At 37.0% G+C, this 144,179-nt stretch overlaps 4 protein-coding genes and 1 long non-coding RNA gene across 17 annotated transcripts in view; 4 read left to right on the top strand and 1 right to left on the bottom strand.

The window, feature by feature from the left end:
• The window catches only part of LOC122047353 (cyclin-dependent kinase F-3-like), an 8,517-nt gene extending 5,695 nt beyond the window's left edge, over positions 1-2,822 (top strand). For all 10 annotated transcript variants that reach the window (XM_042608561.1, XM_042608559.1, XM_042608558.1 and 7 more), the window contains 5 exons: positions 44-148; positions 1,371-1,405; positions 1,570-1,615; positions 2,277-2,361; positions 2,446-2,822. In XM_042608561.1, the coding sequence (XP_042464495.1) occupies positions 44-148; positions 1,371-1,405; positions 1,570-1,615; positions 2,277-2,361; positions 2,446-2,593 (419 nt within the window). In that variant the 3' untranslated portion in view covers positions 2,594-2,822. The remainder of the gene's footprint in view (positions 1-43; positions 149-1,370; positions 1,406-1,569; positions 1,616-2,276; positions 2,362-2,445) is intronic.
• A 20,455-nt stretch (positions 2,823-23,277) lies between these two features.
• On the bottom strand, positions 23,278-58,363 carry LOC122047351 (fimbrin-2-like). 2 transcript variants are annotated; one of them, XM_042608552.1, is made up of 14 exons: positions 58,044-58,363; positions 57,766-57,948; positions 57,436-57,662; positions 57,178-57,349; positions 55,575-55,613; positions 55,392-55,460; positions 55,171-55,287; positions 54,153-54,367; positions 53,081-53,260; positions 52,777-52,976; positions 52,433-52,590; positions 51,597-51,693; positions 23,853-23,944; positions 23,278-23,751 (listed from the first exon to the last, which is right to left on the bottom strand). In XM_042608552.1, exons 1-14 carry the CDS (start codon positions 58,128-58,130, stop codon positions 23,566-23,568), a joined length of 2,022 nt encoding a protein of 673 aa, XP_042464486.1. In that variant the 5' UTR covers positions 58,131-58,363; the 3' UTR covers positions 23,278-23,565. The 2 variants fall into 2 exon arrangements, with proteins under 2 accessions (XP_042464486.1, XP_042464487.1); XM_042608553.1 differs by having other exon boundaries at positions 53,081-53,233; positions 58,044-58,362.
• A 25,630-nt stretch (positions 58,364-83,993) lies between these two features.
• Positions 83,994-86,599, top strand: LOC122049569. Its single transcript, XR_006130988.1, has 2 exons — positions 83,994-84,223; positions 86,338-86,599. It is a non-coding gene; the product is annotated as an uncharacterized LOC122049569 (long non-coding RNA).
• A 32,970-nt stretch (positions 86,600-119,569) lies between these two features.
• On the top strand, positions 119,570-125,438 carry LOC122047350 (protein IQ-DOMAIN 31-like). Of its 3 annotated transcripts, none has more exons than XM_042608551.1 (7): positions 119,570-119,794; positions 120,231-120,352; positions 121,017-121,280; positions 121,562-121,765; positions 122,890-122,949; positions 123,558-124,506; positions 125,148-125,438. In XM_042608551.1, the coding sequence occupies exons 2-7, from the start codon at positions 120,266-120,268 to the stop codon at positions 125,177-125,179; spliced, it is 1,596 nt and encodes a 531-aa protein (XP_042464485.1). In that variant the 5' UTR covers positions 119,570-119,794; positions 120,231-120,265; the 3' UTR covers positions 125,180-125,438. The 3 variants fall into 3 exon arrangements, with proteins under 3 accessions (XP_042464485.1, XP_042464482.1, XP_042464483.1); XM_042608548.1 differs by having other exon boundaries at positions 120,228-120,352; XM_042608549.1 differs by having other exon boundaries at positions 120,220-120,352.
• Positions 125,439-132,158: 6,720 nt separating this feature from the next.
• Positions 132,159-134,656, top strand: LOC122047349 (leucine-rich repeat extensin-like protein 6). The gene has a single exon (XM_042608547.1). It carries the CDS (start codon positions 132,254-132,256, stop codon positions 134,495-134,497), a length of 2,244 nt encoding a protein of 747 aa, XP_042464481.1. The 5' UTR covers positions 132,159-132,253; the 3' UTR covers positions 134,498-134,656.
• Positions 134,657-144,179: the final 9,523 nt, after the last annotated feature.

Below are 144,179 nucleotides of genomic sequence, written 5' to 3'. Positions count from 1 at the left end.
CTTATGCTATTGATGAATTCAATTGGTTGTCTGATTATTATAGGACAATTACCAAAGCTTGAACTAAAGTTGTGGGATTTTGGCACCGAATCAGATGATTGTTTCCTTGGTTTAACATTGGCAGTCCAACCTAGTATTCCTGAGAGAGGTAATATAAGTTAATCCTTGTAGGTATTTTTGTAAATTTGATGATGTTTCTTTGAACTTTGATTGTCTTGCAAAGATGAAGGTTTACCACTAGCTAAATACATGGTTTGGCTCTGAAATCTGGAACTAGTCTGTCTAATATTTATTCAAAACTAAAAAAAATTGAACTGAATCAAAAAATATGATTCTTTGGTTGGTCTAAGCATAACAATATTTGTATTCAGTCTCTTTGTTTAACTGTGAACTAAACCAAGTATATGTCAAAAATGCACAGTTTAACAATTTTAACAATTTAAGTCAACATATACCTTTTATAGGGATGACAATGGGATGGGTATCCTTTGGTACCCATCACTACTCAACCTATTTTATTGCAATGCCCATTGAGTGTATCTGAGATGAGATTAGGGTAAGTAGAATATATCCATGACAGGCATACAAAGGGTCTGGGTTTGGCTTGGGTTGTGGATAATGAATAAATTTCATTATTTTTTCAGGTACATATAGGTATTACAATCCCTAATTTTTAATTTTTTTTTCTTGTATTCCATATGAAAATCGGTTTAAGTTTTGATGGGTATCTGATAGTCCCATGGGTATCCTAGCTATTTAATTGGCTACTTGAAGGGTGTGGATAAAGGTACCCGGGAAGGGTATAGGATGGTATGAGTATTGAGTTTCTTAATGTATATGATAGACATAGGCAGTGAAAATTTAATGGTATCCTACCCGTTGACATCCCTGTTCTTTTAAAACATTTTTTGTTCAAAAAAATTGCATTTTGAAAATAAGATTTAAAAAAATGATCAAGCTTGGATGCTAATTCAGTTCAACTCAAAATAAATTTTGGTAGGTTTTACTTCAATTTACATTCTAATTTTGTTTGGTTTAAATTCTGCAAAATCAATATAAATATGTTTGTTTGATTTGGTGGAATCTAGCTGGAATGGATGATGATAGATAAACACTGTTAACTTGACATTCTTCAGTTTGGTAAGATATTTTTCTATTGCTTCTCTAGTATGACACTAGTGGTCCTTAAAAGATGGTGGAATTATTATTAATAATAATATTATTATTTTATTATTTCTATTTTTGTTATTTGGCACCCCTCTGCATATATTTATGCAACTTAAGTTGATGAAATATCTGCTTTTTATTTGTTTATCTCTTTGGAGTCCTTGCGCATCAGTTCTAACTAGTTTTTTTATTTGGGTATGCAGATGCTGGGAAACATGTCATACAGCAACCAAGAGAGGTAAGTTATTAATTTTCTATATAGTTGGCAGAAATATGGTAATGATTGAAAGAAATAATGAAACGAGGCATTCAAAAACAAACTTGCATCACCATTTAGTGCTGATACGTTTTCTTCTGATGCGGCACTTATTGCTTCATTGCTGTTTTTTTTTTGTTCTGCAGGACTTCTTGTTTTACAATGGGTGCCAGGACCATTCTAACCGATCATGTAACTCTATCTTGGATTTGTACTTATTTTTTCAATAGCTGGTAGTTTTTCATTTAATTGAAAGATGGAGAATGGAGAATGGTTTCAAATCTTGTTCCTACCATTTTTTTTCAGCATACCAATCAATATTTTTTGGAACTTTAAAATCCCACTTGAGTTGCTAGCTTAAACAACATTATTTGTTATATATTCCTAATAATATCTATCCTGAGTTCTATCTTTTGTCACATTTTCATCTTCGTATTTCATCAATTCTCACCTCTTACTGTCGTTCTTAATTTCTATCTGATATAATGGTTTGGTAAAACTTTTTTGAAATGGCTATATGTTTTCTTGTTAGAGGAAATTGAACTCGAGTAACTTTTCTCGAGTTCATATAGCACAATTTATTTATTTATTTTTATTTTTATTTTTTGCAAGCAATCATCCAGACCTCAAAAACTCATGCTTGTCTTTTGTCTTGTTTATAATTAAAATAGGCTTAAAGATATGTGTCCATGTCTTGTAGATGCTATTTCTTTTTTTTTTGTTAAGGGTCTTTACTTGTCAGTTAATGGAGTTTTTGCTCTTGAACTTACACTAGAAATGCTGAAAGTCCCGCTCCCTTGTGCTAGCTCAGGACGATTTTCACTCATTTTTGTTTGATTCTTGATTACTTCAGTGTTTTGGCCCCTGCTGTCAAGTGACCAAAACATCAATGATCTAACAGACATATCTTTGCTACCATCATCATACATACTGAGCAGGTAACAGCCTTGTTATACACAATTTTGAATTTTGAATAAGAACACAATGTGTCTAATTCTAGTCTTGATCTTTTTTCTTCTTAGCCAAGCCCCTCAATCTACTACTATTAGCGTTGAAGAGTCATCTGGGTTCACATTCCCTTCTGTGCAGCCAACTCTACTGGACAATGGTGCATTTCGACCAATGATGTCATTCTCTGCGCCAATCCCAAATGTTCGCTCATTCAAGTAACTCCATTTTGAAATTTTATACACTTTGCTCATCCTTACAATTACACGAGATTGACGTTGGAGACAGTCAACTAAGCTGCTGAATAGATCTTGAAAGTGTCAATTCTAGTTTTTGTTTATTATAGAGTGCTTTACAAAATAAGGGATACCCTTGTACATATCAGTGAATGTTATGGAACATTGTCAATTTGATTGCTGATGAGATTCATGGATTGAACCTTTACAATCTTCCCCTTGGTTGTTGTACCTTTTTTTTTACCACAATCAAAGGAGGCGTTTAAAGTTACTTAATTTTCACCAAAATTTCAAAATTCGCACTTGTTTTTTATTATACCCTTCTCTTTCAGCTTTAAGTTAAATAAAAAATTGTTTTTTAAAAAATTAAATCGAATGAAATAAAATAAATAAAAATTTAATTATTTTATTAAGAAGTTTCATATGAAAGTCATTAATGATCTTAAAAAGTTTATTTTATTTTTAAAATGTGTGATCATCTCTTCAAATTATTCATATTTTTTTAACAAAAAATTAAAATATAATATAAGGTGAATAAAAAATTCTAAAATTAAAGAAACATAAAAAAAAAAAAATTTATTTTTATCTTTTTAAATAGCTGCTTACAAAAGGAAAAAAAATAAAACAATTTTTTTTTAAAAAAAAAAGTGGAATAAAAAAATTAAATAATTAAAACTAAATAAATTATTTTGGTGTTAATGTTTTGATTAATCATACTACGTTAGAATTGATTTTGTCACAACATCAGTAGCTTGACGCTATGATTCTTATCTTTGAATAACACTAGCATTGTTCTTCGAATAACATCATCGAAATAGTATTGATGCTTAGAAATTAGCACCATAATTTTGTGATATTCTTCGCACAACAACACCATAGTGGTATTTAAGGTTGTAAATGACTCGAGCTTAGCATCAGCCTAGGCTCAAGCTCGGCTTGACTCAAGCTCGAGATCACTCAAGTACGTAGAGTTGAGCTCGAGCTCAAGCTCAATATTTAATTATGGACTCAAGTTCGAACTCAAGCTCGAATTGTTTTATTTTTTTATTATTTTTTAATAAATAAATTTATATATTATATATTATAAAAATATATATTATTACTGATTCGTTTGACTTAACGAGCTACCGAACCAGTAATAATTTGGCTCAAATTTGGCTCGATTTCTAATCAAGCCGACTCGAGCTCGGTCAACTACGAGCTCGAGTCAAGTTTTTAATCGAGTTACTCGTGAGCGACTCACGAATGACTTCATTTGCACCCATAGAGATGTTGATCCTTGAAAATCAACACCACCCTTTTATGATATCAACATAATAATATGGTGCTAGTGTTCAAATAACAACACTATAATGGTGGGACTGGTGTTTATGCTTGAAAACCAACACCGCTTTGTTACGATATCAACGAAACATCGTAGTTTTGTTCTTCGAATAACAGTCCCACAGTGGTGTTGATCATTGTAAAAGAGCACCATTCTTTTGTGATATCAACAATACTATGATGTTGTTCTTCAAATACAACACCATAGTAATGCTAATCCTTAAAAATCAGCACCATCCCAATAATACTATGGTCTTGTTCTTCAAATACAATATCATAGTAGTACTAATCCTTGGAAATCAACACCATCTCATAACACTACGGATTCGAATCAACAGAATTGACATGAACTCATACATTTTTGTAGGGGTCTCGAAACCCGAATTTGACACCATAAAAACCTTCCCTACATTACCCTTTTCAAATACATATCAAATTTTCAAAAATCTAAATCTCCTAGATCAATTAATAAATTTCGATTAAAATCTATTAATGGACCTAGCAAATTCTGATTAGACCTAATCTACTAAGCCCAATAGGTTTCTGCAAAGCCCTGGAGTCCAAATGTGCCATGAGTTATTAGCTTGAAGGCATTTCCAATAGTACTCAAAAGATTTTTAAAGTTTTAGACTTTGAGGCAACAGACACAAGCCCATACTAAGAACTAGAATTCCATCCATAAATACCTTTCCTATACTATCCAATTCCAGTATACGTCCATATTCCGGAAATTTAAATCCTTTATATACATCAATGGGTTTCAATGAAAACTTATTGATGGACCTAGTAAGATATGATTAGATCCAATCCAAATCTGATAGATTCTGTGGTGCCCCGGAGTCCAAATGTGCCCTAAGCTATCAACTCAACTTAAAGGCAATTTAAGCAATCCTCAAAAGGTTTTTAAAGTTTCAGACTTTGAGGCAACTAGCATGAACCCATAAGTTCTTATAGGGGGGTCTCAGAATCAGGATTCCATGCCATAAATACCTTTCCTACGCTAGATTATAAATGGACTTCTTTAATTTATATATTAGGTGTTTTGAATACTAGTATGTGTTGGTGCAGGTTTCACCAGAATCAAACATGAGTTTTGATATTATCAAAGGTTCAAGTTAAGTCATATTATAATCTAACAAGTTGACTGAGTGTGTAAGTTGTTTACTCAACCTGGAGAAAGTCTTAGCAGATCGTGGAAGTCAGGCAGAAATCCCAAGTAGGTCGAGAGGACACGACACTTGGCAAAGAAGCTCAATAGGTTTGGAGGATCGAAGATCGAGAAAAAGTCCTAGTGGGTCGATCCGATGCTAAGAAGCAAAGTCCAAACATGTCTGGAGGACCAATGTTTGGTAGGTAGATTAAGGTAAGCAACTGGAGAAGAGTGACAATGAGGACGTGTTTCGGGAAGGAACAAACTCTAGGTCGCTGATTCAACTAAAGAAATCGAGAAGGTTTCCAAGTTGAGATTAAGACAGTCTTACTGTCTATTACTACTCATGCATCTTATTATTCATATATTACTGTGCTAACTCTGTTTTGTAGGAGCTTTCATTCTAATTCTGTTTTGTAGGAATCGGCGTTTATCAGTCGACCAAACACCAGGATCAGTCAACCGAACCAAGTTGATTCAGACCAAAGATTAGTCAAAGCAGAGTTTGGTAAAGTGACTGATCAGTCGACCGAACTCATGGATCGATCAACAGAACCATGCAGATGTGGCATAGTTCAAATCGATCGGAAGCAGAGATGGAAGCTAGCCTGATCGATCGACCGAACACAGGGATCGATCGACCGAACGATCACTCCATTAATGGTGCATTAAGTGTGAATCTCGACGAATAGGGAAATTCACTGTTTGGTCGACCGAACAAAGGGATCAATCGACCGAACCATTAAAGCTCTTTAAATGTACAAAGATCATATCTCAGTAAAGAAGAAAGGGGGCGTGATCAGTTGATTAATAGGGTGCTTCAATCGACCGAACTGATCAGTCCATCGAACGATGCTTATAAAAGGGGAGCTCGAGCTCAGAGGCAGAGCATCTGTTTTCAGTTTATCTCTGTGCAAAGCTGTTGTTTGTTCTATTACTCTACTACTCATTTTCAAGCAAGCTGTTGCTCCATCCAAGAAGTACCGATTGAGCTCCATCTTCTATCTAGTGTCGATATATTTTTATTTAGCTTGCTTTGTACTTAATTTCAAGTAAGATAGTAGTAAGATAGTAGCATGTTACTATCTTACACATCTCATTGTACGAATTGCTTCTTTCCGGAGATTTCGAAAAGAAGGTTTTAGTGAATTGTCCAACGATGCGATCAGGGATCGTGGGTCTTAGAGTAGGAGTCGACCTAGGCTCCAAACCAAGTAATCGAAACGTATCTTTATTTTCCACTGGTTATTCTGATTTATCTTTACAATAAAAGAAAAGTTTTTAACATGCGATATTTACCCCCCCCCCCTCTATCGCATCTTTCTATCCTTCAGTATGTAAAATAAAGAAATACATTTATAATTAATGTGAAACAAGTGTTCCATCTGTTGGTGTAGGGAGTACCAGACGATTGAACCTGTATTTTGATAGAAAAGAGGTTCAAAGTTAAGTTATCTTGTTGTCTAACAAGTTGACTAAGTGTATAGGAAAGTCTTAAGTGATCTTAGTCAAAGGAAAGTCTTAACTGCAGTTAAGCAGGTGAAAAGTCCTAGCTGCGTTTAGGCAACGAAGTCCTGGTGCGGGGGACTGAGCGAAGTCTTGGTGGGTCGAGGACTTTAGGCGAAATCCTAAAGTCGAGGACTCTAGGTAAAAATCCTAGGGGTCGCAAACACCAAGTGGAAGGTTGGATGGGTCGTGGATCAGACGTTCAACATGAAGTCCTAAAGTCTCAGACGCTAAGAAAAAATCCAAACGGTCTGGAGGACCAATCTGGTAAAAGGTAATTTATCCTGAGAGGAGTAGGTGAGGACGTATTCCTCAAAGAGAAAACAGTAGGCGTCGGTCCGACCTAGAGTTTCAGCGAAATTCAAAGTCAGAACCAAACAGTCCAAAGACTATCAAAAGTTAATTTTTATATATTTTTTGCCTATTATTCTAACTCTGTTTTGCAGGAAAACTAACATTTTGCAGGTTAAGATTTTGCCTTAATCGGTTGACCAAACGTTGGGATCAGTCAGCCGAACCTTAGTGATCAGATCATCTCACGGGCAACCTCGACCAAGGGATTAGTCGATCGAACGTCGTGTTTAGTCAACTGAACGGTGGATAAGCAACGACTTGATCGGGCCGGGCTGATTGGACCAGATAAGTCGGGTATCATCGACGATCAGATCGGTTGATCAAATGAAGACTCATCTGAAGTGACAACATCTGGAGGGAAAGGTGGGCTAATTCAGGCAGGATTAGTCGACCGATCAACGTTGAGTCAAATACTAATCCCGAGATTAGTAAATCTGGATCATGTCCAACTCGGCTATAAAAAGGGGTTTGACCAACAGCTTTAGAAGAACATTCTGAACATCTTTTGCTTCTACGTGCTGCTCAGAAAACACTTTCACGACGCCCGAAAATTGGTCTGACGACAACTACACTAATGATTTCTTCCTCTTAGTCATCGACATTTTCTTTAATTGTTCAAGTTACTTATACACAATTATAATTACTTTTGTAACTTATTTAGATTGATAATGATTGTTAAACAAAAGCGATCGACGATCCCGGACCTTGGAGTAGGAGTCGTCACAAGCTCCGAACCAAGTAAATCAATTGTTAGCGATTGCTTGTTTTGATTTTTTTTCCTTTATTCCACTGCGATGTACTCCAATTGTTTTTAAACAAACATGAAAAAGTCACGAGTGTTATCCCCCCCCCCCCTTCCCCCTATCACGTCTCGATCCTACACCATCAGTGATACCCAAAATTTAATCAGGTAGTTAACTTATTTGACTTTAAGGAGAACATGTTGATTAAGACATATATGTCAAGTTTAGTGAAAGCAAGTTTGTTATACTTATCTTGTATATAGATGACATATTGCTTGCAAGCAATAATAAAGGTTTGCTGCATGAAACGAAGTCATTTCTATTACGTAATTTTGAAATGGAAACTCTTGATAAAACATCCTTTATTTTAAGCATACAGAAATGTAATGATCGTTCATGAGGTATATTTAGAGTTTCACCAAAGGCCCAAATTTAAAAGGTGCTTATACAATATGACATGGAAAATTATGCATCTGGCAACACAATTGTATCTAGAGGCGATAGATTCAGCTTGCAATAGTGTCTGCAACTTAAACTTGAAATAAAAGAGATTGATTAAATCCCTTATGCATTAGCTGTGAGAAGTCTTATATATTCATAGGTTTGTACATGTCCAGTTATAGCGTACATAGTGGGGATGTTAGGTGGGTATTTAAGTAACTCAAGATCGTCACACTGGAAAGTTATGAAGAGAGTGATACGGTATTTACAAAACACTAAGGAACACATGCTCACATATCAGAGGTCTGATCACCGGGAGGTGATTGAATATTCAGACACTGATTTTGATAAATATTTGGATAATAGGAGGTCCACTTTGGGCTATATTTTAATACTTGTTGGAGGGGCTATATCATGAAAAAAAATCAATTAGATGCTTATAGTCATTTATACTATGGAGGCAGAGTTAATAATTTGTTACGAAACATCCAATTACGGGATTTGACTGTGGAACTTCATCACAGTATTGCAGATCATTTATGACATTGACAAACCATTGAGGATCAATTATGATAATAAAGTTTCAGAACTTTATACCAAGAACAATCACATTTTGTCAAAGTCAAAGCACATTAACATCAATAATATAGCAGTTAAAGAAAGAGTTCAGACTTATCTGGTTATAATAGAGTACATCAATACAGTTTTTATGTTAGTAGATCCACTCACCTAAGGTATTTCATACGCATGTTGTGGATATAACGAGTCCTTATGGAAGAAGTACCATCTAGTGGGAATTTATTGGTGAACTGTCGTGGACCAGCTAGAGAGAGTGAATAGCCTGTAATAAAAAGTTAACACTTTTCTTGCTATCAAACTTAGCAAGGACACAATTAATTTATTAAAATAATAAAACATAAATAAAGTAAGAGACACAGTGAATTTACTTGGTTTGCAACCGAGGAGGTTGCTAATATAAGGCAGCGGAAGCTCAACTAGAAAGGCCTCCTTCGTTGAAGGCAGAGTAGTCTCTTATAGACTGTGAAAAATCAGAAACTAAAGAACGAATGTAGAAATGAAGTACAAAGTGTGTTCTTGACTAAGAGGACAAACCATCTATTTATAGCTCACTAGTCAAAAGTGACCATTTGCTGACATGGCATCTCAAGGCACCTTGAACAGTTGGAGATGTCTCCAAGTGGATAAAGATTTATCCACGCCAACGTTCACTTTTCTGATCGGGTATATTGGAGGCACCTCGAGTAATCCAGGGTGCCTCGACTACTATTCATGCAAGGCGCCTTGGATCATCTAAGGCATCTCGGATAGGCTAAGCTAGACTCTGCAGTTTATCTCTTCACCAATGGCTCTAGCTTATTGGAGGTGTCTTCAGTTGACTGATAAATCCAAATTTTATCATGAAATGAGTATCAAAAGAATTAAATGATCAAATTCATTCTACACCAATGTAGCATAGAGATGACTCGGGTTGTCTCCCAACGAATGTAGCAATGATGATATCTTAAGATTAATTTGTTATGGCTTTTATATTTTTGATAATAAATTGGGATTTTGGATTTCGTTGAATTCTTAAACTAAGGGATGAAATAGCAAGACAATTATGAAACTAAATCTACTGAAATGAAAGAAATCCTATCTATCTATTAATCATGAACCCACAATATATTATCACTCTATGCTATGGATTACACCATTAATATATCTGAATATATTAGAAACTAAACAAAAGCATAGCAAGAACAAAACAAACTCAAAGGATTGGATACTCAATGGACCAAACCAACCATTTGTCAGATAATAGGAAATCCACTAAGATCTGTGAAGATGAGCAAATAAGAAACAGATTTACAACTTCATCTACCCTAGCAACTCAGATCTTTGCAACCAGATAGTACCAAATAGAAATAAATTCAAATTTAAGCACTTGTGAACTAAACATGAACTTAAGAACAGATCATATCTTCACTCATGGTGCTAATGAATATTTAGATGAATTGAAGATAAGAAAATAGATCCAAACCTTCATCTAACCCTAACTAATTAAGATCTATGAAACTGAACAACTAAGAAAACAAGAACTGAGTTGGAAATTGGAAAAAACAAGATTGCATAAATGAAATCTGGGAGAAGTGATAAACCAAGGTGAGTTGGAGAATCCCGAGCACTCTCAGATCAGTGAAGAACTGATCAATTTGGAGTTCTTATCCAGCGACACAACTAGAATCAAGAAATTGATGTAGAAATCAGGAATCAGTAGTAGCAACTAAGGCGAGAACCAATGGAAATAGAAGCAAACACTCCTATTCAATTGGATGTAGTCAGAGCTTCGACGGAAGAAGATCGTTGGCTGGAAAGAGAGAATATCAGCTCAAACCACCAGATTGCTCTTCTTAGCTTCTTCTTCTTCACTCAGGAATGGTGATCAGATCTAGATCGTATGGGTGAAGTGGCATCGCCAGCTCAAAGACGGGTGATGACCGGATGAAGGGAAGCGCCCTTAACCTCAATTGCTCGCCAACAGTGGAAGGTGGATCAAGATCGCCAAAGCAGGATCGCGCCTCCTCTATTTTGACGTGAGAACTGTAGCTAATTGATGAATGAAACACTGTAGCTTCTCTCTTTCAAATCAGATCTAAGATCTGAATCAACGGTTGAGATTTCTCCGGATCGATACAATGATGGAAGTTGATCAAAATCTAATCCAAAGGTGTTGATCTTCATCAAGGGTCCTGATCTATTCTCTCTTAGTCCCGATGAACCAGATCTTCAATGGGCGGTTCATATCTCTCTTGATCTTGATGAATGGTCCAAGTTGGTTCTTGATTGGCTCTTCTCAATTAGCTCTATTTTTGAGCCCAAATTTGGTCTAATCTGATAAAGTCCATGACCCTTTTGATGCCTACAAAGAATACATCGAAATATTAGCATTAAATACCGTATATATGATGTAATTTGCAATTAAATCTATAAATGAATACAACTCATGAAATGTGATGTAAATATGAGTTCAACATATGAGAAGATCATAAAAGCATGCATTTATGAATCAAAATATTGTGGAAAAATCATGATTTTCATTGACCTGAGGCACCTCGGGTACTGTTCATCCGAGGCGCCTCCAGTCAATTGAGGCACCTCGAGCACTATTCATTGAATGGTCAATTTTAGCATTGATCATTCCACTTTCCCGCTCTCTTGGGTGGTGCTTCGGTATCTGGAGTTGAGTTCACCGAAACCCAATCTGACCCTAGCTTCTCGTCCCTAAGGCTTCCTCCTAGCTTCTCGTCGCTTAGGATTCCTCCCTAGCTTTTCGTCTCTCAGATATGTAAGTACCCCGTAATAGTTTTAATATGATTAACCAAGTCAAGTTAGGTTCTATTATTTTGTGATACTTTGTGTTTAAGTGTGCAGAAACTTAAGAGCACATGAAGTCGAGTAAAAGATGCAGCTAACGAGAAGGACGATACGAGAAAGAGTCAATATGTTTGGTGAGTCTAAGGGACGACGTACCGCAGAAGAGTACGCCGACGGACTAGAAGGAACCGCGTGACGTTTCTAAGGAACGAGAAGCAAGAGCGGAAGGCTGCTTGAGAAGGCTGGAAAAAGGGTTCGAGTGAGTCGGAGCAGAAGACTCGGACAAAAAGTCAACTTGGTGTTGACTTTGGTCTGAGCACCTGAAGCTATTCCAGGCACCCGGATCAGATAAAATATTATCCTTCGCCCGTTAAGTAGCTTATGTGACACAAATAAACTTTTATCCACAACCAGGCACCCGGAGCCCTTCCAGGTGCCCGGACTATGCCACGTTAGCAACTGACAATTTCGACCAGTGAGCTATAAATAGAGCCATGGTCTTCTCCTTTCAGAGCAACACTCTATACTTTAAGTTTCATTCAGTTTTTCATTTCTGAGTGATATTTTTGTGTATGAGGCTTCTCCACCTCCGACATTTTGTTCGAGAAGGAGATTATCTTACTAAGCCGACTTTCCTTGGAGTAGCAATCTTCTATTGCCAACCAAGTAAATCTTTCCTTGTCTTGTACTTATTTTGATTCTTTATTCTTTTAAGTGTGTAATTGTTAAGCTTGATTGTTTGATAAAGGTGTTTATTTTTTTATATTGTGCAGGGTAATTCACCCCCCTCTTGTCAGTCACAAGGAACCAACAAGTGGTATTAGAGTCCAACTGCTTTAGAAGGACTAACCGTCGACCAAAGCACAAAAGACTATAGTCGGACTAAGCATCTACCTGCCTAAGTTTAAGGGGGAGTTCGCGATTTGGAAAAAAAAGATGGAGATATTCTTCAAAACTGACTTTGAATTATTAATAATAATGAAGTTTGGTTTTGTAGCACTGAAGGATCGGCAAGGGAACGACAAAAAAGAACATTAATGGATGAAAAAAAGAGTAAGCTGACTTCGTAGCAAATGACAAGGTAGAATTCCATCTGTTGAGCATTTTACTATCATAAGAAGTCAACCGAATCGAAGCCTACGAGTCAGTTAAAGAGCTCTGGGATAAATTTCTAGAACTACACGAAGGGACCTCGGAGGCAAAACTCATGAGATGAGACCTACTCCAGAACTAGATTAGCAACCTCCGGTTAGAAGAAGGTGAAACTATCTCACACCTCCACTCGAGAATCAAAGAACTCATCACCAGACTCATGAATCTCTGAGAAAAGGTAGCTAACCGAGATTCACTAAGGTACGTGCTTAACGCTTTTCCTAGGACTCCTGAATGGGCAACCTTAGTAGATGCATATTTCATCTCTAGGGACTTAGAGGTTGTTGGATCGAGAAATTCGCTAGAAGAAGGGAGGGTGAATAGGATTTAAAAAATTTATCATATCGAGAGTAAGCAGCGGAAGAGAAAAAGAACATCGCTAACACAATCCGATTTACTTGGTTCGGAGCTTTTGTCAACTCCTACTCCAAGGCCTGCACTCGTCAAGCGCTTTAGTTGGGCAATGACCAGCAGTTCGTAAAAATATTACAAGTATAGGAACTTTTTAAAAGAAATACCAACAACAGAATAAAGGAAAAATAAATTCTTAGCAGTATGTTGTCGGAGAAGCTTCGCAACATCGCAAGAGCACATCGTAGTAGAGCAAGCGTTGAAAGACGTTGTTGTTGTTTTTTGAAGCCCTAGAGAAGGCCTCCTTATATAGGAAGCTCCGGGCACCCGGATCCCTTCCGGGCGCCTGGACTGTGATGTAGCCCAGTCAACCAGAGCACTCCATGTTGCGATGTCGTTTCGGGATAAAATTTGCATTCCGGGCACCCGGACCTCCATTTTCCAGCAGCTTCAACTCCCTGCAAGAAAACGTTAGTCCGAAGCATAATGTAAATTATATTACCCTGCAAAATAAAGTGTTAGCACAATTATAATAATCAAACAGAGTATTAATTAGATTCCATCTCATCGAGACCGGAATCTAGTCAAGATCTCAACTTAGAGTTCCAAAATGATTCTAAGTTGGATTGGCACCTAAGTTCCCTTCCCGGAAACTCGTCCTAACAGTCACTCCCCTCCAATGACTTACCTTAACTTACCTGTCAGACGTCTGATCAGCCCTTCGACTCGTATGGACTTCGTGCCAGACATCCGGTCAACCCTTCGACCCGTCTAGACTTCGTGTCAACTATTCAGTTAGCCCGTCGACCTAGTTGGGCTTCATGTCAGACATCTGGTCAGCCTGTCGACCTATCTGGACTTCGTGTCAGTTATCTGATCGGTTCGTCGACCTAGTTGGGCTTCTCCTACACGCTTGGTCATAACATTAGATTACAATGAAACTAACTTAACCTACTTTGTCATTCATCAAAACCTAAGTTAGATCGTTAGTGCTAACCGCACCAACAGAGGTAAGCAATTTAGAAGAGTTATTCTCTACTTTTGAAACTCATGAGTCTAGATGCGCAGATCTAAAGAATGAGTCGAAACACAACATTGCCTTGAAGACAAAAATGGATGAACCAGAATCCGAAACTTCTCTCAATGATGACGAAACGACATTCATGATAAGGAAGTTCAAAAGTTTTTTTAAAGATAATAAGTTTAATCAAATGCAAGACAAAAGAAGAAAAAGAAAAGTAAGTTGCTATCATTGCAATTAAGAAGGGTATGTCAAAGACAACTGTCCAAAACTGAAGAACAAGGACAAGGATAAGAATAAGAATAAGGATAAAAGAGCGACCCGGAAGAACCACAAAAATCTAAAGGCAACATGGGACGAAACATTGTCATCATATTCGAACGTCGTAGCCTATGCCAGACTTGCACTGATGGCAAGTCACCAAAAAGACGACGAAGCAAATTCATCGGAGATGAGTATCGATGAAGGGGGAGCAACGTCAGAAGAAAGCGGCTCTACAGGAGAAGCATCAGATAATGAGATCGACAAGGTAAAGCAGGTACGATCTCTACCTCCTGATAAGTTATTTATCTTCATAAAAATATTAGCAAAAAATTCTTCTAAATTAGGAATTGAAAATGAAAATTTTAAAAGGAAAATGAGGAATTAAAACTAACCTTAGCAATATCTTGTCAATTAGAAGATTTCGATAAGATAAAAATAAAAAATAAAAATTGAAAGTAGAAATATAAAATTTGAAGAATTATGCATGTGCACATATTCAACAAACTAGAAATTATTCAGGACTTAATTGATATTTTAGATATCATAAGGGTCAAATTAGAAAATTATCATCAAAATATATCTCTAAAAAATTTTTTTTGATTAATCTAGTTGGAAGGAACCTATATTGGGTTCCAAAATTGTGCTTAAATTAAATTTTTATGCATGTCGTACTTTTAAATTGATTTAATTTTTGTTGTTTACTTAGAATTATCTAAATAAATTTTTTCATATAATTTCTGTTTGAAAATAATTAGACATTATTTTTTTTAAAAAAAAAAAAAGAGAATTTTATTTCTTAATTGTAGGAAAAATTCAATATTTTTTTTTGACCGTTGTATTAATTTTTATGAATTTTTTAACAGAAATCATAATCTTTAATTTAAAGTTATTTCACAGTGCCAATTTTTCCAAAAAAATTTTTTTATGAAAATATATCATATTCTATATCCAAATAAATATTTTTGAATTTGTCTAATTATTATTAAATTTTATATAAATTATTTATCCAAATAATAATTTTTAATATTAAAAATTCTTGAAGATTTAATTTTTGAAATTTTATTTATTTTTTGTAAAAATACGTGCTCTATTACATTCTCAAAAAAAATTTCATAATTTTTTGATTTTATAAACTACTTTTAAGTATTTTTTTTTTAAAATACAACTTTCTATAGAAAATATTTTATTTCTACTTAAATAAATTTCATAATTTAGTAAAAAATTTATCACGGCTTTGATTTTGACTGCTTAACCATTATAAAAAAATTTTAAATTTTTTCACAATTATAAATAAATTTAAAATTATTTTTTTTCATAATTAACAAAAATCCAAATTTTTTAAAATTTAAATCTTTTAAATGTTAGTCAATTTTTCCCGTAGATGTAAATTCAGATTTATTTCCAAATTATGTTTCCCCAACATTTCCCCTATTTTTAATGTAATCAAAAGGGAAGAATTAGAGATTAAGTCTATGAGAAGGGTACATTCTTTTTTCATCAAATGTTATGAATTTCAAATTATGTACTTGCTATTTTTACTGTTATTTATTTTTAGTTTACCCTAACTTAACTTGGTTTGCTCACATCAAAAAGAGGGAGATTGTAAATACCCCGTGGTAGTTTTGACGTGATCAATCAAGTCAAGTTAGGTCATGTTATTTTTTGATGCATTATGTTTAAGTGTGCAGGAACTTAGGAGTATAGGAAGTCGAGCAAAAGACGCAGCTAATGAGGACTGCACGGGAGAGAGTCGACGAGCTCGGTGCGTCCGAGGGATGAGGCGCTGCGAAAGAATACGTCGGCTGACTAGAAGGAACTGCACGGCGTTTCCGAGGGACAAGAAGCCTGAGCAAAAGGTTGCTTTGATAGTTCTTGTAAAAACCTAAACTGTATAAATTCTAAAACATAAAGAACTCACATATAGGAAATACAAGAATAAGAAGATCTAATTTCATCAATTAAACATGGCATAAGAAAAATAAATACATAAATAAATATGACAAGAAATCTGATTAAAGAGTCATCCCTATCTTTACCATCGTCCAAAAATAATCCCTGTGGAAGAAGATGCAGTGGAAAGAAAAGGAAGGTCTTCCAAGGAGCTTAGGAGTGACGATACTGAAAAGGTTTAGGTCAATGGGGAACCAAAAAGTTTTGTCAAAATTCTTCCCTAAATCCTTAGGGACCAGCCATATATATAGTGGACATCTATTATCTGCTCATAGATAATAATAGATGTGGGACTATAAGTCCCTATATATAGTGAACATCTATTATCAGCATATAGATGATAATAAATGCGAGACTTTATGTTCTATACATACAAGTTTTACATCCAACAACCGAACCCAATAAACCTAAGTTAGATCACTTTAATGGGTTTGGTTTGTACTCATATGCACAATTTATAATTAAGTGGTGATCCTAGGTTACTAGCATATCTGCCTAATATCCTCACTATAAATGTTATATTTGGTCGAGTAGAAACTTGTGCATACATGAGACTTCCCACTGCTGACATATATGAGAATTGTTCCATCTCCTTTATTTCAAGTTCAAGCTGTGGACACTGCTGCAGGCTGAACTTGTTACCTCTTGACACAAGTGTGTCACTAGGTGTATAATTCTGCATATCATATCTTATAAGCACCTTTTCAATATAGGTCTATTGTGAAAGTCTAAGAATGCCTCTTGAACGATCACGATAGATCTGTATGCCTAAAACAAAGGATACTTCACTAAGATCTTTCATTTCAAAATTACCAGATATAAATGACTTGATTTGATGCAGCAGACCCTTATTATTGCTTGCAAGCAATATATCATTCACGTAAAAAATAAGCATAATAAACTTGCTCCCACTGAAATTGACATATATACACTGATCAATGGGGTTCTCTTTAGAACCATATGAGGTAATCACTTGATCAAATTTTTGATACCACTGACGGGACGCTTATTTCAAATCATAAATGGACTTCTTGAGTCTATATACTAGGTACTTTGAGTCCTTAGACTCAAAGTTCTTTGGTTGCACTATATATATAGACTCCTCTATGTCTCCATTGAGGAATACAATCTTTACATTCATTTAATATAGCTCCAAATCATAATGAGTTACAAGTATCATGATTACCCAAAAGGAGTCTTTCGTTGACACAGGTGAGAAAGTCTTCTTGTAATCAATGTCTTCTTTCTGAGTGAATCCTTTGGAAACAAGATGAGCCTTATACTTTTCGACATTGCCCTTTGAATCTTGCTTGGTTTTAAATATCCATTTACAATCAACGAGTTTCTTACCTTTAAGCAATTCGACAAGTTCTTAAACGACATTGTCTGCCATAGATTTCAACTCTTCTTGCATTGCATTAATTCACCTTTTAGGGTTAGAACATTGTTTGACTTCTTAGAAAGATGTATAATCACTTTCTAATCCTATGTCACGAGAATTAGTGGTTCTCCGTTCCCTTGTGGATCACCTTAAAGACACTTGTGTTTGAGGTACTTGCTCATCAATATAAGACAATACTTCAATTTTAGTGGCAAGTTCCTCCAATTGCATTGGAGATGTCATAGGAATATATTGGTTCACTATGCTCACTGGATGTGTGATACCCATAATGTGCGGTATAATAACCATATTGCTACTGATGGCACTAGTAGTGACCACAAGAGGATCGCCAATGCTTTCCTTAAAAGATACTTCTCTGATTTTATTACCCCTACTGTTCTCAATGAACTTAGTATTTTCGTTTCAAAGAAGGATCTATTAGAGAGATCATAAAATTTATACCCTCTTGACTTTTCAGAATAACCTATAAAATTACAACTAACTGTTCTTGGTCTAGTTTTCTTTCATTAGACCTGTAAGGCCTAGTTTCAGCTGGACAACCCTAAACGTGTAAATGTCTAATACTAGACTTTCTATCCGTCCACATCTCGAATGGGATTTTAGTTACTATCTTACTAGGTATTCTATTGAGTAAGTAAACTGCAGTCTTGAGTGCTTCACCACACAAAGACTCTGGTAGATAAGTGAAAGTCATCATATTTTTTATCATGTCTTTTAGGGTTCAATTGTGATGCTCAGCTATACCATTCAGACTGGGTGTATCTGGCTAGTATATTGAGGCACAATCCCACACTCAGTAAGGTAGTTCACAAAAGGTCCTGGACGTTGTTCACTTGATCCATCATATCGACCGTAATATTCACCTCCTTGATTAGATCGAACGACTTTAATTTTCTTATCTAGTTGAAGTTCAATTTCAGCTTTAAAAATTTTGAACATGTCCAATGATTACGATTTCTCATGAATAAAGTACAAATAGCCAAATCTGGAATAGTCGTCTATGAAGATAATAAAATATGTGTGCCCATTCCAAGATGCCTTAGGGAATGGTCCATAAATATCTATATGTATTAGCTCCAAAACGTCACTACAATGGCTAGCCCCCTTGTTCCTTTTATTAGTGGTCTTCCCCTTAACACACTCTATGCAGATATCAAAGTCTGACATGTCAAGGGAATCGAGAATTCCATGTCATATTAACCTTTTTAGGCGTTATTTGGATATATGTCCTAAACACCTATGCCACAACATGAAAAATTCTCGTTGGTCGATTTATGTTTCGTACATATACTATGCATTATTACGTTGTCAACTATAGGAGTAAAGGTGTTCAATTTATAAAGTGTATCAACCAAGGAACCATTGCCAACCAACACTAAATTAAAGAAAATACTAAAAATTCTATTTCTAAGTGAACAAGAATAACCTGATTTATCCAAACAATAAATTGAAATTAAATTTTATCAAAAAGATAGTACAATAAATGTATTTTCTAAATCCAGAAAAATATTGGTTCCTAAACAAAGCCTAAAAACACTAATCAACTCAACTTTAGCCTTCTTTCCATTTCCTATATGGATGTATCTTTCACCATTAAGCGAAAGTCGGCTCCTGAGGCAACCCTGCATAGTGACACTTATGTGAGTAGTAGCACCAGTATCTATCCACCAACTATCAATAGGTACAATAGCTAGGTTGACTTCCGAACTAACAAAGTTGAGAAGTTTACCTTTCTTTACAGTACGCTAGTTGACGTACTTGAGGCAGTCTTTCTTCATATGACCTTTCTTCTTGCAAAAGAAATAAGTGGATTCCTTATCCTGCTTCTTGTGCTCCTTATGGCCATTGTCTCTAAAATCTGCAGTTTGTTTTCCTTTTCTTCTGTTATTGATCCTCTTTCCTTTCTTGCTCGCACTTTGAGAACCAGATGCTAAGTAAGCACTCTCAGATGTCTCAATCTTTAGTCTCCCTTCCTCTTGCATGCATTGAGCAATGCGCTTATTTAATGTCCACTTTTCCTTTAGAGTATTATACGATATCTTAAAAGGAGTGAATCGTGCAGACAAAGACATCAAGATGAAATGCACTAACATACCCTCATACATATCGAGTTTTAGTGCTTTTAAACTTGTTGTTATATTGGACATCTCCATAATGTACTCCCTTATGTTTCCTTTACAATTGTACCGCATGGTTACCAACTTTGTAAGAAGTGTGTTAGTCTCGGCCTTTTTATTTGAGGTGAATCAGTCTGCTAATTTATCCAAGAAACTTCTAGCATCTCCTCCCTCTGTTATTAAGCTCTTTATTGGTGCCGGTATGGAAAGCTTCATGATACTTAGACACAAGCAATTTGATTTCTCCCACAGCTGAAATTCAGCCCTCTGCTCTGTAGTGCTAACACTTGTCAGAGGTGCGGGACAATCATTCCTTAATGCATAGCTTAAGTCCATGCAGTCTAAGACTACGATAACATATTATTTCCATTCAGCAAAATTTGAACCAGTTAATATTCTGATGTTATTGATGTTGGTAGTTACAGATTGTACTGAAATTTAAAGAGAGAAATTTATTTAAACTCACGATTTAATTAAAGCCAAGAACATATAAGTAATATAAAATTATGCAAATAAAATAAAATTTTAAATGTATATAAATGGACTCTTTATGAGATACCAAGTACAACATAATGTGCTTTCCTTTGGGCTAACACATTATTTGTTAGTGATACTTTCTAATATAACTTAAACTTTAATTAGTCACACAATATGTCTTCCTTTGGGCCGACCCCTTGTGCGCATAATATGATACTTTATATGAGATATATTTTAGTCTATAGCTCACACCAACTTTAATCAGCCATATAATATGTCTTCCTTTGAGCCGACATATTTTGTGCATGATCTGAACAAAATAATATTTTATTCCATAGTTGTAAGCTACCTTGTGTATATATTTGGCATAAAAGTAACCTTCCTTTGGACATATTCCTTTTAGTATAGATATACGTCTACCAACACAAAATGCATTAAACCTACCTAAGGTATCTTCCTTTAGGCTGATACATTAGTTCAACTTAGTAGCACGTTATATAGATAGACCCAAGAAAACTCTAGGAACTTAATTCGAATAAAAATTATTTAATCAGCCTTAACAACATAAAATTAAGTTTATTAATCGATTAATATCTTATGATAATTAATTAATATAATCCAATCGATCCGAAAATCTTGTATGTGACTATATAATTATATATAGAACCCTTCTTTAATAGGCTAAAATTTCTTTTAAATTCTATACTTAAATAGTATTATTTAATACTATTTAATCAACTTAATCAATGCATTAGAATTTATTTAATATATTTAAAAAAACGTTCTGTGAATAATAAAATTATAATGTATTTTTTAAAACAGCAAACGTTGTTTTTTAAAAAAGAATATGTTTTTTGTATTTTACATGAAACAATATTACATGCATGAAATAGTAGTTTACCTCGTTTCACGATATCATACAATCGATTAAAACCAAAAAAAAAAAAATCGATTAGAAATAACATTTAATCGATTAAGAAAACATGATTAAAAATAAACTTAATCAATTACCAATTGATCCCATCGTGAATTTGGACTAGGAAGTGATTGAGAAAATTTTTAATCGATTCCTATTAATTCCATTCGATATTTCAAGCTTAATAATCGATTGACAACTAAATCAATCGATTAAATCATCACTATTTGACCTAATTTTAAGTTAAACATGATAGTTCTTTCCAAAATGATGACGGTTTACTGTTATTTTTCATGAAATACATGAATTATATGGAAGATCAAACCTTTCCTCAATTTTTTATACAAAAGATTTCGATGATCAAATATAATTTATACTAGTAAAACCCAATCTAGCATAAAATCCAAAAGATTGACAAAAACTCTAATTTTAAACCATGAAATTAATGAAATAGAGGTTTGGCTCTGATACCAATTGATAGTTCTTGTAAAAACCTAAACCGTATAAATTCTAAAACATAAAGAACTCACATATAGGAAATACAAGAACAAAAAGATCTAGTTTCAACAATTAAACATGACATAAGAAAAATAAATACATAAACAAATATGACAAGAAACTTGATTGAAGAGTCATCTTTATCTTTAGCATCGTCTAGAAATAATCCCTGTGGAAAAGAAGGGGAAAAAAATGAAGGTCTTCCAAAGGGCTTCGGGGTGACGACGCTAAAAAGCTTTAGGCCAATAGGGAACCAAAAGCTCTGTCAAAATTCTTCCCTAAACCCTTGGGGGCCAACTCTATATATAGTGGGCATCTATTATCATCTCATAGATAATAATAGATGCGGGACTATAGGTCTCTATATATAGTGAACATCTATTATCAGCATATAGATGATAATAGATACGGATTATAGGTTCTACACATATAAGGTCTACATTCAACAACCAAACTCAATAAGCCTAAGTTAGATCAATTTAATGGATTCGGTTTGTACTCATATGTACAACTTACAATTAAGCCCACTAATTAGATATAATAACCAACATGCTTGAGAAGGCTGAAAAAGGGTTCGGGTGAGCCCTATTCCGGATGGCCAAAATCACCCAAACGAGCAGAGCCAGAGCAGAAGACTCGGACAAAAAAGTCAACTTGGTGTTGACTGTGGTCCGGACACTCGGACCAGTTTTGTCCATCCAGGTCACCTTTGCGAGGCACCCTTGTGCAAAGGCGGTATGGGTGTCGGAGCTGTTCCAGGCGCCCGAACCAGATAAAATATTATATTTCGCCCATTGCATAGCCGTTGAAATGCAGATAAACTTTTATTCACACCTAGGCGCCCAGAGCCCTTCCAGACGCCCGAACCGTGCCACATCAATAACGGTTAATTTCGACCAGTGGACTATAAATAGAGCCCTGATCTTCTCCTTTCATAACAACACACTCTGTACTTCAAGTTGCATTTTGTTTTTCATTTTTTAGCCATATTTTCGTGTACGAGGCTTCTCCGCCTCCGAAGTTTTGTTCAAGAAAGAGATTGTCTTACTGAGCCGACTTTCCTTGGAGTAGCAATCCTCTAATTGCCAACCAAGTAAATCTTTATTTGTCTCGTACTTATTTTGATTCTTTATTATTTTAAGTGCGTAATTGTTAAGCCCGATTGTTTGAGAAAGGTGTTTGCTATTTTATATTGTGCAAGGCAATTCACCCCCTCTTGTCGACCACAAGGGACCAACAAGATACACTGCACGCCAAGGATAATAGTTCAAAAATTTACTAGTTCTTTTCTGAGTTATTAAGCATTCCTTTCTTCTACTGCTTCAGCATTTGAGTGCCCGTGTTGGGATTCTTTGGTGTTAACTTTGCGGTCAAGGAGCCTTTCAGATTCGATGCTGAAACCGCTATCTCCACAGGAGAAAGCGCAATTCATCTGTTCCCGCTTCTCCATCGTGCCACTGAGACAACTTGATTAAATTAGAACGCTCTCTTAAACATGAACATTAACAATTTCTAAATGTTGGATATGCCAAAATGCTCTTTTTATTTCTTTTCATTCATTTATATCATGCATTGAAAAATTTAGACCGGAAGTGATCTGGCAAATGAGGAAGTTGTGCTCTTGAATACCTGTTATAACAACTCCATTCATATCAGATATCGATAAAATACACATCTTACAACATAAGAAAAAAAAAATCACCATCTCACAGGATAACTGATGCTTTAGGTTAGCCTATAATGCAATTTTATCATCTAAACTTCTCAATTGACATGAGAAATGAAACCAAGAAGAAAAAAAAAAAACACCCAACTCTTCAAGCAAAACTACAAAACTCCCAATATCTGATGAATAAATTGAGGTAAAAATCAAAAACAAAAAAAGCAAATATCACCATTATCAGATTTTGGCCACAAGTTATCCACAACTAGTGTCATCCATTGAAGATTCTGATGCTGAGTCATCTGAAGATGAGCTGGATGTACTGTCTGATGAAATCCCATTTTCACCATCCAAAGAGACAGAAGTATCTTTGATGATTGGTCTCTTCAAATACCAGTGCATGATACTAGCTGTGAGAGTAAGCATCATCTTTTGATTCACCTGATGGAAGCAAAACATTAAGGTTTAAAAGCAAAACATTAATGTTGAGCAATGATGTTTTCTTTGAGATTAGTTTTGGTATTCATCCTTATCAAAGTTACCTCTAGTATGTCTTCTGGAAGTAAAAACACTGAGCAACCAAGCTTCCTTGCCACTGAGATAATGTATGATGCATTCATTTTCTTTTCTTCATCTGCATTTGTTCCATAAATTAGAAAATCAAGGATGGCAAAAATATGTTTGCTTAATGTGATGTACATATACTCTTTTTTAAGATCCACCTGGTGAAAATATATAATTGAACAAAAAAAACGGATAAATAATGTGTCAATGCACTGTAAAGACCATGCTATCCCATTGGTTTCTTGTTTCCCTTTAGTCTCACATCTAAAAATAAAAAAGAAATAACCACTTACATATCCCTAGTAGATAATTTACATGATATATGCAGGCATAGATTTACATGGCACAGCGTGAGCACAAATAATCAAGCTAGTTGCTCAATTCAAAAACAAACAAGATTTTTGTTTGCATGCAAGCCTTTATCCTCTAAGTGGGTCAACTATATGGACTCTTATACACTATTGGGCTCAATCTCCTACTATATCATTATCCATTTCCAAATAAATTTTATCCTGTCATATCATTGCTAATCAAATTTTTTTATCTCCCTCTTCCTCGATTAATGTGTCAATCTTATATCACCTAACTAGAGAATTTATTGAATTTGTTCATGTCATCTTAAACGCTTCATTAAGAGTCTTCCCTCAATAAGTGCAAATTAACTTTCTCTAATGTTTTCATTTCTTATCTATCCTCATATACCCGGGCATCTACCTTAACATCCTCATCTTTGTGACTCTCATCTTCCGCTCGTGTGCTTGATTCATAACCCAAGATTTAGCTCCATATAACATAATATATCTAATTGTCATTTTATAAAACTTCCTTTTAAGCTTTACATGCACCTTATAATCACAGAGAACGTCTGATGCTCTCCTCTATTTTAACCATCCAACTTGTATCTCCATCCTTTTACCAAAATAACCTATATTCTTATAACTATCAATTACAAGTAATTTGTCATCCTCTCTATCTTTATAATTGTCTTGCTACGTCTATTACTACTAAACTTAAATATCATATATTTTATCTTTACTTTATTAAATCTAAAAACTTTTGCTTTCATTTTTTTTTTTTTTTTTTTTTGCCAAGATTAGAACTTAGCATTTAATCTATCATGTGTCTCATTGACCAAAACAATGTTATTCATAAACAACATGCACCATGGTAATGTGTCTTGGATGCGTTCAATGAATTCATTTATGACTAGTGTAAAAAGATATGCCCTAAAAATTGATTCTTGATGCAACACTATTTTTATAGGAAACACTTTAGTTAATCCATTCCACCTATAGTCTTCACTTTTGTCATGGCATCCTTATACATATCCTTAAATATTTATGTGCTACACTAACACTTTCCTTTTGTAGATTTCTCCACATAATTTCCCTCGAGACTCTATCAGAAGCATTTTAGAAGTCAATAGATATCGTATGTAAGTCTTACTTCTTATCTCAATATTTTTCAATCAAATATCTAAGATGTAGAACTTCTATCACCAACTTTCATATATGAATCCAAATTGATTTTCAATCACCTTAGTCTCTTCCTTAATTTTTTTTCTATTACTTTTTCTTAAAATTTCATAGTATGACTCATTAGCTTAACACCCCTATAATTCGCATAATTTTATATCTCCTTTATTTTTATACAATAAGATTAGAGTACTTTCCTTCTATGAATGAGACATTTTCTTCATTTTCAATATCAGATTGAATAAATTCGTAAGCGATTCAATACCATACTTCACCTTAGTCTCTTCCATTTTACATCCCATTTATACATATTTTACTTCTAAAATTTGAATTCTCCAATAAAAATTTAAATTTTTTACTCATTTGACTTGATTTTCTTAAGCTAAGTGGATCACCTAAAGAAAGAGAGCCTTGGCGCAACAGTAATGTTGTTGTCATGTGACCTAGAGGTCACATATTCGAGTCTCGGAAATAGTCTCTTGCAAAGCAGAGTAAGGTTGCGTATAATAGACCCTTCCTCAAGACCCTACATTTGCGGGAGCTTTGTGCATCAAACTACCCTTTTAAGTTGATCACCTAAACTTTTATTAAAAAACTAATGAAAATGTGTCTTCCTTCACTCCTTTATTTCCTCATCCTTCATGAATATTTTATTGGATTTATTAAATTTAATGTATCTTATTCGAGTAAGAACCCTTATTTTTCTATATCTCGCTTTAGCTATTTTATAAATGTCTCTTTCTTCTTCTTTTGTATCAAGCAATTAATACAAACATTCGAAACTTTTATTCTTAGCTTCAACTATGTTTTCTTATCCTCTCTTTTTTACTATTTCATTTTTTTTCTTCATTCTTACAAATGTATAATAACTTATAGGTTCTTTATTTTTATATTACTTTCTTCTATATTTTCTCATTCCACCACTAAGATTCTTTATTTGGTAGTGTCCATCCCCTTGACTCACTGATTAGGCTCTTGACCATTGTTTTCAAATTTAATATCACCTTATGCCATATTGTATTTGATTCACCGTATATTTCTCCTAATACTTGTGCTCCTACCCTCTCCTTTAAGATACTTTGTTTCTCATCCTTTAACTTCTATTACTTTCTTCTATATTTTTTCATTCCACCACTAATATTCTTTGTTTGGCAGTATCCATCCTCTTAACTCACTGAATAGGTTCTTGACCACCGTTTTCAAATTTCATGTCACCTTCTCCCGTATTGTATTTAATTCACCGTATATTTCTCCTAATGCTCCTACCCTCTCTTTTAAGATACTTTGTTTCTCATCTTTTAACTTCTATTACTTTGTATTTTCTCATTCCACCACTAGTATTCTTTATTTGGTAGTGCCCATCCTCTTAACTCATTGAATAGGCTCATTGCCACCGTTTTCAAATTTGATGTCACCTTACCATTTGATCCTAGGAGTAATGCACGTTTTCCTTCTACTAATATTATGTTTGAAGTGTGTATCTAACACTACTAATCTGTGTCAGGTGGTTATATTTTCTTCAAGAAAACTTACAATATTTACACATTTTTCTATCCCTCTTCCTTACTACAAAAAATCAATTTGCGGCTTATTATTTTAACTTTTGAACATAACCAAGTATTCTCTCTTCTTGAAAAACATATTAGCTACTGTAAGTTCATATGCTATTGCGAAATCCAATATAATTTTTTCTTTATTTCTTGTTCCAAAACCATAGCCCCTTGCAATCAATCAAATTCTTAATTTCTTACTCGACATGTCCATTTAAATTGTCTCCTACTAAAATCATCTCATTTGTTCAGGATTTTTTGAACTACTTCATTTAGGTATTTCCAAAACTTATGTTTGGTATCTTCATCTAATTCTTCTTGAGGTGTATATATGCTAATTATAATAATAGTTTCTTTTGCTACTATAATCTTGAGAGTTATAATTGTATCTCCCTTCCTAGATATTCGTACTAGTATTTCTCGTTTTACTTTTTTACTTTTTACTGTATACCAAAACCTAAAATAATTTATTATTCATCTAAAATGATTTTTAATTATCTTTATTTGAAAAAGTTAATAACTTATGGAAATGGTTTTTTTTAAAAAAACCTTTTTTATTAGACCTATTTTTACTTGAATTGATTTATTGAACAAGTGCAACCCTAATATTTGAGGTTTTCGAAAGGGTCTTTTAAGTTTTTTACAAATAATCCCTTTTGCACTAATAAAAGTTTTCAAAAAAAAGTTTTTTTCCTCATCATCAAAAGTTCGTTTTATTTTATGTGTTGAAGTTTGCCCATGCAAAATGAGTTGGTTGTCACATCTTGAAGAGGGTTTATAGAATGCAGTTGGTGGGTAGCATTATTTTCTCTAAAGAGAATCATTTGGAGCCTTGTCGCAAATGTAAAGTTGTTGCTTTATGACCAAAAGGTCACAGATTCGAATCTTGGAAAAAACTTCTTGTTTTATGACCAAAAGGTCACAGATTCGAATCTTGGAAAAAACCTCTTGTAAAAAACAGGGTAAGGTTGCTGCATACAATGGATCCTTCCTCGGGACCCCGTATAGCGGGAGCTTCATGTACCGAGCTGCCTGTTTTTTTTTTAAGAATCATTTGGAGACACTTCAACCAAATAACAAATTTTAACTCTCTTTCTTTCCTATGTTTGCACTTTTCAAGTTTAAGTTCATTATTTCTTTCTATTTATATTTTAGGTCATTTGGTTATAAATAACTCCTAGTCAAGTTTTTTAAACTCCATGATTTTATCTATTTTAGAGAGAGTATTTGAGTATTTTGAGTTTAACAACGTTGTTCATAGTATTTAAAGTATCAAGTCGTGCCGCCCGAAACCGTCAGAATTTACCATTTCGGTATGGAACGAAATCGGCACCGCAAGCGAATAAATTTTGCGTGCGTCATCTGCACACGATCGACAATCGCAGGACGCCTCCGCGCTGCCAGAAGCGTCGCGGGACACTTCTGGGCGCAGCCGGAAGAGTTGCGGGATGCCTCCACCGACACCGAAAGCATCGCGCGACACCTCCGCGGGCGCTGAAAGCGTCGTGTGATGCCTCCGCCGTTGCCGGAAGCATTGTGGGACACTTCTAGCGCCACCTCGCACTAGTCACGCAATGGTGCGTATGTTACCGAAATAAAAAAAAAATAATTAATTTAAATAATTCCCAACTAAGGTGTGATATTTTGAAGAAGCTTTCATAAACCCTAATTAAATTTTATCCCTATAAAATATATAAAAATATATATTTAATATTAAAAAAATACTAATTGATATCATAAAAATTCTTTTTTTAGTGTTTTAAATTTTATTTAAAAATTCTAAAATATCTAATAAATCATATTTATATTCTGATAATTTATTATTATTATTTTGTATTTTTTTTACCATTTAATTGATATTTTGATTTTTTTTACTATTTTAAATATCTATTATTTAAACTAATAATTAATTTATATAATTATGATGTATTAATTTTAATTCGAATTATTAATACATCTTTAAATAAAATTCTATTTAATTATTTTTTCTAACCATATTAAGTTATTCAAATAACTTATATAAAATCAATATACAACATATTTTTAAATTATATACAATAAATATATTTATCTAATAATTACTATATATAAATAAAAAAATATCGAAATTGTATCGGTATGGCAGATACAATACTAAAACTGTATCGTTCTAATCTGAGACCGAAACCTCAGCACAGGTCGAGATTTTAAACCTTAGTTGTTCACCCAAATTATGTCCATTAAGAGGTTAATGTCATACCCAAAAGATTTTTGGGCCAGAGTTTCACATGTTAGCAACAACGGATGAAATCTTGGTTGACAACTTAATGTTATTTTCAATTATTGAAACTATTGTCCAATTTCTCTATTTAATTAGAAACCTACAGTCTTAAAGAATCCATCTAATAAGGATAAGTCTAAACAAAACAATGGCAAATCTAAGTTTAAATCAAAACCCAAACTCTAAAAGAAAAGACAAATGATACTATGCATGTGGAAAGATGAAAGGCTCCATGAAATTCTTCCTCAAGAGGCAAGATGCAGAGTGTGAATAAAGTGACCAATTCAAATGCACAATCCAATATCCTAATCCAAATGCACAACTCAATATGGTAAGTCTTGTTGTTGGCCAAGATGATATCTTGTTTAAATCTGAACTTCTTTTGATTTATAAATATAATGAATGATTGTAAATAAGAGTGACAATATTCAAATCTGTATTAATCATTTCGATTTACTTACCTATTAGATTGCATAACCACATATCATCACAGCTGAGAAGTTTATTTTAAATGTTATGGATGGAATAAGTAGACTAAAATTTCCTTTAAGGTTATATCACTGCACAAGGAGCATCATGTTCCTTCAGAGTAGAAGAATTCAATTATATTATCACCTATTAGTGAAATTGGGTTACAGTGGTATTTTAAAATTAATTAAAATTTATAGTTTTACATTTATTATGTTTTTTTTGGAAAGGATTGTGGTCTTCTATATTGCACATAGAAATTATTTTTTTTAGTAATGTAAATGAAACTTTTGGTGTTTATTTTTAGAACATGGTTGTGGAATCTCATGACATTTGACATGATGTAAATTTCAATGTAATTAAAAGCATAATGAATCTCGAATTAAAAATTGACAAATTTGTATCGTGTAAAGAACCTAGAAAATATTTAAATTTAATTTTTTTATCTGGGAGGGAGATAAGTCATGGGGGCTTCGCCCAATAACAACAACACATGCAAGAAGGGGTTGAGGCAACCAGAGGAGTATTCCGCACCCGAGAATCAACATCAGGCCTATTGGCAATAACACTATGAACCAACTGAGCCAACTCGTGGGGGCTAATACTAATTGTTGTGAATTTAATGATTATAATTATAGTAAATCTTTTGTTACTTTTATGAATGATACATCTCATATCTCAATGTTATAATGTCTATATGTTAAAAACTAGGGATGCGACTTTTTAATAAATTTGGTTAAAAACAAACAAATAAAATAATTAAAAAATTAAGGTATGATAGGGGAAGAAAATTTTCTTTGAATATTTTTTAAAAAATTATTTAGAGCTTTAGAATAATGAATGCTCCTTGTAGTACTCAATCGATAAGATTGTATAATGTAAGATACACTTCGACATGGTCAATTTGACATTAGGAGGTTCACAGTTTCCTAACTTTTGTATGGGAGAAACTTCATATAAAACATGTTAAATACTGAACAAGTTCCAAAAAAAAGGATAAAGACTCGTACAAATTTAGAAAAGGAAGAGACACTAGTTTGAAAGCCTTTAAGTGGGAGGATGTCTTGCAAATGTCTAGCATGAGAACGAAAAAAATATCTTAAGATCATTACAAGTTATGCATACTTAAGACATGCAAATACAATTTTTGAGTTAAATGATGCAACATTCTTTGCTCTCTCGTCTAAACACCATAAGGGTCAATATTTCCACAATTTACTCTACAGCATTATAGTATGAAGAATGTATAGGAGAGAAAAGATCAACAGACTAAGAGTATCAAAAAACTTTTAAACCAGAATTTATCTCTCACATTAAGGGTGATCTTATCCGCTATAGAGGTGCTATAGCTTCCCTTGAAACAAAGAAGATGAAAAACCAGTAAAAGTAAAATGGATTTCATTATCTCTAATGGCACTTGAGAGTTGGCAGGCCTACTGCCTAGATGAACCACTCACTATGGGTTGAAAATATGGGTTTTCAGAATAAAGTTTAAATTTGATGGATTGATAGATAAATTTAAAGCAAAGATAGTGATGCAAGAAGATAAAGGAGAACAACCAGTTCGTGGCCTCTTAGCACGGGCATGCTTCATTCAAAGTCTTGGCGAGGCGAAATCAAATCTTCCAGTAGCAAACACGGCCAACCCGTGCTCCCCAGCATAGGCATGCTTTATTCGGCGCCTTGGCGAGGCAAAAATGGAATCTTCCAACAACAAACACAGCCAACCTGTGCTCCCCAGCATGGGCGTGCTTCATTTGGTGCCTTGGCGAGGCGAAACAGAATCTTTCAGCGACCAACACGGCTAGGCTTTGTCCCGACACAGTTGTGTTAGCTTCTATCTCTTAACACCACGAAATGCCACGATCCAACAAGGAACATGGCTCAACTGTGTTCCCTGGCATGATCGTGCTCTAGGGCACGGCCAAACTGTGTCAGCTGGCACGACCGTGTGGCGCTACCACGGTTCAAGCGAACCAAGTCGCAAATGACCTAGACTTTATCTTTTAGAGTTTGTTTTGTTAGTTTCTTTTTTTAGATTGTTTTAGGCTTATTAAACATTGGTTGAGGTTGATGCAAGGTCATCTTGTTTTAGTTTTATAAAGTTTGTTTTGTTTAAACCTAGAGGCGGCTCCTCTTCATTTATTGAATTTGCTTCCTTCTATTTCTTTCTCTACAGACCCTTTGAGCAAACTTCAGATGAACGATAATCGTTATCCCGCTCTACATCAGGTGGTATCAGAGCCCTTAGATCTCATGGACGGTCATCGTGGTCGTGGTTGTGAGAGGCAGATGCCCGCTGAGAAAGCTCCCCACTGTGATAGTAGCACACAAGACGAGACTTGAAAATCTACGGACACAAGCCGCGAAATTGACTCAGTGTCTAGCAGCGCGAGATTATGAAGATCATAAGTCCTGATCTTGATTCTAATTCTGTCTTCGAAAACCCAAATCACCATCGCGAACACTGGTCGCGAGGAGTGATACAGAGACCTCAATTTTCAAGTTAAATTATTCGAATTTTCTAGTACATTACAAGCAGAAGGATTCGTTGATTGGCTCAACAAAGTGGAGAGAATTTTTGACAATAAAGGGGTGCCAATCGTGTGAAAGTGAAGTTGGTTGCCATCAAATTCAAGGGTTGAGCATCCGTGGGGTGGGAACAATTCCGACGCTTACAAGAGAAACAGAGCAAGGCCAAAATCACTTATTGGGAGAAGATGAAGACGATGAAAGGTCACTTTCATCCCTTTGGATATACTCAATCTCTATTTTAGTGACTTCATACATTAAGACAAGGTGCAAGATCAGTCAACGAATATACCGAGGAATTTTACCAATTGATTGCCCGAAATGATATGGACGAAACAAGAACAGTTGGTGGCACGATATTTGGGAGGTTTGCGCCAATCTTTTCAAGATATTTTCGACCTTCATTCATTGCGAACTGTTTCAGAGGCTTATCAGCAGGTGTTGCCAGTTTAAAGATAGCAAAATTGAAAACCAACGATTCGAGGCGACCAAAATAGGCGACCAACTCGCCCCCAAGATTCACGTCCTATCTAATAGACATTATAGTTTACTCCTAAAACTCCCATCAACTGTTTTAGTTGTGGTGAATCTGGGCATAAGGCCACCGAGTGCAAGAAATTCACTAGCCAAAGGGAAAGAATTTATTGATTAAGGGTGATGCGGACGACAAGGCCAAAGTGGTCGACGATCAAGTTTATGACGGTGAAGAGATTGACGAGGTACTCTATGGTGATGACCGCAAGACATTAGCCATTCACAAGAGCCTACTAACTCCTAAGGACGATGCAAGGGATGATTGGTTGAGGACTAATATTTTTCACACGACCTGCATAGTAGCGAATAAAGTTTGCAAGATAATCATTGGCAATGGCTGTGAGAATGTAGTGTCTGAGGAAGCTGTCCAGAAATTATTGAAGACAAATTGTTATCCTAAACTGTACAAGTTATCATGGTTGAATAAAGGAAGTGAGATAACAATAGATAGGAGATGCCTCATGTCTTTTTCTATTGACAACAAATACCAAGATGATGCTTGGTGTGATATTGTGGAGATGGATACATGTCACATATTATGGGACAACCTTAGCAGTATGATCGCAGTGCCATTCACGATGGGTGGAAAAACAAATACACTGTTTACAGCAAGGGAAAGAAGATCGTGCTAGCAACCCGATGAGAGGGCACCACTTCTATCCTGGTAACCTCTAACATAAACCTCCTTTCTATATCCAGACTTTTAGTTGAGATGATACAAGGAGACATTGTCTATGCCTTACTACCTGGCAAGAACAGTGTGATAGCTATGGGTCCTGATTTACAAGCAGAGGTGCAATTTCTAGAATTTGCAAAATTGATGCCAGAGGATCTTCCTCTTAGACTACCGCCTATGAGAGATATCCGACACCAGATTGATCTTATACCATGATCGAGTTTGCCTAATTGACGAGTATATCAGCTCAGTCCTAAGGAGGCCGAAGAATTGCAGTGACAGGTAGTGGAGTTGTTAGGCAAGATTTATATTCGTGAGAGCATGAGCTCATGTGCAACCCAAGCTTGACTTGTTTTGAAGAAGGATAGTTCGTGGCATATTTGTGTTGACAGTCAAACCATCAACAAGATCACTATAAAGTACTAGTTTTTTATTCCCCGTTTGGATGACATGTTGGATCAACTATCCAGTTCTAGGGTTTTCTCCAAAATTGACCTTAGAAGTGAATACCACGGGATCAAAATAACGCCCGGCTATAAATGGAAAACGGCATTCAAAACGCAACACAACTTATATGAATGGATGGTCATGTCTTTTTGACTCTCAAATGCGCCCAACACCACTAGATTTATGAATCAGATATTACGGCCTTTCATAGGGAACTTCATTGTGGTCCACTTTGATGACATCCTTGTATATAGTCCGACGTGGACTTTGCACTTTGATCAACTCCATGTAGTTTTTGAAAGACTAAGATAGAGTGTTTGTTTGTCAATTGGAAGAATTGTTCTTTCCCCATAGCATCCATAAGCTTTCTTGGTTTCATTGTGTCCACTGATGGTGTTCATTCGGACCAATGAAAGATTGACGCTATCTTAGAGTGGTCAAAGCCAAAGACCTTACATGATATCATGAGTTTCCATGGGTTGGTTTCTTTTTATTCGGAATTTCAGCACTTTGGTTGCTCCTATCACCGAGTGTCTCAAAGGGTGTGACTTCAAAAGGTTAAAGGAAGTAGAGGCTAGTTTTCAGTTGGTTAAGCAAAAGATGATCGAGGCATCGGTTCTAGCACTCCCTGATTTTGACAAGGCATTTGAGGTCAATTGTAATGCATCTAGCATTAGTATTAGTGGAGTTTTCATTTAGTCTGGATGTCCCGTTGCCTTTTTCAGTGAGAAGCTATAGGATTCCAAGAAGAACAACTCTACCTATGATTTAAAGTTCTGTCAAAATTCAGTCCTTGAAACATTAGCGACATTACTTTATACAAAGGAAGTTCATTCTATTTACTGATCACGAGACCCTAAAATATATCATGTAATATACTTAAAAATATAGATAAAGATGAAAATAATTAAAAGGTGACATAATTAAATTTTATTAAGAAATATAAATATGTTTTAGTGGATAATTTATCAGGAAATAAGTTTATATGAATTTATAAAATTTACTGAAATTTTTTCGGATTTTAAAGGAATCATTTTAGATTTTAAGGGATATAAATGGGTAAGAAAAAGCCTATTTAGGAATACTCATTTAAATTGAGAGTTGATAATATCAATTAACCTAAACTTAGATTACAAAACCTAAGTTCGCATCGTGAACATTAGCAGCAACAACTGTTCATCTCTTCACTCGACACACCGACGCGTGATGAGAATGCGCTGCTTGCCGCCTGTGCATCGATCGTCAGTGTCGTTCCCCTCCGCATCGCTCCTGCACCCACCCGCTCACGGTGGTGTTCCGCCACACTCGCGACGTGGACAGTCGGCGCCACCCTTCACCCGAAGTCGGCGCCACTCCTTCGCTAATGCGATCGACCGACGTTGGCATCGCGTCCATGTCCCTTCCCGACCACCGGTGTCACTCCTTTGCCCATGCAACTAGCCGACGCGATGCAACGACATTCCTCTCTTCTCCGCATCGTGCACGCGGCGTGTTTCCGACGAGGACGATTACGCAGCCCGACGTCTCTCCGCCCTATCGACGTCGATTGTAGCCGATGGTCGCCCAATCGAAGCCAACTGAACATTGGGAGAGCTCTACCCACATGCGCGCAGTGTTTCTGCTACCAGAAAGATCAACGCCGCCCAACTGCTGCCACTGTCCCGCCTAGATCGTCGCCGCCTCTGCCGGTGAAACCACGCGTATGCCAACCATCTATTGTTGTCGTCGTTTCATACCACAGCAACAACAATCCATCGCCGGGAGTCGCCGTCGGCGACGAAGACACTTTACATGGTTTAATTAGATTAATCATTAGTTAATTAATCAAAATTGGTTGATTAATTAAATGATATTCAATTAATTGATGTTCACGTAGGGATGATTAGGTTTTGGATTATTGATAATACTATAATTAATTAGTAAGTTAATTAATTATAACTATGTGTTAATTAATTAACAGATTTATTAGTTAATTAATTAATAGTTAAATCACACTATTTGATTTATGAATAACTGGATGAATAAGATCACTATTAGATTGATAAATGAATTGGAGATTAATTAGTATTCATAATTAATTTAGGTAAATTAATTAGATGATCAAGAGTTAGGTAGTAATGGATTAATTCAATAAAACGGTTGATTAAATGATTTATAGATCCTTAGATCGGCTTTGTATCATATACTTATAGTACTTGAGCTCGAGACAGACTTTGGACTTGAAGACGATTTGGATACTCTACATTAAAGGTGGGTAGATTTTGCTTGTCTTTTGTAAACTTTGATTATAGTGCATGATTATTTACTGTCATGTTTTGATGAGGTCGCAGATGGTCCTAGCTGCCAGTCCCGCTCGAGTTAGGTTTCCGTTGAGTTGCTTTATATTATTGTTCCTGTTGTTTATGGTTGCAGTTTCTTTCTGTATCGGATTTTGAGTATGTTCACATGCGCATGCATACATACACGCATTATCATCATTGCCATTTGTGACTTGGTGTTATTATATTTCATTGGTGTTTTATGTTTTCCATGAATTGGTTTGATATCGTATTTCATATATTGTCACTAGGGGGTACAATCCAGTTTGGCAGACAAGTATACCCTCAGGGCATGACATATCAACGACCAACAAAAGCTGAGCAGACGACATACCAAGTGGGTAGCCTACTTGCAAGAGTCCACCTTTACACTGAGGCACCGAGCGGGGAATTTAAATCGTGTCGCGAATGCCCTAAGTAGATGTTCTTCCATACTACCAGGAGCACCAAGGTTACAGGCTTCAAGGTTTTTACCAACAGGTATGCATCCAACCCTTCCTTTGGAAGGATATTTCAGAGGTAACAAAAGATCATCACCATGATTTTGTTCTGCATAACGATTTTCTTTTTCGTGGATTACGGTTGTGTATTTCGGATTGTTCATTACGGCATCAGATTATGAGAGAGCTTCATAATAAAGGCCACTTTGGCCGAGACAAGACATTGACCTTCATCTCTTCTAATTTTTATTGGCCCAAGTTATCTAGTGATACAGCTCATTTTGTGAATCAATGTCACGTGTGCAAGTGATCTAGGGGACCCCTCACCAATGCAAGCTTATACACTCCTTTACCTGTTCCTAAAGCTCCGTGGGTTGATATCAACATGGATTTTGTATTGGGTTTACCCCGCACCCAACGATCCTCTGATTCCATCCTAGTCGTGGTTGACAGATTTTTAAAGATGACCCATTTTATAGCTTACCGGAAGACTATGGATGTCGTACAAATCACCCACCTTTAATTCAAGGAGATTGTAGGTTTACACGGTATTCCTCAATCCATCACTTCAAATCGTGATATCAAATTAATCAGTCAATTTGGGAAGAACCTATGGGAAAAATTGGGGACACAAATGAATTTTAGTAGCGCCTACCGCCCTTAGACAAATGGTCAGACCGAGGTGATAAATCGGAGTTTGGGTAACCTATTGAGATGTTTGCCAAGGTCTAAGCCGAAGTAGTGAGATTTAGCATTGCCTCAAACAAAATTTTCCTATAATCGATCAAATAACAGAACCACATGTTTAAGCCCTTTTGATGTTGTCTATGAACGGAACCCATCCATGGTATTAAGACACTTTAATCCTAAAGCATATGAGATAGCATAGCATCTTCAGGGTATTCATGAACAAGTGAAATAGGTTATCCATGAGAACAACACAAATACAAGGAGCGAGTTGACGATCATCGTCGTCAGGTACTTTTTGATGTTGGTGATTTTGTTTGGGATGTATTAACCCAATATCGCTCCCCTATTAGTGAGTATAACAAGCTCAAGGAACGGAAGATTAGACCATGTGAGATTTTGTAGAAAATCAATGATAATGCCTATAGGTTGCGCCTCCCTAATCACTTAAAGACTTCTAACGGATTTAATGTGAAGTACTTAAGTCCTTAGGCTACGATTGTTGATGACCCTATCCTAGACTCGAGTACGAGTTCTCTTCAACCCGGAGCGATTAATGCAGGAAGATCAAGGAGAACAACCAGTTTGTGGTCCCTTAGCACGGGCATGCTTCATTCTAAGTCTTGGCAAAGCAAAATCAAATCTCCCAGCAACAAACACGGCCAGCTCGTGCTCCCCAACACGGGTGTGCTTCATTCGGTGACTTGACGAGGAGAAATCGAATCTTCCAACAGCAAACACGGCCAACCCGTCCTCCCTGCACGGGTGTGCTTCATTTGGCGCCTTGGCGAGGCGAAATTGAATCTTCCAGTGGTCAACACGGCCAGGCAGTGTCCCCTGACACAACTAGGCTATGGCCCCTGACACGACCAAGCCGATTTAGCTTCTATCCCTTTACGTTGTGAAATGTCGCGATAGGGAACACAGCTCAACAGTGTTTTAGGGTTTGTTTTGTTAGTTTCTTTTTTAGGTTGTTTTAGGCTATTTAAACATTGGTTTACGTTAATGCAAGGGCATCTTGTTTTGGTTTAATAAAGTTTCTTTTTGTTTAAACCTGAAAGCGGCTCCTCTTCGTTTATCAAATTTGCTTCCTTCTACTTCTTTCTATGCAAATCCTCTAAGCAAACTTCGCACGCAGGATAATCGCTATCCCACTTTGCGTCAGCTAGTTACTAAGAGGTTGGCATAAAAGAAGGAATAGATTATTTTGATACTTCTTCCTGAATTACTAAGACAATCTCTATCCATATTCTTGCAACACTACTATCTATTAAAAATCACAAGATTCGCTAAATAGATGTAAAGATTGCTTCACTAAATGGCAATCTGGATGAGAAAATATAATAGATCATATGTTTGTCAATGTTATGAGAAAAAGGATTGTAAACTTGTTAAGTCCTGGTAGGGACTGAAGCAAGCTTAAATGCAATGACATGATTAGTATGATAAAGTCAGTCTCTCATTTGGCTTCAAAATTATTGTCTTAGAAAAAGGTATTTATAACAAGGGTAAAGGTGATAATATTTCTTATTTATATATAGATGACAATTTTGCTATTTTGTACATCGATATGTCTATAGTTGAATGAAAAGTTTGGGATGAAGGATTTATCACTGATTAGAACTGAAGTAGATCACTTTTGTAATTACAATAACTCATAAAATAAGAATTGTCTTTACATCATTTCCAACCAGATCACCAAATGAAATAAAGTAGAATATAAAGTCATGTACACTAAAGAAATAATTAAAATAGAATTCCTAGCAGTGACTTCTCTAGGGAGATAGAATAAAAATCACTAAAGATAAATAATAAAAATGAACAAACATATTTCAAAAAATCCCAATTTTTTTCTTTTCAAGGAAATCTACTTTCTAGATTCCAAGTCTTTTCAAGCAATGAAACCATATGAGCTTGAGTAACAATTGAAATATACAATCCAAGTATGTATATTGTTTTCTAAGATGAGTAATTCTAGTTTTGAGGATGGATTCTGATGCATTATTCTTAAACAGTCTCATTATTAAAAAAGGGTCGCAAGATAAAAATACATGTTCATTTTATAGCAACAGTAATTAAACATTGGTGTTGGTGGTGTAATCGTGTCTCAAGTGATCGGTTCAACCAGCGTGTTTTAACGTTGACAAAGGGTTTAAGTGCAATTTGCCAACATTACAAATCTCTGTGCATTAAATTTGCAGGAACCAGCAAGTTGCACACTAGCCTTGGTTGATAACATGAAAGATGGTATAGGACATCAAATAAATATGAAGTCTTTTGCAAGGCTTTTAAGTAAACAAAGGAAGTTCTAAAGGCGGAACATTAGGCATGTAGAAGACATAGGACCACAACTTTTGAGAAGGAAGACATGGATGGAGTCTTGGGCAAACTAATGGTTGAGTGTTGGAAGTCAAAATTTAAATTCTGTGCCTATTTAAATTTTTAAATACCCTCTTCATGCTTTAATGTTTTTAGAATCATACCACATCATACCTAGACAAATTTCCATTGTTTAATGGCATACTAAAATTTTGATATATTGTAACACCTAGAATTATTCAACTCTATGTTAACATAGCTATGGTTTCACAATGCTTATCATGCATTATAATATATATTCTCATTTTTTGATTAACTATTTAGATGATTTTCATGTTTAACATTAAAAATGGAAATTTAGATAATTATTGTTTGAAATGCAAGATCTATGCTTATGCCAACCTATCTTGATCACTATGCCTATTTCATATTCCTTTTTATCATATTGCATCTAATTATCTATTCACCTTAATGCCTAATTGATGTGTGGCCAAGGGTGACCACTTGGGGCTGGAATCCAAGATCAAAGGGAGCTAATATTGAGGGGTCCTTATGTTAAGGGAAAGTTGAGTTTCTAATTACATGTTTATCAAAAAAAATTATTCTTGGGCAAAAATCAAAAGGGCACCCCTTTTTTACCGAATCATCAAGAAACGTCCTAAGTTATTTTTTATCAAAAGGATGCCCCACCTCTGGTAGAATGACACAATTGCCCTTCACTACATAGTAACAGTTTATTCTCATTAATATCTCTCTCCTATTTTTTTCCATCTAAATCAGCGCATTGTAGTAGCTACGAACCCATAGCTACTACACAGTTGTATTAGCTATTGTTTCGTAGCTACTACAACTGAGCTATCACATAATTGTAATAACTACGATTCTATTGTTGTTACAACATGGAATTTTTTTTTTTTAACTAAAATTGTTCGAATCCTTCGAAAAAGATTTGAACGATGTTTTTTGAGCGGTCGTTAGTAGTTCCGCCTCATAACAAGTTGTAGAATTCTGAACGAGCTTTAATTTGATATATTATATGTCCCGTGGTTCAACCCGAGATAAAAGTTATGGCCTTTTAAAGTTTAGGATTTAGCATTCACGTATAGCTACGGTTTCGTAGCTGCTACAACTGTGTAATAGCTACAGTTTCGTAGCTGCTACAATTATATAGTAGCTACGGTTTCATAACTGCTACAACTAACCTACATAATTATAGCAGTTATTATTTCATAGCTGCTACAACGTTTATGTTAAATCCTAAACTTTGATAGACCATAACTTTTGACTCGGGTTGAACCATGAAACGTAAAATAAATCAAATCAAAGCTCGTTCAGTGAACCTGTTATGGTGTGGAACCCGTAACGGCCAAGTTTTAGCTCAAAAAACATCATTTAAATTTTTTTGCAGGATCTGATAAATTTTATTCTTAAAGTTTTCTTTCCATGTTGTAGCAGTTACAGAACTATAGTTGTTGCAACTGTATGGTAGCTCAGTTGTACCAATTACGAAACCGTAGCTGCTACAACTGTGTAGCATCTGTAGTTGCTACAACTGTGTAGCATCCATAGCTACTGCAACTGTTTGGTAGCTCAGCTGTAGAAACTATAAAACCGTTGCTGGTACAACGTGCCGATTTAGGGGGAAAAAATAAGAGAGATAATAATGAAAATAAGTTTCTACTGTGCAGTGGAGGGTAGTTGGGTAATTGTATGTAGAGGTGGGGCCCCCTTTTGATAAAAAAAAAATCAAAATAGGGCGTCACCTTGATGATTCCAAAAAAAAAGGTACCCTTTTGACTTTTGCCCAACTTAAATAGATTGTCACAATAAAAAAATAAAAAATAAAAAAACATTGTTGGTGCAACAATGTTCGTATGTGGTTAACTTCAACCAATTGGGCTTGATGTGGAGGTCATGTTAAAATTAACCTATGTGCATCTAGTGTTCTTAGGGACATGGAATAGTGTAAAGAGCTTGTTGATTCAACATGGTTGAGTTGCTTGGTTGCAAATGGTTTAGCGACTCAATAGCCAAATGGGAGATGAACTCAATACCCAAGCAAAGAATAATTAAATGGAGCAATCTTAGAGAGCTTAGTGTATCTGAGAAACCAAGGGGTTAGCACAGTATTGTCTAGGATGACTAAAGTGAGGTGGGCTCATAGGTGAGGGGTAAAGGATGACATAATGCATCTAAGGGACTGAGGGCCTAACACAAAATGGCTTCAATGGCAACAAAGAGTATAGTTGAAAACTTAGAGGTAAGAGACCTGGGAGAAATTATGTGAGTGAAATCTAATATTAGGCTTAAGTGGGTTCGATGTGGAGGTCATGTTAAAATTTGGCCTATGTGCAGCTAGTGTGCTTAGGGACATGGAATAGTGTAAAAAGCTTGTTGAGTTGAATTGCTTGGTTAAAAATGGTTTGGTGACTCAATAGCTAGATGGGAGGTGAACTCAATACCCAAGCAAAGAATAATTAAATGGAGCAATCTTAGAGATCTTTGTGTGTCTGAGAGACCAAGGGGTTAGCAAAGTATAGTCTAGGATGACTAAAGTGAGGTGGACTCATAGGCGAGGGGTAAAGGATGGCATAATGCGTCTAAGGGATTGAGGGCCTATCGCAAAATGGCTTTAATGGCAACAAAGAGTATAGTTGAAGACTTAGAGGTAAGAGACCTAGGAGAAATTATGTGAGTGAAATCTAATATTAGGTTTGTGTCTTTAGGCAACATTACGAGAGATGATATGTGTAGCTAGGTAGGGATTTAGACTACCTAGTGGCGCATAGAAGTATTTTGACCAAGGGGCAACATGTTATAGTCGGTGGTTTAACTCAACCTCAGACTTCAGTAGGCTATAAAGGCATAAGCAAAGTGAAGGAGGGATATTCGAGAAGTATTAATTGACTCGAATGGAAATTTCAATCGATTGGGGAGCTTAGTCTCAAGAATCACCTAAACACAAGGGTTCGGGAAATAAAATATTTTTGATTGAACAATAGTTGACATAAGATTTTATCAAGTCAACTAGAAAAGATTTACAATTGTTCGCCCAAAGATCCCCATAGAGTCATTGGTTGCTCAATTATTATATTTGCTTGAAAGTCGACTTGAGCCTTTTTCTAGTTGACTAGAGGCGAGCAAAATAATCATTGAAGCTTTGCTTATATATGCCTAGGAGGTTTTTAAGTTGTTAACAATGCATAAAATTATTTATAATTTTGTTGTAACCACATGCTCAACCGCAGGGTCGGTTCAAGGCATAAGCCACTAAGGTCTATGCCTAGGGCCCCTATTTCATTGGGGCCCTTTAATTTATTAAATAAAATATAATTATTAATTTATTTTGGAAACATATGAGTTTGATATGTAAATATTTAAAATTATTTGTTAAAATAAGTTTTAGTTGAGATTTATTTTAGCTAATAATTTTAATTGTTTTATTGGTTGAAGTTAAATTTGATCAATAATTTTTAATTTTTTATACGTCAAAATTAAATTTGGTTGATAATTTTTAATGTTTTACTAGCTGATAATTTTTAATTTTTGACTAACCATAGTTACATTTGATTAGCAATTTTTATTTTTTTAATGACCAAAATTAGATTTGATTGGTAATTTTTAATTTTTTACTAGTCAAAATTAGATTTGATCGATAATTTTAATTTTTTTAGTTTCAAAGTTAGATTTTATTGATAATTTATAATTTTTTCTAGCCAAAATTTGATCAATAATTTTTAATTTTTTATAGACAAAGTTAGGTTTGTTTAGTAAACTAAAAAAAATTATTAGTTATATTTATTAATAATTGATATTTTCTATAAAAAAATTAAAAGTTCAAAAACACATTCAATATTATTTCTTTTTAAATTGTAATTTTTTTCTCCATCTTTCTTCTCCTTCGGTATCATTTTTATACTATTATTATTATGTCCTTTCTTCTCCACAAGTTATTGTCCACATACTCTCTCTCTTTTATAATTCACTATTAATGTCAAAAAAAAAGACTACTAACTAATATTTTTGGCTAGATAAATTTGATCGATAATTTATTGAAGTTAAAATTAATCAATAAAAAATTTAAAAATAGAAATTAAAATGTTTATTAACTAGTATTATAATATTTATCATTCATTATCAAATTTAATTAGTATTTTTAACATTGTATTAACCAAATTTAACTTTATTTAATTGATTAAAAATATTTATTAGGCAAATATATTATTTTTTTAAACAAATTATATTTAAAAGTTCAGGAGAAATTTTTTTATTTTTTTAAAATTTTTACTAATAAAAAAGTGGAATTTGATGCAATGATGAAATTGTTACTATGTGACTAGTGATAATAACTTTTAGTCGCGAAAATAACCTTTTATAATGCACCGAGCTGTTCTTTTAAAATTAACTGATAAAGTTAAATATCTTTAATCATAGTTTATATAAAACTATTTTTAAATTTTAATATTTAATTTTTAAAAAATTATTAAGGCCTAAATATTTTTCTATCTAGCGCCTTAAAAAATATTGAGACTGCTCGCTCAAGTGAAATAACTTTTAGGCTTGACATCTTAAAGCAAAAGCTTTATTCTACAAGCTCTTGGTGAATCTCCTATCCTTCGCTATTTATTTCATTTCTTATTGAGAGGAGACCTACTTGTCATCATCCCAAGGGTTGGGAGCATATGAGGCTTACTCCATTGGCTCTTAAAAGGAGTGTTGTAGTGGATTTACAAGAGTTTCTTACTAGATCAGTCCTAAATCATAGAAGAGTGAAGACCACAAACCATGTAAATATAGTGTTAGCATTTTATTCCTTTATTCATATTGTTTCTGTTAACAATACATCTCGATACATAAAAACCTACTCATACACAAGCATATTGTGTATTAACAATTGATTGTCTTTGCAAGCAAAATTTTAATTTCTCAAGTCACAGCTATTCGCCCCTCCCTTTTAGGGAGGTGCATGCCTAATGTCAACGATCCTACAAATATCTCACAGAGTGATGTTCGTAGACTTTATAGTTCAAAGGGCAATATAACAAATTAACAAATGAAAGGACTTAATCATGAGGTTATTAAAAAAAGGTTTGATGCATGAATAGGGTACAGGCCTATTTTGGTTTCATATACAAAGAATCAACTCAAACAAACTAATTGAGTTACAAAAATATAGGCTAACCATGATACTAACAAATTGCAAAATGAATCCATAAGAACTAAGATTGAGATTTACTAGAAAAGTATTTGAACTACAAGAAAGGTTGAGATAGAAGCTCCTAATCAGTTTGAGGTCATTATAATAAGATGCCAGGTATTCATCATTGTAGATTTCATCTTAGTAAGTGTAACTGTGGGGGCATAGTGTAGAGTTATGGGCAACCTTCCTAAATACTTATGAATAAAAATTCAGTTGACTATAATGTATCAATCCAATTAACATGTCATACCATGTCATATGTTGTTGCCCTTTAACCTGTGTGACAAATGATGAACTCAGGTAAAGGTTCTTATTGCAAGAAGCCTTAAAAGACTTTTTGTCTGTTCTTAAATTGACTCAATTTAAATTGAAGGACATTTTTACATTTGAAGGAAAGATTCAACTCAAAATGACAACTCAAAATGAAATTCTCTCATGGATTCCTTTTTTTTTTTTTTGTACTCTGTATCTACAATGACGGAAAAAGCAGTTAATAAACTACCCCTAACATGCCCATTTTGCATATAGAGAGAATAGATGTGGATTGGCTTACTCATACAGAAGTGTGCAGATAACAAGTGAGTGCATCTATGTAGAATAAGTAGATTCGTGAATCTTAAGGGAGATTAACTAGATCATGTGCATCAGTGGAAGAAGATACTCTCTATAGAGAATTGACTTGTTGATGCTCTAATCAAAGAATGGATTTCTAGCTCTCTTCATTATAGAAATGTTTACAATTTTTTACTTCTATATTATTTCCTTCTTTTGGGGTTTCAGGTTTTCCAATTAAGATTTTCTCCTATTTGTTTTTACCTAAACTATGTCTAACAATTTTCTCCTTATTTGTTGATCTCCTCGGCTCCTTGCCCAATCATCTATCAATTCTTTGCTTTTGTTATAGTTATATATCCCTTGATTACCTCTCTAAGATTTCCATTATTGTTGTATATATCCCTTGTATTTCTTCCTATCTTAGACCCTAGGATTAAGGGATTTGATAAGTTGTAATTATGGTTGTATCTCTTCCAATATTAGATCCTAGGATTAAGGAATTTGATAATTCTTGATGTCTATATAATGTAATCCTCTCTTACTGAAATGAGATAGAAAGCATTTCCAGATATTCTCGTTTATTTCTTTATCATGGTATCAGAGCCAAAACTTTAAGATCATTTCATTTTGTGTTTGGTTCCTTGTCTAGCTCCAAGATATTAGTGTTTTGTTCTTTTTTGTGTTCTTCTAATCTGTTTTCTTAGACCTGATCTCTTAGTACTTGTTTCTGGTTGAAACATGTCTTTGGAACTATCTGAACATTTTCTTGTTTGATTTAATGGCAAGAACTATTCTATCTAGGCATTCCAATTTCAAATCTTTGTTAAGGGAAAGGAACTATGAGATCATATTGATAGAACGAATCATGCACCTAACAACGAGAAGGAGAAGGAGAAATATGCGAAATGGGAGGTGAAGGGTACTCAGATTATATCTTGAATCCTTGGAAGTGTGGAACCCTCCATACTTCTCAATCTCAAGCCTTATAAGACTTCTAGAGAAATGTGGGATTACTTGAAGAAAATTTACAACCAAAGCAATATAGCGCGAAGGTTTCAATTGGAACTCGAGTTGGGTCAGCGTAGTGAAAGGGAGTATGCCAATCCAAGAGTTTTATTCTTCCTTTGGAAACCTTTTGGCTGAGTACACCAAAATTGTGTATGTAAGTGTCTTACATACCTCCTAAAGGACACATTGTTACCCAAAGTGTGCATGAGACTAGCAAGCGTGATCAATTTTTAATGAAGTTAATAAAGGAGTTTGAAGCAATCAAGTCCAACCTGATGAAAAGAGAATCAATTCCTTTATTGGATATTGGTGTAGGAGAGCTTCTCAGGGAAGAAGAACGACTCATTACACAAGCTGTCTTGGAACAGAAAGCTCAACATTCTACTCCAATTCCTATTGCCTATGCTGCTCAAGAAAGGTTTAAAGGAGATATCCAGTGCTATAGTTGCAAAAGATTCAAGCACATTGCTACTAATTGTACCAATTATTGTAAGAAACCAAGGCATATCATCAAAGATTGTTCCACTCAACCTCCAAAGAAATCTGAAACTACCTAAATGTCTGGATCGGTTCCTCAAATGCCTTTAGTCTTAGTCAGTCTTTTATTACTCCTGAAACGGTCCAACAAATGATAATTTCGGTCCTTTCTACTTTAGGCCTTTAACAAAATTCTAATCCTAAACCTTGATATTTTGATTTTGGTACTTCGAATAACATGACCAACATTGTCTTACCTTTAAATAATGTTAAAAAATATAAAGGAGATCATCATATATGGTAATTCCTTGCCTGTCACAGCTATTAGTGATATTTCAGCCTTTAAATATTGTTTTTGTGTCTCTTAAGTTGTCCACTAATCTTATATTTGTTGGTTGATTAGTTGATAACAATTGTAATGTTCAATTTTCAAATTATGGTTGTCTTGTGCACGATTAAGTGTCCGGGAAGAAGATCACACAAGGGCCTAAAGTGGAACATCCCTTTCCTTTGTTTCTATCTCCCTCTCCATTGTCAAACTATGTTGCTTGTAATGTTGTTTAATGTGATAATCAAGTGTGGCATAGACGTTTAGGACACCTTAATTATCATATACTTCAAGTCTTGCTTATATCTTATTTACTTGGAAATAAAATTTTGACTTCTAATAATGATTTTATTGATTGTGCATCTTGCAAACTTGGTAAAAGCAAAACACTTCCTTTTCCATTCCATAAAAATTGCACCACTAATCTTTTGAACTCGTACATACTAATGTATGGCATATTGCCCCTGTAATCTTTCATGAACATTACAAATGCTTTTGTTACATTTATCGATGATTTCCCTCGCTTTACTTGGGTATATTTTCTTCGGTCTAAGAGTGAAGTTTTCTTTGTGTTTAAAGTCCTTCATACTTTAGTCAAAACATAATTTTCTACCAAAATCAAAACCTTGCATCAAATTCAGATGGTGAATATATGTCGAATGAATTTCAATTTTTTCTTCAAAGTCATGGGATCATATCACAATGTTCTTGTCCTTTTACTTCACAACAAAACTGTGTGGCTGAAAAAAAAATCGTCATCTTTTTGATGTTGTTCGCACTCTTCTAATTGAGTCTTATGTTCCTTCTCATTTTTGGTGTGAAGTTGTCTACTGTTGTTTATTTGATTAATAGATTACCATCTCCCAACTTGAACAATAATTCTCCCTACTATCGTTTGCTTGGGCATGCACCAAATTATTCAAATCTTCATATTTTTAGACGTGTTTGTTTTGTTCACCTTCTTGCACATGAAAGAAATAAACTTGCTCTATCAAAAGTGCTTTCTTAGGATATGTTGTAACCCAAAAAGGATTTCTTTGCTATGATCCTCATGTCCGTAAAATTCATGTCTCTAGAATTGTTTTTTTTTAATTAGTCCTTTAGCATATAACAGACCTCAGAATTCCTTTCTCTATCTACTTTACCACATTTCCCAAGTCACCAACACCAGTTCCAAGATTTAAACCTGGTTAAGTTTATCATAGACGCACTCCTACATTTGATCCTCCTACGAGTCTCACTGAGGTTCCTCCACATCTTCCTGCAGCATCTGATCTTGTTTCCAATGACCCACCTCCTCTTCGAAGAAGCTCTAGACCTCACAAACCTCCTAAAAGGTATGATTTTTCAACCCCCATTGCTATGTCTCCTACTTTGTCTTCTATTTTCGTTCCCACTTGTTATAAATAGGCTATGGAACATAAGTGTTGGTAATAAGCAATGGAAGCAGAACTTCGAGCACTTGAGAAAAACCATACTTTCCGATCCTCCAAATGTTAAGCTCATTGGTAGTAAGTGGGTCTATCTTGTGAAGCTCAAGTCTGCTGGGTCTATAGATAGATACAAAGCTCGATTGATTGCTCTTGACAATAAATAAGAATATGGCCTCGACTATGAAGAAATATTTGCATCAGTTGCTAAGATGACCACAATGAGAATCATTCTTACTATTGAATCCTCTAAATATTAGCCTTTATATCATATGGATGTAAAAAATGTCTTCTTAAATAGGGATCTTAAGGACGAGGTTTACATGAAATTTCCACCCAATATGTAGTGACAGCTTCTCATGTAGTTTACAAGCTAAGACACTCCTTCTATGGGTTGAAGCAGGCACCTAGAGCTTGGTTTGAGAAGCTTTGTAGTACTCTTCTCACCTTCTCTTTCACACAAAGTCAATATGATTCATCACTTTTCTTTCCCAAGACAACCATGAGTATGGTCTCTCTTAGTCTATGTTGATGATGGTAAAGACAATGGGATAATCAATAAGCTTCGAAATATGTTGTATAGTACATTTAAATGAAAGATCGAGCATCTCATGTATTTTTTGGGTTGAAAGTTTACTCTCAAGATCGTGGTTTGTTCATGAATTAACATAAATATATCCAAGATCTCATTGAGCTAGCTAGTTTAAAGGATGCTACTGTTGTTGATACACCAATGGAGATGAATGCGAAATACCGAAAAGATGAAGCTAAGCTTTTGCCTAATCCTTTTTTATATAGGCAACTTGTTGGTAGTCTTATCTACCTAACAATCACAAGGCCCGATATCTCATATATTATCCATATAATTAGCAAATTTATGCAATCACCTTGACATCTTCATCTTGCTGCAGTTGCATTACTCGATATTTAATTGGGCTATCTACTCATAGGTTGTTTTTTCCTACAAAATATGTTCTTCATTTGACTGTGTATAGTGATGCAGATTAGGTTGGTTACCCGAATACTAGGAAGTTACTAATGCATTTTTCTTGGAGTTATGTTAATTTCTTAGAAGTGTAAGAAGCAAGATTGTGTCTCTAAATCTTCCATAGAGACTGAGTATAGAGTCATTTGTTCTAAAATTGTATGGTTATGTCATCTTTTTGAACTTTGATTCCCTCTACCTAATCCTACTTCACTTCATGATGATAATACTAGTGTCCTTCAAATAGCTGCAAATCCAGTATATCATGAACGCACAAATCACATAGAGGTGGATTGTCATTACATTAGGAAGGTCTTTATTTAAGGTGTTATCACTCTTCCTCATCTTAGATCTTCAATAGCTGATGTCTGTACAAAAGCTTTGAAAATGCAACAACGCAAGTTTCTCAGTAGTAAATTGATGCAAAGAGACTTACCTGCATCAATTATTTCTTCCTATATTAGACCTTAGGATTAAGGGATTTGATAAGTTGTAATTATGGTTGTATCTCTTCCTATATTAGACCCTAGGATTAAGGGATTGGATAATTCTTGATATCTATATATTGTAATCCTATTATTGAAATGAGATAGAAAACATTTTCAAAAATTCTCGTTTATTTCTTTCTCATCATCCTCACATGTCGAGTACACATTTTTTTCTTTCTCTTAGATGATATCAAACAAAATGGGGCTGATATTGTCCAATACTCCTTTGGTGTTATCCTAGATAGGCAATACAATGATAAATTACTTCTTTTGGTCTCAATGGTATATTAGAAAGGAAATTTCAGTTGCACAATACATAAAATTTCTATCTTCGCACTCAAAAGTAGAGGTGTAAATGAACCAAATCGAGCCGAATATGTAGAAAAATCTAAGGCTAGAATTTGGCTCGAAATAGGTACATTCAAGTTCAAGCTCGATTCGAAGCTCAAAAAATTCAAAAATTTTTGTTCAAGTTTGGTTCGAATTAGGACTCGAGGTCGGCTCGAAAGATTCGAACATGTTCGCGAACTATTCAGATTATTGCTCAAAAATAGGTACTCGAAAGACTCAAATTTTATTTATTTAATATATTAATAAAATACTAAGGCTCGTGAGCAGCTCGTGAACTATCGAATAATATAATTTGGGCTCGAGTTCGGCTCGAAAAAAAGTTCAAACATGTTCGAGTTCGGCTCAAATTCGATAAATTCGAATACGAATCAAATATTTTTTGAGTCGGCTGGAAAAGCTCGTAAGCCGGCTCGATTAGTTTGCACCCCTACTCAAAAGTATGCAGATTGTATGCAATCGACCTAGTGCAAAATATTATATAAAGTATGTGGGAGCATATTCTAATGTATATACAATTAGCAAAATATTAAACAATATATTGATATTCAATGTATTCATTACTTGTAAAAATATTTAACACTTAAGTTACAAACTACTAAATAGGTAGCTTGGTATCTTATCTCAATTTTGTTTAATTTAAATCTATTTCAATGAGCTATATAAGGTTTTTTAACTGCATGTGTAGATCAAATGTGTAGGTGGTCATCTGCGAGGGTTATGTATCTTCAATTATTTATATGACCCAAGCAACAACCTTTTAAAATCATATGCACTAAGTTTTAGTCTCATTTTTCGTGCCCTTCCATTTTTATAAGAATCAATTTTGTTCACATTCTAATATTTAAATGCATGAGAAATTTATGTTTGATTGATGTACAAAGACGACAAAACTATGGATAAAAAAAAAGGGCAACCCAGTGCACGAAGCTCCCGACATGCGGGGTCCCGGGGAAGGATCCATTGTACGCAGCCTTACCTTGTTTTTTGCAAGAGGCTGTTTCCAGGATTCTAACCCGTGACCTTTTGGTCACATGACAACAACTTTACCGTTGCGTCAAGGCTCCCCTTCACGACAAAACTATTGATAAAAAAATAAATTAGATTTATATTAAGTAATAAAAATAATTCAACATGCATATAGATAAATCAACAAGGAAAATGAGACAACTTCACCTTATAAATAAAATGGCTTACCATTTCCTCCCTTAGTCACAAGGTTCCAATTTACAACTCTAGAATCCACTGCGCTTAGCAAGTCAAGGAAAAATATCCCACATGAAAGACTTCTGTCCTGAAAATTAGAGGAAATAGAATTGATTTGATATGAGATCATTCACCAAAAAAAGTTTTAACATGTTATGAGAACCTGTTGATACAAAACAAGTAATCAAACTGGAATAAGAACAATTAAACAAATATTTCATTTACATTGGCTTGTGATTATTGTAGAATACAAATTAAGAGACATATTTTGCCTGATAATTAGAGTGTGAGCTATACTAAACTGCTAAAAAAGAGCAGCTCGGTGTTGCACGAAACTCCACCCAATGCAGGGTTTCAAGGAATGGTCAAACCACATTGAATCTATAATATGCAATCTTATTCTATATTGCATGAGGTTATTTCTATAACTTAAACCTATGACCATAAAATCATATGGCGACAACTTTATCATTGCGACAAGGCTCCCCTTCACTAACTACAAATTCACTAAATAAGATTGGTCGGTCATAGTTGACAAACGTCTATAAAGATTAAAGATTTGCTTAAACATACAGCACAAATATAAAACCAAAATTTACGTTACAATAGCTTTAGACGTTACAATTATATGGAGAATTTCTCAAAAAAAAACCCAGCTAAAAATGAGATTTAGTTCACAACAACAAAGAATTCTTAGCAAACAGCAACAACAACAAAAAAAAAGATTTAATTATACCAATGAAGTGTGATATCTCCTCTTCTTCCAATGACATTTTTAATTGTATGTCTTCAGAGTTTTATACTTGAGAAAAAAGGAAACTATTTACCTTAAAGCTGTCCATCCGTGAGTATCTTCCTGAACTCTTTACTTTATTATTAGCCCAGTTCAGGATATCAACATCTTTTATCTCCTTTTCACTAGTGTGGAATCTCAGATTCCTCAAAAGTTGGAGAATGTTGTATCTCATGAGTTGCCATAGAAAAGCTGGAACATATGTATTTGGATATTCAGTAGTAAATCGATAATAATGATTTAGCAAAACTGGTACTAAACTACTAAAAGAAAGAGTTCCAATCTCTATTGTTTCCAGATTAAACTCTACATCAAACAATTAGTTGATTTAGGTAGTTAATCAAGCTGGCTGCCACACTTCAAAGTAATGATATTTACCCAATATTAGTTTTTTGTTCCCTTGCACTATGTCATGTCCAGCAACATTCACCAGAGAAAATTTCAGTTGTCTCCCAATTTTAATAACTTGATTACAGTTCTCTACTTTCTTGAATGGCATTTTTATTGGAGGTTTGTTCGCAGATTTCCAACAAACTATTCCTGGTGCTACCTTATCAATGGCCTCAAGGAGGACCCATCTGCATGTTAAATTTAGCAATATATTAGTAAAAATGCTTGCTGTATGTCTCCTAATAAACAAACAAGTAGTAATCAGACTACACGAGAGTTAGATATTCTTTACCCAGTTCTGAGATCTTCAAACACATTGTTTATATATGAAATTCCGAGACTATTAATCCATAACCTAAATACTCTCTCCTCCCTTGAAACTTGTGGGCTGTCAGCATTTGCTTCAAGAAAGGTGATCTGTTTCATCTGGGATGACAACCCATTCCTGCAGGTTAAAAACACTTGGATATAGCTGTCATGGAGACAGATAGTTATTTGTATATGTGGAGGTCTCACTGGTCAAAGGCCTATTAAACACTGAATTGTCATTAATAATACAGCATTTATTCATACATCAGAAATACACAGGACAAAAAATTACAAAATAAACATGTGGCCTGAAAATAACAGATGGTTGGAGACATTAAGATTTCTGAAAGCGTTAACACTAATAATGATTGAAATTGTTGGCTTGTATAGAACAAAATTAGCAAAATGCTTCAAATCAAGTTGATTTAGATCCACAAAGATATATGTTTCTGATTGTTTTAGTATCTAGAACAGGAATGTAAACTCTGAGTCATATAATATTTAAAAAGATATATTTATTGCCATGTATTATGTTTGGATGTGCATAATGTTTAAAAATTACATTATCACCATCTGTCGATGAATTAACAATTTAACACCCAAGTCATCTTCTATGGAAGATCAACCTTCACGCTATTTAGATGCAGGATCTTTTGCTAGGTTTGCCGAATCAGCCACATGGCTCAGTCGCACAGGCATGGATCAAAACACCAATCAACCTATTTTCTTTTTTTCTGCAGTTTTTCCTGCAGTTTAACACCCAAGTCATCTGTCGATGAATTATATTCATTGGTCAATTCCAATGGCTATATGAGTACCTATTGGTGGCCCACCATTTCTCTTACCCCCAAAAAGATAAAATTACAACGAGATAAAAGGTAAAAGGGGTGTGCACCTAGGGGATTAATCTTGATTTCTCGTTAATGTAAGGTATAAGCATGTAAAAGATGTTAAAAAGATATTAAGTAAAAGTTTGGGTAAATTCTCTAAATTAGAATATATATATTTCAGAAACTCCAAATATCTAGTAGAATATAATAGACAAAGTACCTTACCTTTTCTGGAAAATATGGGCGACAAAGGCAAGATTAAGATTTGGTGAACCATCCACAATATCTTTTGGGGTGAGATACCTTTTGCAACCAATCCTATCTGCATGTTCAAGCACTAATTTTGCTCTGTCAAGAAGATCTTTCACAGTTTTCGGGTATGGCTTCCTACTATGCTCAGGAGCCAAAACATTTAGTAAACATGCATAAGCCTCACTGTCCTGCAACAGAAAAGACCATAATAATAACACTAGTAATCTTTAACATTTTTGTTGATGAAAAGTGGTAATGATTACCTGTTTGACAAATGATACCAATAAGAAAAATAGAATTAAATGAATTTTAACTTTTCATTCACCAACTATATCCACCCAAACTTGGAAAAACATTGACAGTTTTGGTCAAAAATGCTCCATGGTGGAGCAGCTTTGGCCTGGTGGAGCAGCTTTGGCCTGGTGGAGCCGCTTTGGCCAGAGTTGCTCCATGTTAGAGGTACACTATCCTAAGAGCATGAGCAGAGAGCAGTTTTGATCAAAGCTTCACCGCCTTGAAGCTTTAGTCAAAGTTATTTCAAAGTGGTGCAGTTTTGGTGAAAGTTGCTCAGAGGAGGAACACAAAGGGCCATTTTGAGTATCAAGTTATGGGAATTATGGATGGGAATTGTTTTGATAAATTTTGAAAGAGGAGCGTTCTTTTGATAATATAAATAAAATGGGTACCTTTAGATTTTTTGCCAAGCAATTTTTGGAGAAAAAAAATCAATAATTGATGTTGTGGCTCCTAATGATAGGAGGGAACACAAAAATAATTTCTTTCTTTGCACTATCTAAAAAATTGATGCTAGGACATTTTAGGAAATGAAATTAATTAAGACCATTTTCCTATGATTATGTTTTAAAGGCTCTATTAAGACAAAAAAGGAAAAGGAAAATGAATGGGAGAGGATGGCACATGGATACAAAGGGATACAGGAAGAAGAATTTTACATACTGAACTTGAATGAACCTTCAAACTGTCACTATACCTTCACATCTGAGGAAAAGTTGGTTATCAATCTCCTGAAGCCACCTTTCTTGAGCTGAAAATTCATCCACCGCAATAAGATCTTCTCCGGTGGCAAACTCATTAGCTCTTCAACATCCTGTAACATCCAAATGAAACAAAGATAAATTACATAGAAAATTTTCAACCCTCAAAGTTCTCAAATATATGATGGCTAGACAAAAGAGAGAAAATATCAAAAACCTTTCCGTCGTCGACCAACTCTACAAGCTCAGGAGTTTTCTTCAGGTTAACATCAGCTAGAAGTTGAATCTAACAGTGGAATAATCAGAAACAATAAAATAATTGCTGGGAAGAAATTAAAATTTATAACAGTATGTTGTGCTCCAATAACATATTGAAACTATTCTCAATAATAGGGCATACCTTGATGATCTGAGATATTAATCCAAGCACAAGGTGAGGCTGAAAACATAATGAACAAAAAGCAAATTAATAGCTGAAGCATATCAAAACAACAAAACTAGCAGAATCCTTGCGAATAATTCATGTCTTTGTCAGAAAAGTTACTGTGATTCTTTGCCCTTTCTTGTCATTATGTCCGTTTATTTGTGAATTTTAATCTTTTCTAAACAGAATAGTCAATAAAAGGAAAAGGAACATCCTGAGCTTTGTTGCAATCTTGTTTGAAGGATCTACCATGTACAATTACAGAATCCAGTTCAGTTACACATTTTGAATTTGAAGAACTATGACAGAGTGTTATTGGCAAGATAATCACATATGATCAAAATACAAATTAGTAGTGGGGTCAAATATTGTTATCCAATTACAAATTGCATGCCCATGAAATTTTGGAAAAAAAAAATAAAAAGAAGGATGAGAAATATTTTTGAGAATCAATTTGGTTTCACAGGAGAGTGATCAACTAATTTGTTTGATAGGACAATTAGCAGAAGATATAGATGTGTTTATCAAGGTCTTGATAATATATGTAGTTGACCTTGATAAACACAAATCACAAATATAGAGAAGTAAAAGTGGCATACCAAGTTTGGCGAGGGACAACATAGTTAGGGTGTGTTTGGTTCAAGTTATCATGTCATAACATTGGTTATATGATTAGCAGATAATCACATAACCAAGGTTATGGAGAATAAAATATAACCTAATGTTATTTGGCTCAACCTTTGGAATACTCATTTTGGGAAAAAAAAATCTTTTTTTTTTGTTAATGCTGAAATCCCGTAAAACCTCACACTTCCAAGATAATCACATTTCGGGTTATATCCCTCATTTGCTGATATGGCGGGCATGCTCCATTACCTGGGAATCACTCATTACTTGAACCAAACAAGATTAAATAGCATAACCTTAGGTAGATAACCAGGTTATCAACAATAATCTTCAACCAAACATGCCCTTAAAGTGTAGGTGCTTTCAAGACATAGAGTACATATCTCTAAGCCATGGATATTCCTTTTCCAGTAAGCTATCTAAGGTGAAATATAAATATATTCAATTTTTCAAGATATTTAACATGACTTCTCATACTTCCAGTATACAAGTTGTGTCGATATTATGAGAAAATGCATAGAGATCACAAAGAGGTATTGATTTTTTTTTTAGAGAGAGAAGATAATAAGAATATGATTAATTGAAACCTTCAAAATCAACCATGATATTTTCGAACCAGATGAATAACAACTAATATACAAATAGCCAAGACTAGAAGAATAAGGGTGGTCCAGTGCACAGAGCTCGCTTTAAAGCAGGATCATGAAGAATGAACGAACCACATTAGATCTATGATACACAGTCTTATCCTGCATTACAAGAGAGTGTTTACGTGACTCGAACACGTGAGCACAAGGGCAATAATTTTACCATTGTGCCAAAGCTCCCGTTCAACCAAGACTAAAGAAGAATACCAAAAGAAAATTCATGACAGTTCTAGGAAAAACCCAAAGATCTGCAGAACATTAGAAGTTGAATGTTTTAAGATATCAATAAATAAAAAAATACTCACCCTCCCTTCAGCTAGATCTTGTGTTCCAATATTAACCACTGTGCAACCTATGGCTTTGGCGGAGTTAAGGAACAACATAAGGTTTTCATTCTTCTCCCACAGATTCAACACTCTTTTTGTGTTGATCACCCGCTCATCAATGGTCCCAGGAACAGCCACATTGATAAGTTTACTGCACATGCCAAACAATTGATTTACTAACAAACAATGTCTAAGAACAATCAACGGAAATACAACAAGAACTCGGTAATGGATCACCATAGGAGGACGCCATCCTTGGCGATCTCGAATAGATCATTGGTCATCGGATCAATGGGCAGGTACTTTTTGAGGAAAGGATCATCTCCGAGGTAGTTATTGATATGGGAGACGTAGGAAGCCTTCTCGGACTCACTGATGGTGTGGAGGAGAGTGGTGGTTGCGGCCTTGAGGAAGGCTGAGGACGAGCTTTTAGCACCAACCTTCCCTTGCATCTCCAGGTACACCTTCAAGAAGAGACAGATCCAATCTTAGAGCCAACTAAAGCTACTAGAACACAGATTCGTGACAGGTAAGAAGAGAAGAAACAGACAAAGCAGCAGAACAGACCCGAAGGAAGAGCTCGAAATCGACATGACGATCGAGGTCGGGGTAGGACTCTCTCAGGAAGACAGCCCTCTCATCCTCAGTGATTCCGCCACCGCCGATCTTAAGCTTGGACATCGAGGACGAGAGATCGCGAAGAGTGAGAGACCCTGGGCTGCCTGCGCCATCATTCCTCACGGAAAGGAACTAATATTTGGAGTAAAAACGAAGTCTTTCATCAACAAAATTAAATGTTTAGAAACAAAATGAAAGAGGAAGTATCGTGGTGTCGGTGGTGGTACCTGATTTTTGAGAGATCGGAGCTCCACTTGGGTAAACTGGTTGTGGAGCCAGGGATCAGAGACGACCACACCCTCAAAGCCGGCCATTGAGGGAACTTCCTGCTGTGGTTTCCCTCAGAGAGAATCGGGTGGTGGCGGTGGCGTGGTGACGATGGGAGGGTGGTGGAAGGCGAAATGGAGTGCGAGGTGGGTGCAGGTGAGATTGAGATGGGGGATGGAGAGAGAAAGCGACTGGGCAATCGGCAGCTCAGAGCTCGGTTGCAGAGAGCGTGAAAAGCAGCAGAGTTTTGTAACGGAAAAGGGAGGAGTATATTTTCGAGTTCAAATAAGAATTCGCCTGGCTCCTTTTCGTATTCTCGACAAGCGCATTAATGGACGGGTTTAATTTTCTGTATGAAGATTCGACGGTAGATGTAGGAGCACCGATCAAATCGGACGTCTCATTTTGAGCAACGCCAACACATTAATTTAATAAAAATATTATTAAATTAATTTTAAAAATGACTAGTAAAATCATTGTAGATATAATTCGGCAATATTAAAAAAAGATGTTTTTAAAAATATCATAAAGAACATTATTCATTATATTTTTTAAAAAAAAATATATTATTACTTTAATACTATTGCTCTGGTAGCTATATTTATAATTACTATAGCGTGTTAAAGTAAATTATTTTAATTTTTTTTTAAAATTAATTTGATTAAAAATACTATATAAGGCATTATTATATTGAAATATTTTTTTATTAACTTGTTAAAAATAGATTTAATTAAAGTTACTCCATTTTAATTAAAATTACTTTGACACTACTATAAAAGTTATGATCATAATTTATGACAGTTATAATCATAATAAAATCATTTTAACTTTATTAAAATTATATAAAGCATCATCCTATTAAAATATTTTTACAAATTTATTTAAAAATTATTTAAACTTAATTAAAATTATTCTAACTTATTAAAATTATTTTAACATTATTTGCAACAGTTATTATATCCGTAATTTCTACAAGCTAATTAGGACAATTTATAGAAACTATAACATATTTTTACAATTATAATAATTATAATTATAGCTACTAAATAAGTGTTCAAGCGATTTTAATTAAAATTAAATAATTTTAACTGTATTTTAATATAACAGTTATAGTCAACTGCTATATAATACTATATTTGAACATATTTTTTACAATAATTAAAATAAAAAAAAATTTATTTTAACCAATAGTAAAGACGGGACGTAGAAAAGGAGGGACGAAACACCAAGATTCTTGGATTTTGATGTGGGTCTCATTTTGATTGGTGCTAATACATCTAATAATAGAAGCAGGAGAAAGGACCCGGACTGGGTCCGGTTATCTGGCGAGACAATGAATCAAGTACTCTTACTTTACATTGCTTTCCTACTCGTGACAGCGACGGCCATTAAATTACTCTTCTCTTGACCACTGATTTGAATCTAATCTCGCCCGCGCTCTCCCCTTAAATTTGTTCTCGTGACTTTAGCATTCGGTAGTTCATTATTTCAAACATATAGATTTTTCTCTAAATTAGGTTTCAATCTTAATTGGACAATTTTGTTATTGGAGATAGAGGGGATTATATGAATTTAAAATTACAGAATCAAATTCAGTTTTATTATAATTTTGTTGTCGGGAATAAAGGAGATTATCTAAATTTGAAATTATAGAATCAAAATCAATCTTATCTATTAAATGACCTAAGTGAATAATCTTAAGTTATCAGGTAGACTTCTAGTTCCACCGGCAGAGTTACTCTGAGTGATTTCAAAATTCATCCGAGTGGAAGTTGTGTTGCTTTCCCATTTCTTGAGTGTCACAAGGTATGCTACTCCTATGCTTTTCGAGCCCGATGGAAAAACAAGTACAATAGAAGTTACATCACTCGACATTAAATTGGTCGAGTACTCCGAGTGTCAATTTGCCCGAGTACTAAGCTCTCTAAATTACAAAGTCACCCAAGCGCTAATTACAGAGTGCTCGGGGAGTCGATGTCGAGTCAGGAACGGAAGCTGAGTACTCGCTAAGTATTCCCAAGTAGATGTCGCAGCTACGCCGAGAGTGGAATCACCCGACTATCCAAATTAGGAAGAGACGTCCTCGACTGCCAAGTATTTATCAAGCACAAGTAGATTATTGTACCCCCATCGGAAATAGGCATCCTTAAAATAGATTCACCCCGTCTTAGGCGATGATTAGAGGTTGTCGTGGGTCATCTATTTTCTATAATCCAATGACAAATCATGATCACCACCAAACATTCATAGTCTTGGTGAACTGAATGTATACTTGATTGTTATCACGAGTGGATTTGTCGAGCAAATGCATGACATAAAGGAAAACCAATGTGAGAACGAAGGTGGACAAAAATCACTTTTCTTGCACACATCTTGCTGAAGATCGTGGCCTCATCTTTTATAGGAGCTCCAACTTTAGACAATATTAAATGGCCAGTTAATTGTCATTTACTGTCTTTACTCATCTGGATCAAAACGCCAACCGTAGTCGATCATAGGAGGTTACAGAGAGATAGCACCAGCGTCAACTCTTCTCTTTCAAATTTGGCTATGAAAAGGAATACACCAAATGAGTGTTGGAACCCCAAGGTTGGTTTTGGTGTGATCAGCAAGTTAAGTTAGGTTCTGTTGTTTTCTAACCTGGTGTCTAAGTGTGCAGGATCTTAGGAGCACAGGTACTCGAGCGGAAGACGCAGCTAGCGAGAAGGACGGCACGCGGTGCGTCCGAGGGATGAGGCGCTGCGGAAGAGTACACCGGCGGACGAGAAGGAAGTGCGCGCGATGATTCCGAGGTACGAAAGCCGGAGCGGAAGATTGCTCGGGGAGCAAGAGACGCAGCTAGGGACGAAGTCTGCGGATGAGTACGCTGGTGGACGAGAAGGGACACGCGGCAATTCCGAGGGACGAGAAGCCGGAGGGAAGCACGCTCGAGAAGACCGGAAGATGGGTTCGGGTGAGCCCTATTCCGGATGTCAGAGATCACCCAATCAAGCGGATCCGGAGCAGAAGACCCGGACCGAAACGGGGACTTAACGGAGAAGTGGTCCCGGACAAAAAGTCAACCGTAGTTGACTTTTTTGCTCCGGGGCGCCCGGACCCTGATTTTGACCAAGATCGCGATTTACGGGATCTGAACGTTGGGGGATAAAACTTTATCCCCCCCAGGGCGCCCGGAACCCTTCCAGGCGCCCCGACCAAGGCTATAAATATAGTCTTGGTCCAGAAGCTCTTCATCAGTTCAGAAATTGTAAACAACACTTGTGTGCTTCCACTGTTTAGATTAGCTTCTGTCTTTCTGTGCTTACACTGCTTCTCCGCCTGAAGGAGCTCTTAGTGCGATCTTCATCCTTGGATTAACAACCTCCCCGGTTGTAACCAAGTCAAATTCGGTGCCTCGTTTTTATGCTTTATTTTCTGTTTAATCTATTTTTTATGTGTTAGCTTAATCGTACGAGAAAGGGTTGTGTTTGATTTTTCAGGGCTATTCAACCCCCCTTCTAGCCGGCCGCATCGGTCCTACAAGTGGTATCAGAGCCGAGGCGCTTCAGGAGGACTAACCGCCGAACGAAGCAACAAGATGGCCGGATCCAACATCCACGCACCAAAATTCGAAGGGGACTTCGCTAGCTGGAAAAAGCGAATGGAGGTATTTCTTGAAACAGATTATGATTTATTACTAACAATGGAATTTGGCTATGAAGCACCAGAGGGAAAAGCAAGAAATCAATGGTCAAAGAAGGAGCAGGCTGACCACGTGGCAAACAAGAAAGCAGAATTTCATCTGCTAAGTGTACTTCCAACACAAGAAGTCAATCGAGTCGGTACCTACAACTCGGCAAAGGAGCTTTGGGAGAAATTCCTTGAGTTACACGAAGGAACATCCGAAGCCAAACTTGCAAGACGGGATTTACTTCGTAACCAGCTTACAAACCTCCGATTTGAAGAAGGTGAAACAATTGCACATCTACACTCGAGGATTCAGGAACTCATCACCAGACTTACGAATCTCGGAGAAGAGGTAAGTAACCGAGATTCGCTAAGGTATGCCCTAAATTCCTTTCCTAGAAACTCAAAATGGGCATCACTAGTAGATGCCTTTTACATTTCAAAAGATCTAGAAAAAATTTCATTAGACGAATTCTTTTCAACTTTTGAAGTGCATGAGTCAAGATGTGCAGGTCCGAAGGAGCCCAAGAATAATGTCGCCCTTAAAGCTTCGAGAGACGAACCTGAGTCAGAATCTTCTCTCGACGACGAGGAAATGGTAATGATGGTAAGACGATTTAAAAATATTTGTAAATCTAGGAAATCTAACCATCCGCAGGGAAGAAAGAAAAGAACCATCCGCTGCTACCATTGCGATGAAGAAGGGCACGTCAAGGACAATTGCCCTAAACTGAAGAACAACGGGAAGGACAAGGGTAAGAAGTCTATCCAAAAGCGCAAGGCTCTAAAAGCGACGTGGGACGATACGTCGTCGGAATCAGAAGTCGAGGAGTTCTCCGGGCTCGCGTTAATGGCGAGTCATCAAGACGACTGCGAATCAAGCTCTTCCGAAATGAGCATCGAAAGCATCAATGAAGGGGGAGCCACGTCCGAAGAGAGCAGCAGTTCAGGGGGAGAAACCGACAACGAGATCGACAAGGTAAGTGAGGTACGATCTCTTCCTCCTAATAAAATGTTTAAATTCATTAAAATTTTAACAAAAGATTGCTGCAAATTAGAAAATGAAAATAAAGATTTAAAAGCAATATTAGCTACATCTTGTCCGTTAGAAATGCTAGATAAATCAAATTTAGAAAATGAAAAATTAAAATTAGATATTCAAATTTTAAAATTTAAAAATTCAAGTAGAAAACTTGAAAAACTCTGCTTGCTCATCTAAATCCAATTTTAGAATGTTCAATAATTTGAATTGATATTATAGATATCACTAGGGACAAATTAAAAATATCTCTAGAAAATATGTCCCTAAGAAATTTTTAGTTAATCCAGTAGGTTGGAACCTTTATTGGGTTCCTAAATCTTGCTTAGTGTAAATTTTAAAATCAAAGTTAGCGCTTTAAGTGAGAAAAATTAAACAAAAATTTCTTTATGGGCTTTGATTAGAAAGTGGTTGTTGCTCCAATAACCAAGAAGGCCTAGTGCCTCGCCACTGCCTGGAAGCCAAATATTGAAATAAATGTTTAATTAATAAAGCATTAATACTAGAATTATTTAATGCTTTAAAAAGTTATTCAAACATGGTTCAAAATTTTGACTTAAATTTTTTAAATTCTATTTTCAAAAATAACTTTTACTTAGAGTGTTTAGAAAATTTTACTTAAAAATATTTTACTTAAAATTTTACTTAGAAAAAAAAAATATTTTTACTTAAAATTTTACTTAGAAAAATTTTAGAATTTTTTTTTCTTTTACTTAAAATTTTACTTAGAATTTATTCTGCTTTTATTGATTCAAAAATATTTTTAAGTTTTATTGATTGCAAAGTTCTTTTTCTAACTTAGAATCTTTTGACTTAGAAATTTTTTTTTAAGGTAGCTTTTCAAAATTTTCTAAGTTTTTAACCCTTAGATTTTTTCTTGGAACCCCATTTTTTTTGTGATCAAAGGGGCCGGGGAGAAGGATAAGTATAGGTCTAGGGGGAGGTAGCCTAAAACTATTTTTTTCTACCTTTGTGCACTAAATTGTAAATTTAGTTAGTTTATTTTTTGTCTAGTTAACCCTAGCTTAACTTGGGTTGATCACACCAAAAAGGGGGAGATTGTTGGAACCCCAAGGTTGGTTTTGGTGTGATCAGCAAGTTAAGTTAGGTTCTGTTGTTTTCTAACCTTGTGTCTAAGTGTGCAGGAGCTTAGGAGCTTAGGAGCACAGGTACTCGAGCGAAAGACGCAGCTAGCGAGAAGGACGGCACGCGGTGCGTCCGAGGGACGAGGCGCTGCGGAAGAGTACACCGGCGGACGAGAAGGAAGTGCGCGCGATGGTTCCGAGGTACGAAAGCCGGAGCGGAAGATTGCTCGGGGAGCAAGAGACGCAGCTAGGGACGAAGTCTGCGGATGAGTACGCTGGTGGACGAGAAGGGACACGCGGCAATTCCGAGGGACGAGAAGCCGGAGGGAAGCACGCTCGAGAAGACCGGAAGATGGGTTCGGGTGAGCCCTATTCCGGATGTCAGAGATCACCCAATCAAGCGGATCTGGAGCAGAAGACCCGGACCGAGACATTAACGGAGAAGTGGTCTCGACAAAAAGTCAACCGCAGTTGACTTTTTGCTCCGGGGCGCCCGGAACCAATCCGGGCGCCCGGAGCTGTCCGGGGCGCCCGGACCCTGATTTTGACCAAGATCGCGATTTACGCGATCTGAACGTTGGGGGATAAAACTTTATCCCCCCCAGGGCGCCCGGAACCGTTCCAGGCGCCCCGACTAAGGCTATAAATATAGTCTTGGTCCAGAAGCTCTTCATCAGTTCAGAAATTGTAAACAACACTTGTGTGCTTCCACTGTTTAGATTAGTTTCTGTCTTTCTGTGCTTACACTGCTGTAAACGAGGCTTCTCCGCCTGAAGGAGCTCTTAGTGCGATCTTCATCCTTGGATTAACAACCTCCCCGGTTGTAACCAAGTCAAATTCGGTGTCTCATTTTTATGCTTTATTTTCTGCTTAATCTATTTTTTATGTGTTAGCTTAATCGTACGAGAAAGGGTTGTGTTTGATTTTTCAGGGCTATTCAACCCCCCCGCCCTTCTAGCCGGCCGCATCGGTCCTACAATGAGCCTATACTAAATAAGCCCACGGAGTAGCAATGTCTAGGGATGTAAATGTTGGAACCCCAAGGTGTTTTGATGTGATCAAACAAGCTAAGTTAGGTCCTGCGTTTGTTTAACCCTTGTGTCTAAGTGTGTAGGAGCTTAGGAACACAGGAAGTCGAGCGGAAGACGCGGCTAGCGAGAAGGACGGCACGGGAGAGAGCCGACGGGCTCGGTGCGTCTGAGGGACGAGGTGTCCGCGGAAGAGTACACCGGTGGACGAGAAGAGCGTGCGCGGCGCTCGAGGGACGAGAAACCGGGAAGGAAGGTTGCTCGAGGAGAAGGTCGGAACATGGGTTCGGGTGAGCCCTATTCTGGAAGGCCAAGATCACCCAAGCTAACGGAGCCGGAGCGAACAGACCCGGACCGAAACGAGCTAAACCGGAGTAGTAGAATCGGACCACAAAAAGTCAACTTTGTTGACTTAAGGGGTCCGGGCGCCCGGAATCATTCCGGGCGCCCCGGGCACTATTTGAGGGTCCGGGCGCCCGGAGCTGACTTTTGACCAGGATCGCGTCAAACGCGATCTGATCGTTGGGGATAGAATTTTATCCCCTCCAGGGCGCCCGGAACTCTTTCCAGGCGCCCGGACCAGTACTATAAATATAGTACTGGTCTGCACATTCAGATCAACTACTTGTAATTCAGTGCTTTCATTTGTGTTATTTTCTTCTGTGCTTTCAACGCTGTAAGAGGCTACTCCGCCCAGAGAAGAATCAGTTAGTGCGCTTTCTTTGCCTTGGATTAGTAATCCTCTGATTGCAAACCAAGTAATTCCTCTGTGTCTACTTTCTGTCTTAATTAGTCTCTGCCGTTTTAATTATTTAATTACAAGTTCTTTTAAGTTAGTTGAATATCCGAGAAAGGTTTTTGGTTTTATTTTGTAGGGCAATTCACCTCTCCCCTCTTGCCGGCCTCCAAAGGGACCAACAGTAAATGAACCAAACGGTTCACGAGCTATTCGGAGCTCGATTCGGTAAAAAGCTCGTTCGAGTTCATTCGTTTATCTTATCGAGCCGAGCTTGAGCTCGATTTCGAGCTCGACAGTTTTATTGAGTCGAGCTTGAGCTTAAGGATATTCGGCTCGTGAGCTCGCGAGCATGTTCGTTTATAGGCTCGCGAGCCAAAAAAAATGAGTCTTAAAATGAGCCTTAAACCGAGCCAAAAAAATAAGCTTTAAAACGAGTCTTAAAATGAGCTTTAAAATGAGCCAAAAAACAAGCTCTAAAACGAGCCAAAAACGAGCTCTAAACAAGCCTGAAAACGAGTCTGAACTCGCTTAACGAGTTAGACTCGTTAACTTTGATAATCGAGCTAATAACGAGCCGAGCTCGAACTGTTCGCGAGCTTGATAATTCTAAAACGAGCCGAGCTCGAGCCTTGTGATAAAAGCTCGATCGAGCTCGAGCCGAGCTCGAACTCGAATATAACTGAAACGAGCCGAGCTCGAGCCTAATACTGTTCGGCTCGGTTCGGCTCATTTATAGCCCTAGCAATGTCATAGGATTTCTCTCTAGAGTTTCCTTAAGAAAAGAAGACTTTCGGCGAATTTATAATCAAGAAATCTTATCCGTCTATTAGGTCAAGCATATTCTCTAAAAGTGAATTCTTGCTAACAGAAAGAGAACCGTCTATCCTATCAAGCAATCGATTCAATAACAAATGATTCGGTGTGCATTTCATTTCATACTACTCCATGATGGCTAGCTAGCTTTCCTGCTGTTGTGCTTGCTATTAAATCCTAGATGTGCTCATCTTATGAGGAGAGATCTAATATTTATTCTTTGCCAACCATATTGCCTGTGGGGTGGTAATAGAAGATGCAGCTTAGATTGCATCTTTTATGCACTTGAATAAGTAGTAAAAATGGATTCAAATAGTAAAATATTGTTTCATTCACTTGGATAAATTTTATCTTGACAGATTCGGTATTCGACACGTGTAAATTATACTCACATATGAATAACTTAGTTCAGTATAATTCGTCTATCTTACAGCTTATATCGTGCACACAAAAAAGATACCTCTTAAAAAAAAACATGAAAGTCATAGTTAGGAAAGAAAAAAATGGAGGAAAAAGAAGAGGAAGAAGATGGGAAGAGAAGCGTACTTAAGGGCCATAGACGTCAAAGTATTGGGCGGCAGAGCCACTACCATTGTCGTCCTATCACTTAGGGCATTCGGAGCATTTGGAAGAGGAAGAGGCTAAATCTATTAGTTCGTGAGAAGCGGGTTTGATTGTTTAAGAGGAGAAGCCAAGCGCTTGTGCAGGGAGGGAATGCACTTACAAAATTGTAAGATTCAAAACAAGTAACGACATAAAAGAAGATTTATGTTTATTAAAATGCTTTTTGGTAGCATAATATTACGGTAATTTACCAAATCACGCACCTAGACATCTTAATTGACCAAAAGGCGTATGTTACTTTGGTATTTATCAAAGGACGCACTTTTTCAAGTGCACTTCCTTTTTTATCCTTCCGACAAATCAATTTTTTTTTGTCGTTTTTCTTTTCTCCCTCTTCTCTTTCCTATCTCCTCTTTCATCAACGACATTAAGATTTAGTTAATTTTTTGATAACATTTTAATACATTTAGAGAAGCTAAAATAAACTATGAATAGCAAATTTGAACTCCTTGTAATCTCAGAAATCCACAGAAATTGAAATAAGTGCAATCAGAACTCTCTAGGTCCATCAGTGGGTTTCGATCAAAACCCACTGATGGACCTAGAGAGCTCCGATTGCACCCATTTCAGTTTCTATAGATTCCTGGTGTTGCAAGGAGTTCAAATATGTTATTCATTATTTATTTTGACTTTTAGAATGTGTTAAAATATAAAAAGAAAGAAACAACAAAAAATTTTCATATCAGGCCCACGTTGGGCCTGATATGATTCCATATCAGGCCTAATGTGGGTCTCACTCTATTAGGAATGCTCAACTGTTTTAGGAACTCTTCATTTCATAATGGATGTGTTTATGATTGCTCTAAGTAGAAAAATAGATAAGGGCATCAATACATATCCTCCTACATAAATGTTTTAGCTAGTGATGAAATCAAGTGGAAAAAAGCAGTAGCAAAACGTTGAGAGTTCTCTGACAAATTGGAGAATATATAATGCTTCATTACCTGTAAGAAATACAAATGCAAACACTTAGAACAAATAGTCATAGTATAGTTATTGAAAAAAGAGAAGATACGTATAATTTTAATAAACAGAATTGACATAATACTAGATAGACCTAATTCTTCTACAAGCATGTAACTGCAAATAAGTCATGACTCACTTATTTCTTCTTTCTTTGTAAAATAAAATTAATCTAGAAAATGATATCACTTACGAGAAATAAGGGAAAAGGACAAAGAGACACCACTCCAAATTCTTAAGGCTGAAAGAAAAGTGTGTCAATTATTTAAATGGGGAAAAGATACCAAGCAAAAGGCAGAGGAATTGCAAAAATCCTTACTTTTCAATATCCAATCCAGCATATTTGAAAAGGTATTAAGCAATTAAGGCTTTTCCAATGTGCATAATTTTTCAAACCCCCAACAAAGACATACATCATGAACTGATTTAAGTCAAAATAAAATGCTACATTGGAAATGAAGAGTTCCTAAAATAGTTGAGCATTTCTAATAGAGTGAGATCCACATTGGGCCAATGATGGGAAAACACATAACTATGTGTTTTGATGAACTTAAAACTCAAAAGAATGTACTAAATCAACATATTGAGTTTTGTTCATCATCCTAACATCTCACTTGTATCTAATATGCACTAAAACACATACAAGTCATCTTATAGGTCTTTGTGAGATGTGAAATTTTGGTTTTGCCCTATTCTAGGGATCATGCATATCTATCTAGGCATTTTGAGTGGTAAACATCCACCAAGGATGTTACTTGTTGATTCACTTGTTAAACAAATGCCACTTGTTTAACTAATGTCATTTGTCCTTAAATTTAAGAAATAAAACATAATGCATGATTGATGTTATGACATACATCAAAATGCAATAGCTTTCAAAAGAAAGTTCCTATACTACATGATGTATGTATGACATGGCATGATATTTTTGTATTTTTCATGATAAGTCATGAATGCAAAATACAAATAAAATATGATGTCATGGCATATTATGGGCAAACAATCATGGCAAGGTTTAGCATAAATAAAATATACCTAGATTACCTACCTAAGTATCCTTAACCACTTAGCTAAACTCTAAATATACCACTTGTTTTAACTTAAAAAAAATTAACCTAGATTGCCCTAAATGCTTCACAGAAATGCCAAAACCTAAATTGACATTTCTATTTCTCTTGATTTGTTTATGCCACTTAAAAATTAAGCATATCCTCAAATGTTGGCATATTCCATTTTTCCTCAAGAGTAATTACTAAGAAAATACCAAAATCTCAACTTGGTATTTCTTATATTTTTCCAATTTTGTGCCAATTAAGATAGAATAAATCTTTTCACCATTAGGCACATTTTACTCTTTCAAGGAGTAAGCAATAATTCCATTCCATTTTCAAAGGTTAACAAAAACCTTGAAAATGCTCCTTGAGTGTCAATTTCCTCAAAGTTGGGTTAACTACCCTTCTAATCGGAGTTGACACTCTCTAACTCATCTATGGGGTAGAGAAGATGCTCCTAGAAACCCAAAACCTATTGGTGCTCCTTGGATGCTCTAGGTACTCACTAGGGATAACTTCCCTAGATACCTTCCTAGTGACCTTGTTTGGCTTCTTAGAAACCTTGGTCACTTTTTCTAGGTCAACTCTAAGGATAGCCTCCCGTGTGACCTTGTTAGTGACTTTCTTAGACTTCTTAGAAGTCCTAGTCACTTTGGTTGCAAAGATACTTCTAGGGATATCTTCCCTTGTATCCTTGACTTGACCTCTAGACTTAGGGTTTGTTCCATAACTATATGGAACCATATGGTAAGAGGGCACATCCTTCTTAGCCTTTGGTTTGTATCCCAAACCTCTATGGCCATTGGATGGCTTTTGTGCTCCTAGACCTAGGCTATGCTCGTTTTGCCCTTTTAGGATATTTTCCAATCGTTTTAGGGTCTTGTCCATTTTATCAAGTCTTGACCTCAAGACTTGATTTTCTATCATTAAATCCTTAGGTTTTGGTCCATGAGCATTTTTGTTCTTGGGCATGTATCTATTATCCTTAGTGTTCCTGCCCAAGTGTCTATCTACCTTCCTAACCTTAGGTTGGGTAGTTTTGGCATGTAGGGCCACATGCTTTTCCTTAAAGCCCTCATGCTTTCTATTCTTATGGTAAATTGCATTAAAATGATAAAAATTAGAACTATCATGCTTTTTACCATAATGTAAAGGGGTAGACTCAATAAATGTTACCTTCTTCTTTACCTTGGAGGCTCCCCCTTGACTAATGCCTCCTTGAGCCTTGACCATCTTCTTCTCCTTGGGGCATTGACTTCGGTAATGCCCCTTTTGGTTGCACAAGAAGCACACAATGTGCTCCTTGCTCTTCTTTGTTCCGGGGATAGTCTCCTTGAGCTTCTCCTTGTCTTTTTGTGCCATTTTGCCCTTTTTCTTGGCCAATTTGGGGCACTTGCTCTTGTAGTGCCCATGTTCCCTACATTCAAAGCATATAATATGATTTTTATTATTAATTGAAATATTTATACCTTTGCTTGTAGGGGTGACATCTTTTCCTTTGGATCCGGAGGTAGAAGCTTCCTCTTGATCCAAACTTGATACTCCTCCATTTGATTTTGCTTGACTTGTGGAGGTGGACGCTTCTTCATCTTCTTCTTCTCTTGACCCGGATGTGGAGGATTCTCCTTCTTCTTGATCCGGTGTCAATGAAGATTGCTCCCCCTCAATCCTAGAGGTGGAGGCTTCACCTTCTTCTTCATTCTCTTGTACATGAAACAAGGAATATACTACTTCCTTGCTCTTTTGATTGCACTCCTTTGAGGATGAAGCTTCTTCTTGGACTTCTTCTTCAGAAGTTGAGCATCTCTCAACTTCGGAGTCCTCCTCTTGATCTTGATCCATTGAGTCGCCCTCTTTGGATTCTCCTTGATTTGGTACAGTGGAGGGGATCTCATGTATCTTTGCCAACTTGCTCCAAAGCTCCTTGGCATCTTCAAACTCTCCAATTTGAGCCAAAATGTTGCTTGGCAATAAATTTACCAAGAGCTTGGTCACTTTATCATTTGTCTCGCTCCTTTGAATTTGCTCCGAGCTCCATTTGCTTTTCTTGAGAAGCTTGCCCTTGGAGTTTGTTGGAGCTTCAAATCCTTCCATTAGAGCAAACCATTGCTCTATCTTCATCATAAGAAAGTTTTTGATTCTTGATTTCCAAGAATCGAAGCTCGTGGAAGTGTATGGTGGAGCCACCCTCGTGTCGAATCCGAGCCCATCTCGGAATTCCGTTGTAGAAGTTGAGCTTTTGAATTTCTTTGACTTTGACAATTTTCTTCAACTTCTTCACCCTCTAGCTTCTCTTGTTATACTTGACCCTTCCGGCGATGATTCCGGTGAAGAGCAACCTTGCTCTGATACCACTTGTTAGGACCAAAGGTAGCTAGAGGGGGGGTGAATAGCTCGTCGTGTGCCCGGTGTTCGGCGTTGCTTGTTTCTTCAAGGATGCGCAGCGGAAATACAAAGAAACAAATACAAACACGCTAACACTTGGATTTTACTTGGTATCCACCTCCAAGGGAGGTGACTAATCCAAGGATCCACACAACGCACGCACCCTCCACTAATGAAACTCTCCTTTATGGTAACTACCAAGGGCGGAGAACCCCTACAAGACTCAATACAAGAAGAAGAAAGGGTAGTAAAGAAATATAAGCTTACAAGCTTACAATGAGTGCACAAACCCTAACCCTAGTTTCTTCTTCTTGCTTTGATCCGCCTCGTGACTTGGAAGAGCCTCCAAGAACCTTCAAGAACTGGCGATCTCGAGCTTGAGAAGAGCTGTGGAGGAGCTAGTGAAGATCTGAAATGAATCTGTGAAGTGATGCCGAAGACAACGCTCGCCTGCGGCTCAAATATGACGCAACGGTCGGATCCCAATCGATTCGATTATTCCCAATCGATCGGGGAGGCTTTGGATCGATCCACGGATCGATCCAGAGCGCCTCTGTGCTATGGAAAAATGCCTGGATCGATCTACGGATCGATCCAGCGCTTATCGCGCGAAGCAGCAGCGTCCCAATCGATCCACTGATCGATTGGGACCTCTGGATCGATCCACTGATCGATCCAGAGGCTTTCTGTTCGCTGGGAAAGGTCTGGATCGATCCACTGATCGATCCAGAGCTTGGTTTTTGCCCAAAACCAAGTCCCAAACCTCCCAAACCAACATCCGATCAACCTTAACCTGTTGGTACGTCATGCCTAGCATCTAGTCACTCCCTTAACCTGCTAGGACTCCCTCACCAAGTGTCCGGTCAATCCCTTTGACCCACTTGGACTTTTCTTTCATGCCAAGTATCCGGTCACTCTCTTGACCTACTTGGACTTTCACCTAGCTTCACTCACTAGGGTTTTCAATCTGCCTAGCTTCACTCACTAGGTCTTTCACCTGGCTTCACTCACCAGGACTTTCCTTCTGCCTGGCTTCACTCACCAGGACTTCCAATCTGCCTAGCTTCACTCACTAGGTCTTTCACCTGGCTTCACTCACCAGGACTTTCATACTGCCTAGCTTCACTCACTAGGTCTTTCACCTGGCTTCACTCACCAGGATTTTCATACTGCCTAGCTTCACTCACTAGGTCTTTCACCTGGCTTCACTCATCAGGATTTTCTTTCTGCCTGACTTCACTCACCAGGACTTTCACAGTCAAGTATCCGGTCAACCTTGACCTACTTGACTCTTCTGCAATCAACCTTTCATTGTCAAACATCGAAATCCAAACCAAGACTCAAGCTTGGTCAACCAGGTCAACCTTGACCTAAGGGATATTGCACCAACAATCTCCCCCTTTTTGATGTTTGACAATACAACAATAACACTTACAATACCACATGTAAGTTAGGCTAATCCCATAGCCTCCTTCTTCATGCCACTAGGTAATGAACACATAAGTTGAGCTCTTCATTCTCCCTCTAAGAGGGCAAATTCCCTCTAGGTAATGACAGCCTAACTTACCCCCTTTCATAAGTCCTTTCATTCTCCCCCTATTGGCACACATCAACCCATACCCCATTCTTGGGCACACATCAACAAATCCACTTGTTGAAAACTCTCCCCCTGAAGAGTTGCTCATCGTTGTTCACAACTTTACTCGTTGTGATCAACACGATAATGAAGGTTCCATACCCTTCATTATCACCAATGCTCACCCTTGAGCATTAACAAAGTCCAATGACCTAAATGAAGGTTCCATACCCTTCATTTATCCTTAACCCTACATTTCTTCCTCAATGTAGGCAAATGCCCATCCTTGAGCATTATCCACTGAAACCAGTTGAACAATGAGGTTATCCACTCCCCATTTAAGTTCAAACGCGCAACCTTGAGCTTTTTCAAACAGAAGGTTAACCACCTTCCAAGGTTCATGAAAAATAATTTTCATATCTTTAAAGAGTACCTCCCCCTAAAGACATGGTGGTAACTTCTGTCATTGCACCAACAATGACCTGGAATCCCTAAAACTTTAGGAAACTCAATTGTAGAAGTTTTGAGGTTCAAATATTCAAAATCTGAAACAAACCTCAACCTAAACTTCAACTTAGCCTTCCTTAACCAATCCATCCTTGTTTTCACATGAAAACACCCTTTTTATGTATACAAATGTATTTTTAGGGGTTTGGAAAGGTTACCTAGACTAAAATAGGTTTAAAGATGCTGAAATCAGGCTTTCTTAGCCAAAGTCAGCAACTTGGATCGATTGGAGTTGGGTTCCACTCGATTGAATCTTTCTGAATCGATCCACTGATCGATTCAGACTTCCTGGATCGATCGGCTGATCGATCTAGCGAGCTTCTGCTCGCGGGAGACTTGCCTTCTGAATCGATCCACGGATCGATTCAGGCACTCCAATCGATCCATGGATCGATCGGAGCTCTGATAGTTGCTGAATTTCAAAATCAGCCAACTTCAGAAACCCCTAGAAAATTCTACAAAAATCCAAAAATCATGAAATTTCGTGTAGGTATTATTTAGGGCATATACTATCAAGGAAAAATAGTTTTCTATGAAAATACTTCATATTTTCAAAGATTGACATAAACTTGAAAACTTGCAAAAACTTTAGTGTTTTCTTCAAGTTTGTGTCTAACTATTCAATGGTGATTACTATCAAAAGATAGCCTTCACCAAGGTTTTTCAAAATCATTTTGAAAACATTTTCAAACCAATATCCCACCATGTTCCTTGGGCTTAATGCACATGACTTGTACATTAGCTTTCCCAATGATGGGAACACATAACTATGTGTTTTGATGAACTTAAAACTCAAAAGAATGCACTAAATCAACATATTGAGTTTTGTTCATCATCCTAACATCTCACTTGTATCTAATATGCACTAAAACACATACAAGTCATCTTATAGGTCTTTGTGAGATGTGAAATTTTGGTTTTTCCCTATTCTAGGGATCATGCATATCTATCTAGGTATTTTGAGTGGTAAACATCCACCAAGGATGTTACTTGTTGATTCACTTGTTAAACAAATGCCACTTGTTTAACTAATGTCATTTGTCCTTAAATTTAAGAAATAAAACATAATGCATGATTGATGTTATGGCATACATCAAAATGCAATACTTTCAAAAGAAAGTTCCTATACTACATGATGTATGTATGACATGGCATGATATTTTTGTATTTTTCATGATAAGTCATGAATGCAAAATACAAATAAAATATGATGTCATGGCATATTATGGGCAAACAATCATGGCAAGGTTTAGCATAAATAAAATATACCTAGATTACCTACCTAAGTATCCTTAACCACTTAGCTAAACTCTAAATATACCACTTGTTTTAACTTAAAAAAAATTAACCTAGATTGCCCTAAATGCTTCACAGAAATGCCAAAACCTAAATTGACATTTCTATTTCTCTTGATTTGTTTATGCCACTTAAAAATTAAGCATATCCTCAAATGTTGGCATATTCCATTTTTCCTCAAGAGTAATTACTAAGAAAATACCAAAATCTCAACTTGGTATTTCTTATATTTTTCCAATTTTGTGCCAATTAAGATAGAATAAATCTTTTCACCATTAGGCACATTTTACTCTTTCAAGGAGTAAGCAATAATTCCATTCCATTTTCAAAGGTTAACAAAAACCTTGAAAATGCTCCTTGAATGTCAATTTCCTCAAAGTTGGGTTAACTACCCTTCTAATCGGAGTTGACACTCTCTAACTCATCTATGGGGTAGAGAAGATGCTCCTAGAAACCCAAAACCTATTGGTGCTCCTTGGATGCTCTAGGTACTCACTAGGGATAACTTCCCTAGATACCTTCCTAGTGACCTTGTTTGGCTTCTTAGAAACCTTGGTCACTTTTTCTAGGTCAACTCTAAGGATAGCCTCCAGTGTGACCTTGTTAGTGACTTTCTTAGACTTCTTAGAAGTCCTAGTCACTTTGGTTGCAAAGATACTTCTAGGGATATCTTCCCTTGTATCCTTGACTTGACCTCTAGACTTAGGGTTTGTTCCATAACTATATGGAACCATATGGTAAGAGGGCACATCCTTCTTAGCCTTTGGTTTGTATCCCAAACCTCTATGGCCATTGGATGGCTTTTGTGCTCCTAGACCTAGGCTATGCTCGTTTTGCCCTTTTAGGATATTTTCCAATCGTTTTAAGGTCTTGTCCATTTTATCAAGTCTTGACCTCAAGACTTGATTTTCTATCATTAAATCCTTAGGTTTTGGTCCATGAGCATTTTTGTTCTTGGGCATGTATCTATTATCCTTAGTGTTCCCGCCCAAGTGTCTATCTACCTTCCTAACCTTAGGTTGGGTAGTTTTGGCATGTAGGGTCACATGCTTTTCCTTAAAGCCCTCATGCTTTCTATTCTTATGGTAAATTGCATTAAAATGATAAAAATTAGAACTATCATGCTTTTTACCATAATATAAAGGGGTAGGCTCAATAAATGTTACCTTCTTCTTTACCTTGGAGGCTCCCCCTTGACTAATGCCTCCTTGAGCCTTGACCATCTTCTTCTCCTTGGGGCATTGACTTCGGTAATGCCCCTTTTGGTTGCACAAGAAGCACACAATGTGCTCCTTGCTCTTCTTTGTGTTGGTGCGGGTAGCACTAACGGTCTAACCCAGGTTTTGATGAATGACAAATAGGTTAAGTTAGTTGTGTTGTTGTCTGACACTTTGATCAAGTGTGCAGGAAAAGTCCAGCTAGGTCGACGGGCTGACCGGATAGCTAGCGAGAAGTCCAGCTAGGTCGACGGGCTGACCGGATAGCTGGCGAGAAGTCCAAGCGGGTCGACGGGCTGACCGGACGCTTGGCAAGAAGTCCAGCTAGGTCGACGGGCTGACCGGATAGCTGGCGAGAAGTCCAAGAGGGTCGACGGGCTGACCGGACGCTTGGCGAGAAGTCCAGACGGGTCGACGGGCTGACCGGACGTCTGGCAGGTAAGTGAGGTAAGTCACTGGAGGGGAGTGACTGTGAGGACGCTTTCCCGGGAAGGGGACATTAGGCGTCGATCCGGCTTAGATCCATTTCGGATGTCTAAGTCGAGATCGTGACTAGATTCCGGTCTCGGAAAGACGGAATCTAAGTCATACTCTTGTTGTTAATTTTTATTACTTAGCGTATCTATAAAAATGTGCTTACAATCTGTGCTGCAGGGTTTTTATTTGCCTCGGACTAACACTGTTTTGCAGGTAGGAAACAGTGAGGGTCCGGGCACCCGGGATGGTTCTGGGCGCCCGGAGGCAAGTTTTATCCCCAGGACGACGTTGACACTTGGAGCATGCTGGTTGGGAGTGTTACGTCACATTCCAGGCGCCCGGAAGGGATCCAGGCGCCCGGAGCAGCATATAAAAGAAGCCCCAGGCAGGAGCTTCAAAATATCTGTGTTCTGAGAACTCTGAGTTCAATCACTCTGCTACTCTGCGCTCCAACGACGTTCACAAAGCTCCGACGACTCACTCCGGTTTTCTTTTAATTCATTATTTGTCGGTATAGCTTTGTTTTTCTTTCATTAGCAATATTTGTACGTAAATTGTAATTATCCGAATTGCTAGTGAATTGCCCAACGAAAGTACTCAAGGAGTACGGGCCTTCGAGTAGGAGTCGTCACAGGCTCCGAACAAAGTAAAAATCAACCGTGTTCATCTCTTTACTTCCTTACTTTTCCGCTGCGTTTTAACTCGAGATTTTCGAATCGATATTCACCCCCCCTCTATCGAATCTAACGGTCTTACAAGTGGTATCAGAGCAAGGTTCCGCTCTGATTTGGTGCAACCACCAAACAGATAGGGGGTGAAATTTTTTTAAAAACTGATATTATTATCTTTTTGGAAGATTTTTTTTGCATTTAAAATCTAAATTGGTGCAACACCAACTTAGAGTTTCTGTTTCTCCCGCACTGCTAATCCAAGACGAAGTCTTGGGATATTTTTCCAGTTAATTTCGTGTGTGTAGGTTATGATGTCTCTGCAAGAAGGCTTCAGCACAGTACGTCCTCCTCTATTCAACGGGGATGACTTTTCGTACTGGAAGAGGAGAATGGAGGTCTACATGAAGACAGACTACGACCAATGGATGAGCGTCACAAGGGCTTACAAAATTCCAGTAGACAACTCCGGGAACATACTAGACCCTGAAGACAGGACAAATGATGTGAAGAAAAATGCATCAATTGAAAACAAAGCCATCACTACTCTACACTGCGGACTAACACGAGAAGAACTGAACCGGGTCGGACCGCATCAAAACGCTAAGGAGCTTTGGGATAAACTGATCGAGCTGCACGAAGGAACAAGCGACGCGAAGGTAACAAAGAGAGATTTGCTGTTAAATAGAATTTTTAATATAAAAATGCAGGAAGGAGAAACGGCAAGTCAGCTCCACGCGAGGGTCAAAGATATCCTCAACGGTCTCCACGCGATAGGCCACCAAATGGAGAACCGAGACTTAATCAGGTACGCGTTAAATGCTTTTCCGCGAAACAATTTGTGGGCATCAATCGTAGATGCCTACAAAATTTCAAAAAATTTATCTAAATTAAAATTGGACGAACTCTTTTGTGAATTAGAACTTCATGAGCAAACTAACGCCGGGGTCGAGAAAGGTGTAGCTTTATTTATAGGTTCCTCTAAAGAAAAGAAGAACAAGCCCGAATCCGAAGAAGATTCCGATCAAGACTCTGAAGACGAAGAACACCTGGTGAACCTGGTAAGGAAAATGTTCACCAGGAAAAAGAGAAGCTTCAGCAAACAGGATCTTCAGAAGATCAGTTCTCCAGCCGACTCAAGAAATGTCACATGTTTCGGATGTAACAAAAAGGGGCACTACAAGAACGAATGCCCAAGATTGAAACTTGACAAACCAAAGTCAACAAAGAAGAAAGCCCTCAAAGCAACATGGGACGATTCCTCCTCAGACGAATCGGAAGGAGAAAGGCAAAAGCACCAAAGTCACCTCGCGCTGATGGCTCGCGAAGCTGAAACAGAAGACGAATCAGAGGAATCGGAAGACGGGTCCGAACCCGAATCGAGCCACGAGTCCGTACTCGTTTCCGAAGGTTCCAAAGAGGTATACCTAAACTTAAATCGTAAATTCTTTAGAATTATCTCGTGTTTGAATAAAAAATTAGTTAAATTGGAAAATAAAAATAAATCGCTTATTGAGGAAAATCAAAACCTCAAGGAACAATTAAAAAATTCGAATCCAACTCAAGATCGAACACTTGAGGAGGAGAATTTATCATTAAAAAATGAACTTAATAAGTTAAAGGAAATGTTGGAAAAATTCACAACAAGATCTAAAAATTTAGATTTAATTCTAAATAACCAAAAGGCATGCTATAATAAAACCGGACTTGGATATAAGTCAAACTCAAACAAAACCTTTAAATCATTATTAACCCAACACAAAGCAACTAAACAAGCTTGGGTCCCGAAAGCGTGCTTAACCACGCAAGTAGGACTTAATCAATTCTATATACCTAAAGAAAAAATACATTATATAAATAAACCAAACCAAAATCCAAAATACAAACCTAAATCAAATTCAAAATCTAAACAGTTTAAGAAACAACAAAATTTAGATTATCACCAAGTTGATTATAACTAGAAAAAGAATCGATACAAACCTAAAACCAAAATCTAAACTAATGGCCAATAATTCAGGGGGAGGCTCCAGAATAGCTGGCACCTCCAAAACTAACATAACCCAAAACAAACTAACCCGGCAGGGTAATTAGGATTAGTTAAAGAGAGACCAAGTTTAACTGGAATCATGGTACTGGTGAAATTTTTGGATGATAGTACGTTAGGGAAACTTGGGCATCGCATGTCTAGAAAGATATGGTTTCGATCTGGTGTATTTGGAACTGACCGAAGCTACCCTTAAACGAATCCTAACCAGTTAGACCAAGATTTAGTACTAAGTTCCGTGGATAGGACTATTCGGAAAACCTCGAAAGGTTGGTTACTTCTAATGATGTCCTTGTGACTCACCAAGCTTAGAAGTTTATCCGAAGAATGTCTATTTGTGGAAACCAAAGCTAAGTCTGAATCTAACACAAGTTAAACCAAAAGTCCAAATCAAAAATTCATCTCAAAATCATAATTTTCACTTGATAATTAGTTCTGAGATTTTAATTTTAACTTAAAAAATTAATTTCAAAATTTTAATTTTAATTTAAAAATTAATTTCAAAATTTTAATTTTAACTTAAAAAATTAATTTCAAAATTTTAATTTTAACTTAAAAAATTAATTTCAAAATTTTAATTTTAACTTAAAAATTAATTTCAAAATTTTAATTTTAACTTAAAAATTAATTTTAACTTAAAAAATTAATTTCAAAATTTTAATTTTAACTTAAAAAATTAATTTCAAAATTTAAATTTTAATTTAAAAATTAATTTCAAAATTTTAATTTTAACTTAAAAAAAATTAATTTCAAAATTTTAATTTTAATTTAAAATTAATTTCAAAATTTTAATTTTAACTTAAAAATTAATTTCAAAATTTTAATTTTAACTTAAAAATTAATTTCAAAATTTTAATTTTAACTTAAAAAATTAATTTCAAAATTTTAATTTTAACTTAAAAAATTAATTTCAAAATTTTAATTTTAATTTAAAAATTAATTTCAAAATTTTAACTTAAAAATTAATTTCAAAATTTTATTTTTAAACTTAAAATTAACTTCAAAATTTTAAACTTAAATTAATTTCAAAATTTTAAAATTAAGATTTTTTTTAATAATGATTGATTAAAAATTGATAAAGACTAACATAAAAATCCTACTTGTTGTAGGAAACCAAGTGGATTTTGGACAGTGGTTGCTCCAAACATATGACTGGAGATCACACCAAGTTCACTCAATTAACCTACAAAAGCCTAGGAACAGTTGCCTTTGGAAACAACGGTAAACTCAAGGTAATTGGTATAGGTAATATTGAATTAAAAATAGATTTCATAATTACAAATGTTCTACTTGTTGAAAATTTTAAATACAATCTTCTGAGCATAAGTCAATTATGTGACACTAGGTATAAGGTAAAATTTCTATCCACAGAATGTTTGATCAAACATCTAGATAATCCAACTATAAGCCTAAAAGGCTTTAGAAAAGACAATATCTATGCCATTAACTTAACCACTTCTTCAGTCAAGTGTTATTTAACACAAAAAGAGGAAACCTGGTTATGACATAGAAGAATGTCACACACACACATTTCAGAAACATAAGTAAATTAAATGGTCTAGTTAGAGGCTTACCAAAATTACCTAACTTAGATTTAACGATATGTAATGCTTGTCAACAAGGCAAACAAACAAAATCTACCCACAAACCAATTAATGAATCCCAAACCAACTCAGTCCTAGAACTTTTACACTTAGACCTATTTGACTCCCATGGAGTTAAATCAATAAATGGAAGTCTATACTGTTTAGTTATAATAGATGACTATTCTAGGTTCACTTGGGTCAAATTCTTAAAAAATAAAGATGAAACCTTTGAAATTTTTACAAATTTCTGCAAACAAATTGAAAATGAAAAAGGCATAAAAATTAAAAGAATCAGAAGTGATAATGGAGGAGAATTTAAAAATCATAATTTTGATAAATTTTGCCTTGAAAATGGCTACCATCATGAATTTTCTTGCCCTAAAACTCCCCAACAAAATGGAATTGTAGAAAGGAAAAATAGAACTTTACTTGAAGCATCTAGAACTATGCTAAACGAATACAACTTACCTAAATATTTTTGGGCAGAAGCTGTTAGTACAGCCTGCTATGTACAAAACCGAACAACACTAAACAAAAAACACAATAAAACATTTTTTGAAATATTTTACAACAAACAACCTAATATAAAACACTTTAAGGTATTTGGTTGCCCAGCCTTTATCCTAAATACTAGAGAACACTTAGGCAAATTCACTTCCAAAATAGAAAATGGAATTTTTTTAGGGTACTCTCTGAATAGCAGAGGCTACAGAATTTATAATAAAGTTACCTTAAGAATTGAGGAAACCACCAATGTAAAATTCAAAGAATCCAATCAAAACCTAGAACAAGCCCAACCTCAACCAGTTGACCCTGTTCATGAACATATCAATTCTGAAGGAACAAACCAAACCCAAAATCATGAAGAAGAAGAACAACTACAAGAAAGTCAACCTTCTAAAACCATAAGAGTCAACCCAAACCATCCTACTGATCAAATAATTGGTGACCCAGACCTTAGGGTCCAAACTAGGTCATCTTTCAGAAACCTAAGTCAAATCTCGTTAATCTCAAATATTGAACCCAAAACTGTAGCTGAATCCCTACTTGACCCAGACTGGGTCATAGCTATGCAAGAAGAATTAGCTCAATTTGAGCGCAATGAAGTTTGGGACCTAGTACCTCCACCTAACGATAAGAAAATAATAGAAACCAAATGGGTATTTAGAAACAAGTTAAGTGAAACTGGAGAAATTACTAGAAACAAGGCCAGGTTAGTTGCCAAAGGGTTCAGTCAAGTTGAAGGACTTAACTATGATGAAACTTATGCCCCGGTAGCTAGACTAGAGTCCATTAGAATGTTACTAAGCTATGCAGCCCATAAAGGATTCAAACTATACCAAATGGATGTCAAGTCTGCCTTTCTTAATGGATTAATAAAAGAAGAAGTTTATGTAGGTCAGCCACCTGGTTTTGAAAGCCTAGAACACCCTGATTATGTCTACAAATTAAAAAAGGCATTATATAGACTTAAACAGGCACCTAGAGCATGGTATGAAAGACTAACCTCTTACTTAATCTCTAAAGGGTTCAACCAATGTCAAGTTGACCCAACACTATTTGTGAAATCAATAAAAGAAGATATTTTTATAGCTCAAATTTATGTAGATGATATCATCTTTGGTTCAACAAACTCAGAGTTTTTAAACGAATTTACAAACCTAATGGAACACGAATTCGAAATGAGTCTGGTAGGAAAATTAACTTATTTTCTAGGGTTACAAGTCAAACAAACAAATGAAGGAAATTATATTTATCAACAAAAATATACTAAGGAGTTACTTAGAAAATTTGGAATGGAAAATACTAAAGAAATAAAAACACTACGGTCAAACACAATCCTAGATGATGATCCTAATGGAAATCAGAGACTTAAAACATTATGGAGCATGATAGGTAGTCTACTTTATCTAAGACCTGACATTTTATTTGCGGTTAGTATGTGCGCAAGATACCGCTAAAGAATCTCATTTGACTCAAGTCAAAAGAATCTTTAGATACCTCAAGGAAACCACAAATGTAGGAATTTGGTATCCTAGGACCACCAACTTTGAATTAATAGGATATTCGACTCAGATTATGCTGGATGCAAATTAGATAAAGCACAAGTGGTGGATGCCAACTACTTGGTCCATCCCTTGTCAGTGGTTTAGTAAAGCAATCTTGTGTTGCACTATCTACTGGTGAGTCGAATACATAGCTATAGGCGAATGTGTTGCACAGTTATTATGGATGATGCATACTCTAAAAGATTTCAACTTAAATATCACAAATGTAAAAGTATTAATTGACAATATAAGTTCAATTAACTTAACCAAGAATCCTGTGCATCATTCAAGAACCAAACATATTTAAATTAGGCACCACTTCATCAGGGATCATGTTACTAAAGGTGATATTGAACTCAAGTACATTGAGTCTAAATCAAATTTAGCTGACATTTTTACAAAACCACTCCCTGAAAGTGAATTTAGCAACTTACGACGACAATTAGGGATGTGCTCAATAGACTAGGAAATTTCAAAAATACTTTCAAAATTGATTTCACCAACTTATAGGCTAAACTTGTTTGTTTTTAAACTTTCCATTTTTTAGACTTTCGAAAACAGTTTTGGCCTTAGACTAGTTGTACATCCTTAGAAAACATGTACCCATGTAACGACCCAATTTTCCCTATTTCAAGTTCTAAAAGTCCATAAAAATATTTGAAAATACTTTTAAAATATTCTAGAGATTTTTAGGAATTTTTATAGTATTTTTACGTAATTTTTGGAGGTCGTTTAGTAGGGTTACAAAAAGAAAGAAGTTTTAAAAGAAAATGTTGAAGGTGAGATTCGAACCCACGATCTCGGGTCGGACTGACCCAAGTAAAACCGGCCCAACCAGCTGAGCTACACGGTTTTTGTTAACCTTATATGGAGTGAATAATATTTAAGCAGTAGTTAGTGAATAGAGAATAAATAGGAAGAAAAAATAGTTGCAGCCGAGACTCGAACCTGCGAGCCGCGCTTTAAGCAAAACACAGCCAACCAACTGTGCTAGCGAGTTTTGTTAATTAAGGAAAGAACGGATTATATTTAAGGTATAGTTAGTAATAGAAAACCTAGTTATAAAGGGATTAAGTTTTCCCTTTCTCGCCGAAAACCCTATTCGCCCTTTCTTTCTCTCGCGACGGCGCGCGACGGTCTCGGGCGGAAACGCAGCAAGGTTAGGGTTCTTCCTCCGGCGGCCGGCGAGGGGTTTTTCCGAGAATCCTTCTCATCCTCGTGATCTCCCCGACGTGGAGAGCCCGTGGACGCGTAGAAGGTGCTGTGATTTCGAGTCTCGCCGAATCCTAGCAACCCTTTTCTTCGGTTGTAAGTCCAAGAACGCTCGGTGAGTTGCTTCTCACCTGCAGTAGGAGTTGTTTTCGGACCTCGTTCTTCTCGGTTTTGAAACATGCTGTGGGATTATGGTGTTGTGCTTTTTGCCGTGAATCTCAAAGAATAGGAAAGAATTTTTAGTTTAAGCATATAGTTTAGTTTTGCCTCCTCTATTAGATTCTTTTGGTTTTCTTAAACAAATACAGATTGGATTTCTGTTTTCGTTTTGTTCTTCCTTATTGCTAGGATTGGTTTATTTTTGCGTTTGCTGGATTAGCTGCCTTTTAAATTCTGCTGGGAATTGGTTACTTATGTTACTGTGTTGCGGTATTAATTTGATGCTGGGAAGGATCAGCAAAGGTAGTAGAATTCTTTTGTGGTTTAACAAGTATGCACAGTCTTGTAGTTAGAAAATTCTGTTATGAGTTTTTGTAGTTTAACAGGCATGAACAGCCGGCCCTTTAAGCATCCCAGTATCTAATTCATCACTGATTTACTAATTAAGAATAGCCTCTTATAACTAGCATTTTTTTGATTTGTATTTCCTTGTTTTAATGGGCATGAATGGATATATCTATAGTAGCATGCAGATTAGTTTTCCTTTCCTTGCTACCATATTGAGCATGAACAGAACATAGGTATATATATGTGGTGCATTTTCCTTACTTGAACAAGCATGAACGACCTTCATTGTTAGCACTTTTGAGTAGCTTTAGCCTTAGCTTATTTGCAGATTTATTCAGAAATTTAGTTTTAGAATTCATTTGCTATGCACGGGCAAGAACAGCCTTCTAATCTATTTGGCCGGATTTAGGTTTTTATGTTGAACATGAATTTCTTTGTAAATCAAGCATACAGTGTTCTTAAGTCCCTTAGTTCCTTATGGGTGGTTTTATTTTATGAGCTTAGAACGCTAGTATGTTTGGGAAGATTTATTGTTGCTGTTTTAAGGAGCAAGAACAGTTCCTAACATTAGTATTTTAGTTTTGGGTACCTTGCATTCTAACAAGCATGAAATTATTAGTTTCTTTGCTATTACATAAGCATGAGTTTTTATCTTTAAGAACTATAAGCAAGAAAGACTAAGGTTTAGACTTGATTTCAATTTCAGAATATTGAATATCAAAAGCGCACACAAGGTGTTTGCTTAAATGCCAAGTAAGGGCAAGTATAAAGAAGTTATAGTTAAAAAGAAAGTATTTTACTTTTAAAGGGCATGTACCGGACACAAGATCCAAGGGATGGGCTCCAAGTTGCCCCTAGGCACATGGCCTAGAAGTATCTTAGTAGTTTCGGGATTAGCTACCTCGATTCTTATTAAGAATGCGCGCAAAGTGGTACAATGCCGGGCCCAAAAGAAGTTTATTATCTATTTTGAAGTATATATATATACATATATATATAAGCTTTTAGAACAAAAGAAATAAACTTAATTTAAGTTCAGAAATCAGCAAGATAGTTCTTTTGTTTCAATTTCAGCAAGTTAACTGTCTTAGTTTTATTTCAGCAAGATAGTCATTTCTATCTCTAAAAATTCAGCAAGTTAGTTCTTTTATATTAGCATGCCATTGAGACTTTCTACTGCTATTTATGAGCATGACTAGCTTCACATGTTAGTATTTCAGTTAGTTATACTTACTTGCTGTTCTTAGTAAGCATGCAGTAGTAGTTTCAATTGTTTCCTTGCTACTAGATTATTCAGCATGTTTAGCTTTACATGTTTAGTAGTTTTACATGTTTAGTAGCTTTACATGTTTAGTAGTTTTACATGTTTAGTAGCTTTACATGTTTATTATGTTTCCTTTATTGGATTTTGAGCATGATTAGCTATACATGTTTAGTACTTCAGTTAGTATGATTCCTTCATTGGATTTTGAGCATGATTAGCTATACATGTTTAGTACTTCAGATAGTATGATTCCTTCATTGGATTATGAGCATGATTAGCTATACATGTTTAGTATTTCAGATAGTATGATTCCTTTGCTATTTATGAGCATGAGTAGTTTTATATGTTAGCATTCGGTTTTAGCATGTTTTTATTTATATACATGCATATCGAGTTTTTGTGAGTAGATAGCGCTCACTAAGCTTTATGCTTATAGACTGCACTTCCTCCTACTGCAGATAAAGGAAAGGAAAAGATTTAGCAAGGAAGGCGACAAGGTGGTGGTGATGAAGGTGTGTGATGACTGGACTATGGAGAGATCCAGAGTTTGCTAGCATATGTTCAGGATTTACCTGTTTAGAGTCTCAGTTTATGTTCTAGTTCTCTTTAAATGTTATTATGAGTTGAGATTGTAATTAAGTTTATTCCGCACTTGTAGTTGGGTCCTATTGTTGGAGTGATATAGTTGTTTGCTATTGTTAGAGTAGTTCCTTCTTTTTATTTGAGTTATTATACTGCGTGGTCGTGTGATTATATGTTCCAGCCGCCTGTGGCTGAGTATACACCGTTTGTATTGTTGATTTGGTCACCGGTACAGGGGAGACTCTGCCGAAATTTTTCGGTAGGGTTTTCCTAGAGATTTTTAATTATACCGGTTAAGTAGAGTTAGTAGATAAGTAACGGTCACTCTTAAAGAGTAGTAGTAGTAGTAAGAAGGGTGGTCGTTACAACCCATAGGACTAGTTTTTTGAGCATCTCACCAACACCTTAGGTTTACCTTGCTTGTGTTTGATAAACATAGAAAGGGGTGAGATGCATAGGCCAACTATCTGGACTTAAGATGCTTATTTCAGTGCATCAGCATAAGTCTGGACGTTAAATACAATTCAGATATTAATCAGATTAAAAGTTCATCAGTCAAGTCAAACACTGACTGATTATAATCTGACTAACCAAGTGAAAGCTACTATCTTTTGATAGTTAGTTAGTACCTAATTGGTTAGACAGCTGGTTAAAGTTAAGTATCAAATTCAGGGGGAGAAATAAAACAACTTTAGTTTTCCAAATTGAATTTTAAACTTAATTTTGAAAATCAAAGTTTAAAAACAACTTGTTTAAAATTGTGAAATCTTTTACAAAAAATTTGAGAGTTTGAAAGGTTTTGAATCTAATACTTTTAAACTTTGAAAATTTGATTTTGAAAAACAAATTTTACAAAAACTTAGCAGTTTTTGAAAACTTAGCAATTTTACAAAAATTTTGGTTTTGAAAACTTATGTTTAAAAAGCGTTTCAAAGTTGAAACTTGTTTTAAATATTTAATCTTGAAATTTAGACCTTATACACTTATGTTTGAAAATTAAAACTTAGCAATTTTTCTAAAAGCTAAAAACTACTGCTTTATACAAGTTTTCAAAACTTTATACTCCCCCAAGTCAACTTGATCTTCTCTTGGATTTAAAAATTGTATTTTTTTCCTTGAATTCTGAACCAAACTCAGTTATTTTTTTAAGTGTTATTGTTTTCAGTAACTCTACACTATGATTGTTTCCCTTGTTTTTTTTATGAATGCCAAAGGGGGAGGAGGGTTAGGTGGTTAAGTTAGCTAAACCAATTTAAAAACACAAACTAACTTTAAAACCACACAAATGCATGTTGTTTCGTACATATGCTTTCACTAACTTAACGGGCTTCCATCAAAAAGGGAGATTGTTGGTGCGGGTACTAACGGTCTAACCTGGTTTTGATGAATGACAAATAGGTTAAGTTAGTTGTGTCGACACTTTGATCAGTGTGCGGGAAAAGTCCGGCTAGGTCGGCCGGATAGTGGCGAGAAGTCCACTAGGTCGTGGTGGCCGGATAGTGGCGAGAAGTCAATGGTCGACGGTGGCCGGACGCAGCGAAGTCCAGCTAGGTCGACGGGCTGACCGGATAGCTGGAGTCGACGGGGTGGCCGGACGCTTGGCGAGAAGTCCAGGTCGGGGTGGCCGGACGTCTGGCGGTAAGTGAGGTAAGTCACCTGGAGGAGTGGTGAGGACACGTTCTCGGAAGGGACATTAGGCGTCGATCCAGCTTAGATCCATTTCGGATGTCTAAGTCGAGATCGTGACTAGATTCGATCTCGAAGACGGAATCTAAGTCATACTCTTGTTGTTAATTTTATTACTTAGCGTATCTATAAAAATGTGCTTACAATCTGTGCAGGGTTTTATTTGCCTCGGACTAACACTTTTGCGGTAGGAAGCAATGAGGTCCGGCGCCGGGATGGTTCGGCGGAAGTCAGCGCTGGAAGGTATCTAGGCGGGAGGCAAGTTTTATCCCAGACGTTGACACTTGGAGCATCTGGTTGGGAGTGTTCGTCACATTCCGGCGCCGGAAGGATCCAGCGCCGGGCGGCATATAAAAGAAGCCCTGTGGGAGCTTCAAAATATCGTTCGAGAACTCGAGTTCAATCACTCGCTACTCTGCGCTCCAACGACGTCTCCGACGACTCACTCCGATTTTCTTTTAATTCATTATTTGTCGGTATAGCTTTGTTTTTCTTTCATTAGTAATATTTGTACGTAAATTGTAATTATCCGAATTGCTAGTGAATTGCCCAACGAAAGTACTCAAGGAGTACGGGCCTTCGAGTAGGAGTCGTCACAGGCTCCGAACGAAGTAAAAATCAACCGTGTTCATCTTTTTACTTCCTTACTTTTCCGCTGCGTTTTAACTCGAGATTTTCGAATCGATATTCACCCCCCCCTCTATCGAATCTAACGGTCTTACACTTTGTTCCGGGGATAGTCTCCTTGAGCTTCTCCTTGTCTTTTTGTGCCATTTTGCCCTTTTTCTTGGCCAATTTGGGGCACTTGCTCTTGTAGTGCCCATGTTCCCTACATTCAAAGCATATAATATGATTTTTATTATTAATTGAAATATTTATACCTTTGCTTGTAGGGGTGACATCTTTTCCTTTGGATCCGGAGGTAGAAGCTTCCTCTTGATCCAAACTTGATACTCCTCCATTTGATTTTGCTTGACTTGTGGAGGTGGACGCTTCTTCATCTTCTTCTTCTCTTGACCCGGATGTGGAGGATTCTCCTTCTTCTTGATCCGGTGTCAATGAAGATTGCTCCCCCTCAATCCTAGAGGTGGAGGCTTCACCTTCTTCTTCATTCTCTTGTACATGAAACAAGGAATATACTACTTCCTTGCTCTTTTGATTGCACTCCTTTGAGGATGAAGCTTCTTCTTGGACTTCTTCTTCGGAAGTTGAGCATCTCTCAACTTCGGAGTCCTCCTCTTGATCTTGATCCATTGAGTCGCCCTCTTTGGATTCTCCTTGATTTGGTACAGTGGAGGGGATCTCATGTATCTTTGCCAACTTGCTCCAAAGCTCCTTGGCATCTTCAAACTCTCCAATTTGAGCCAAAATGTTGCTTGGCAATAAATTTACCAAGAGCTTGGTCACTTTATCATTTGTCTCGCTCCTTTGAATTTGCTCCGAGCTCCATTTGCTTTTCTTGAGAAGCTTGCCCTTGGAGTTTGTTGGAGCTTCAAATCCTTCCATTAGAGCAAACCATTGCTCTATCTTCATCATAAGAAAGTTTTTGATTCTTGATTTCCAAGAATCGAAGCTCGTGGAAGTGTATGGTGGAGCCACCCTCGTGTCGAATCCGAGCCCATCTCGGAATTCCGTTGTAGAAGTTGAGCTTTTGAATTTCTTTGACTTTGACAATTTTCTTCAACTTCTTCACCCTCTAGCTTCTCTTGTTATACTTGACCCTTCCGGCGATGATTCCGGTGAAGAGCAACCTGGCTCTGATACCACTTGTTAGGACCGAAAAGTAGCTAGAGGGGGGGTGAATAGCTCTTCGCGTGCTCGTTGCTCGGCGTTGCTTGTTTCTTCAAGGATGCGCAGCGGAAATACAAAGAAACAAATACAAACACGCTAACACTTGGATTTTACTTGGTATCCACCTCCAAGGGAGGTGACTAATCCAAGGATCCACACAACACACGCACCCTCCACTAATGAAACTCTCCTTTATGGTAACTACCAAGGGCGGAGAAGCCCTACAAGACTCAATACAAGAAGAAGAAAGGGTAGTAAAGAAATACAAGCTTACAAGCTTACAATGAGTGCACAAACCCTAACCCTAGTTTCTTCTTCTTGCTTTGATCCGCCTCTTGACTTGGAAGAGCCTCCAAGAACCTTCAAGAACTGGCGATCTCGAGCTTGAGAAGAGTTGTGGAGGAGCTGGTGAAGATCTGAAATGAATCTATGAAGTGATGCCGAAGACAACGCACGCCTGCAACTCAAATACGACGCAACGGTCGGATCCCAATCGATTCGATTATTCCCAATCGATCGGAGGCTTTGGATCGATCCACGGATCGATCCGGCGCCTATCGCGTGAAAAATGCCCGGATCGATCTACGGATCGATGCAACAGCATCCCAATCGATCCATCGATCGATTGGGACCTCTGGATCGATCCACCGATCGATCCAGAGGCTTTCTGTTCGCTGGGAAAGGTCCGGATCGATCCACCGATCGATCCAGCTTGGTTTTTGCCCAAAACCAAGTCCCAAACCTCCCAAACCAACATCCGATCAACCTTAACCTGTTGGTACGTCATGCCTAGCATCTAGTCACTCCCTTAACCTGCTAGGACTCCCTCACCAAGTGTCCGGTCAATCCCTTTGACCCACTTGGACTTTTCTTTCATGCCAAGTATCCGGTCACTCTCTTGACCTACTTGGACTTTCACTAGGGTTTTCAATCGCCTAGCTTCACTCACTAGGTCTTTCACCTGGCTTCACTCACCAGGACTTTCCTTCTGCCTGGCTTCACTCACCAGGACTTCCAATCTGCCTAGCTTCACTCACTAGGTCTTTCACCTGGCTTCACTCAACAGGACTTTCATACTGCCTAGCTTCACTCACTAGGTCTTTCACCTGGCTTCACTCACCAGAATTTTCATACTGCCTAGCTTCACTCACTAGGTCTTTCACCTGGCTTCACTCACCAGGATTTTCTTTCTGCCTGGCTTCACTCACCAGGACTTTCACAGTCAAGTATCCGGTCAACCTTGACCTACTTGACTCTTCTGCAATCAACCTTTCATTGTCAAACATCGAAATCCAAACCAAGACTCAAGCTTGGTCAACCAGGTCAACCTTGACCTAAGGGATATTGCACCAACAAGTAATATACATCTTTTGGTCAATTAAAATATCTAGGTGCGTGATTTGATAAATTGCCGATAATATTAAGTTCTTATCTCTGGTAACCATCACTTTATCTTTTACTTACAAAAAGCACTGAATTGACCACTTTAATTAGTTGGGGGTTGGGGTTTCTTAACATTTGGGTTCACAATGTCTAATCCTCACACTTATACTTTTTTCAAATAATCTCATGAGATAACAGAATATGAGCTATATTATCAAAATGTTTTATGGTATCTTCCTTGGCTTCCATTTTTTTTGTGTATTTGGGTCCATGATGATAAGAGGTCTAATATAATGTCTCTTAAAATGCATGGACGAAGCCAACAGATTTCATCATATACCGATACATAAAAGACTAACGGTAGTATAGTACTTCAAATTGAAAGGTGGTGTTCAGAACTTTCATAACATAAATTTTGATTTAATTGCACACGAATCTTGCGTGATTACGAACTATCAAATTGTCATACTTATCAATTTATGCATAGTACTTTTGCTCTAATTTTTTTGTCATATCATCTTATTTTTGATGCTATGTTTAAAAAAAAACTAGATTTAAGGACAAAATATTTTCATCCCAAATCTATAACAAATTTAGCGACAAAATAAGAAATTGTTGCTAATTAGCAACAAATTTAGTAACAAAATAGTTTTGTCATAAATTAACAACAAATTCTATTTCGTCACAAAATTCGTTACCAATTAGTAATGTAATTCAATATTCGTTGCAAACTTTGCGATGAAATTCCAAATTCATTGCAAATTTTCCAATGAAATTGGCATTCATTGCAAATTTTGCATTGAAATTAAAATTTGTTGCAAACTTTGTGACAAATTAAGAATTCGTCGCAGAATGGGTAAAAATTAAAAAATAAATAAAAGTATTCAAAATCGATGGATGGACCTAGAGAACTTGAAATTACATGAAACTATTTTCTATGTCTCTCTCTAGTTCTCATAATTATATTCATGGCTTCAAATATCAATTTGATCCCGCAAGTACCCCATGGTAGTTTTGGTGTGATCAACCAAGTTAAGTTAGATCCTGTTATATTTGATCATTGTGTCTAAGTGTGCAGGAACTTAGATCACAAGAAGTCAAGTGAAAGACGCAGCTAGCGAGGAGGATGACACGGAAAAGAGTCGACGGATTCGGTGTGTCCGAGGGACAAGGTGCTGTGGAAGAATACGCAAGCGGATGAGAAGGAAGCCCACGACATTTCTGATGGATGAGAAGCCGGAACGGGAGATTGCTTGAAGAGAAAGTCGGAAGATAGATTCAGGTAAGCCCAATTTCGAATGGTCGAGATCACCCAAGCGACCAGAGAAGGCGTTGGACAGTCAGCACAAGCTGACTGATCCGAGCGCCCGGACCGTCCACCCCTGGACAAGATAGTCTGGGCACCTGGACCATTTTGGTTCCAAAAGGCGCCATCCACATCAGTAGCGATCCGAGCGCCCGGAGCGGGTCTAGGCGCTCGGGAATGGATAAAAAGTTATCTTTGCACTGTTGCGAAGGCCGTTGCATGGAGATAGAGTTTGTCATGCTGGGGGCGCCCGGATAGGGTCCAGGCGCTCAGATCGTGCCACGTCAGCAAACAGTCAGATTCAACCAGCAGGCTATAAATTAAGCCCTGGTCTCAGTAGTTTCTCACAACACTTTCTGTATTCGAGTATTTCTACTATGTTCTTCAAAGTTCTATACGTTCAATGTTTTGTATGAGGTTTCTCCGCGACTTGTGTTGAAGGAGTTGATTAGTTGAGCTTCATTTGTCTTGGATTAGCAATATCCCTGGTTTTAAACCAAGTAAATCGTTTGTGTCTCATACTTATTTTATGCATTTCAATTTCGTTTATTAAAGTTTTTTTCTAATCTAAAGTCGAAAGTTTTAGAAAGGGTATACCTATTCTTTTCAGGACAATTCAACCCCCCCCCCCCTCTTGTAGGCTATACGGGACCTACAAGTGATATCAGAGTGAGGATATTTCAGAAGGACTAACCGTCAACTGAAGCACACAAGAAATGATCGGACCAAGCATCTATCTGCCTAAGTTCGAGGAGTAATTTGTGACTTGGAAAAAGAAGATGGAGGTATTCTTCAAAATTGATTTTGAATTACTTTTAATTATGAAATATGGTTTTGTAGCACTTAAGGATCTGCAAGGAGCTGACAAAGAAGAATATCAGTGGACAAAAAAAGAGTAAGCTGACATCATGTCAAACGGCAAGGTAGAATTCCATCTACTGAGTATTTTACCACCACAAAAAGTCAACTGGAACAGAGTCGAGTCAGTCAAAGAGCTCTGGAAAAAATTCTTAAAACTGCATGAAGGAACCTTAGAGGCAAAATTCGCAAGACGGGATCTTAAGTTTGGGCTTTCGAAAAGGAAGATGCACCTTGGTGATATGAATAGTATCATCTAACCTTTTAAGCCATACTTAACCAGAATCTCAGAACCGGGGTATTACATCATGGGCCAAGGAAAAGTGGTGCTGAAGATGACCTCGGGCAAGGATCTCACTCTGAACAATATGTTGTATGTTCCAGAGATTCGAAAGAATCTAGTATCCAGATCACTGTTAAGCAAGTATGACTTTCGCATTGTCTTTGAGTCCGACAGAGTTGTATTGTTCAAGAATAGAGTGTTTGTAGGAAGGGGCTATCTATCTGATGGGTTGTTTAAGCTCAATGTAATGGCGATTATGCCTAAGATAAATAAAACTAAAAGCTCTTCCACTTATATGCTTGAGTCTTCATGTTTGTGGCATGGTAGACTAGGACATGTTAACTACGATGTATTGCGTAGATTAATTAATATGCAAAGCATACCTACATTCCACCTTGACCTAAAACACAAGTGTGAGATTTGTGTTGAGGCGAAAATGATAAGGTCATCCTTTCAACATATTGAAAGAAGTAATGAACCACTTGACCTAATCCACACTGATGTGTGCGACCTAAAAGGTACGCCAACTCGTGGTAGTAATAAATACTTCATTACTTTTGTAGATGATAACACAAAATATTGTTATGTGTATCTTCTCAAAAGTAAAGATGAAGCTATAGAGAAATTTGCTCTCTATAAGAATGAGGTTGAAATCAGCTTAATAGAAAGATTAAGGCAGTTCGAAGTGACTGAGGCGGTGAATATGTATCACCGTTTGCTGAGTTGTGTGCTGAACATGGGATCAGACACAAAACAACAGCTCCTTATACTCCTCAGCAAAATGGAGTTGTTGAGCGAAAGAATCGAACTCTAAAAGAGATGATGAATGTTTTTCTATTGAGCTCTGGATTGCCAGAGTCCATATGGGGGGAAGTTGTGCTAACAACTAATTATCTTTTAAATAAGATGTCCCGGAAGAAAATAGATAGGAGCCCTTATGAGTTGTGGAGTGGAAGACAACTGTCCTACAAATATTTATGAATGTGAGGGTGTCTTACCAAAGTGTTGGTGTCTGATCCGAAAAGGATTAAGATAGGACCAAAGACTGTTGATTGCATATTTATTGGATATGCACAAAACAGCACTGCGTACAGATTTTGTGTGTATGAGTCACACATACCTGAGATACACAAGAACTCGATAATCGAATCGAGAAATGCCTCGTTCTTCGAGCATGTATTTCCGTATAAGACTCGAGAGGATGCTAGCTCTTCAAAACGGGCAAACAAAACACAAGGCGAAGAAGATGATGATGATGTTGAACCAATTGAGGTTGAGCTTAGACAGGGTAAAAGAGCTCGGGTAGAAAAATCCTACGGATCGGATTTTATCACTTTCATGTTGGAGAGTGAGCCCCGAAGTTACTCAGAAGTTGTAGGCTCTTCTGATAGACCTCATTGGAGAGAGGCAATTGCATCTAAGATAGAATCTATCTTGCAAAATCACACTTGGGAACTTATGGATCTTCCTTCGGAAAGTAAACCAATAGGTTGCAAGTGAATTTCCAAGAAGAAAATAAAATCAGATGACACGATAGATAAGTATAAGGTCATATTGGTAATCAAAAGATACCAACAACGACAAGGTCCTGATTACTTTGATACGTATTCTCCGGTGTCAAAAATAACTTCCATGAGAGTATTGTTTGCTATTGTCACTCTATAGAATCTCGAAATACATCAAATGGATGTAAAGACTGCCTTTCTAAATGGGGATTTAGAAGAGGAAATCTACATGGAGCAACCTGAGGGGTTTTCTGTGCTAGGATAGAAAAACAAGGTTTGTAGATTGGTGAAGTCATAATATGGCTTGAAACAAGTTCCAAAGCAGTAACATGAAAAATTTGATAATGCCATGAAGGAATGTGAATTCAAGATCAATGTGTCTACATGAAAGCCACAGAGAGTGACTATGTCATCTTGTGCCTCTATGTAGATGACATACTTATCATTGGAAGTAATGATAAGATAATAAAATCCACAAAAGGTATGCTGAGCTCAAGATTTGATATAAAAGACATGAACCTAGCTGATGTGATTCTAAGAATCAAAATTCTTAGAACAACAGAAGGACTTGTTCTTAGTCAGTCTCATTATGTGGATAAAATTCTTGAGAAATTCATCAATGGTGATACTGCGTTGGCACGAACGTCGATAGATACGAGTCAACATCTATCGAAAAATCAAGGTGAAAGTATCTCTCAGATAGAGTACTCTTGAGTAATTGGAAGTCTGATGTACTTGATGAGTTGTACACGATTAGACTTGGCATACACAATAAGCAAACTGAGTAGATACACGAGTAATCCCGGTGTTGAGTACTGGAAAGGGATAACAAGAGTACTGAGGTACTTGAGGTATACTCGTGAATATGGACTGCACTATACAAGATATCCTGCTGTGATCGAAGGATACAACGATGCAAGTTGGATATCTGATATAAAAGACTCTAAGTCTACGAGTGGATATATCTTCACTCTAGCAGGTGCAGCCATTTCCTGAAAATCTTCTAAGTAAACCGTAATAACCAGATCCACGATGGAATCTGAGTTTGTAGCTCTTGAGAAATGTTATGAAGAGGTCGAATAGCTACGACAATTCTTAGAAGATATTCCACGATGGTCGAAACATGTGCCAACGATTTGCATATATTGCGATAATCAATCAGCAATCGGTCGGGCACAGAGTCATCTGTATAATGATAAGTCTAGACATATACGTAGTAAACATAATACCATTAGACAATTACTCTCAATGAGAGTTATCATTATTGACTATGTGAAGTCAAAGGATAACCTAGCGGATTCAGTAACCAAAGGGTTAAATCGAGAGTTAGTTGCAAGCTCCTCACAAGGAATGGGTTTGATGTTGTTGTCAGCGATCAGCGCAGAGGACACCCAACTTATGTTGACTGGAGATCCCAAGAACTAGGTTCAAAGGGGCAACTAATCTGCACTGACTAGACACGGTGTGGGGGATAGCCCAATGAAACAGTGACTAGACGAGGGTAAGTCGATGGGCTTTTAATGGTCAAGAAGAGTAGATGACAACTCTTGAGGGATCACCTATGCGAGAAAGAAGTGGGGCCTCTTTGAAAAGAATTGGAGGCACAATTCTTAGAGCTTCTCACAGAACCAGGCGTGCTCATGGCTAAGAACGAACATACTCATGAGAACTGAGTTGTATCAGGGAGAGTCTTGTGTGAGATTTGTCACTGCTTACACAGACGACAATATAGTTCAAGGACATCGTGTCTACTATCAGCCAGTAAGCAACCAAATCTTCACAAGGGAAGGTTCAAAGGGTAAAACCTACCTATCCTATACTTGACTCAATTGCTGAATGTTATCACTTACCCTATCTCCATTCATGTGGGGATTATTGAATAAGTGAATGGAGAAGAAATGGAAGAGGAAAGAGGCTCCATTGTGAATGCGACTTTAGTCCCACATTGGAAGTTTCAAGGCATTTTTGTTTGTTTATATTGATTCACATACATTGAGGATGTGAACAAATGTATGGGGAGACGCTCTCTCTCACGTGTGGGTGCGTAGGGGGGGGTGTAAATCCAAGGTCCGGATTGCACTGAACCAAGTTGACTCGTGTGCGAGCGCGACCTGCGCACACGAATGCAGGATCAGTCGGGGCAAAATTTGCCCAAGTGGAACAATTAACATTGCCGAGTAATAATGAGTGAAACAGTGGTCATTCGCTGCTCGACTAATAATGATCATTAAGATCATTAACTCTGGCCATTGATCTGAGCTCCTTTATAAGGAGGCTCCGATCATAGGCAGAGTAGACTCAGCTCAGGTCATCTCAACTGTAAGTTGAATTTAATTCGAGTATTTAAATTCGGCTAATACCATGTTTATCTCCGACAATAAATTGTTTGTGCCCAACAATAATACTAGATAGCACATAGATGTCATTCAGTTGAATTTAATTTTATTTAGCTAAAAATGGTGTCTTGTGTCTGTCGCACTAATTTTTTTATTTGCGTAATTATTAAAATCATAATCTTGTAATATGATGAATAGTGTTGTGAGTATAGCTACTATATGCTTATGACTTGATCATCATTTGAGAAGCACTCTCTTTTTTTGATTTTTGAGAAAAGATCGCGTACTCATATTTGAGTGATGGTGGGTTATCATTTTGTATGTTAATAAGAGGAGTCTCTTATTAATATACTTTTTGAATGTTTGTCCATTGAATAGATTATTCTAGTAGCAGGCTTGAATTTATCATGGAATTTGATCTGCTATCCCTTAACTATGGCTGGTTTCGTCTGATTGAATCATACAGTATCATTTATCAAGACATTAAAGAATTTACTTCAGGGTGATATGAGTAAGATTGTTGTCAAATTTGATCCAAAGACACTTGTTTCTAGGGTTTGTTTTCTGATCATGCTTGTTCCAGTTGAAAATTGATTTACTAACAAAACTTTGACAATGTTTACAGCAAATTCATGACAATTCATAGACTAATTTAATAAACAATCGGATAATCTGTTATTTAAGGATGAATAGACTGAAGAAAGTTTTTCCTAGAGATTCTATGAACATCTCATTATTGGTAACATACACAATCCTGTGGTGATGAACACTTATATCTTACCCTTTATTTCACATACAAACATTGACATTTCTTTTTAAGAGGCTTCGAATTGGATTATATTTGTAAAATATGTTAAGGAAAAAAGATCGTGGAATGCCATCAATATCATTGTCAATATTTCAAACCTCAGCAGCATTGATCTCCTTAACTAGTAACTTTGGAGGATAACTTCAAGCATTATCAGGGTTGTCATCAACTCTGGATTTGACATACCTCAGTTTAAGAATGAAATTAACTTGTTGCCACTAAGTTTAATGTTGTGACTTAGACTTTTTACATGGTGCTAGATTGTTAGGGTCATGTTGTCAAAGATTCTGATGTTGAAACTGTAGCTGTTCTAGTTGAGCTATTTTCTGGGAAAGCTATTGAATGGTCTCAGGTCATCAATTTGCTAGAGCGTCAATTTCGTCATGTATGCCTATGAGTAGGCCTATCCTTTTAGTGAATGCATATTCATCAAATTTAGCCAAAGATAAGGACGAACCTACGTTAAAGGTTTATGGCATCCTTATCCTGTTTCAGATAATGGGAATGATCTGGTTCCTAATGAGATGCACCTTGGAAATTACTCTAAAATTTGTCATCCTTATGCATTGTTGTTGACTGGACCAAATATGGGCAGAAAATCAACATTGTTGTGAAGGACATGTTTGTCAGTTATATTGTCCCGGGTTATACTAGAGGAAATTCGCATGCACATATGTTATTGGAAGCATTAAAATGCACCTTGTGAAGAATGTGTGTTATCTTCTATTGATACCATCTTTACACGTTTTCATTGTTGATACAGTCTGACCTGGATGTTGTTTTGATGTTGACACTGATTTAAGTTTCAATCAGATATTGAATTAACTCAGACAAATCAGGGTTGACTTGGTTGACCTGATTAATCTGATTGGGAAAAGTCCGAGCAAGGAGCTTGGCACGGGAGAAGTCCTGGTGAGTGAAGCCAGGCAATTGGAAAAGTCCTGGTGAGTGAAGCCAGGCAATTGGAAAGTCCTGGTGAGTGAAGTCAGGCAATTGGAAAAGTCCTGGTGAGTGAAGCCAGGCAATTGGAAAGTCCTGGTGAGTGAAGCCAGGCAATTGGAAAGTCCTGGTGAGTGAAGCCAGGCAATTGGAAGTCCTGGTGAGTGAAGCCAGGCAATTGGAAAGTCCTGGTGAGTGAAGCGGGCAAGGGAAAATCCAGATGGATCAAGGGTGATCGGACATCTGGTGTTGGGAAGTCCAAGTATGGAAACTTGGCATGTATAGTCGGAGAAGAGCTCGGTAGCTCGGTCTCTGGACTGTCAGGATTAAGGGTAGCAAGCTTGGATGCTTGCCCCTTAAATCACAGCCTTGGATCGGTCTGATGATCGGTATGTCTGGATCGGTCGGCGGACCGATCCGGTGACACTAAGTGTGTCTGATCGGTCTACGGACCGATCGGTAAACCTAGCACGCTATGATGTTAGTTCTTGATCGGTCCGCCGACCGATCGGTGAAACTCGATAGCATCTGCGAATACTCTTGTATCGATCTTGGCGGTCTCGGGACGGTCAGATTGATCTGATCGGTCGGAGACCGATCGGGCTTATCTTGTGACACCGATCGGTCGAGGACCGATCGGTTAGTTCTGATCGGTCATGACCGATCGAAGCAATCGAAAAGAGATTTGAGCGTATGGATCGGCTGCGGACGATCCATACTATAGTCTTTTGCATGCACTTTCTCGATTCTTCGGTTCAAAGTTGCTTTTGCCTAAATATTTCTAACCATCTGCTGCAAGATTTTGAGGTGCAGGTTACTGGTAATTTGCAATTGGTTGATTTCAAATTGAGCTTCATTAGTAGAGGATACCAGAGAGACTTTTGCTGTAAACCTGTTAAAGCAGCAAAATCGTGGCTGCGATCTGGCGGTGATCTGGCATCGATCAGCTCAACTCATGGTGATTGGGTGGAGCTCAGAGACACCAGTGAAGACCAGAATTCCATTGGTGTGAGCTCAGATGATCAGATGAGAAAGAAGCGTGATTGGCGATGCTATGGCTGGATGCAGAGATTTGCTGCAGTTTGGCAGGGATCCGTTGCGGGCGAAAGGCAGAGATGGCAGAGACATAAAAGGCTGGTTGAAGAGAGGGTTAAGAAGAAGTTCTTGGGGAAGAAAAAAAAAAACACTCTCTGTCGATCAGTGCAAAAGCTTTGACGCTCGGGGCTGTCTCGACTTGCTCTCTGTTTCACTGACCTTCGCGTGACTGTAAGCTTAATTTTCATTCTCCTAAGTCACCAAGCTCAGTAAGTCTTGTGCTATATTCTACATACCTGTTGAGATTTTGTTGAGAGGTCACTCCACCGAGAAGGAGAAAGTTCATAGCCGGGTGTTCACCGGGGTTGATCTACCGAAGATCGGCTTGTCCACCTTACGGACACCGAGGAGTAGGGGCAAGTTATCCCCGAACCTCGTAAACACTTGAGTCACTGTGGTTTGCTTTGTTTCTTCTCTTATTCTCTTATTCTGTCCTTAACTTGTTTTCCGCTGCGCTAACCACTCGTGTGAGTTTTATCTTTGAGTTTTAGCTTTTGAAGAGGCTATTCACCCCCCTCTAGCCATCCAAGATCCTAACAAGTGGTATCAGAGCTTGGAGCTCTTCATCCGGCTTAACAACCTAAGAGCAAAGAGATGGCCATGAGGGAAGGTTTTAGCACAAATCGACCACCTTACTTTGAAGGGGCAGATTTCCAGTACTGGAAGGGACGCATGGAGTATTACCTAAAGACGGACATTGCCATGTGGTTCTCAGTCAAGGAAGGCTACACACCACCAAGAGATGAGGAAGGTAAGGAGCTCGAATCGTCAAGGTGGTCTACCGAACAACTCCGCAAAGCACAAGCCGATGCCAAGGCCATGGTCACCTTGCAATGTGGAATCGCCAAGGACCAACTAGTCAAGGTAGGTCCTTTTACTAGTGCAAGAGATCTATGGAAAAAGCTCATTGAGCTTCAAGAAGGGACTCGGGACTCTCGAATTGCCAAGAGAGACTTGTTCCTCAACCAACTCCAGAACCTCACCATGAAGGAAAATGAGAATGTAAGTGAACTTCATGGTAGGTTTAAAGAGATCATTAACGGTCTCCATTCCATAGATGAACATGTAGAAAACCGCGATCTTGTAAGGTATGCACTTAAAGCTTTTCCTAGGAATGCCTTGTGGTCATCTATGGTAGATGCCTACAAGGTATCCAAGGATCTTTCAATTGTCAAGTTAGATGAATTTTTCTGTGAAATGGAATTACATGAACTTGCTAACAAAGGCCAAAAGGAGAAAGGTATTGCTCTTGTTGCAGGAGAAAGGAGCAAGGATGGGAGAAGGAAGAAGGAAAAGAAGAAAGAAAAGGAGATCTCCTCATCCACCTCTTCCTCCGAGTCCGATGACGAAGGCGAATCATCGTCATCAAGCGAAATGGCGAATTTCGTGAGGAGGATCATGAGAAGAAGCCGAAGATACAAAGGTAAACCTAATGATCCGAACATAGATAAATCTAACGTTACGTGCTATGAATGTAGTAAGAAAGGGCACTACCGAAGTGAGTGTCCTAAGCTCAAGAAGGAAGAACGAGCCAAGAAGAAGGAAGAACGAGCCAAGAAGAAAGAAGAAAGAAGCAAAAAGAAGAAGGCCCTTAAGGCCACTTGGGATGAGTCATCTTCAAGCTCATCCGAGGAAGAAGAGAAGAAGGAGAAGAGCACTCGCCATTTAGCACTCATGGCAAGGGAGGACTCCGGAAGCGATGGCAACTCAAGTGATGCTTCAAACGCGGCCTCATCATCCTCGGATGATGAAGAGGTAACCTCTTCTCATGTAGAAAAATGTTATAAGACTATTACTCATTTATCTACATTGCTTAAAAAATCGAAAACAGAAAATAAATTGTTAAAAGAAGAAGTAGAAATGCTAAAGGCTCTTAGGGAAGATGAGGTTGATGACCTCCATCTAGAGCTTCTTGAAGATGAGAACAAGGCTTTGAAGAGTGAGGTTGAGAAGCTCAAGAAAATGCTTGAGAAATTCTCAACTAGCTCTAAGACATTAGACATGATCTTAAATGCCCAAAGGGCAGTCTACAACAAAGCCGGGTTAGGTTATCAACCCAAAGAATCGAGTTTTATCTCATTAGTGTCTAGGACCCAATACCATAGATCAAATGATTCTAGGGTTCATGGAACTAGGAAGGGTATGACCAAAGCATGGGTTCCTAGGTCACTTCTTGTAGATGCATTAGGTCCCAAGATTTGGGTACCTAAAACATCTATCTTTCGTATCTTGTAGGCATTGATCGAGGGGGAGCACCTATCAACTTGGTTTGTTGATAGTGGATGCTCCAAGCACATGACCGGGGACAAATCTCTATTTGCTTCTCTTCAAAACAAAAGTAGAGGTAATGTGTCTTTTGGTAACAATGGTAGTCTTAAGGTAATAGGAGTTGGAGACATTCATATATCCGAATGCCTTCATATCAAGAATGTTCTTCTAGTCAAGGGAATGACTTTTAATCTCCTAAGTGTCAGTCAATTGTGTGATACGGGTTACACAATTGAATTTCATTCAAGTCAATGTTTGGTTAAAAACATTGACACACTTGACACAGTACTAGTAGGCACAAGGGTAGACAATATTTATCAAGTATCATTTAAAAGTGCTACTAATGCTTTGATTAAGTGTTTCATGTCAAAAGAAGAAGAGTCTTGGCTATGGCATAGAAGGTTGGCACATGTAAACATGAAGAACATCCGGAAGCTAGCAAACAAAGGATTAGTGCGAGGCTTACCAAGCATCAAATATCAAAAGAACAAACTATGTGATGCATGTCAAAAGGGTAAGCAAACAAAAGCGGTTCATAAAGGTAAAAGCATTGTAAGTACTTCTACTCCGTTAGACTTATTGCACATGGACCTATTTGATTGCAGTAGTGTAATATCTTTGAATGGAAGTAGATATTGTCTTGTGATTATTGATGATTTCACTAGATATACTTGGACCTTCTTTTTGAAACATAAGGACCAAACCATAGATATTTTCATTTCTTTTTGTAGAAGAACGGAAAATGAAAAATCAACCACAATTAAAACCATTAGGAGTGATCATGGTGGTGAATTCCAAAACCATAGGTTTTTAGAGTTTTGTCAAGAGAAGGGTTATAGACATGAGTTCTCTACTCCAAGGACCCCACAGCAAAATGGGGTTGTGGAGAGAAAGAACCGAGTCCTACAGGAAGCTGCACGAAGCATGCTCAATGAGTACTCTTTGCCGAGCTACTTATGGGCCGAAGCTGTGAGTACAGCTTGCTATGTGCAAAATCGAGTCCTAATACACAGATTTTTAGGAAAGACCCCTCATGAACTTTGGTTTGGGAAACCACCTACAATTAAACATCTTAGGGTGTTTGGTTGTAAGGTGTTTATCTTGAACACAAAGGATCATCTTGGGAAGTTCACGGCTAAGGCTGATGAAGGGATACTGGTCGGGTATTCACTCACCAGCAAAGCCTATCGAGTCTAACAATAGGACTAAATTGATTGAAGAGTCCTCTGATGTAGCTTTTGAAGAAATCCCTAATTTAAATGATCAATCAAGGGATGTAGAACAAATTCAATTCGAACTTAGAAGGCTAAGTTTGAATGACCAAAACATCGAAAGAGTCGAAATTGACTCTGATAATAATGAGCAAGGACAACAAAGAACTCAGGTGGATCCATTGTCTGATATTGAGTCCTTGTCTGTGCCAAGTGAGACCACTCATGAGGCACCATCAGCACCAAGGCAGTCTAGGTTAGACACTAGTCACCCCCAAGACCAGATTGTGGGAGACATCCATCAAGGGGTTAGGACTAGGTCATTCTTTAGAAATGAGTCCAATGAGGTCGCTTTGATCTCGGAAATTGAACCTAGATTAATTGATGAGGCATTGCATGATCCTGAGTGGATCATAGCTATGCAAGACGAATTAGGTCAATTTGAAAGGAGCCAAGTATGGGACTTGGTTCCCAGACCTAAGAAGACCACCATTATTGGAACCAAATGGGTCTTCAAGAACAAATTGAACCAAAAGGGAGAGGTAGTTAGAAACAAGGCAAGACTTGTAGCCAAGGGCTATAGTCAAGTTGAAGGCCTTGATTATGATGAGACATATGCTCCAGTGGCCCGATTAGAGTCCATTCGCTTAATGCTAGCTTTTGCTGCACATAGAGGTTTCAAGCTCTATCAAATGGATGTAAAATCGGCCTTCTTAAATGGTCTCATTAAGGAAGAAGTTTATGTTGAACAACCACCAGGATTTGTGAATACCGAATCTCCAAATCACGTGTACAAGCTCAAGAAAGCACTTTATGGGCTTAAACAAGCACCACGAGCTTGGTACGAAAGGTTGTCAACATACCTACTAGAGAAGGGCTTTGTTAGAGGACAAATAGACCCAACACTATTTCTACGTAGAGATGGTGAAAATATTTTTGTAGCCCAAGTATATGTCGATGACATAATTTGTGGCTCAAACAACAAGGGCTATTTAAATGAGTTCATCACTCACATGGAGAGTGAGTTTGAGATGAGTCTAGTGGGAGAATTGACTTTCTTCCTTGGACTCGAAATCAAACAAACTAGAGATGGTATTTATGTCCATCAAGCAAAATACACTCAAGAGATGCTCAGAAAATTCAATATGAGTGACTCTAAGGAAGTGTCCACTCCAATGGCGACAAACACTCGCCTTGACAATGATGAGAGTGGAAAACCAGTTGATCTAACGCAATATAGAAGCATGATCGGTAGTCTTCTATATCTCACAGCCAGTAGACCCGATATACTTTTTGCTGTGGGCATGTGCGCTAGGTATCAAGTCTGTGCAAAGGAATCTCATTTAATTGCAGTTAAAAGAATTTTGAGATATCTTAAGGGCACAATAAGAGTAGGTCTTTGGTATCCTCGTACCGAGTCTTTTGACTTGATAGGTTATCCCGATTATGCTGGGTGCAAATTGGATCGGAAAAGTACGAGTGGGGTTGCCAATTTTAGGGTCATCTTTAGTTAGTTGGTCAAGTCGGAAGCAACATTGTGTTGCTCTCTCCATGACCAGGCTGAATATATTGCCATGGGAGAGAGTGTATCGCAATTGTTGTGGATGATACACACCTTAGAGGATTATGGATTTTCTTACAAGGGTGTACAAGTGCTATGTGATAACATTAGCACGATTAACCTAACTAAAAATCCAGTCCATCATTCAAGGACAAAACACATTGAAGTGCGTCATCACTTCATTAGAGATCATGTAGCTAGGGGAGACATTGCACTCACATATGTTGAGTCAAAGTCAAACCTAGCTGATATTTTCACCAAACCCCTTCCGGAAAATGAATTTAGTCATTTAAGGAGGGAGTTGGGAATGTGTTTGGCTCCTTAGGTCATTAGAGTTTCACCATGATCAATAAGGACTATTAAGATGACAAGAGTAATTGGGACAAAAATTTGGGCAACTTGGGAACATCTCACATACACTATAAGGTTTAACAAAATGTTTTTGTTTGCTAGAAATGGGGTGAGATGCTAGGATCAACCAAATTATTCAAAATGTATCATGCATCCCTTGAATAATTAGGTTGAAGAGACATTAATTGAGTTTGGGGAACACCATTACACAATTCATGTGTATTTGGTTCCTAGATCTTACTCATACATTCCAACCAAGGAATCTTGGTTGGACTTTTGTCTAGAAATTGTCTAACATAGTTAATGTGTTTGGTTGATACTTTTTGCTTGATACATTTCATGACTTTGATTGATGTTAGGACAAGTTGATAAAGAAGTATTAGGAACTAAGACTTATTTTGACAAACTTGAAACTAATCATAGAGAGGACGAATTTTGGAATAGGTTATAGGTAGCCTATGTCAGTTTTGGGACTTTGCTTCACTACAGATTGTAGTTTCAGCAATTTCCTAAGTTTGTGGAGATTCACTGATTTTGAAGCTAAGAATCGAGAAGGTTTAAATTTTGAATTTCTAAGCCTTGAATGAGTTCAATTCTTGAGAGAAAATCATTAGGAATTATCCATCTGATATCACTAACTATAATCTATGGGCTTCTAGGATCCTAGGAAGTTGTTGGAACAAAATTTAGGACTTTTGATACGAGTTTCAGATATCAGAAGTCTGAAGTATCAGACACTGATCGGTCGCTGGACCGGTCAGGAGACTCCCTGATCGGTCCACAGTCCGGTCAGGGGCTCTCTTGCGACAATCATATCTGAACGGTCTGCAGACCGTTCAGATATCGAACAGAGAGTTTGCGGACCGATCAGGAGGTTTCCTGATCGGTCTGCCGACCGATCAGGAAATTTCGATAGGTTCTGTTCGCGTTTTGAACGGTCCCGGGACCAATCTGAAGGATGCCTGATCGGTCCAGGGACCGATCCGCTATCTCCGATCCAAGGATCTGATCGTTCAATCCTTCTCCTGATCGGACGGCCGTCCGATCGGGTTGGTCACCTACCCTCTTAAAACCTCCCATTCTTTGGCGTCTCACGCAAACCCTACCTCTCCGCTTCTCTCGTTTCTTCTTCCCAGCGCCGGCCGACCCTCGTTTCTTTCTCCGACGAACGAAGTAATGCCTCCAAGGTAACTTCCTCTTCCCATTCTATTCATCCTTAGCATTTTTTTTAAATTTAGTTCTCACTGCATTTGCGTTTTTGGGTCGGTACTCATCCGTTGTGGTCTTGTGCTCCCATGTGTACCCCGGTCATGTCCCATTTCCCATCCTTAGGAAGAAATCTGCAGGGGAGGGTACCTCTAAGTCGGATAAGTCCAAATCTAAGGTTCCTACCTCTTCCCGACCTCAACCATCAAGTTCGGGGAGATTCCCGAACCAACAGTTTGAGAAAAACTTTAAGGACAGGACTTTCAAATTACTTCCTTGTCGATCTGTTGATAAGAAGTTCATGCAGGAATCTTGTCCCTCTATTTTAGAAACCATTGCCTACTACAAGCTCGATACTTTGGTTTTTCTAGAAAGGGACATCAACTTCGATCTTGTATCTGAATTCTATAACAACCTTCATCCGACTCCTAATGGTAGTTATAGAACAAGAGTGGCTAAGCAAAACATTGATCTCGACATAATTGCCTTCTTTGGGTATTTAGGTTGTCGTTTGTGTTCGGGGACGGTGTTCTCCATCTATCCTGTTTTGCCTGAACCCGTACCTCATCCTCTTAATGTCTCTTCTGACTCAATCTATGAGTACTTCTTTGGTCATCCGAGACTGGATGGTTTAGATGAGTTAGATGACGACTTTCCTACATTTGCAGCCCTTAGACTTTCTGCTCCTGACTACATTCTTTTCAAAATTGTCACACAATGTCTTCTACCTATCACCTCTAAACCGTTGGCAGAAATTCGACCATATCACTGTCTGATGCTTTATGGGTTACGTCGACGTCTAGATTTTGATATTATGTCGAGTGTCTATATGTCTATCATTTCCCATAGCGAACCGAGCGGCGACAACATCTATATGCCTTTTGGGCATATAATTACTGATTGGCTCGAGTCCATGGGTATTGACGTCTCTAGGGGGAGGATAGTGAAGATGGTCAGGCAGGATTGTCGACTTGGGAAACGTGCGTTTTCCAAGTCCGGAATCCTAAGTCAGGATGGGACGGTTAGGTGGAAGGATGGGAGGGCACTGGGTGAGCTACCACTTCCACGACAGGTTGCTCGTCCTCCTGCTGCTGCTGCATATGGCGAGGAGGATCCAGATCTGCGCTGGCAGATCGCTGAGCTGGAGAGCCGGTTTGACCGCCACGAGGAGATGGTGGCTGCAGAGTTCGATGGCCTGCGCCTCCAGATTGATCAGCGCTTCGATACTCTACAGAGACAGCAATTGGCGACACATCAGGCATTTCTAGGATGGATGGCCGGCCATCCACCTCCTCAGCACTCTGCGGGCGAGCTACCCTCAGGCAGCAGCATGCCTCTTCAGGATTCCACTCTTCCAGCTGATGCTGCAGATGATCCTCTTGATGAGGATGTTGGCTGACATTCTCTATGTTTTGATTGATTGTTGATTGTGCTACTTTGTTCTAGATACGATGTTGATTGCCTGTCCTGGATGGTTGCTATTTTAGACATTATGTTTATTTTCATGCGTTTTGTACTCCTATGATATCTTTTTCATGCTATGTATATGACATTGCTTGAGTTCTATCATATCTTACTTCTTTTTGTGGATTATGATATGGGTTTAAGGGGGAGGTGTTTGTCAGTCCTCATATTTTTTATATATACCTTTTCGGTGTTTGACAAAGGGGGAGAGAGTATTTGAAGTTTAGAGACGAATTGTAAACTCAATATGAAAAAGGGGGAGAAGATATTTGAGATATATCCGTCTTAGGGGGAGGATCCCGATTTCCCTAAAGGGGGAGAAGATATTTGAAGTTTAGAGACGAATTGTAAACTCAATATGAAAAAGGGGGAGAAGATATTTGAGATATATCCGTCTTAGGGGGAGAAGATATTTGAAGTTTAGAGACGAATTGTAAACTCAATATGAAAAAGGGGGAGAAGATATTTGAGATATATCCGTCTTAGGGGGAGGATCCCGATTTCCCTAAAATTATGGATATGAAAGCATTTCTGATCTAAACTTAAATCGTGTTGTCAAACAACAAAAAGGGGGAGATTGTTGATACAGTCTGACCTGGATGTTGTTTTGATGTTGACACTGATTTAAGTTTCAATCAGATATTGAATTAACTCAGACAAATCAGGGTTGACTTGGTTGACTGATTTGGATTGGGAAAAGTCCGAGCAAGGAGCTTGGCACGGAGAAGTCCCAGTGAGTGAAGCCGGCAAATGGAAAAGTCCGGTGAGTGAAGCCAGGCAATGGAAAGTCTGGTGAGTGAAGTCGAGCAATGGAAAAGTCACGGTGAGTGAAGCCGAGCAATTGGAAAGTCTGGTGAGTGAAGCGAGGCAATTGGAAAGTCTGGTGAGTGAAGCCAGGCAATGGAAGTCTGGTGAGTGAAGCAGGCAATTGGAAAGTCCGGTGAGTGAAGCCGGCAAGGAAAATCGAGATGGATCAAGGGTGATCGGACATCCGGTGTTGGGAAGTCAAGTATGGAAACTTGGCATGTATAGTCGGAGAAGAGCTCGGTAGCTCGGTCTCGGACTGTCGGATTAAGGGTAGCAAGCTTGGATGCTTGCCCTTAAATCACAGCCTTGGATCGGTCCGATGACCGATCCAGTGGCACAAGTGGCACGGGTGATCGGTCGGCAGACCGATCCATGACATGCTGAGTCCTCTAGCCGACCGGGGATGGAGAGTATTCCGATCGGTCCGGCCGATCGGTGAGGGAGAGTTGTCCGATCGGCTGATCACTTAGTTGGCCCCTTGCCCTTGACCTCGATCGATCCCTGATCCTCGAAGGTGGGCCCTTCTGAGTCATCCCTGGATCACATGCCTCCCCTTTAAGTCTGATCGAACGATCGAAAAAGAGATTTGAGCGTATGGATCGGCCTGCAGACCGATCCATACTATAGTCTGTTTTGCATGCACTTTCTCTGATTCTTTCTGATTCAAAGTTGCTTTTGCCTAAATATTTCTAACCATCTGCTGCAAGATTTTGAGGTGCAGGTTACTGGTAATTTGCAATTGGTTGATTTCAAATTGAGCTTCATTAGTAGAGGATACCAGAGAGACTTTTGCTGTAAACCTGTTAAAGCAGCAAAATCGTGGCTGCGATCTGGCGGTGATCTGGCATCGATCAGCTCAACTCATGGTGATTGGGTGGAGCTCAGAGACACCAGTGAAGACCAGAATTCCATTGGTGTGAGCTCAGATGATCATATGAGAAAGAAGCGTGATTGGCGATGCTATGGCTGGATGCAGAGATTTGCTGCAGTTTGGCAGGGATCCGTTGCGGGCGAAAGGCAGAGATGGCAGAGACATAAAAGGCTGGTTGAAGAGAGGGTTAAGTAGAAGTTTTCTTGGTGAAGAAAAAACACTCTCTGTCGATCAGTGCAAAAGCTTTGACGCTCGGGGCTGAGAAGCGGCTGTCTCGACTTGCTCTCTGTTTCACTGACCTTCGCGTGACTGTAAGCTTAATTTTCATTCTCCTAAGTCACCAAGCTCAGTAAGTCTTGTGCTATATTCTACATACCTGTTGAGATTTTGTTGAGAGGTCACTCCACCGAGAAGGAGAAAGTTCATAGCCGGGTGTTCACCGGGGTTGATCTACCGAAGATCGGCTTGTCCACCTTACGGACACCGAGGAGTAGGGGCAAGTTATCCCCGAACCTCGTAAACACTTGAGTCACTGTGGTTTGCTTTGTTTCTTCTCTTATTCTCTTATTCTGTCCTTAACTTGTTTTCCGCTGCGCTAACCACTCGTGTGAGTTTTATCTTTGAGTTTTAGCTTTTGAAGAGGCTATTCACCCCCCTCTAGCCATCCAAGATCCTAACATTCATGTCCAGTGAAAGTAAGTGGTGTTGGAAATCGAATCATGTGTAGCAGGAGGTTTACAGGAAATTAGTTGAATCTAAATATTTGAATTAAATTCAATTTATAGTTAAGATGATCTGAGCAGATAATCTCAGACTGTCAGCAGAGGTTGATTTTCTGACCTCAGAATTTGAGCAATCAAAGCGTCCGAGCAGACTGAATGATAGACAGGCAGAGTGGGAGACCGGTCGGGCAGATCAAAAGGGCGAGTGGTCGACCCAGCAGATGAAGAGTCCAACTGAGCGGACAAACAGAGCAGCAGACCGAGGCCTGCGATCGACACAGTTTCCTTGAAACAGATTCGTCCCACCTCCGGCTGTGCTTCGAGGTTTTCTCGGATCGTCTGTCTCCCAGGATACAACGGCAAAACTACGAACGCAACCAAGCACTGGTTGTTCGTGGCGAACTGAGAATGCACCTGAGTGTTATCACAAGTAGTTTAGCCGAGTGGATGCACGACTGAGAGAAAAGAATCGGGGAATGAAGGTGGAGGAATTCTCTTGCTTATGCTTCACTTTCGCTTTGCTTTCGCTTTCGCTTTCTCTTTTCTTTGCTCAAGATCCAGTCTCCTTATATAGGAGTTCTCATCTTGTCTGCAATAAATGATCAAATTATGATAATTTAATGCTGAGTTTAATTTCGTCATTAATGGGTTTAATATCTTCATTAATGTCGAGACGTTACAGAATCATTATTAATGAGATTAATGTCGATATTAATACTGAGACGTTACGAAATCACCATTAATGAGTTTAATGTCACCATTAATGTCGAGACGTTATGGAATCAACATTAATTTCACATTAATGCTTCCATTACACCCTTGAGCAAGATTCAAGTGGCAATATGTTGGTTCATTCTTTTGGGTAAATTTTACCTCAACCGGTTCGGCATTCGACATGTGCAAGTCGTGCTCGCGCACGAGTCAACCTTGATTCAGTACAATCCGGACCCTGGATTTGCACCCACCCCTGCGCACTCACGCGTGAAAGAGTCTCTCCCCATGCATATGTTTACAATGCATATGTCATAATTTAAACCAACAATAAAGCTAAGAGACTTCTAATGTGGGACTAAACTCATGCACAATAGAGTCTCTTCGTCTCCACCTCTTTATTCCATTCACATTTCCAACAACCCCCCCCCCCCATGAATGGAAAACAGGGTATGTGATAGCATTCAACAATTGAGTCAAGTATAGGATAGGTAGGTTTTACCCTTTGAACATTCTCATGTGAAGATCTGGTTGCTTACTGGCTGATAGTAGACACGATGTCCTTGAATTATACTGTCGTCTGTGTAAGCAGTAATAAATCTCACTCAAGACTCTCCCTGATACAACTCAGTTCTCATGAGTGTGTTCCTTCTTAGCCATGAACATGTCTAGTTCTGTGAGAAGCTCTAAGAATTGTGCCTCCAATTCTCTTCAAAGCGACCCCACTTCTTTCTCACATAGGTGATCCCTCAAGAGTTACCATCTACTCGTTTTGATCATTAAAAGCTCATCGGCTTATCCTGGTCTAGTCACTGTTTCATTGGGCTCCCCCCCCCCCCCCCCCACAGTGTGTCTAGTCAGTGCAGATTAGTTGTCCCTTTGAACCTAGTTCTTGGGATCTCCAGTCAGCATAGGTTGGGTGTCCTCTGCACTGATCGCTGACAACGGCATCAAGCCCATTCCTCTTGATGATCTTGCAACTAACTCTCAATTTAACCCTTTGGTTAGCGGATCCGCTAGGTTATCCTTTGACTTCACATAGTCAACAGTGATAATTCCAGTTAAGAATAGTTGTCTAATGGTATTATGTTTACGACGTATATGTCTAGACTTACCATTATACAGATGGCTCTGTGCCCCGACCGATTACTGATTGACTATCGCAATGTATGCAAATCGCCGGCACAAGTTTCGGCCATAGAGGAATATCTTCTAAGAATTGTCGTAACCATTCAGCCTCTTCATAACATTTCTCAAGAGCTACAAACTTAGATTTCATCGTGGATCTGGTTATTACGGTTTACTTAGAAGATTTCCAGGAAATGGCTGCACCTGCTAGAGTGAAGATATATCCACTTGTAGACTTAGAGTCTTTTATATCAGATATCCAACTTACATCATTGTATCCTTCGATCACAGCAGGATATCTTGTATAGTGCAGTCCATATTCACGAGTATACCTCAAGTACCTTAGTACTCTTGTTATCCCTTTCCAGTGCTCAACACTGAGATTACTCGTGTATCTACTCAGTTTGCTTACTGCGTAGGCCAAGTCTAGTCGAGTACAACTCATCAAGTACATCAGACTTCCAATCACTTGAGAGTACTCTGTCTGCGAGATACTTTCACCTCGATTTTTTGATAGATGTTGACTCGTATCTATCGGCGTTCGTACCAACGCAGTATCACCCTTGGTGAATTTCTCAAAAATCTTGTCCACGTAATGGGACTACTGACTAAGAACAAGTCCTTCTATCGTTCTAAGAATTTTAATTCCTAGAATCACATCAGCTAGGCCCATGTCTTTCATGTCAAATCTTAACTTCATCATATCTTTAGTGGATTTGATTATCTTATCATTGCTCCTAATGATAAGTATGTCATCTACATAGAGGCACAAGATAACATAGTTACTCTCTGTGACTCTCATGTAGACACATTTATCACATTCATTGATCTTGAATCTACATTCCTTCATGGCATTATCGAATTTCTCATGTCACTGCTTTGATGCTTGTTTCAAGCCATATAATGACTTCATCAATCTACAGACCTTGTTTTTCTGTCCTGGCACAGAAAACCCCTCAGGTTGGTCCATGAAGATTTCCTCTTCTAAATCCCCATTTAGAAAGACTGTCTTTACATCCATTTGATGTACTTCGAGATTCCATAGAGCGGCAATAGCCAACAATACTCTAATGGAAGTTATTCTCGATACCGGAGAGTATGTATCGAAGTAGTCAAGGCCTTCTCGTTGTCGGTATCCTATAATTATCAATCTGGCCTTGTATTTATCAATCGTGTCATCTGATTTCATTTTCTTCTTGAAGATCCACTTGCAACCTAGTGGTTTACTTCCCGGAGGAAGATCCACAAGTTCCCAAGTGTGATTTTGCAAGATAAATTCTATCTCAGATGCAATTGCCTCTTTCCAGTGAGATCCATCAAAAGAGCCTACAGCTTCTGAGTAACTTCGGGGCTCACTCTCCAACATAAAAGTAATAAAATCCAATCCATAGGATTTTTCTACCCGAGCTCTTTTGCTCCATCTAGGCTCAACCTCCACGGGTTCCTCGTCATCATCATCTTCTTCTTCACCTTGTGTTTCGGTTGCCCGTTTTGAGGAGCTAGCATCCTCCCGGGTCTTATACGGAAACATATGCTCGAAGAAAGAGGCATTTCTTGATTCGATTATCGAGTTCTTGTGTATCTCCGGTATGTGCGACTCATACACACAAAATCGATAAGCACTGCTGTTATGTGCATATCCAATAAATATGCAATCAACAGTCTTTAGTCCTATCTTAATCTTTTTCGGATCAGGTACCAACACTTTGGCAAGACACTCCCACATTCATAAATATTTGTAGGACGGTTGTCTTCCATTCCATAACTCATAAGGCTCTTATCTATTTTCTTCCGGGGCACCTTATTTAAAAGGTAATTAGCTGTTAACACAGCTTCCTCCCACATGGACTCTAGCAATCCAGAGCTTAATAGAAGAGCATTCATCATCTCCTTAAGAGTTCGATTCTTTCGCTCAGCAACTCCGTTTTGCTGAGGAGTATATGGAGCTGTTGTTTCGTGTCTGATCCCATGTTCAGCACACAACTCAATGAATAGTGACACATATTCACTGCCTCGGTCACTTCGAACCACCTTAATTTTCCTATTAAGTTGGTTTTCAACCTCATTCTTATAGAGAGCAAATTTCTCTATAGCTTCATCCTTACTTTTGAGAAGATACACATAACAATATTTTGTGTTATCATCTACAAAAGTGATGAAGTATTTATTATCACCATGTGTTGGTGTACCTTTTAGGTCGCACACATCAGTGTGGATTAGGTTAAGTGGTTCATTATTTCTTTCAATATGTTGAAATGATGACCTTGTCATTTTCGCTTCAACACAAATCTCACACTTGTGTTTTGGGTCAAGGTGGAATGTAGGTATGCTTTGCATGTTTATTAATCTACGCAACACATCGTAGTTAGCATGTCCTAGTCTACCATGCCACAAACACGAAGACTCAAGCATATAAGTGGAAGAGCTTTCATTTTTATTTATCTTGGGCCTAATGGCCATTACATTGAGCTCAAACAACCCATTAGATACATAGCCTCTTCCTACAAACATTCCATTTTTGGACAATACAATTCTATCCGACTCAAAAATAATGCGAAAGTCATGCTTGCTTAACAGTGATCCGGACACTAGATTCTTCCGAATCTCCGGAACATACAGCACATTGTTCAGAGTGAGGTCCTTGCCCGAGGTCATCTTCAGCACCACCTTTCCTTGGCCCATGATGTCCGAGGTTGCTGAGTTCCCCATGAACAGTTTATCTCCAGTGACTTCCTCGAAGTTGTGGAGCAGTTCCTTGTTGCAGCACACATGTCTGGTGGCTCCAATATCGATCCACCATTGCCGCGGGTTTGAACCGATCAGATTCAACTCAGAGACCACAGCGCAGAGGTCGTCCATTTCTGGTCCCTCGTTCAGGTTGGCCTCTTGCTTCTTCTTCGGCTTTCTGCACTCCGAAGATTTGTGACCCACTTTGTTACAGTTGAAGCACTTCCCAGAGAACTTCTTCTTGCTGATGCCTTCTCTGGGTCCCATCTTGGAAGACTTGGGGTTCTTCTGCTTCGATCTTTGACCGAGCTCGACCACTTTGGCTTTCACAGTAGCCTGAGAGAACAGTTTCCTCTCTGAACTCTTGTTGTCTTCTTCGATGCGAAGTCGAACAATGAGTTCCTCTACATTCATCTCCTTCCGCTTGTGCTTCAGGTAGTTCTTGAAGTCCTTCCAGCCGGGAGGCAATTTCTCAATGATAACAGCCATCTGGAAGGTTTCACTCAGAACTATTCCTTCTGAGTGGATCTCGTGAAAGGTCACCTGAAGCTCCTGGACTTGGCTGATCACCGTCTTGGAGTCAACCATCTTGTAGTCTATGAATCAGCCCACGATGAACTTCTTTGCCCCTGTATCCTCCGTCTTGTATTTCTTGTCTAGGGACTCCCACAACCCCTTAGTCATTCTCTTCATGCTATACACAGCGTACAACGAGTCGGCAAAACAGTTGAGGATATAGTTTCGGCAAAGGAACTCAGAATGAGTCCATGCCTCCACTGTACTGATAGTTTGCGCATCAACATCCTCAGTGCACTTGGGACGGTCCTCGGTCAAGAACCGAGCCAGATTGAGCGTGGTCAGGTAGAAGAGCATCTTCTGCTGCCACCTCTTGAAGTTCAGTCCACTGAACTTCTCTGGCTTTTCCCCATGACTGATTGACACAGTTCCAATCGGGGCGGAGGGGGCCTGCACGTGTTGAGTCTGTTGCACCTCAACATTTCGTTCCGTGGCCATCTCAACAGAATTGAATCTGTTTCAAGATTGTTGGAAACCAAACAATATGTAGCTGGAGATTTACAGGAAATTAGCTGAATCTAAATACTCGAATTAAATTCAACTCACAGTTAAGATGACCTGAGCAGATAATCTCAGGCTGCCAGCAGGGGCTGGTTTTCTGACCTCAAAGTCTGAGCAATCAAAGCGTCCGAGCAGACTGAAGGATAGACAGGCAGAGCGGGAGACTGGTCGGGCAGATCAGAAGGGCGAGTGGCCGACCCAGCAGATGAAGAGTCCAACCGAGCGGACAAACAGAGCAGCGGACCGAGGCCTGCGATCGACGCAGTTTCCTTGAAACAGATTCGTCCCACCTCCGGCTGTGTTTCGAGGTTTTCTCGGATCGTCTGTTTCCCCGGATATAGCGGCAAAATCACGAACGCAACCAAGCACTGGTTGTTCGTGGCGAACTGAGAATGCACTTGAGTGCTATCACAAGTAGTTTAGCCGAGCGGATGCACGACTGAGAGAAAAGAATCGGGGAACGAAGGTGGAGGAATTCTCTTGCTTTTGCTTCGCTTTCACTTTGCTTTCGCTTTCTCTTGTCTTTGCTCAAGATCCAGTCTCCTTATATATGAGCTCTCATCTTACCTGCAATAAATGATCAAATTATGATCATTTATGATCATTTAATACTGAGTTTAATTTCGTCATTAATGGGTTTAATGTCTTCATTAATGTCGAGACGTTACAGAATCATTATTAATGAGATTAATGTCGCTATTAATACTGAGACGTTACGAAATCACCATTAATGTGTTTAATGTCGTCATTAATGTCGAGACGGTACGGAATCAGCATTAATTTCATATTAATACTTCCATTACACCCTTGAGCAAGATTCAAGTGGCAATATGTTGGTTCATTCTTTTGGGTAAATTTTACCTCAACCGGTCCAGCATTCGACATGCGCAAGTCGTGCTCGCGCACGAGTCAACCTTGGTTCAGTACAATCCGAGCCCTGGATTTGCACCCACCCCTGCGCACTCACGCGTGAGAGAGTCTCCATGTGTCATAATTTAAACCAACAATAAAGCCAAGAGACTTCTAATGTGGAACTAAACTCATGCACAATAGAGTATTTTTATCCCCATCTTTTTATTCCATTCACATTTCCAACAAGTGGATCATATATTTTTATCCTGGTAAAATTTAACACGCTACATAGAGAGTGCTATATATATTAATCTTTTAAATTGGTCTTCTGTTAGGCACTTTGTATGTTGAGTGCTCAAAAACAGCATCAGTTCTTCAGCATCAGTTCTTCAGAATGCTACCAGAGAATGTTTTTGCATCTCTTAGAAAAAGTTTGCTGCAGGTTTCTGTTTGCTGCCCACTAAAGAAGTTGGTTCACACCCTCTTGTCTCCCTACAGCACATGGTCTTGCTTTAATGGCAGGCCTCCCTAAGCAAGCTGTGAAATTACCTCAAGTGCTGCCCCAAAGATAAAACAGCTGATCAGTCGAAATTTCAAGGCAAGCGAGCCAAGGTCTGAGTTCTCCGCCCTGCATGAGGAATGGTTGAAATCACTCCTGAGATGAGTCTGAGTGATGAAGACACATTTGACACTTTGCTTTGTTTGTGGTGTTAAATTCCATCCAAATTTTCTATCAATAGAATGCATCATGATAATAAATTAAAAAGTATTTATGGAAATTATTAACCATCTTAAATCTATTTTTCACGGGAGAAAAAAAAATCCCCAATGAATATATGTATTGTTTATTCATATATTTTTGTATTTGTATTTTTCAAATTGAATTTAAAATATTTAAATTAATTATTTTAAAAATAATAATAATATATGTATTTTTAATATATTTAAAATATTTTGTTAGATTGTAAAAAATAACTCAAAATGAAAAGTAAAATAAAATATATATATATATATATATATATATATATATATATATCAATTTTAATTCTAAGTAGGTGATGCTATTTGAGAGGATTTATTTTTTTCGCCTCAAAATGTCGGCCAGTAAAATCAATCCATCGTAGCTGCAGGTTGAACTAAATATTTTTCTTACGGAAAATATTTTATTAACAAAAAGATTAGTACAACTTTGACTTAGTATGGCTGCACATGCAACGATATTATTTCCTTTATCCCCATTCAGTATAATATAGAAGGAGATAGAATCTTTCCATTCTTTTTATATGGATGAAGTATCTTCAAAAAGAATCGTGATTCTTCATAACAAAGTGGAAGTAGAGTGAGTTTGGTTCTTGATTTGTAAGATAATGACGTGGCATCAAAATAATTAAGGAATAATTAATTCCAACAAAAATTACTAGTACTTGCTTGTAACTCGATAAATTGAGGAAGGATAATTTTATTTTGACTTTTATTTCTCATCTGATTTTTGCCGTTAGAGTTAGTCCAGCTGTCTATCATCCGGTAAACTGAAAATGGAAGACGGACAGCGAGACGAAGAGCATCCGCCACGCGTCGCCGTTACACAAACGTTGAAGCAGGGTCCATGCTTAAAAATCTTAAATGCTCCTTCCTTACCGGTAGTGCCGTAGTGGGGGTGGGCGAAGCGTCCGACGCAGCACCGACACCGACCTCCATCATCACGGCCAGTTTTATCATTACGAGTTATGAGTGGGTTTTTCACCGAGCCGGATTTTTTGATCCGTAATTTATGGATTAGGAGATGGTCTATTATATAAGGATCATTGATTTAGATAGAATTTATTTTTAAATTAGTAGGGCTCATCTAAATCAACGATCTATAATAATAAATCATCTTCTGATCCATAAATTACGGACCAGAAGATCTATCCTCGTTCTTCACCATATCATGTTCCCGTCTCTTATTTTTCCGTCTTTAAAAACAAACAGAGTTAAGTTATCCATGTCGGATGGGTGAGTGAACCCAACGGTCTTTGAATTCACTTTGGGCCTGACTTGGTTGGTTGCAGCATAGTCGGTGAGAATCAGCTGTATCGAGGACAACACCAAATACTTAAATGACGAATATGTAGTAATCTGACGTCCTATAAAACTACGTATTTCGGACTGGAGTTGCTTGTTTTCTCGGTCTCAGTCTGTTATTTCATTTTCTTTTTCCAAGCGGCAAATTATACCTTTTATTTGTATTTTTTTAATATAAAATCGAGAAGAATTTTGTCCTTTTACTTTTTCAGTATCACCTTTTACTCTTTTGCTACATTTTAGGGATGGATAGCGGGAGGAGAAGGCGGTGAGAGAGCTGCGACGGTGGTTACAGATCATTCTGCATTTTGCCGTAGAAGGCAGTGAGTACTTCAACAGATCTGACTGGTTTATTGTATCTGCATGCGTTACGTGGTTAATTTTTAGCGATATTTCGAAGGGATCTATTCTCGTTTTTCTTTTATCTTTTGTTTGTCGCCGGAACAGTGTAGCTTCGGCATCGAGATTGGTTTCACCCTGTTTTATTTATTTATTAAAGTCTTAGAGGTGGTTTTTTTTGTTGAAATGTAGTACTGGTTTTGGGTCTGTGTCTTGATTCAGCTCTAGATCTTGTTTTTCTTTTCCCGGATAAATGGTAGATGTCTGTTTGTTTTGTTTTCTGAGTGAAGTTTGCTTTGAGAGGGTTTGAATTCGAACGAGTGAATTGAATTCTATCCGTGCACATATTGGTCATTTTTGTGCAATCAATTATCGGATGCTGTGAGTACTGATCTTGGTGTTTGCGGAGGTGTCTAGAAGTTCAGATCAGGGCTTTGAGGTTTGGGATCCTGCCGATGGGAAAATCTCCTGGAAGATGGATCAAGACACTTCTCTTTGGAAAGAAGACGAAATCACAGGCTACAAAAGGAAGGAATTTACCGGTATGAATTTTACTTATTTTTTTTTTTTTGGTTCATGTGTGGGATTGTACAATAATAAATAATACCCGTCGTGATAAAAAGGTTATGTGGTCGGATTGTTACGCTTACTTATACCGACAATTTTTTTTTCTGGCTCACTTATCATGTATTTGACTATGGATCTTACAGTTAAAATATAAAAAATTGTTATAAAATGAAAAAAGGTCTAGAGATTAAGTATGGATCAGAAAGTGTGGATTTGTAGGATGCATTATTAGGGGGGGAAATTGTTTTAGTAGTCTATAATTTTACTAAGAATACAATAATTAGAGATGAAAATTATGTTATTTCTTTATACTCTAGCGACTAACATAGATATGGTAATTCATCCTAATGTTCTTTGTCTTGTCTCCATGTTAATTTTCAGCCTAGCATAGATGAAAAGGCCTTGATCGACTGGTTGGTTCCCTTCTTTATTGAAGAACTGATTGTATTTAACCAATGTATTTGATAGAAGCTAAGGGAATCACCCCATTCATTATTCTTAAAAAAAAAAAACTTTTTGAGTTTTCTTAGTTTTGCTGAGTAATTGAACTTAAAAAATGTTCCCAAGGTTTTCATGTTTACTTGCTTTTATATAGCATTTTAAGAAGAGACTTATTGTGATTCCATTTTTCATCTGCAGAGAGAAGCTAACAGAGGATATGCTGGTGCAAAAGGCCCAAATTTAGCAGTGAATTCTCTGGAAATTTCTGAACCACTTCCAATAAGCATTGGGAATGGTGGAGATATAGTGACATCATATGAAGGGAAACCATCAGATACAGGGGAGTTGGCCATTTCAAACACTAATCAAGGAGTTGTAGAATCTATTATATCAGAACGCATGAACAATGATGCAGCAGAGCATGCTGCTATAAAGGCACAGGCAGCATTCCGTGGTTATCTGGTACTTTTAGTTATAATATATCTATTTCAATATTTTAGTTTATAGTATTAATTATGCTGGGTGCCTTGCAATTTGGCATACCCCAACACTGCTACAAAATTTTTTGCCAAATGAATCACACTGCTTCTATCTTACACTAAGCCTGCATGGTACTTCCAAATGACTTACTTCTCTCTTGTGCTCTTAATGATACATCTAAAAGGCATGCAAGGCACGAATCTATATGGTACTTCCGAATGACTTAACCATCTCATGTATTCTTAATGATACTTTTGATGCAGGCACGTAGGGCATTTCGTGCTCTTAAAGGTATTATTAGGCTGCAGGCATTAATAAGAGGGCACCTGGTGAGAAGACAAGCTATTGCAACTCTACATGCGATGGAAGGAATTGTCAAATTACAAGCTATAGCTCGTGGAAGAAAAGTTAGACATTCCTTTAGTGAGCTTAAAGTCACTGTAAACTATAATCAACTAAAGACCGTAGTAAGTGCAAACTAGTTCCTTTTCATCGTTGGCTTTGTCATTATTCATCTTTCTTTTCCTAGTAAATTGAATTTAAATTTTCATTATTTAATTTGGTATCCATCATCTTCTAGAAGTTTATACTTTATGGTCCTGCTGTTATAATATTCTCCGATTCACAATGAACCAAATTATGCTCAAAGAATGAATGCATGAAACTCCTCAATGCTTTGGATGGTTGATGTAACATAATCACATTACTGGAATCTGATCCTCATAGTCATGGTTTGTTATAAGCCACGCTATCTACTGCAGCTTCATTCATATGAGACCATGTACTAACTGTTCATATACGGGTAATATACCATCATGCAAATAGGTTTCTGGTTGACTTCTTGGAGATATATCCAATATAACCAGGCATCATTTGCAGATGTTGTGGAGTATTCTTGTTTCAAACAATAAAATAGCAACGTGTAGAACTCTATTTACAGTGTGCCTGTTCATAATATATGGCAAACTGGTCGAAGATGCCTACCACCAGATTTGAGGAATTGAAAACAGATAATCTGCTACTGGCTGATGGATTCATTAGAAATTTGTTAGTATTTAATTTGTGGTTTAAAGGATTATTCCAAGTGAAGATTTGCTTGGGGTTGGGTAAAATTAGAGATTAAAATGTTCGTTTGGTTTGCAGACAAAGCTTCTACATTAAAACAAAAAGATACAGTTACCCAATTAATCTAGTTATCTCCATCAGTATCCTCTTTTCAACAGAAAGAAGGAAAAGAAAGATATTTGAAATGTTGGCCGTTTGTAAATTATACACCTAATTTTCTTCCAATAACATGTTTCTCGAGTCTTTATTTCAGAGCAACTTTATTATTAACACGAACCACGAGAGGATTCAAAAGTGATTCAATTATTGACAAATGAATTACTAATGTGATATTGTTTCCTCCATTCTGATTTCAGTATGAAATTGGCTCACAATGTTCTTTTGCTTCCTTCGTGTCAATGGTACCTTTTAGGGAACCTTTATATGAGTTCCTTCCATTATGTCAGTCTATACTTAAGTGCCTGATTGTGGTAGTTTAGTCAAGTTTTCATGTCCATACTATTTAATATGCTCAATTTCTTTTCAGGATCCCATAGCACAGGATGCTTGGAAAAGGAAGTTTTCATCAAACGCATTTATATGGAAGGTATATGTGCTATATTCTAATTTTTTATGGTGAATTCTCAAGTTTAGCTGGTTTAGCTCTCTAATCTAAATATTTTTTGTATCAAACATGGTTTTGGCTTGATTTGAATTCTCAAGTTTAGCTAGTTTTTCATCGCACCCATATTTTATGTTCGAATCCTTTTCCAAGCATGCAAAAATTAAGATAGCAGTTTGATATGACAGTATTTGGTAGAGTACCTGCAAAAATCTGCAGTTACTGCTGAAGTCTTCTGATGGCTTAGCATCTTTAGGGTTTTTACTATACCAATTTGTATTGCTACTTGATAGTATATCTTACATTAGCCTCTGTAAAATTATCATCTTTTGGACCTGTTTTGTAGATTGCCATAATTTGAGAGGTGTAAAACAAATAGGACAGGGTTATTTTCATCTTATCATTCTTCCTTCGCCTTAGAAATTGCTTCCAAATAAGTTGGGGGTCTACTACGTTCACTCTCCCTCCTATTCGTTGACCTTTAGATTGTATTTAGTATTTTTTTGCTTTATCATTGATTATGTTTTTGTTGGTTTCGTAAGAATTGATCTACCAACATATTTCTGTGCTTATAAGTCATTCATGTTCTGCAGCTTCTTACGTCCTCAATTCGGCCAAAACCTCTGCAAATTAACTATGATAAACAAGACCCCAATTCAGTCTTCAGCTGGTTAGATAGATGGACCACTATCAGTTTCTCAGTGCCTACAGCCAAATCGAAACGGAGAATTACTTTGAAAGGCCAAACCAACCGAGCTGTGGAAATTGAATCAGGAAAATCAAGGCGCGTGCAAAATAATTCTGCTTCAAATACTGCAACTGGTCAATTAACAAATACCAACAATGAACCTGAAAAGGCAAAGAGGAATCTGAAAAAGGCAAACAGTTCCCCAGTGGAAACCATACCAGAACAAGCACAATCGGAGCTTGAAAGAGTAAAACGTAATTTAAGAAAGATATCTACTATAAAGGACGTGACTGAGCAACCAGAGTTCGAAAGTCAGAAATCAGACCTAAGTTTGAAAAATGTGGCTGTTGTCTTTTCTGAGAATCTTAGCCTAGGAGTTGTTGATTCCATGGAAAAACCAAAGATGGATATTGCTCTAACACCTACTTTAAAACCAGAGAATGAAAATACTACCAAGTCTGCTGTAGCAGATGAACAAATTGATGTGCCGCTTTATGATAAGCTATTGAATGAAACACAATTATTGCAGGAGATGGATAATGCAGAGAACAATATACTGACAAGTGAAGAAGTAAGCTTAAAGGAAGAACAACTTTGTCATGAAAACCAAAAGACAGGGAAAAGGAGATCATTCTCAGCAAAATCAGAATATCCTGAAAATGGTTTGCCGAATATTCCTGTGCTTCCTAGCTATATGGCAGCAACTGAATCTGCTAAGGCAAAATTACGTGGACAAATATCTCCAAGGCTTGCGTTGGACTGTGAGGACAAAAGTGGTATCACTCGACGACATTCTCTACCGCCTGCTACCAATGGCAAAATGAGTTCACCAAGGACAAAGAGACCAATACCAGGTAGGGGAACAAGTAGAAATAAAATTCAATCTTTATCTTTGAGTTAGATGCATTTACTTTGCCATGAGTCATCTAATGGAATAATACTAGTGGTAGGCATGACACTGTCTGAAATCACTCTTTTTTTTTTTGTAAGTAACAATGTTAATGGTTAAGGGGTGAAATTAAGGATGATTGTCTGTACCTGATGACTGTAGGTGACCTTGTTTATGTTGGATTTAGGTACAATTAATGATTGAATTTGAGTCATCGGGTAAAGCTTTGCTTAAAATTTTGCTGTGAAAAATAACATTTAGAAATGTTTTGTGATCATAGATTTGCTTTGAACTAAGTCTAGTGAGACATTATATAACCTAATTGTGGATTGAGGAAATAAAAATCATAAATAACTAGAAATTCTATTGGTTTTCTCCTTTTTCATGAATTGGTGGTCATCAAATATGTACCTGTACTAATAACTTGTCATGAAGGATAGTCTTAGCTTAATAGTAAAGTTATTGTTGTGTGACTTAGAGGTCACGGGTTTGAATTTCGAAAATAACTTTTTGCAAAGCAAGGTAAGACTGGGATCCTGAATCGTCGGGAGCTTTGTTAACTTGTACTTTTTTATGAAATGCCCTTCAAAATTTGAAAATGTGCAGATAAAGCTATTCAAGTGGGATGGAGGCGGTGAATTGCACTGGGAAGTCAACCCAAATTACTCGTCCGAAGTAAAATTTGAGTTGAAGAACATTTTTGCTTCTCTATTTATTTGCTTGTTGGTGTTGTGCTCCGCACAATTCTAGACAAAGTGATTTGAACGGATCAGTGTGTGGTTTGTTTGCAAAGCATTCATATCTCCAGGATACGTGTTTGTCTGTGTATAGTTAGTATCAGCAGGGTTTGTTTTCTCCATGATTCAGCAATCAATTTCCGCGTGCATTTTCCTTCTCTGTTTTTTTTTCTTTCCCACTCCATTGTTATTCAATGTGTGAACATTTGAAGTCATATGGTAATTTTATGACTGTTTGGGGCAGGCTGATGCAAAGTAGAATTTATGAAATTTGAATGAACCAGTTATTTCTATTAGTTTTAACATATTGTATGAGATAGTATGGCGCTCCATCTTTTGTTATTTTATCTTAATAAAATTACTATTTTATTAAGAATATGTTCCCTTCACTATTGAAATTATGTTAATATTCTTTTTTTTTTCTTTTCATATTGAAAATAATTTAAAGTTTAATAATAATTTTCATAAACGCATGAATTAGTGATCTAAAGTTTAAGACTTAGATGTGGTGTATTAGTGAAATTTTTTTTTATTAATCAATGATCTAGAGTTCGAAACTCAACTGCTATGTATTTTTGAAAATTTTTCTTATTAATTAATAAAAGATTTAGAGTTAGAGATTCAATTGTTGTGTGTTTTTGAGATTTTTCCATTTTAATCAATTAGAAATTTAGAGATTTTTTAGTCTCATATCTTATAATTAGTAATACTGTGAGCAAAAGAGTTTTTATAAATATCTTAGGTCGGCGATATTAAAAAGTATATTTTTTTGAAATCAAATCCTCTGTCACAAAGATGTCATGATGATCCAATAGATGAGGGGACACGGGGACACAGGAATCTTGGAACAGAGGATCTAATTTTATTTTTATTTTTTTTTTGCTAAGGAGAAGTTCGTTACAATAGCTATTGGGATTATTATTACTACATGTATGTCTGACGTCTCATTAATCTTTCTACATTATTTCACCTAGTATAAGGAGCTTAGTTCATGCAACGTGTATGTATAATCATCAGTATTGTATGAAAATTATGCTGATTTTCTAGTCTGAGTCCCACTGGAGAATCATATGCTACACAAATGTCGGTCGGCAATTGTTGGTGGCCTGTTTAAATCAAGATTCACACACATTTTCTTAGCTGTCGAGCCCATAAAATAATTTGGGTCTAAATTATTACGTACCCATTATATGGCTAACATTACATGGTAAACGGTTACTTGCTCATCCGAGGCATCCTTCTCTTCGAGACGTCCTTTTTTCCGTCAAGGCAATTGGAAGGGAGGTTATCCGCACTAAAGTTTGACTCGTTAAATTAATTTCAGATTTGATTTTAAGCGCAGTGAAGTTGGGTCCAACAATCACTATTATGTGAAAAGGTCACTGCAGGTATCTTTATACAGTCGGTTTCATAATAATTTGTAAAGAGATAAATTAAAAAATTGAACAACCCAACAATTATTATGCCCATTGTCAACGTAGGCTATTAAAGGCACACAAATGACAACCTATTGTCGACATGGACAAGGATTATGGATACTTCCCGTTGACTCAATCGAGCCCAACTTTCAGCGTGCTAAGAGTTAAGTCTGTAAGTTAACATGCCAGGACCGGGGCTAAAGGGTCTAGAATCTGGCCTATTAGTTAACGATCTTGCATTGGGTCCATGAGTTAGTGGTATTTCCATCATTAACGTAAAATCGTTATCTTGGTGACCCCTCCAGAGTGATCACCAATTGTCTGAAAGGGAAGTAAATCATGAAAGATTTTATCCAATAACCCATGCAAGCAAGGGTTAAGAAATCAACAAGACATTTCACTCACATTGGGATTGAATTTATTGACGGTAACACTTTTACATAAACCAACTATATTATACCTAGAAATCGGCCGATTAATTTACGAGCTAAATATCAGCCTATATATAAATGACCTAAATCCGGCCATCAATCTGAGGGCCTAATATCAGCCCATCAGTCAGCACGAATTAGGCCTATTATTCAGTGGGCCATAAAGTCGGCCCATTAGTTAGAGGGTCAAGAATAAATCATAAGTATATAGTTTCAGATATGACATTTTGCCAAAAATAAAAACATATTAATTTTTTTAAAACAATTTCTCTAAATTATAAGGATAATGTTTTTGAACATGATGAAATTTGGGAAAGCGAAAGAAACTTATTAGTCAAAACTCATTCTTCACTTAGATGCTTTTAAAATTTTGAACTTTATCATGGACAAGATCAAAACGGTATAAAGAAGGTATTAAAATTTTATCAGAGGCAAAGAGCGCTAGATTTTTAAATAATTTTTAAAATTGATAGAGGTCGTGAATTAATAATTTTTTAGCATGAAACTCAAGAGAGTAATTGGAACATATTAGATTTGGTTTGAACTTAATATGACTTATTTAGGTCTATTAATAAGCTCATTGATGATTTAAATGTTTTGAACGAAACAACAACATTTTTTTTAGTTTGTTAATTTTTAATTTAATTTAATTTTTATTATAATTAGATATTAAAAAACAGTTTTTTTATTATTAACATTTTTTATAATATATTAACGATTTTCTAAAAATAACTCACTGCAATTCATTAATGGACTTACAAAAACTCAATAAATTTTAAAAACTATATAAATAAATTAAGAAGGTTATTCCTAGTAAATAATATTAATTTTATATAAATTTTAATATTGTTAATATAAAATATTTATAAAATAAATAAGTTTTATTTTATTTTTATTTTTATTAATTTATGTCACTTTTCTTTATTTTTTATACTTAGATATTTAAAAATATATTTTTTAATTTTTTTTAATCTTCCTATATATATAAATTTTATTTTTTTTAAAAAAAGAAATGGATAAATCTTGAAACTATCATGAGTTTAATGATGTAATTAAAAAAATTATGATTATCAATGTCTTTTATATGAAAGTCTGTGATGAAATAATTAATTTATTATTATTATTATTATTTTAATTGGTTTGATTCGATTTAACTTGCTTCAATTTAATATTTTTTAAAAAAAATAATTTAAGATTGAAATAGATTGAAAATTAAGTGGAAACTAAGTAGGTCTTTTAATAAAAAATAAAATATGAGGCATCTTTTAATAAATTCATAAAATTATCAAAAATAGTATGGGACGATAGGATAATGATTAGACCATCTAATAAATAATTAAGGGATTTAAGATTTAAATCAACTATGATATACTCCAAAAAAAAAAATCCTCTAATAATAATTGGTGAAAAATTTTTATAAGACTGGATTGATATCTTCAAAATTAATCAATCAAAGAACTGTATACTTAGTGTTAATTAAAAAAATAAATAAGTAAAACCGTCTAAAATGCCAAAACCTTAAGTTACATTCAAAAGTTATTTTGCGATCGCAATTGTGTTACAAAAATTGTGGGAGAACCAACGACGCTCATTGATTGACAAGTTCGCAAATCTGAAATTTAGCATCTAACAATTTCTAGATTTCAAATGGTTTCCTGCTCCAATGAATTCCCAGGAGCTTCAAGGAAGACTAGCCTAGATTGATAGACAGACGGTTCAATGATTTAGAATTGTCGGTTGGACCGTTCTAAACTTAATTGTTTAAGACAATTGTGATTTATGATTCAAAATTGTTTATTCACGTTTAAATTTATCGTTCACTATGGTTACAATTATTATTAATAAGTAATAATAATTTTATTAAAAAATGATTTTCTAATTTTGCAACGGGAAGATATTTGACTGATTTGTATTTTCTAATTTTACAAATAAATGAAAATAGTATAATATTAAGAGATGAGGAGTAAGGGCATTCCCATACAAGATTTTTAGAGAGATTTATCAAATCAAAAAGTTGAATAAAAAACTCAGGCTCGAGGTTTAGTTCAAGAGCTAGATTTTTTTTTCTTTTAAAATTAATAATATTAGTGGATCAAGTGATTAATTAACAATGATGTTTAGATTTGTGAGGAGGCTTTATTATTATTATTATTATTATTAATAATAATAATAAGAGTGTTGCAGATTTTATGCCTGTGATATGACCTATTAAAAATTAAAAAAAAAAAACATTATTTATAACTCTAATTGCAATGCTCTCAATGTTTACTTTGACGGCTGTGTAAGAGAAGTTAACTTTCGCCTCTACAGTTCGACCGACACCCGCCGTACCGCACGCATCCCACTGTCTAATCTATCAATGCCCGCCGACGCAGGACCCCACTTCGCCTTCCACTGTTGAGTCCCTTTAGCTTCTGCTTGTCTTGACTCACTGATCAATATCGTATAGTTTCAATAACTAAGTAATTAATCCTGATGGACGGAAAATTTCAGTAGAGTCGAATAGTCGGTCTCATTAATCGGATCGAATATTTATGTATACCATCTAAAAAATAAATTAATAATTTAAATAATTGATTAGTTTTGTGGAGCGGTGTAGTTGAGTGTTTGTGGTAATAGATTTGGAGATTAATTTTTAAGGGATGTAAACATATTTTTCTGAGTATACGGTTTCTTCCACGTAAAAGATCGATATGATTAAAACTGCCAATTTAAATAGGGTCGGTCGAGTTAGTCCATTTCATTAAATTATTTAAGGTCGTTATGATTAAAACTGCCAATTTAAATAGGTTCCGTTGAGTTAGTTCATTTAATTAAATAATTTAAATAGATTGAGTTAAAATTTTATTAACTTATTTACTATCTAGATAGATCCGTTGATTCCATGAACAACATGAATCAATTGAGAAATACATATAACTTAAATTTTATATTAATTTATTATATTTTTTGTTATAATTAAAAATAATATTTTTCATTAAATATAAATATCAATTTTATATTTATTTATATTTAAAATATTTATTTATGGAATGATTGAGACTATTTTGTAAAAAAATAGACTAGATGGAAATTGATAAAAAGAAAATCTTTGAAGTAAAATTTAAATTTTATTTATTTATTTTAAATTTTTGATGGCCCATGATTTGATCATCTAATGTAATCCATCTTAAATTGATTTAATAATTTTTAAATCTACCACGGATCAACCTGCCTTATTCTACCATTGCCAAATGATTAATCCTTCATAAGCAGATCCACTATATGGATCATCTAAAAGTTCTAATGGTGTTAATACCTTCAAACTAAGCAAATGAGATCTTCTGTCCTGAAATTATTATGTCCTTGTGTCCCAGTATCGATCGGACGAATTAAATCACATCTCAAAAATACAGTGTACATCATGAAAATATCATAACCGTCCGATCGGCACTGGAACACGAGGACATAATATTTTTGGGACAGAGGATCTCATCTCCAAACTAAGTTATTCATTAAAATCTTCAAATAAATATATTTTTATTACATTATTTAGATTGAACCAAATAATTTAGATTGAATCAAATAATATTTAATTATATTTTATTTATTATAATCTTGATTATATGATTGCTTGATAATCAAATAACTAAGGTTATATAAAATAATTTAAACCAAACAACGTATTTATTAAATAGACATAGTACATCATCACGGTGGGCCACTGCTCACGTGTCTCCCTGCAATTGCAGGACCCGCGGCTCTACATTTATCTCTTTAGTTTACAAATATAGTGAAAGTAATTGTTTATGAGAGTAAATCAATCATATCGTTCGTCCTATTATCGTGTATTTCGTGATAAAATACAGACGGATTAAGTATAGAAGACATTTTTTTCAGTACAGTGGTAGTAGGTATGAGAAATATGATGCACCTAATAAAATATTTTATATCGGTTAAAAATTAATTTTAAAATTTATTAGAAGAAACACACATATATAATATCAACTACACCAACTTATAATGGTGTGAAAGTAATTGTTTATGAATTACAATAATATTGCAATCAAATGTTTATAAATAGATTTAGCATTCACTTACTAAGAATTTATTTATATTCATTTAATAGACACGGATGAATTAAATAAATAAATTTAAATAATTCATTAAATTAAATAAATAAAATTAAACAAATATGTATTTAATTTGTTAATGCTCATAAACTATGTTTATTAATAAATTTTTTTTATCAATTGTTAAATAAATATTTTTTAAAAATAAATAAATTTAAATTATCAAACTTAATAACTAATTAAACACGTAAAATTTTCAAACAATCAAATAAATTTAAATTGATAATATCTAAATGAACCAATCTCAAATCATACTTGAATTAAAAATTTAATAGCATTTAAATAAACAGTAAATTTATTTGACGATGGGTCAGAATTGAATTATAATACTTTTAATTAATAGATAGAGATGATATTATTAAAATATTTTTAATAATAATTTATAAAATATATTGATTGACAAGATTCCATCAATTTAACACTATCCTTAAATAAACTAAATTCAAACTAAACTCAAATTCATCAAAAATAAATTAAATCAAACTTAAACAATAATCTTAAAAGTTATTCTAAAATTTAACGACTTATTTACAACCCTACTTTAATCCCAGATTTATACTTTCATCGATGAGATTGTTTTTCTCTTAATCCTTCCTTTTAAAGAACAGTAAATATTACACCTCGAAGTAAACGATGACTGACAGAATAAATTTATAATAGTAATTATTATTATTGTAATTAAAAACAGAGCAGTGTGCTCCTTGTCGTTACTCGTTCCTCCTGCTATCCACGTCATCGCTCTACGACTCGATTTGCAACCCAAAACAAATTGACCACCCTAATAATAACATTAAATTAAAATGACTAGACAAAATACCGTCCGTCGTCGGAAGAGGATGCATCAGAACTGGGATTTGGTGGGCCACGTCGCCCGATCCAACGGTTAAGAAACAATTCCCGTGCGCTGCCTGCCGTGGTCCCTGAGTCTCGTTCAAATAAACGGCCGATCTGTGCCGCAAGCCGAAGAAGAAGAAGTAGTAGGCGTCGGAGGAAACGTCGGCGGCGGAGGATGAGATGAGGTGGAAGCGCGCAGGCCGAGAAGATCCCTGGCTCCTTCTTTCTCTACCGTTTCTGCTGCTGCTCGTCATCTTCCCCCTCGCCGACTCCTGCTCCGGCCGTAATGGCCACGCGCAGAGGCTGCGACAGCTCCTACAGGCCACTGGAGTCGACGATTTCGCTTCCTTCCCCAACCCCCGCCTCCGAGACGCCTACATTGGTCTCCAGGCTTGGAAGCTCGCCATCATCTCCGACCCAAAGAACCTGACGGCCAACTGGGTAGGCCCCGCTGTCTGCAACTACACCTACGTCTTCTGTTCCTCCCTACCCTCCGATCCAAGCGGCACTGTCGTCGCCGGTGTCGATCTCAACCACGGCGACATCGCCGGCTTCATCCCCTCCCAGATCGGTCTACTCTACGACCTCGCGCTCATCCACATCAACTCCAACCGCTTCTGCGGCACCCTGCCCCGCTCCCTCCGCCGTCTCACTCTCCTCCATGAGCTCGACGTCAGCAACAATCGTCTCTCTGGCCGTTTCCCTGACGTCGTCCTCCGCCTCCCCTCTCTCCGTTACCTCGATCTTCGTTTCAACGAGTTCGAGGGCGGCGTGCCGACCGAGCTCTTCGAACGTAACCTGGACGCCATTTTCATCAACCACAATCGCTTCGCCTTTGAGATCCCCGATAACATCGGCAACTCACCTGTTTCCGTCATCGTCCTCGCCAACAACCGCTTTCATGGATGTCTGCCCGCAAGCCTCGGCAACATGTCTAGGACACTCAACGAGATCATCCTCATGGGCAACCGCCTAAACTCCTGCTTCCCCTCCGAGATCGGCCTTCTTAAAAGCCTCACAGTGCTCGACCTCAGCTACAATAACCTCGTCGGCTCACTCCCAGAGTCCGTCGGCGGAATGTTCAGCCTCGAGCAGCTTGACGTCGCACACAATCTATTCTCCGGTTCTATTCCGCCCTCAATCTGCAGTCTTCCACGCCTGAAGAACTTCACCTATTCGTACAATTACTTCAGCGGGGAACCGCCGGAGGAGTGCTTCGCCCGGCAGTCCTCCTTCAATGACCGGCGAAATTGCCTTTTAGCACGGCCGAAGCAGAGATCGGAGAGACAATGCAGGTCTTTCTTCTCTCATCCTCCAGCTGAATGCTCTTTTTTCAGTTGTAAGCCTTTGGTGCCTCGGCTCCCTCCGCCACCTCCATCACCGCCACCGCCATCTCCTCCACCTCCATCACCGCCCCCGCCATCTCCTCCTCCTCCGTCCCCGACCCCACCAAATCCTCCACCGCCGCCTCCATCACCCACACCGCCATCACCGCCGCCTCCATCTCCTCCTCCGCTGTCTCCTCCTCCGCCGTCTCCTCCGCCTCCATCTCCTCCGCCGCCGTCTCCTCCACCGCCGTCACCGCCCCCGCCGTCTCCTCCTCCGCCATCTCCTCCACCGCCGTCTCCTCCGCCGCCATCTCCTCCACCACCGTCACCGCCCCCGCCATCTCCTCCTCCGCCGTCCCCGCCGCCACCATCACCCCCACCGCCGCCTCCATCACCTCCACCGCCATCTCCGCCGCCTCCATCACCCCCACCGCCATCACCGCCGCCTCCATCTCCTCCACCGCCGTCTCCTACTCCGCCGCCATCGCCTCCTTTACCTTCGCCACCACCGCCTCCATATTGCGTCCGAACTCCATCGCCACCTCCGCCGCTAGTCTATTGCTCAACATCTCCACCTCCGCCCGTCTACTGCCCACGAGCTCCATCGCCACTCGTCTACTGCTCTCAACCGCCACCTCCTCTCAATTTCCCTCCACCACCAAGTCCTACCCTTACTCCAATCTATTCACCGCCTCCATCTTTCACATCCTATCCGCCGCCATCCCCATTGTACTTCCCACCTCCTCCACAGAACTCGCCTCCACCGCCACCTTCATTATACTCCCCATCACCTCCATCCTGCTACCCGCCTCAACTGAATCCCCCTCTTTCGTTGTACTCGCCGCCGCCTCCACCGGGCTCACTGCCTCCTCCTCCTCCATGCATTAATGAACCTCCGCCTACGCCGCCACCTCCTTGCATCGAACCCCCGCCCCCACCATGCATCGAACCCCCTCCCCCTCCATGCATCGTGCCATCGGCAACATCACCCTCGGCATTGCCAACACTACCTGAACCGTCACCACATCAAGATCCATTGCCGGCCGTCGTCGGAATCCCATACACATCACCTCCGCCGCCTTATCATCACCGCTAATATATATTTTTCCTCAGATTTTTCCCCTTCTCGCTCGTCCATCACCATCGATCCTCAAGTAAAATTAGTAATTTCCCCTGTTTTCCTTTCTTTTCTTTTTCCCCTGTTGTCTTCTTGTAATGTTACTCCCCATCATCAACGATCTGTTTTTCTTTTTCCCCTGTTGTCTTCTTGTATAACAAACACAACATCAGATTCCTTCATCTAAGTAAACCATCTGGCTTGCTATCCTTATTAATTATATATATATGTACACTCTTTATTTCATGATATGTTTGATCAAGGATACTCAAATCTGTGTTCTCGATCAACGTGGTGAGGTTCTTCATTTGCTGATTTGGCTCGATAATTTTATGCACAGGATCATCTTAATTTGAGTATGTATGTATATATACAAGCAGTGGACTAATTTTATGGATTATATATAGATCAGCCGTTAATGGTCTATGATGTTTGACTAATATATCTAAATTATTGTTTGAGATTAACAAATTAGTTGAGTATGCAACTTTATTTAATTAAAGCGGCGGACTAGTTTGATGGCTTATATATTAATTAGTTTGAAAGCATTTTGACCATGAAAATGATTATAATTTGTGTAAAATGTACAAGTGAATTAGCTAAAAAGCTCAAAAAAGTGAATTTAAACAATCAAGTCAAAGATCAAAAGTTTTGACAAACAAACAATCAAAGATTATTGCAAATCAAACAATCTAAATTTAGAATGATCCAAACACTACAAAAGAACAATGATTTAGAGACAAAATTTTGGAACAAAAAATATTCATCCCAAAATTAGGATAAATGGCAGCAGACAAATATTTCGTTGCTAAATTCGTCCTCAAATCTGGAACGAATCAAAGATTCGTCCCAAATTTAGGGACGAATCCAAGATTCGTCCAAAAATATTTAAAACAAAAAAAAAATACGGAAGACTTATATATGGACCTAGAGACATCGGAATTTCATGAAATAAATTTCTATGGATTTGTATTATTGTCCTGATCGTAAATATACCATCAAACAAAATTTTTAATTAATATTTTGAGAGATTCAAATTTTTAAATCAAATTTGGTCAAATTAGGATAAAAAAATTCCAACAATCAATATATTTGGTTAAAACAAATTATGTGGACATAATTACAATCAGGACAATGATACAAACGCATAGAAACATGTTTCATGAAACTCCGATGTCTCTAGGTCCATATGTAAGCCATACAATTTTTTTCTTTTTTTTTTAAAATTTTGGGACGAATCCTGGATTTGTCCCATAATTGAAAATATTAAAAAAAAAAAAAAAAAGGAAAAAAACACGGAAGACTTATATATTGACCTAAAGACATCGGAATTTCATGAAATAAATTTCTATGGATTCATATTATTGTCCTGATTGTAAATATACCATCATCCATAATTTTTAATTAATATTTTGCGAGATTCAAATTTTTAAATCAAATTAGGATAAAAAAAATCAAACAATCAATATATTTTGTCAAAAATATTTATAAATATATAATTACGATCAGGACAATGATACGAACGCATAGAAACTTGTTTCATTAAATTCCGATGTCTCTAAGTCCATATATAAACCTTGCAATTTTTTTTTTTAAATTTGGGACAAATCCTGGATTCATCCCATAATTGAAAATATTTAAAAAAAAAAAGAAAAAAAACACGGAAGGCTTATATATTGATCTAGAGACATTGGAATTTCATGAAATAAATTTCTATGGATTTGTATTATTGTCCTAATCGTAAATATGCCATCATCCATAACTTTTAATTAATATTTTGAGAGGTTCAAAATTTTAAATCAAATTAGGAAAAAAAATTCAAACAATCAATATATTTGGTCAAAAATATTTATAAATATATAATAACGATCAGGACAATAATACGAACGCATAGAATCTTGTTTCATTAAATTCCGATGTCTCTAGGTCCATATGTAAGCCATACAATTTTTTTTTTCTTTTTTTAAAAATTTTGGGACGAATCCAAGATTTGTCCCCGAATCTAGGACGAATCTTGGATTCGTCCCAAAATTTAAATAATTTAAAAAAAAAACACGGAAGGCTTATATATTGACCTAGAGACATCGGAATTTCATGAAATAAATTTCTATGGATTCGTATTATTGTCCAGATCGAAAATATGCCATCATCCATAATTTTTAATTAATATTTTTAGAGATTCAAATTTTTAAATCAAATTAGGATAAAAAAGTCAAACAATCAATATATTTGGTCAAAATATTTATAAATATATAATTACGATAAGGAAAATGATACGAACGTATAGAAACTTGTTTCATTAAATTCCGATGCCTTTAGATAGATTTTCTTAAAACATATATAGTTTACAACTAATAAACAAGTTATTATTCAACGCATGTTAGTAGCTAAGTGACCGAGCATGTTAGTAGCTAAGTGACCAAGATCTTAAATTTAGACCTAGAGATATCGGAATTTTATGAAATAAATTTCCATGGATTCTAATTATTGTCCTAATCGTAAATATACCATCATCCATAATTTTTAATTAATATTTTGAGATATTCAAATTTTTAAATCAAATCAGGTCAAATTAGGATAAAAAAATTCAAACAATCAATATATTTGGTTAAAAATATTTATAAATATTTAATTACGATCTGGACAATGATATGAACGCATAGAAACTTGTTTCATTAAATTCCGATGTCTCTAGGTCCATATGTAAGCCTTACAATTTTTTTTTTTTAAAATTTGGGACGAATCCAGGATTCGTCCCCAAATCTGGGACGAATCATGGATTCGTCCCAGAATTGAAATAATTTAAAAAAAAAAAGGAAAAAAACACGGAAGGCTTATATATTGACCTAGAGACATCGGAATTTCATGAAATAAATTTCTGTTGATTCGTATTATTGTCCTGATCATAAATATGACATCATCCATAACTTTTAATTAATATTTTTAGAGATTCAAATTTTTAAACCAAATTAGGTTAAATTAGGATAAAAAATTCAAACAATCAATATATTTGGTCAAAAATATTTATAAATATATAATAACGATCAGAACAATGATACGAACGCATAAAAACTTGTTTAATTAAATTCCGATGTCTCTAGGTCCATATGTAAGTCATACAATTTTTTTTTTTTAAATTTTGGGACGAATCCTGGATTCGTCCCAAAATTTGGGATGAATTTAGGATTTGTCCCAAAATTTGGGACGAATCCAGGATTTGCCCCTAAATCTGGGACGAATCCTGGATTCGTCCCAGAATTGAAATAATTAAAAAAAAAGGAAAAAAAACACGAAAGGCTTATATATTGACCTAGAGATATCGGAATTTCATGAAATAAATTTCTATGGATTCGTTTTATTGTCCAGATAGTAAATATGTCATCTTCCATAGTTTTTAATTAATATTTTTAGAGATTCAAATTTTTAAATCAAATTAGGTCAAATTAGGATAAAAAAGTCAAACAATCAATATATTTGGTCAAAAATATTTATAAATATATAATTACGATCAGGAAAATGATACGAACACATAGAAACTTATTTTATTATATTCTGATATCTCTAGGTAGATTTTCTTAAAACATATATAGTTTACAACTAACTAACAAGTTATTATGCAACGCATGTTAGTAGCTATGTGACTGAGATCTTAAATTTGGACCTAGAGATATCGGAATTTCATGAAATAAATTTCTATGGATTCGTATTATTGTCCTGATCGTAAATATACCATCATCCATAATTTTTAATTAATAATTTGATAGATTCAAATTTTTAAATCAAATTAGGATAAAAAATTCAAACAATCAATATATTTGGTCAAAAATATTTATAAATATTTAATTACGATCAGGACAATGATACGAACGCATAGAAACTTGTTTCATTAAATTCTGATGTTTCTAGGTCCATATGTAAGCCTTACAAATTTTTTTTCTTTTTTTTTTTTTAAATTTTGGGACAAATCCTGGATTCGTCCCAAATTCGTCCCCAAATCTGGGACGAATCATGGATTCGCCCCATAATTGAAATAATTAAAAAATAAAAAATAAAACACGGAAGTCTTATATATTGACCTAGAGACATCGGAATTTCATGAAATAAATTTCTATGGATTCGTATTCTTGTCCTGATCGTAAATATACCATCAAACAAGATTTTTAATTTATATTTTGAGAGATTCAAATTTTTAAATCAAATTAGGTCAAATTAGGATTAAAAATTCAAACAATCAATATATTTGGTCAAAAATATTTATAAATACATAATAACGATCAGGACAATGATACGAACGCATAGAAACTTGCTTCATTAAATTCCGATGCCTTTAGATCCATATGTAAGTCTTATATATATATATATATATTTTTTTTTCTAATTTTGGGATGAATCCTGGATTCGTCCCTAAATCTGGGACGAATCCTGGATTCGTCCCCAAATCTGGGACGAAATTGGCAACAAACCTTGTTTGATGCATAAAAACCCCAGATCTGATATGTTTGGCTTCTTTTCGTCTCTGTCCCTTACCCTTCGTCTCTGCCCGTGCGACCTTCCCAGATCTGCGCTCATTTCGGCGGCACCTTTGTACTCCGGCGGCGGCGTTGATCTCCGACGGTGGAACCGTGTGGCGGTATGCATCTTCTATCTCGGCTTCTCCCATCTCCCCTTTCCCCTCTCTGGCCGCGCGGACGGTGGCAGCCGCGGGTGGCTGCCGGCAAGCGCGAGTGGCCGCCGGTAGTCGCGAGTGGTCGCAGGTGGCTGCGGACAGGCCCGAGTCGTCGCGCCTGAGCGCGGCCTGGCCTAGTCGCCTCTCCTGGCCGAGTCGGCGCCCCTGGCCGCGCCTGTCCGTGGATGGCGCCAGGCGCGAGTCGCCGCGCCGCGCCTGGCCGTGGCTGCCGGCAGGCGGGAGTCGACGAATCCTGGCCTGGCTGTGGCTTGGCCGCTTTTGGCTGTGGGTGGCCGAGTCGCCGCGTTTGGTCGGAGGTGGCCGCTTGATAGAACTTGGCAGTCACTGGCCAAATCTGGCCGTGACGGGGCGTGGCCACTGCTGCACACGTAGGGTGGCAGCGGCTGCCCACTGTGTCCGCTGTTGGACGCGAGGAATGCGGCTGCCCATGCTGGCCGTGAATGCCCCCGGATGGCCGCGGCTGTCCCCGCTAAGCGCGACAGCATGAAAATTAATATTGTATAAATTTTTATTTAAAATTTGAAAGGTGCTCTTATAATTCATTGAGTTATTTTTGCAGGTATCAATTTGCCGTGATCTCAGTGTACGATCAGGACAACCGTTTTTATTCACCTCTTTTCGGTATTCCTAAGTATATTAATATACATTTTCTTATAAGTTAACTTTAAATAATTAAGTTATAGTTGGTTGATTAATTGTATTCCTTCATTTTGATCTGATGGTCTTTGTTGCTTAGTCTTCAATGATAAGATTTATTTATAGTAATTTTTAATAATGTTTAACTAAATAACTACATACAGGTAAAATGCAGAATGAAAGAAGTTGGATGTATAACAAGAATTTACCTAATCGTCAAGGGTTAACTAATGAGTTTAACTAATGTTTATGCCAACAACACAAGTTATATAACATCCTCAAGCACCACGCCTCAAACCAAGTTTGTGATGCCACACTCCCATGCAAGCAAACTAATTATGAGACTGTTACATTTTAAGTAATTATCTTTCTGGTTACATATGATCTAGTTTATTTGTTTGTTTTTATGTAGGAAAAGAAGACTTGATGGGGATGAAAACTTTTGTGGAATAAGAAGACGACTTGATGCATCTTAGTTTGTTTAAATTCTTGGATTGATGGACTTTTATGGAAACTTGTTGGAGTGTTGAACTTGTGAAACATTTTTGAGTAGCTTAAAGAACAAATTATGATCTTAATTGTATGACTTGTTGGGTTTGAAACATTTGAATTTGTTGTGAATAGATGTATGTGAATTAATTAAGATGTGATAATGTTAATGAGGATGTGTTGAATATATTTGAATGTGTTATTTGAATTTGTTGTATATGTATGTATGGATTGAATTGTTGAAATCAGGTATACTGGAATGTGCAGTTCTGTTTTTAGGAACGAATTTGGCAACAAATAATTTTTGTTGCCATTCTATCGTCACTTCGCAACAAAATATTTTTTGTTGCAAATTTCATCCCAGAAATCGTTGCCAAATTTGCAACAAATATCTTATCCGTTGCAAAATTAGCGACAAACTTAGCAACAAAAATTCATTCGTCACTGAATTCGTCCCCAAATTCGTTGCAAAGTTTCCAACAAAAAATTTTTCATCCCAAAATTGTATGAAATATTACAACAAGTAGGGGGTTTTGTTGCAAATTTGGCGACGAATTTGGCAACGAAAAAATAATTCGTTGCTAAATTTTGTTGCCAAATTTGTTGCCAATTTTGCAACAAAATTACTATTCGTTGCAAAATTAGGGACAAAATTGGCAACAAAAAAAAATTCGACAAAAAATTTCGACCCCAAATTCGTTGTTAAGTTTGCAACAAAAAAATATTCGTTGTAAAATTGTAAAAACTTTTCCAACAAAAAATTTTTTTTGTTACAAATTTGCCGATGAATTTGGGGACAAAGTTTTTTTCCATCCCTATTTTCGTCCCCAATTTCGTTGCCAATTTTGCAATAAACATAAGTTCGTTCCAAAAGTTAGCATCAACCTGTTTGGGACGAAAATTTTTTCGTCCCAAATTTCGTCCCCAAAACTTTTGTAACGAATCTTTTTTATAAATTCGTCCCAAAATACAGTAATTGTTGTAGTGCAATTACAATAAACATTCTATTCTATTCTTCCAATTGTATAAACTTTTTCAATGCAAATATTTCTTTTCACTCAAAATTATTTATATTAAGATGTAATTTCTAAAATTGATTTCAATTTATTCAACTCACTATTTTCGCACTAAAATAATTTTAACACCAAATACTATTTCCATTCAAACACATCCATACCATATTACATCAAAAAAGAATATTCTTTAGAATATTTTATTTTTCTTATTATAATTTAATTATCAAAGTACATTTAAATTTATTAATATTTTTATATGATAATTATTATATTTAAAATTAATACTTCATTGATTTTGATAGGTTAAATTTTTTAAAATTCGTCATCTATCTAATATATATAAAAAAATTATGATTTTGATTTTAAATTTTTATTACATAATTGTTACGGCATAAATATATTTTAAAAATATTATAAAATTATACACAATTAGGATAAAATATTTTACTATTTTTTATTTAAAACAAACTATAACATTTAATTGAAAATGCAATATTACATGATTTTAACGTTTAGAATTACTATATTATTCCCATAAATGCTCAATTAATATATTTCGAAGGACACCTCTTCAAATCGAGTATTATCATCTTCAAATCGAGTATTATCATCTACTACGAGCTAAACATCTGGAGTCGTCACCTCAAAGTGTTTAACGATTGGTGTATTTAAATCATGTCCATCTTCAATTATCACATTATGCATAATAATACATGATGTTAGTATGTCATGTAAAATATTTTCTGTCAAAAATGTGATGGTCATGCAATAATTGCAAATCGTGATTGGAGCATGCCAAATGCTCACTCAACATCCTTTCTACACGCTTCTTGCTTCATTGCAAATAATTTATTCTTTTGACCTCATGGAGCATGAATTGTTTGAACAAGTGTTGACCATTTTAGATATATACCATCAGTTAAATAGCAACCCATATTATACTCTTTTGCTTGAATAACATAATGAGCAGGAATAGTCATACCTTCAGCAAGATTAGCAAAAAGATGAGAAGACTCAAGTACATTAGTATCATTAATCGATCCTGCCAACCCAAAATACGCATGCCAAATCCATAAATCATAATCAGCTACAACTTTTAGAATAATTATTGGCTTTCCATTACGACTAAAATATTGTCCTACCCATGCTATTGGACAAATTTTCCACATCCAGTGCATGCAATCTAGGCTACCTAACATAACTGGAAAACCTCCTTGCTCACCAATCTGAAGTAGCCTAGCAACATCGTGAGCGTTTGGAGATCGTAGGTGCCGCCATCTAAAAACTTCAACAATAGCATGACAAAATCGTTTCACACTTTCAATGACAGTTGATTCCCCTATTTTAATGTACTCATCAGTAGCATCTATTTGTACACCGTACGCCAATATCCGAAATGCAGCTGTTATTTTTCGCAAACCAAACAAACCCAGTCTTCCAAGCCCATCTCTTCTCTATATAAAATAGTTGTTATGATTACTACCAACATCACAGATATACATAAATAAATTTTGTCTCATTCAGAATCTTCTTCGAAACATTGTATCATTATGCAATGCATTTTTGGCGAAATAATCATTGAATAGATTACCATCAGCAGCTTCACGATTACGATTGATCATGTTGTGACCAAGAATTCAGCCTCAATGTATGCTTTGGTTGTTTTCTTAATTGAGATAATTCAAGATAATTTGATTGCTGGTAGAAATCACCTGAGCGATCAGTTGTTGCCTTGTACAAAAAATTTCAGCTATCATCATCAAAGTTTGAAGATGATAAATTTGATGAACCCTCATTGTTGTTATCCATTTTCTGAGATAATTGAATGGATGAGATACATACTGCTTATAGGGTGTGTATTTATAATGTATGTTATATCTATACTTTTTTTATTTTGTACATATGATGTGACCTAATAATCAACACATTTAGACAAAATTACACAGATGATGTGACACAACAAGAACAACATCGGGACAAGTTGAGCAGGTGACATAACCGGACATTGAACACACATTTTTGTGTCCAGATGACGTAACCTAACAATGAACATATTTGGATAAAATTCAACAATGAGAACATCGTGACAAGTTGAGTAGAAGACATGAACAGGCACTGAACACACATTTTTGTGTGTTCAGATGACGTGACCTAACAATGAACACTTTTGAACAAAATTACTCAGATGATATGACACAACAATGACAACATCGGGATAAGTTGAGCAGGCAATGTGACTAGGCATTGAACACACATTTTTGTGTGTCCAGATGATGTAACCTAACAATGAACACATTTGGACAAAATTACACAGGTGACGTGACACAACAATGATAACATCGGGACAAGTTGAGAAGACGATGTGACCTAGCAATGTACATACATTTTTTTGTATCCAAATGATGTGACCTAACAACGAACACATTTAAATAAAATTACATACATGACGTGACATAACAATAACAACATTGGGATAAGTTGGGCAAGCTACTTGACTTGATACTGAACACACATTTTTTGTGTCCAGATGACGTGACCTAACAATGAACACATTTGGACAAAATTGCATAGATGACGTGGCACAGCAATGACAACATCGGGACGAGTTGGGCAGGCGACGTGACCTGGCACTGAACACATATTTTTTGTATCCAGATGATATGACCTAACAATAAACACATTTGGACAAAATTGCATAGATGACGTGACACAACAATGACAATATCAAAATAAGTTGAGCAAGCGATGTGACCTGACACTGAATCAAAATTTGTATAATTTTATAATAACATTTTTTTCATATATTGATCCGACAGTAAGGATGGGGGACCCC

This window comes from Zingiber officinale, chromosome 2B (assembly GCF_018446385.1).
Source record: "Zingiber officinale cultivar Zhangliang chromosome 2B, Zo_v1.1, whole genome shotgun sequence".
Lineage (NCBI taxonomy): Eukaryota > Viridiplantae > Streptophyta > Magnoliopsida > Zingiberales > Zingiberaceae > Zingiber > Zingiber officinale.
Note: the sequence above shows the minus strand (reverse complement) of the source record. Positions and strands in the feature narration are given on the sequence as shown.

What these genes read in the sequence shown, in the direction of transcription:
- LOC122047350 (XM_042608551.1), top strand. Translation starts at nt 120,266, where the DNA reads ATGGGAAAATCTCCTGGAAGATGGATCAAGACACTTCTCTTTGGAAAG. An exon ending in CAAAAGGAAGGAATTTACCG is followed by an intron (nt 120,353 to 121,016) that starts GTATGAATTTTA and finishes TTTCATCTGCAG; the next exon opens with AGAGAAGCTAACAGAGGATA. An exon ending in CAAACGCATTTATATGGAAG is followed by an intron (nt 122,950 to 123,557) that starts GTATATGTGCTA and finishes CATGTTCTGCAG; the next exon opens with CTTCTTACGTCCTCAATTCG.
- LOC122047351 (XM_042608552.1), bottom strand. Translation starts at nt 58,130, where the DNA reads ATGGCCGGCTTTGAGGGTGTGGTCGTCTCTGATCCCTGGCTCCACAAC. An exon ending in ATTTCGAGCTCTTCCTTCGG is followed by an intron (nt 57,663 to 57,765) that starts GTCTGTTCTGCT and finishes CTCTTCTTGAAG; the next exon opens with GTGTACCTGGAGATGCAAGG. An exon ending in TGTGACTAAGGGAGGAAATG is followed by an intron (nt 23,945 to 51,596) that starts GTAAGCCATTTT and finishes GAACAAATGCAG; the next exon opens with ATGAAGAAAAGAAAATGAAT.
- LOC122047349 (XM_042608547.1), top strand. Translation starts at nt 132,254, where the DNA reads ATGAGGTGGAAGCGCGCAGGCCGAGAAGATCCCTGGCTCCTTCTTTCT.